Source organism: Coffea arabica, chromosome 1c, assembly GCF_036785885.1.
Source record: "Coffea arabica cultivar ET-39 chromosome 1c, Coffea Arabica ET-39 HiFi, whole genome shotgun sequence".
Classification (NCBI taxonomy): domain Eukaryota; kingdom Viridiplantae; phylum Streptophyta; class Magnoliopsida; order Gentianales; family Rubiaceae; genus Coffea; species Coffea arabica.
In genome coordinates this window covers 4,729,722-4,873,900 of record NC_092310.1, presented here as the reverse complement: position 1 = coordinate 4,873,900, position 144,179 = coordinate 4,729,722, and the positions used below count along the sequence as shown (strand labels likewise).

The window sequence follows — 144,179 nt, the reverse complement described above, 5'->3', positions numbered from 1 at the left end:
CTGTATTCATTCTTGAATTACATATATATATTTTCCTGGTAGCACGAGAGGATGGTTGACCTTAAGAACTCATTGATGCATCTCAAGGTTCAAAACCTATGGTCTAAATTAAACCACTCTGTCTATCAAGATTCTCTTTGCTTTTTGGATGGTCTAGGCACTAGCGTCATATGATCTGTGGCATTGGTGCTTGTCAGCTTCAAGAAATGTGATAAAAAGCTGGACCAATTATTGTCTCAATGTAAGGAGGCAGAGCTGTGTGTTGACCATTTTTATTTCTGGTAGGAGACATGGTGAGTTGGACAATATTCTATCTATATTGGCTACTACTTATAATCTTTGTATTTGTATATATAGCTGGCTTAAAGAGATAAGTTGAATAACTGCATTATCATAGTTGTGCATACATTCTTCAGGGTTCGTTCCTCATCAAAATTGGTTGATTGTCTAGCGACTATCAAGGTAACTGGCCATGCACAATCAAACAGTCTGATATCTAGTTCTCATACAGTGACTGATAGCATCAGCCAGCAATCATCTCAGGTGTGCCACGGGAACCTTCCCCTCGGCCCTCAGAAGCAAAGGATCTGTTGAGTTCATCCAACTATGTATTTTGTTGTGAAAGCAATGTGATATGAATATGACAAGGGACTAAGAAAGTAAGGTTGAAGTTGAACTCGTGTGCTGGCAGCAGTATAACAGAATAACAAGGAATAATAATTCATGAAAGGAAGAAGAACGACTTGTCAACTAACCTAGCTCAAATAGACTGCATGATTAGGACTAAACACCAACCGAGCAACTCATGAGCTGTTTCATCACCAGCTCTAATGTATAGCATTTTTAGCAGCTTGAGCTCACTTGACAACCGTCGTCTTGTGTTGCTCCAAAAATGTGAGGAGTTGAGCTCAAGCTTGATGTTAGGTACTCAATCAAGCTCGAGCTCTTCAAGTTTGGAAAATTTAGATAGAGCTGAGCTCAATTAGGGAAATATCGGATTCAAGATGATTGCAGCCCTGAGCATGACAATTGGGGTAATATATAATAGGAGGCAAATGTGAATATTGGAGTCAAAGTTGACAAAAGCCAACCATGTGAGTATTAGAAAAACATATCCAATTCCAAGCTTGAAAAATTGTGTGACTTCTTGCTCTTTTAGTGTATTACGTCTCCAACACAGAATGCTGAATCTAACTAATTGGAAAATTTAAGCTTCTGTTATTTGAAGAAAATGTGCAGAACTGCTAACCCCAAGTTATAGAAATGATGCAGGTCCACTAGATTACATGAAGGGTCCTCATATCAAGGAACTTAAATCATGTGTGAATCAAACCCTATCCGTGACTTCAGATCTTACATGAGACGTACTGAGGGATGGTTTGGTGCTGGAAACTGAAAATTCACTGACAAGTAAAATCATGCAGACCACAGAGTTATGTTACCTTGCATGCATTTGGCTAGCATACCACATCTACAAATTTATGCTTCCTCTCTGGATGTGAGAACAGCTAAAACAACCACAGGAATAACAAATTTGGTTCGGACCTGTTCTCAAAAAGTTGAAGGATTTTGAATTTTTTGTTGACACGGAACAAATCTTCTTGTTTTATCCCTTGTTTGGTTTGTTTTTATATCCTTTCATTGCCAGATACCTTACACTCAATGAGGATGAAGTTAAGGTGTGTTTCGATGAGGGATTTGAGTGGATTTGATGTCAATTCCTCTCCCCAAATCCCTTGGGCTTTTTGGGAAAGAATTTGAGTTTTGGGATTTCAAATCCGCCCACAAGTTTGGCGTATTTCAGCTGGCTAATTTAAATGTCAATTCGATCCATGACTGGCGTAATTAGAAATCCATTCTCTGTTTATAAACTCTCTGGCCCTCAAGCACTCTCCGTCAATGTCGAACTTCATCGAGCTCCAGTCTCTCTTGCCTTCGTTCTCCCAAGTCCTCTGCCCTTGACTCTCTCTCATCTCTGCGCTATCACCCACTTGACTCCTACTTGTCCACATTAATTCTCCGGTGAGAAATTAGGGCTGGTTTGATGGATATCGACTGCAAATTATTCATTAAATTTTTTATGATCTTGGTTTAACTTTTATTATACTAGTTGGAAACAGAATCATGTGCCTTTTCCTATTTCTTTCGTTAATTAAACTGTTATTGATTTTCTCTGTCAATTTAGCGAACACTTTTTCTTTCTCCCAAATATTTTGTTGGATGTATGGACTTTTTTATATGCAACCAATAGCTTTGGCTCTTCTATAGTTTATTTTTAAATTGACAACTTCTTCTGTTTGTTGAATTTTCATTCGTTTAGCAAAAGTTAAAGGAACCCACTACAAGAATAGTTTAATGGTTGAAAGAATGGACTGAGGATGCTACCACTATAGCTCAGCCAGCCTAAAACAACACTCAAAAGATCGGTAAGCTTTATCATCTCCTTTCTTTGGATTACTGAGCCAAATTTGGGACCTCACTTAGAAACTTTACATCACTTGGGGGACACATATTTGACATTGCATCTTTGCTTTTGAATGAGTATCTTGGTGAACATCTGTACATAGTTTAATTTACATTTTAAGATGCAACATGACCTCTTTCACGTTATGCTTACCCTTGCTTTTGCTTCTTATGACTGAAATTATATTATCAACAAGAACCACATTTCTGAAGAAAAATATTTTATGAACCACTCAGACTGAACTAACTTATCTCGGGTTCTATGATGCCAAAATACTGCATTTCCCTTTCCACTGATAGAAATATCTACCTCAGACGGTGGAAAATGTACCAAACATTTACATTTTCAATTTCTGTTGTAGCAAAAAATTCCCATGTGTGTCAGTTCCTCTGCCCGGGGGTGATTATGAAAAGAATTTAAGTAAATCAGAACAATAAGGAAAGTCATATAAGACAGCTTTGCAAAACTCATAGAAGTAAAAACAACTGAACAGATGCATGTAAATTTTCAATCTCAAGTGCATTTATTTTCAAATTCCAAAAGCAGGAAAGACTGAACTCAAATTCCAAATCTTACTAGGCAACATTGAACTTTTACTTGGGCATGTACTTACAAGTAGAACTATATGACATGATTAAGTGAACTTACAAAATTTTGCTATTGGGGAAAAAAAAAACAAAAGATTTATCTACTGGATTTAGAGTTTTGGTACATAGAGAGTGGTAAATATTGGTTTCTGAAAGAAATGGGTACACAGGTTGTCTATCGGCCTTCGACAGTTGTTAAGCTTATGTTGTTAATAGAATAAACCCTTTCTCGAGAAGACTTTCCTGAGGAACCTAATCTTCCTGTATAGGCTGGGAATTTGGGACGAGGGAGATTTGAAATTTCACTGCTAAGCATTGAAAGAACAGCAGAGACATCTGGCCTATCTTTTGCAAATTCCTGCACACATAATAATCCTACATGAATGAATGTCAACATCTCTGTTTTGAAAGCTGGATCAATTATTGCTGCATCTATCAGTTTTGCTGCTTCACTTTCATTCCATAATTTCCAAGCCTGTGATATCGCAATCAAGAATGGAATTTAATAACAAAAAAGAGGATAAGGAACTTGGCTTGAGTCATGATACTGTATCAGTTGTAGAAATCAATGTAACTTACATGTCCAAGCAGGCTCAGCTCATTCTCATAATTATAGAAGCTAGTATTTCTTCTTCCACTAACAATCTCTAACAATAGTACTCCAAAACTATAGACATCAGACTTTTCGGAAAATCTTCCTTGCATTGCATACTCTGGAGCCATATAGCCACTGTCATCACATCATTTATCCAAAAAGAGTTCAACTTATGAGGAAAAGAAAACAATTTGAATTAGTTATGATGTATAAATGACAAAAAGAAACCAAATATAGGCTTACTATGTTCCCACAACCCTGTTAGTATTAGCTTGATCTTGATGGCCTCCGAAAATTCTAGCTAAACCAAAATCTGATATTTTTGGCTTGAGATCTTCGTCTAAAAGGATGTTGCTTGCTTTCAGATCTCTATGAATAATTTTTAGTCTTGAATCTCTATGAAGGTAAAGGAGGGCTCTGCCAATCCCCTCAACAATGATCACACGTCTTCTCCAATCAAGTAGTTTTTGTTTATTAGCATCTGTAACATTAATAATGTGAATTAATATGCCCCAGTTTTTGTGTTACTTTTATGCAGGGACTTACAATGTGCTCTATTTTTCTGTTTTACTAGTTCTCTGGAGTCTGGACATCACAAACACCCTTATATTTTCAGATTAGATGGAATGAAAGAAAGTTAGATGAGAAACATAAAGAGAACTTGAATTTCTTACCAAATAGATAGGCGTCAAGACTTTTGTTTGGCATATATTCATAGACTAGCATTTTTTCTTCTCTTTCAACGCAGCAGCCCAGAAGTCTAACAAGATTCCGGTGTTGGAGTTTCGAAATAACCACGACTTCATTCATAAACTCCTCAATCCCTTGAGTTGAAGAATTTGAAAGCCTCTTTACTGCAATTTCCCGGCCATCTAACAGCTTTCCCTGCTTATAGATCATCATCAAATGCTACCCAAGAAAACACTGAGCAACTTAAAAAACCATGCGAAGCCAAACTCAGTTTACCTTGTAAACTGGACCAAAACCACCTTTCCCTATCTTATTGTTTGATTGGAAATTGTCTGTTGCATTAGCCAATGTTTCGTAAGTATACAGAGGTAGCTCTTCAAACTTGGCTTGGTTGAAGTTTATGGTGAACTTTTCTTCCACTTTATGCACTTCTTCCACTGATGGCACCATAGCTTGTTGCTCTTTGCCTATTTATTAATGAGTAGGTAAATGTATGATGACTACTCTGAAAACTTTTAGCAGCATTTAAATCAAATTACCTTTCTGCTTGGCAATCCACTTCCAACAAAGGAATGCACAGAATACAAGGACTGAAGTTACTACAGTCACTGTGCTTGCAATGACAACATTTATACCCCCTTTAGCATCTGTATCTGTATGTCAAATGTTCCAACAGCATGTTAAGAATATTTATCTACTAAGAATATAGGCATAAGCCTTCCTTGTGATCATTGTGTTTTCTATCTTGTAGAGACACAAATATTATTCCAATACTTTAAAGTAAAACAGAAAATTCGAAATTTCTCAGTTTCAAGAGCATAATCGAGAAATATAGCTGCAATCAGATCATATTATACATGATTTGAACCAATAAGACAATAAAGCGTAAAGTAATAAAGACACTACAAGAAAAAAAATACAGGAAAATGTCTTACCAAGTTCAGAATATGCCACTCGTATATATAAGTTTGCCCCATCATAGGGAAGCTGCTGCGAATCAATTAAGATGCCACTCCATTGCATACATCCAATGCCATTATAAAATGCATAAGCTGTGCATAAGCAATTGTTTAAGCAGTCTTTACGACACTCTTCTTCAGAATTTGCTATTGGCTTAGCAAAATCTGGAACTTTCATGTTTGCAAGTTTCACAAATCCATCTTGGTCGTCCGCTGTACTGGAAGATTGATTTCTCTGACATTGCAGCAATTCTTTTCTTATGCAACCACCTGTCCAATTTCCTTGATTCCATTCATCCTGATCTCTTGGCTGAAAACCTGGCAGACATGTACATCTTGGGGAATCCTGAGGATTACAGCTCCCAAAAGATCCACATTTTCCATAAACATCACATTGGTTCTCTGAACTTGACCAGATTATGGTCCAATCTCCTTTTCCACTTAATGAAACCATTGCCTGTATACTCCCTGATGAACTCAACCTATAGTAAAAAAAAGAAGTATTTGCATAGTTATAAGTGAGATATCGATATCCAGAACTGTCTTTCAAGACATCAAGTCGATTATCATATGCAGAAGTCATGCCGGCTATCCCAATAAAGGTGGTACCACTCCATGGACCACTCCGCCAGCAAGGGCTACTATTATTCCAAACAAAAAGTTGAGGAGTTTGGAAAAGGTTGAGACCTGCAGAGAAAGTTCCAATAGATGGATCAGAGGGGCTTCTCCATGAGGTTATTTGGCTCGTCCCTATTGTACTAGCCCCTAATTTCATCTTTGGCAAAAAAGTGTCTGTAGGATGCTCAAAACTTTCCCAGATTGTCCTCTTTGACTCATCTGTCAAGACCAGGTTCCCAGTATCCAGGAGTTGTGCACTGGAATTCGCCAAAGAACTTGAAACATTAGTAGACCATAGTATCTCCTTCATTCCATTTAATACAGCAAGATTACCATCTTCTAGGATTACAACAGTTCCCGAAGAATCATTTAAAGGTCTTTCCCTATTAGCCACCCATATAATGGCTGTTTCAGGTAGAGTATACATTATTCCAACATAGCGATCACTACTTTGTTCAGGACTAAAGAAGCCTAATTTGAAGATTTGGCCAGAGGAAACTATAGTATCAGAGTCTTGGATAGGCTGGGAGATTGTGATGGTATCTATTGCAATACAAACTCCAAAGCAGCAACAAAGTAGAATAACACAGGATTTCCTCATTGATTCTGCAGGCATGCATGCATGCTTTTAATTGGCCTATGACTATAATGCTACGGACAATATACAATTGCTTTCTTTGTTTCGTTTCCAACTATTTTTTTATTCATCCATCTTAGAGAGAATTGGTGGAAATTTTTTCTTGTTGCACCAGATAAACGATCCTTGGCAGCCACTTTAGACCGAGTCTGAATGTGATTAAAGAAGTCACTGGAAATTACTAATTGGGCAAATTCCACTTTACCCCCTGTGGTTTAGCATTTTTACATAACCCCTACGGTTTCAAAAGCTATATATAACCCTCCCATAGTTTGGATTAAAGTATCAAAGTGACGGGAATGATCATTCGTAACGGAGTCACCTAAAATATTAAAAATACCCTTATATAAAGTTGAAAATTATTTATTAACCAAGGGGGGTTATGTGCATATTTTGAAAACTATAAGGAGATTATATGGTAAAATATTAAACCATAAGGGGATTATATAGTAAAATCATAAGGGATTAGTGTGTCATGTATTTATAAGGGTAATTACGACATTTCTAAAAGTTCTGTTACAAATGACTATTTCCGTCACTTTGACACTTTAATCCAAATCATGAGAGGGTTATGTATAGCTTTTGAAACCATAGGGGGTTATGTAAAAAAAAAAAATGCTAAACCACAGGGGTAAAATATAATTTGCCCTTACTAATTTTATATGAAAACTTTATTGTGTAAGTGGTGTTCTGCCATTTTGTGGCTAGATACATCTAGCTTTGCACCACAAGCATAAGTGAAACATTGCAGCAAGTGATTCCATCTTCCTGCTCTCGATTTCTCTTCTGAAGAGAAGTTGAGCTCCAATTGCGCTGCTGTTTTAAGCAAAATTTCAAGAACTAATGTTATGCTATTTGATGTACTTAAATTTTGCAGCATTTTAAACTAGGCTAAGAATTAATTATTAACAGAAATGGCAATCTGATTTCAAGAATGCAACGAGCTTGCACTATTCAGAGTTAGGAAGATCATTCTTGCAATCAAGTCAATTATGAGCAATACTCTAACAACTTTTAGACCATATAGGATTTCAATGAAATTTCCTCCGTAGAAAAAAATACAGGTCAACTAAAACAATGAGGAAAATCTCGAAGACCGTAAGAGTATTTTGTTCCACAAGCTAAGGTAGGATAATATATGTGCCAAGCAGTTGCTAGGTCAATGTCATTTGGCACATATATTATCCTACCTTAACTGAATAACTTAGGCTAGGACAACATATGTGCTGACCAGCTGCTAAATCAACTTAATTTACTATGATGTAAACCAATACATAAACACTCAACACAAAGGAAGTAGTTAACGAATAATTAATAATCAAATCATTATGGTGCTTCAAATGCAAGCATGTACTCCATCAAAAGTCACACCTTCTTGTTAGAATGACGTTCTCATTTTGAAGTCTAAGCAAGATATTCTCAAGATAAGGAGTAAATATATGGTATTTGTATGCAAGAAGAAACACGTGTAAAATTAAAAATAATGTCCGATAACATCATGAACGCTACTTAAGTAATATGTATAACTTGCACATCTAACCATTAGTATGTTTTAGGCTTCTTTAGTCTCCTGATAAACTCAATCTACAGCTTAACAAATTAAAGTATTTTCTGGGAAGTTAAATGGACTGGGTGCTGGTGCTGCTGTATTTTGTGTAATCCGATCCGATTATTGTACATATATTTAAATTTTTTATGTACAACTATATTATAACGTTGTACTGAATATATATAAAGTATTTTACTCATGTACACTGCTTTTATTATGAGTATAATAATATAATGTAATTGTACACTAAATAATATATATATATATATATATATATATATATATATATATATATATATATATATATACAGACACCCAAGATTCATTCATAACCAAGCTTAGACATTCGTAAAAATTTTCCTGTCTACTATTTAAAACCAAAATATATAAGTGAAAATTAAAACATGTAAATTCCATGTACTTATATTACATAATACATATTTTATTTAATATCATAGTAAGTAACTAAACATATAACTATTTAAATTCAGTAAGGCACTTTGAAAGAAACTTCTACGTCAAATGAGAGTATTATATGGTAGATTGCTTGCAAATGATCATTGTGAATCTTCACTTTAGTTCACTGTTTCTGTACTTTAAAAAAGGATATGAGCAGATTCAAAATCGACTAACCATTAAATGATTTGTCCAATTGGAAAAGCTGGTAAATTACACACTATACACACGCACATGCATTTTCCTAGTATATGTATATGTGTGTATGTGTCTTGGTACTTTGGAATGCGAATGTAAACACTATTATGATCTTACTTTTTTTCATTCCAATTATACTCTTCTTAATTTGTGGTTCAAGTTTCATAAAATCATAATTGTAGGTGGATTAGAAGAAAATAATGGTTGACTATTAAGGTCACTATATTGCATCATACCATGTTGGTTTAGAAAGAAACAATTTAAGAAATATAGTGATTTGAGAAACAGTTCTTGGATGAATTATATAAGTTGTACACATCCAATTCAGAAAGTGAAGAACTTTTCATGTTGCACCCAATGGAATTTCAATATACAAAAAGTTATATCAGCTTTATAACTGAAATATTGGTATCAAATTGGAAAAAAGAAAATCTGAAATAGCACCATATAAACCATTATTGTTATTAATAGCAAATCCTCAAAATAAGTAAAATGAAAAAAAAATGAAAACAATTCATAAAATGATCTAAAGTGAATAGCAAATGAATTAAGAAACTAGAAATACAATTTAAATAATATCAAAGACAACATCCAAATCAATGATATTCAAGGGAAGACAAACATTATCATTTGCAGCAATATGTTAATGTTTCACTTGTATTGCCTTGAGCAAACCAAATCCAGCAATCAAGCCATGCAGAAGTCATTTCCAATGATAAAATAAGAATTATAATAAAGTAAACTTAAAATGAAGAATGATATCCAAATTTTTTTTGTAATACCCAAAATACCCTTATTTTTCTAATGATTACACATGTTTATTGTATTGCAATATTAGTGAATAACTGTAGTAGCTATGAAATGAAAAGCTTTAAAATTAAGTAAATTTCATTAACGGTGATAATTGTAATTAGACAAATTTAGTGCATTTCAATAATTAACAATAATGGTAGCAGTTATGGATTAAAAGCTAGCAATTAAAAAAATAAAACACTGCAATATACTAAAAATTAATATTAAAATTGTTAATTAGCCAGAATTTTCATTCCTGTTCTATGATCATCAAAAACACTTATACTGAAACCAAAAATATTGCGCTCATATGAAAAAAAGTAGAAAAGTAGATTTGTTTCTTTTTCTTTGCATTGGATTGTGTTAAAACAATATGATTATAAGAAAAGGAAAATGCAAAAAACCCAACTATCTCTATCTATGAAATTTTAATTGTCAAAATGTACAAGCAAAAAGAAAAAAATCTACGTGGTGGATAATTTATTCTCCATTATATATTGACAAAAATAGCAAAGAAAGAATACAAAGAATTCAAATTACATGCATGTTTATTTTTTTAACTTAATTATATTCTTAATTTATAAAAAATTGTAACGATATTGGTTTATATGTAATGAAATCATGAATATACAATCTCCTTTTCTTTCACTACTTTATATTTTATTTATTATTGGTATGTTATAATCCAGATATTATTTATTTAAGAAAGATACATTATTTAGGTTATAATCATCTTGTACCAACACGATTATAACCTAAATAGCATATCTTTGTTAAATAAGTTATAATTGGATGATAATATACAGTTCATATTTCAATCCCTACTAAAACCCTTAATTTCACTATTTAAAAATTTAAAAAAATATATAATGATTCCAAATCACAACATTAGAGATCAAAAGTGAATAAATGCTTTGAGATTGTTTTGTAAAATTACAACAAATGATTTGATATTAATAAAAAATTTTAAAAATTAAATAAAATTACAAAGCATGAGTAAACCTTTAGAAAAAGTTAGTAAAACTATTAACTTCATTATTATACAACCTTTTATGATAATTACAATATATTATAATTATTTAAAACTTTATTGTAATTATTATAAACATTTTATCAAACATTTTATTATAATTTTAAAATATAAAAAGTTTATTATAATTATTGATTAACTTTATTGTAAAGTTAATAAAATTTGTAATTAACTTTTTATATTAACATCAAATGATTTGATGTTAATATAATGATTTGAGATTGTTTTGACTTGATGTTAATAATGATTTGATGTTCACTATTGGTTTGTTAAATTACAATAAATTGAGTTATCAAAGTTTTGTAAAATTATTGAGTTATCCAAAAGTGAATGTTTTGTACAATAAATGCTTTGTATATATTTTGTTTAGGTTTTGTTGTATGGACTGGTTTGACACAATGTAGAAAATTTGCTCTTCTTACTGTCACAATCCAAGTAAAATATGCAACAACTTAGTTTAAATATGATAATCTTCCATCTTTAAAGTTCAATAAACTTTGAAATGCTTTGTATATAATAAACATTTTGTACAACTAGCAATTGCTTAATTTTGTTTATTATATAGTTTGTAACTCAATACTTTACCAACAACTTAACTTAAAGAGGTAATATCAGAAACCTCTCCTGAGGTTTCTCTTATTATCACCTAGCACTCCTAAGGTTTTAAAAATATTACTTACCTTCCTTACTTTGTTATTTATGTAACAAAATTTTAAAAACCCTAAACTACCCTTTCACGTGCTAAATAAAACTATTCCTAAATCACTTTGTTTACTTCAAGAAAACTATCACCTCAAAAATAATCTCTTGTAGTGCTACCACATCGCATGCTATACTCTATAAAAATATAAATTTGAAATATAAAAATGACATTTGAAAGGAAATACACTTGCATCAATTTTATTATATATGCTCAAAACTGCTTTCTTATGAATTTCTATTTTTTTAACATCTTCTCAACCCTTGCTCAAGCCATTAAAGTATACCAATCATGATAGAAATCAACTTAAAATAAGCAAATAAATCATATCCTACTTTATCACAATCACAAAAAGTAAAAGATAAACAAAATTTAGTTTATTATAATTTACAAATAAAATATTGCATAGTCATCCAAAAAATATAAGTAAGAGAGAATAATGAAGAAAAAGAAAAAAAAGAAAGTGACTTTCGTTTCTTTTTTTTTCAAATTTGGAGCTCCATTTATTGGATATGTTGTGAATTATGTGCTAAGTGAGGATTAAGAATCCAAGAGATCATGAGTGTAATCTATCTTCCATAAATCAAGAATTAAGTGGTTGATCATTACTTACTTTCTTAGAGAGCCAAGACAGAAATTTTCGGTCACTTTGAGCTGGAGAAAAACCGTGAGAGGCAGCTCCTTTCCTAGCTTATCTTGATCACCAAGTGATTTGAGGGTTGCATGTAAAATTTGGGGGTAATTGAGCAAGGAATTGGGGAGAGAGAGTGGAGGAATTTTCTGGTCTTGCTCTTCCTTTGTTGCTCGGCTGTTTGTGAGTATAAGAGGAAGGAAATGCTGATGGTATGAGCTTCTAAGGTAAGCTTAATACGTGTGGCTCAATTGTACTCAAGGCTGTCCACTAAAGTAATGCACGTGCGCGTGTATTTCGTGCTCGATTCCTTGCGAGTTTATTGCACTAGTGCACTAAAACTTCTAATGCACTTACATTCATATTATTATTATTCACTCTTAATAGTCCCAAAATAATGGTCTAAGGTTCCTCAATTACTCGCGTGCGTAAAAACGCGTATTTCCAATTTAAGCGCGAGATAGTGAAATTTCTAAGAAGTTCTTATGACGGTAGTATATCTAACTAACCTTTGAACATTTAAATATAAAAATACCTATTTTGAGACTAATGCACAAGTCTCCAATTTTCCAAACTTATTGTATTCTCAAATCGATTTTTTACTCCAGTTGCGTATTCACTACTTTCATTTAACGAGCCTTCAGAAATTAAATTTCGAAACGAGTCACTTTAAAAATATAACTAAGCTATGGATCCATTTAATTAGGTCTAAAAAGATTAGAAAATAATAATTGGAGCATTTGGCCAAATAAATAACTAAATGAGTTTGAATTTGGAGTTTAAATTAAATAATTTTTTTTTGTGAGTCTTTACAAAAATTCACAGAATTTGAACTAGTCTTTCAAATTTGAGACTCAATTAGAGTTGCAATCAAAATTTAAAACGCAAAAACTGAACAAGAATTGGGGTTCTGAGCACCAAGATATGGCGGCTCAAAGTTGCTAAAAAATTGAAACCATTGGGCCAATTTTCAGATTTAAATCGCTGACTTTGGGACGTTGATTGAATATCGAAATGGACCCAGAATGGCTCCAAATTTGGCAGCATTATCTTGCCATATAAGAGCTATTCCTCTACCAAATTTCATAGGAAAATTCATTCGGGAAATTAGTTAACAAAATCATCAAAATTTCCAAATCTCCAAGGCAAAGCTGCCTTGCACCTCTAGTTTTCTTTTTCTCAAACCTTTGGCCAATAAAATGCCTAAACATGTCTTATTTATGATAACCAGGTCTAATAAGGATCTAAGATACACTTGGTAGGTGATTTATACCAAGAATTTCGAATAGCAAGTCCCAAGTCAAGATTGGTTACAAATCTGTCCAAAATAAGGATTTTAAATCATTGAGTCAGTTTCGGATTTTGGCCACAACTCACTCAATTCAACTTGGAATAGAGCGTGGTTAGTGGCGTTGAAAACTAGATTCATAAAGCTACATTTTCTTAGAAGAAATCATTTTCAGAATCTATCCACAGCTAGCTCATATTTGAGCATCAATTCGCTGCTCAAAACAGAGCTCCTAGTGTAAACGTAAAACAGGACAGTCATGTTCAAATGATTGGTATGGACTACTCAAGTGAAATCAGAATGTACATTTTATACTGTTGGAAAGCTTGGAATGTCTAGTTTCCAGTGTCATAAACAATACTCAATTTTGACTTCGGACCAAAAAGTTATAGCTGAAACAAAAACACTGCCAGAGCAGTTACGGGAAAATTTTCCAGTTTTGCTGATTTCCGAAAACATATCATTTGGCCAACCAAATCATGAAATTTTTTTATGAAACTTTTTACACAACCTATATTACACATATACATCAGAAACAAGTCATTAGAGCCACCAAAAATCGCACTAAAGGTCACGGAAATGACAGGGGCAGAACTGAAAAAATTTCCATCTTCACTCCCTTTGATCTTTCATCCATAATATCACTCATTTCTACTAATTTAAGCACTAAACCAACATTAATAACATCATAACTCATCAAATCAGTCCATTCAACCATAGTGGGGGTTCATAAAGCCCACACATCATCTTTCCAACATAAATAAAGCTACCCACATGCATGCATGAGCTTATATGTGCAATAGAACTTCCATAAATCAAGATTTGAAAACTTGATCGTCACTTACTTTGTTAGATGTTTCAAGGCAGAATTTTCGGTCCAATGGAGCTCAAGAAAACCGTGCAAATGAAACCTCTTTCTTAGCTTAAGATGCTCTCCAAGTGATTAGCAAAGTGTAGTTAAAGCTTGAGGTGATTTGGTGATGATTTAGTGAAGAAATGAAGAAGAATTTGGAGCTGTTTTTCTTCCTCCTTGGTCGGCTGCTTGAGTGAAGAGAGAGAGGGCAAAAATCTGGTGGAGTTAGCTTCTAAAGGAAGCTTAATGGTTGGGTGTTTTGTGCACAAAAGTCAACCGTGAATAGTGCGTACGCGCGCGTTTTGTGCTCGATTCCTCTTGAGTTTGTTACATTAGTGCACTAAACCTCTAATGCACTCACATTCATATCATTGTTATTCACTCTTAGTAGTCCCAAAATAATAGTCTAAGATCCCTCAATTAATCGTGCGCGTAAAAATGTGTACTTCCGATTTGTGCGCGATGAAGTGAAATGTGACACCCCAGAAAGTATAAGTGTGAGAAACCGAAAATTTTTATATATTTTCTCGACATTATTTTGTTTTCTTGTCTATAAGTTTGTTTTCTTCAATATATTAATTTTCTATACATTTTTATAAGGAAATATAGTTTTCAAATCATTTTCTTGATCCAAGTTAGTCCACGTTAATTTTGAAGTGTATTATGGACGTGGGACCCGCAAATGCGGTAAATGCAATATATTTTTGACAACTTGTTGGAGTTTTGTGCTAAGTGATATTTTTCTACAAGGTGTTAAGAGATAATTATGGATTGGTATGAGAGAGACAAAAAGATAAGTTTTAAACCTAAAGGTGACAAGTGTCACCATCCAATTCACTCTTGACTTTGACTATTTAACTTTACCTTTACCATATAACAAAATTGACCCAAAAATCTCTTCTTATTTCTTTCTTGTTGGCCGGCCATGGAGGAGAGAAAGAGAGAGAGAGTTTCTTCAATTTTCCTTCATTTCTAGCTTGAATCTTGCAAACCTACCGGTTAAATTCCAAATTTCTCCACAAAAGTGAGTTGCTAAGCTAGTTTAAGGTGATTAGTGGAGTTGTTTGGAGGATTAAGGTCCCAAGTTGATCCTTTTCTTGCATTTCAAGGTGAGTAGCTAGGGAATGCTTCCTTTGGTCTTGATAATGTCAAAGTAATGATTTGTGGTAGCCTAAGAGGGAATTTTGTGGATTATATCTTGATTTTGGTTGAATTTGGTGAAGTTTTATAATTATTGATGAATTTTCTGATTTAATATGATTCTTATGTTGTGGCTATGTATGATGATTGGAAATGATCTAGAATGAAGCTAGAATGTGGAAAAAGTGGTTAATTGCAAGAAATTTCTGTTTTGGAAAGAAATTTGGAAAGTTAGGGTTTCAATTGTTTACATTCTGCCCGGCACAGTACCTCATAGTTAGAGGCCGAATTGGCCTTGGGTAAAAACATAAAAGTTGTAGGCAATGATATTTTAGAGATGCCTACAAAATTTCAGGTCAATCGGAGCAACGTAGCTTGTGAAAAGACTGAATTACCCCTGCTGCCCTGTTTCTATCCGAATTTGATAATTGCGTCTGTAATTGGTTATTTTGGTTGGGAATACTTCGGAATTGGTTGTTGAGGTCTTCTGATAAATTGTAGCCGTGTATCTTAGCTTTCGGATGGCTTTGGAATCACTTGATTTGGACTTAGGGAGACTGACTTATGATGTTTGAACTAGAATACGGTTTGTGAACCTGTTTTTACGGTTCTGGTGTAGTATATTGAATGTTTGACCTGGTTACACTCGAAACTGGACTGAGTGGTCTTCTTCAACATTGTAGCCCTATCTCTTAGCTTCGAAACGGTGTATCTTGTACCTCCATCCGATAATTGTAGTGCCAATGGTGCCGAAACCGCAAAATGATGTAAAAAACTGTTTTTATGGTTTAGAACTTAACTTTCATTTCCGGACTTTTCTCTAGCTTGAATTGTACTCGTACTACTTGGAGCTTATTGAACGGTTATTGAATGAACTTATTTGTGTGACTTTGGGACTGGCTGAGGAAATAATGAAGCTTTGACGGCTAGAAAAGTAAGCAAATTTAGTGGAAGTGCTGTCCGAACTTTAAAAGGACTTGATTGCATTGAGTTTGTAATCTAAGACTTGGATTTGAGCAAGACAATGATATATGATGGTTGGTTCCTGAGCCGTGGAGGTGAGTGACCCTAAACTGTTTCCAAAGTTACTTTTGAACTGTTTTCTTGTATTATTTACTCGATTGCATATCATGCATGCTTGCATGTGAGTGTTCCTTGTTTGTTGTATTTTCTTGACTTCATGACTTGTATTATTGTTTGATAACGTGTTAAGTTCTTTCAATGATTTCCAAAATGAGTTTTCTAGGCGAGTGTGTACTTTATCGCACTCGACCTCGATAAATGTGAAATTTTCAAAGATGGAACGATTGAAATGTTACTTGTGCATGAATGTAAGCCTTTTGGCTGAATTGGCCACTGCCCCTTGTTACCGATCGACTCGAACCAGAAGCGGACTCGGTCGGGCGATATGGTGACCTGGGTGAACGTTTGGTATACTCGAGTATTACCTTGTAGGTTGGTGGAGGTTGGTGGAGGTTGGTGGAGCCTGGTCAATGTCTAGGAAAGGTTGAATGAACGAACGAACGAACGAGGGTTTTATTGATAAATGAAAAATGCATTTTCAAATGAATGAAGGAAAGGGGAATGACAGGAGAACGAATGAACGAACGAACGTATCCTTTTCATGTATGGTTTCTTGTAAATGTTGTAATTTTTTCTTGACTTATCGTTTGATTTATGACATCATTGAAATGAACTATTGTGAAACCGATTTGATTACTGATTTTACTAGTTACTCGCTGAGCTTTTAGCTCACCCCAAAAGTATTTTATTCCCCTCCACAGGGCTCAAGACGAAGGAAGGACTTGTAGTACTTATTCATGTGACTGGATGGCTTATATCTTGTACAGTTTGGATTTGGAATCATTTGATGTATAGTTGGGAATCGTTTCCGCTTCGCTTATAACATGTAATTATTGGAGAATTTGATGTAATTTTTGAGATTTATATTGTAATCTGGTTGAGGAATGTAGTGAACGACTGAGTCCCGGCGAGAGTTGGTCAGGCGGTCCGCCGAACCCTGGGTACGCCCTAGGGGGAGGTGGGACCGTCACATGAAATCTCCAAGAAATTCTTATAACAATAGTATCACTAACTAATACTTGAATACTTAAGTATAAAAATACCTATTTTAAGACTAATGTACAAGTCTCCAATTTTTTCAAACTCATTGTATTCTCAAATCGATTATTGTTTCCAAACGCGCATTTACTATTCTCACTTAACGAGCCTTCAAAAATTAAAATTTTAAACGAGTCGCTATAAAAATATAACTAAACTATAGATCCATATAATTAGGTCTAAAAAGGTTAGAAAATAATAATCGGGGCAATTGGCCAAATAAATAATTAAATGAGCTAAAATTAGGAGTTTAAAATAGGTAAATTTTGTGAGTCTTCACACTTAGGATTTGTATTGAACTGAGAAGTGCCGTGCACTAGATAAATAAACATATTTAGTCTAATCATGAGAGTAGGTTAGGGTTTGTATGACATAGTTATATCACCTAAGTTCTTAAAGAGTTTGATCAAATGCTTATGATCTCGAGAGAGAGATGAGATTTAATTAGGTACAAAATAAATGTATTGAGAGATAATCTCAGGCACTTGCATGTGATACGTTCTTGAAATGTTAAGAAATTAATTGGATAATTAATTCAAACTCTAGATCAAATTTTGAAACCCTAGTCTTTTGCCAATTGTTTTCTCGCCTATATCTTATTTGGTTTAATTATTTAATTTTTTGAGTAGTGATTAAAACACACATTGAATTTAAATTTTGTTATTTTTGTGAAAATAATTAAAGTAGTAAATTAATTCATCTATGTGGGTTTGACCCTGGAATACTTTAGATAATTATTTGTCAATCAATCAGCTTGTCAATCGGTAGTTGAAATGATTCAAGAACATCATCAGCTTGAATACACCTTCATTTAAATAGGAAATAATTTCTAAGTTTTAAACTCATACAAATAGAAAAGAAATTGACTATTACTACAAGTAACTAAAACAATTAGAAAACTAATTATTTCCACACAAAATAAGGATTCTACTTAAAAGAACAAAAATCAATTTCCTAACAATTGGTTCATGATACTGCGTTAAACATTTTGGATATGGGTTTACCTTTAAATCTTATATTGCCAACCCTCTAGCATGCAATTGTGGACTATACAATTCGGTTCTGTTAAAGTAAGCTGATTTAATATGCAATTGATTGAAACGACAGTGATCCTGGACTACATGACCATAAACTCATATTTTTTTCATTTTAAAAGTTGAATACTTTCCTGAAACGAAACAATTCAAGCACAAAGGTTTGTTGGTAGTCATGCATATGTATTGTTCCGTTTTTTTACCAAAAAAGACGAACAGGCCGCACACTGTTGGTACAATAGTCGAACTATGACACGTAGTTCAAGTTCTAGTGGCTTTCGGGCAAATCTTATGACTTAGGTTTGGATTTTGTTTGTCCACTTGCAAGCCGAGTCAACCATCTTTACTCATCACCATTGCTGCTACATCCTTCAAGTCACTGGCTCTCTGGGGAAGCTGTTTTCCTTCTTCACCTTGTCGCGCCCCATTTTTTGAATAAATAAATAAATGGTTTAAAAAATATATTTGTGATTGGAAAATGAATTGTGATTTAAAAGAAAAATGGGTCTAAATGGGGTTTTGAGAATGCGACGATTTGACCCAAAATGTAGTTTAAAAAGGGTTTCTGAAATCAAAATCGAAGTCGCCACTTGGTAATGAGTTAAGGTGTACCAAGTCACCTAAAAATGAATTTTTAAAGAAAAAATGGGAAAGAGTAGTAAGAAACCCCTTTTAAACGACTCTTAGTCCACGTAAACCAACGAAAAAGGTTCGGGAGTCACATTTAACGAAGGGGAAGGCAAGAATAAAAATCCAAGGCACCCCTTCGACCTAGCCAAGGCTAGTTGCGTGATTTAATCAAAGTTTTTCTTATTTTAACCAAAGAATTTATTACATTTGGATGCACTACATGAATGCAAAAGAAAGAAAAAATGCAAACCTAAATTCTAAAATGTCTCTTGTAAGGTTTTTGGTCCCAACCACATGAATTGTGGCGGCCAATAAAGGAAAACCTTATAGAGGTCGATTAATGCAAATGATGGCTAAAGTGTAAGTGTGCAAGTGTATAAAAAGGTGCACGTGTGAAATTGTATGAAAAATTCAAGTGTTTGTGTGCAAGTGTATGAAATATAGTGATAAGTGCATATAGGTGTAATTAAGTGCAATTTTGTGAAGTAGAAATCAAAATGAACAATAAGGAAAGGAAAAGTGATGAAGAAATGTGAATTAAAAAAAAGTAAGTAAGTGAAAAATGAGAATGAATAAACCTAAAGGAATGCATCAGGTCGGGTATGGGAATGACTCCTAACTTTTTCGACTTCGATTTTCCCTTTGATTAGAAGGCAAAACTAGCGTGCTAAGGCTATCGAGTAGCCACACTCGCTCGTTTCCCTTATCGGAGGGGACACTCAAGCAAATGTACCCTAACTAGCATGAAATGCAAGACCTAAAGTGAAGGGGAAAGGTTTAGAGGAGCATGCCAAATGATAAAACTAAGGAAAATTACATGATATGTAGTGAACATGCAAATAATGCACTAATGAAAAGGAAATGGACCTATTGGGTCTAGCGTTGGACTAGCCCTCTATGAGTTCCTACTAGCGTTGGACTAGTGGAACGGAACAATGAACCACAGCTAGCGTTGGACTAGTGTGGTGGCGTACAAGGGCCACAACTAGCGTTGGACTAGCGTGGTGACGTGCATTCATCCATCACATTCATTCAAGGCTATGGAAAGCGAGTAGGCATATTGATAGAGTATTAATTGTTAGCAATTTTATTGTTAATTTTTCCCTGTTTCCATGCCAAATATTATTTTAATTGTTAACATATACTTATATTTGGCATTTGGACTCAATTTCAGGAAGTAGAGCAGAAAAGAGAGATTTTCTTACAACAAATACTCCACACGTGGGAAGTTTCTAAAGAAAATACAAGCTAGGTTTCACGGGTGTATTTGTACTGGAATTGATGATTATAGTGGACTCCTCCGTTTTGATAATTGCAGAGGAATTGATGATTGTGCTGGAATTAATTGGGATGATGTTTTCTTTCATTATCTAACGGGACCACGTAGAAAGTTTGTCCTTATTGTGGGAGATATACTCATTAGCCAAGATGTTGGCTTTGATGATTGTAGCTTTCCAATTGTGCAAACCAACGGAATTGCTGATGAAGAGTTGCCTTCCTATTATTAATTCCTGACAAGTCCACTAGCAATAAGAAATCAAAAGGAGAGAATTCTGCGGGGACCACGTAACATTGATTTAGAAAATGTGTTCTTCTTTTGGGAGATGTACTCATTAGCCATAGGTGGACTTTGATGATGAAAGTAGCTTTTCTATTTGCTTCCTACGTAACTAGTTCTCTTATAAAACTAGTGCAGAGGAGAATGAGAGCGGGCGGCAAAAGACATTAGATTAGTTTCTCTCTACGGAGAGGAAGATAGGTAGTTTTAGTCATAAAATAGGATTTTGTTCTTTCATGTTTTGTGTGGTGTGAAGATCTCTTCAGTTGATTTGTTTTGTATTTTTCTTCCGTCTCTTCCTTTAGACTAGTTTCTTTCATGAAACTAGTTCTATTTCATTAGATTACGGAGAATCAAATTTTCATTTTCAGTTACTAGCAAGAGTTATTTATGTCTTCGAATTCAATTAAATTGCGTGGGAATTTTCTTATGAGGCGTGGCTAATTTTCTCCTCTAGTCAAGGATCAACGCGAAGACGCAGTCCCAAATATTTGTGAGATCTAATTAATTTTACGTGTTCCTTAATTTGTTAATATTTGCATGTTTTCTATTTTAATTTTCATGGGATTATTTTGTTAATTGGATATCAAGAGCCCGATGTGCAATTTAACTTATTAATCTCTTGTCAAATTAATCAATTCGTAATTGTTTAGTTGGTTAATATTAGTGACAACTAGTATTTTCACATACTAGGGGGACATGCAATCTGATTTAAATAACCCTCGTAGCGTGTTATTAATTTGGGTTAGGATTTTCTAGTTTTTAATGCAATTAGGAAATTAATTCCTACGGTCGTACCTAGGAGTATTTCCTGGTTAGGGGTAATCAATGGTCGTACCTTGGTTATCAATAAATTAAGGAAAAGCTGGCCGTTAGAGCTTATCGGCGACTATAACTAACCTGTTAATAAAATTAAGTGAACTTTCTTTGCATCAATGATCGGATGAATGGACTGTGTCTGCGTAGTTGTATCCTTGGCTAGAATTTATTTATTATTTATTTAATTGCCATTTACATTCGTATTAATTATTTATTTATTTTTGGTTAAATTGTTTAATTATTTTTTAGTTAAATTGTTTAATTATTTATTTTTAGTTTTATCTGATAAAAATCGCCCGTGTCTCGAATTTAAAAAGAATCGAATTTTTCCCAGTCCCTGTGGATTCGACCCTACTCACTACTATACACAGAAAATTTATTTTTCTCGAGTAGGTATTTATTATTGCACAGGCAAATTGATAGAGTATTAATTGTTAGCAATTTTATTGTTAATTTTTCCCTGTTTCCATGCCAAATATTATTTTAATTGTTAACATATACTTATATTTGGCATCTGGACTCAATTTCAGGAAGTAGAGCAGAAAAGAGAGATTTTCTTACAACAAATACTCCACACGTGGGAAGTTTCTAAAGAAAATACAAGCTAGGTTTCACGGGTGTATTTGTACTGGAATTGATGATTATAATGGACTCCTCCGTTTTGATAATTGCAGAGGAATTGATGATTGTGCTGGAATTAATTGGGATGATGTTTTCTTTCATTATCTAACGGGGACCACGTAGAAAGTTTGTCCTTATTGTGGGAGATATACTCATTAGCCAAGATGTTGGCTTTGATGATTGTAGCTTTCCAATTGTGCAAACCAACGGAATTGCTGATGAAGAGTTGCCTTCCTATTATTAATTCCTGACAAGTCCACTAGCAATAAGAAATCAAAAGGAGAGAATTCTGCGGGGACCACGTAACATTGATTTAGAAAATGTGTTCTTCTTTTGGGAGATGTACTCATTAGCCATAGGTGGACTTTGATGATGAAAGTAGCTTTTCTATTTGCTTCCTACGTAACTAGTTCTCTTATAAAACTAGTGCAGAGGAGAATGAGAGCGGGCGGCAAAAGACATTAGATTAGTTTCTCTCTACGGAGAGGAAGATAGGTAGTTTTAGTCATAAAATAGGATTTTGTTCTTTCATGTTTTGTGTGGTGTGAAGATCTCTTCAGTTGATTTGTTTTGTATTTTTCTTCCGTCTCTTCCTTTAGACTAATTTCTTTCATGAAACTAGTTCTATTTCATTAGATTACGGAGAATCAAATTTTCATTTTCAGTTACTAGCAAGAGTTATTTATGTCTTCGAATTCAATTAAATTGCGTGGGAATTTTCTTATGAGGCGTGGCTAATTTTCTCCTCTAGTCAAGGATCAACGCGAAGACGCAGTCCCAAATATCTGTGAGATCTAATTAATTTTACGTGTTCCTGAATTTGTTAATATTTGCATGTTTTCTATTTTAATTTTCATGGGATTATTTTGTTAATTGGATATCAAGAGCCCGATGTGCAATTTAACTTATTAATCTCTTGTCAAATTAATCAATTAAATCCGTAATTGTTTAGTTGGTTAATATTAGTGACAACTAGTATTTTCACATACTAGGGGGACATGCAATCTGATTTAAATAACCCTCGTAGCGTGTTATTAATTTGGGTTAGGCTTTTCTAGTTTTTAATGCAATTAGGAAATTAATTCCTACGGTCGTACCTAGGAGTATTTCCTGGTTAGGGGTAATCAATGGTCGTACCTTGGTTATCAATAAATTAAGGAAAAGCTGGTCGTTAGAGCTTATCGGCGACTATAACTAACCTGTTAATAAAATTAAGTGAACTTTCTTTGCATCAATGATCGGATGAATGGACTGTGTCTGCGTAGTTGTATCCTTGGCTAGAATTTATTTATTATTTATTTAATTGCCATTTACATTCGTATTAATTATTTATTTATTTTTGGTTAAATTGTTTAATTATTTTTTAGTTAAATTGTTTAATTATTTATTTTTAGTTTTATCTGATAAAAATCCCCCGTGTCTCGAATTTAAAAAGAATCGAATTTTTCCCAATCCCTGTGGATTCGACCCTACTCACTACTATACACAGAAAATTTATTTTTCTCGAGTAGGTATTTATTATTGCACAGGCTCGACACCTGTCAATTTTTGGCGCCGTTGCCGGGGACTGGCATTAATTATTTGTTTCTTTTTAAGTTCATTTTTGTTCTATTTTTCTGGTATTTTTTTCTAGTTTATGCCTCGTTCTTCTCGTACAGGCGAATTAATTTTCGACCGTGAAGTAGAGAAGACCGCGCGTAGAACGAGGAAAGAAACCAGGCGACTCAGAGAAGAGCAATACGGTATTGCACCTCAGGGACTTGATCCAGAGGTTGAGTCGACAAATTTGTCTGGTGACAATTCGAGTGATTCAGACCAAGAGGAAGTCACTATGGCAAATGCACGAACATTAAGGGAGTTGGCTGCTCCTGATTTAAATCAGCAGCCCTTGTGCATTACTTTTCCAAATTTAAATGATGACACTCCCTTTGAACTAAAATCTGGTCTAATTCATCTCTTGCCATCTTTCCATGGTCTACCAGGTGAGGAGCCCTACAAGCACTTGCAAGAGTTCGACGTCGTTTGCAACAGTATGAAGCCTCCGGGAATTACAGAAGAGCAAATAAAGATGAGGGCTTTCCCCTTCTCTTTGAAGGACTCCGCGAAAGACTGGCTCTACTACCTACCGCCTGGTAGTATCACCACGTGGGACCAACTGAAAAAAAAATTCTTGGATAAGTACTTTCCGGCATCTCGAGCTGCGAGTCTAAGGAAAGAGATATGTGGTATCAAACAACACCCAGGCGAGTCACTCTATGAGTACTGGGAGAGGTTTAAGAAACTATGCACCAAATGCCCTCAGCATCAGATAAGTGAGCAACTGCTCATTCAATATTTCTATGAGGGGTTGCTTTTCAGGGACAGAAGCATAATCGATGCTGCAAGTGGAGGGGCGTTGGTGAACAAAACCCCTCGAGGAGCATGGGAGTTGATTGAAGGGATGGCTGAGAACTCACAGCAGTTTGGTTCAAGAGAAGACATCCCGACGCGTAGGGTGAATGAGGTGGAAACGTCCTCTATCCAACAGCAGATCTCCGAATTAACATCTTTCGTAAGACAATTAGCTGTGGGGAGTGCTTCACAAGCCAAAGTGTGTGGGGTGTGCACTGCCGTGGGTCATCCTACGGAAATGTGTCCACTGGTTCAAGAAGAAACGGCAGAACAGGTGAACATGGCTGGCCACGTGCCCGCGCCAAGAAAGCAGTTCGACCCGTACTCAAACACCTACAATACTGGTTGGAGGGATCACCCCAACCTTAGCTATGGAGGAAATAGGCAGTTTAACTTTGTGCCAAATAGACCACAAGGGCACCAACAGCAGTATCATCCTCGCCCACCACCACCACCACCCCCTTCAAACTCAAGTCCGTCCATGGAAGAGATGATGAAGCAATTACTTGCTAATCAACAAAAGACGGATTCAGACCTGCAAAGCATGAGAAATCAACTGGGACAGGTGCAATCATTGCAAAATCAAATGAATCAAATGGCTATAACAATCAACCGTTTGGAGTCCCAAGTTCAAGGAAAGTTGCCATCTCAACCTGAGACAAATCCAAAGAATGTAAGCGCAATGACCTTAAGGAGTGGCAAGGAAGTTCAAGGACCCGAACCGGTGATTTCTAAAGACAAGGACGAACAACGGATTGAGAAAGAATTGGAAGAGGAGGGCAGAGACAACAAAAATGCAAAGGTACCCTCGAACCCAATTCCTACAGCTAAAACTAATCCACCTCCCTTTCCTAGCAGGTTAGAGAAACCAAAGAAGCAAGACAAGGAAAAAGAGGTCTTGGAGATCTTTCGCAAGGTGGAGATCAACATACCCCTGCTGGATGCGATTAAACAAGTACCCAGGTACGCACAATTTTTGAAGGACCTGTGTGCCAACCGCAAGCGGTTGAAGGGGGATGAACGAGTTATAGTTGGGGAGAATGTTTCAGCAATTCTACAAAGAAAGCTTCCACCGAAATGCGGAGATCCAGGTATGTTTACCATTCCTTGTAGGATAGGTAATACTTTGATTGGAAAGGCCATGTTAGACCTAGGAGCCTCGATTAATGTCATGCCAAAGTCCATTTATGCTTCCTTAAACTTAGGCCCTTTAAAAGAGACTGGGATAATAATCCAATTAGCTGACAGGACCAATGCATACCCTGACGGGTTGATTGAAGATGTTTTGGTAAAAATTAATGAATTGGTTTTTCCAGCTGATTTTTATGTGCTCGATATGGAGGATGAACACTCCCGTGATCCGTCACCTTTGTTGTTAGGTAGACCCTTTTTGAGCACAGCCCGGACCAAAATTGATGTTAATAGGGGTACTTTGTCTATGGAATTTGATGGTGAGAATGTTCACTTTAACATTTTTGAGACCATGAAATATCCATCCGATTCAAATGTTGGCTCTGTTTTCTCGGTAAATGTTATTGACCCTGCTATACAGGAGGTTTTTGAAATTGAAGGCAGGGATGAGCTAGAGGTCGTTCTGACCAGGCACTTCGACTCCGAAACGACCTCTGGAGTAGAGTTGAGTGAAGAGCTTAAATGCGTGATTGGATCATTGCAAACGTTACCAACCACGAAGACAAGGTATGACCTCGCACCCATTTTTATACCTGAACCTCACAAAAGGTTACTTCCGTCTGTGGTGCAGGCACCTGTCTTGGAACTGAAATCGCTGCCGAAACACCTGAAGTATGCATACTTGGGTGAAGGGGAGACACTTCCAGTGATCATCTCCGCGGGTTTATCAAAGATTCAAGAAGATAGACTACTTCGAGTTCTCAGGGAACATAAGCAGGCGATAGGATGGACCATCGCTGATATCAAGGGAATTAGTCCTGCGGTGTGTATGCACCGAATTCGACTCGAGGAGAATGCTAAACCTATACGGCAAGCTCAACGGAGATTAAATCCGCTCATGATGGAGGTCGTAAAGAAAGAGATTTTAAAGCTGCTGGACGTTGGAATTATATTTGCAATATCAGACAGCCCATGGGTAAGTCCAGTACAGGTGGTCCCGAAGAAGGCAGGGGTGACAGTGGAATCAAACCAAGAGGGTGAGCTCGTACCAATTCGAAAGCCCACCGGATGGCGACAGTGTATCGATTACCGAAAGCTAAATGCCGTCACGAAAAAGGACCATTTTCCCCTCCCTTTCATTGACCAAATGGTGGAGCGATTAGCATGTCGAGCTTACTATTGTTTCTTGGATGGATTTTCAGGTTATTTTCAAATTGCCATCGCACCCGAAGACCAAGAGAAGACTACCTTCACCTGCCCATTTGGAACATTTGCATACCGAAGAATGCCATTTGGATTGTGCAATGCACCTGCTACCTTCCAAAGATGCATGGTAAGTATCTTTTCAGAATATGTTGAGAAGATTATTGAGGTTTTCATGGACGATTTCAGTGTATATGGTGAAAGTTTTGAAAACTGTCTAGATAACCTGAAATTGATCTTAGTAAGGTGTATAGAAACTAATCTCGTGCTTAATTGGGAAAAATGTCATTTTATGGTTGAACACGGGATAGTTTTGGGTCATGTTGTATCATCTACAGGTATTGAGGTTGATAAGGCAAAAATAGATGTTATATCTACTTTACCTTACCCCGCGAGTGTGCGGGAAGTTCGTTCTTTCTTGGGTCACGCAGGTTTCTATAGAAAGTTCATCAAGGACTTCTCGAAAATTGGAGCACCCTTGCTCCAACTTTTGCAAAAAGATGTATCCTTCAAATTTGATGAAACATGTAAGGGGGCATTCAATAAGTTAAAGGAGTTATTGACCACCTCACCTATTATCCAACCCCCTGACTGGAACCTCCCATTCGAAATCATGTGTGACGCCAGCGACTATGCAGTGGGTGCGGTATTGGGTCAAAGAGTTGGAAAGGCAGCTCATGCTATCTACTACGCATCTCGAGCCTTGAACGGAGCTCAATTGAACTATTCAACCACCGAAAAGGAGCTTTTAGCAGTTGTTTTTGCCTTAGAGAAATTTCGGTCTTATTTACTTGGTGCTAAAGTTATTATTTTTTCTGATCATGCAGCTTTGCGGTATCTGTTGACCAAGAAAGAGGCAAAACCGCGATTGATACGGTGGATATTGTTGTTACAAGAGTTCAACCTGAAGATCCGAGATAAGAAAGGGGCAGAGAACCTGGTAGCAGATCACTTGAGTCGAGTACAAGTCGTCGAAGAGGACCTCCCATTGAGAGAAGCATTTCCTGAGGAGCATTTATTTTCTATTAATTCATCCTTGCCTTGGTATGCAGATATTGTTAATTTTCTAGTCACTGACAAATTTCCTACAGGATGGCCTAAGGCAAAGAGAGATAAGTTGAGGAGCGATGCAAAATTCTACATGTGGGATGATCCTTACCTCTGGAAGCGGGGTGCCGATCAAATCATCCGTAGATGTGTAAGTGAAGCTGAATTTCAATCCATTCTAGCCTATTGTCATTCTTTTGCATGTGGAGGTCACTTCGGACCAAAGAGAACGGCTCGTAAGGTGCTAGAGAGTGGATTCTATTGGCCAACTCTATTCAAAGATGCCTACTCATTTTGTAAGTCATGTGATAACTGTCAAAGAGTGGGTAATATCTCTCGTAGGGGTCAAATGACTCAAACCCCAATGATTTTTGTTGAAATTTTTGACGTTTGGGGCATTGATTTTATGGGTCCTTTTCCTTCGTCCTGTGGTTTTTTGTATATATTGCTTGCTGTAGATTATGTTTCGAAGTGGGTAGAAGCAAAGGCCACCCGCACTAATGATTCCAAAGTGGTTGCAGAATTCTTTAAGTCTAATATTTTTGTCCGCTTTGGGATGCCACGAGCAATTGTAAGTGATCGGGGTACTCATTTCTGCAACAAAAAATAAATAAATAATTAATACGAATGTAAATGGCAATTAAATAAATAATAAATAAATTCTAGCCAAGGATACAACTACGCAGACACAGTCCATTCATCCGATCATTGATGCAAAGAAAGTTCACTTAATTTTATTAACAGGTTAGTTATAGTCGCCGATAAGCTCTAACGACCAACTTTTCCTTAATTTATTGATAACCAAGGTACGACCATTGATTACCCCTAACCAGGAAATACTCCTAGGTACGACCGTAGGAATTAATTTCCTAATTGCATTAAAAACTAGAAAAGCCTAACCCAAATTAATAACACGCTACGAGGGTTATTTAAATCAGATTGCATGTCCCCCAAGTATGTGAAAATACTAGTTGTCACTAATATTAACCAACTAAACAATTACGGATTTAATTGATTAATTTGACAAGAGATTAATAAGTTAAATTGCACATCGGGCTCTTGATATCCAATTAACAAAATAATCCCATGAAAATTAAAATAGAAAACATGCAAATATTAACAAATTAAGAAACACGTAAAATTAATTAGATCTCACAGATATTTGGGACTGCGTCTTCGCGTTGATCCTTGACTAGAGGAGAAAATTAGCCACGCCTCATAAGAAAATTCCCACGCAATTTAATTGAATTCGAAGACATAAATAACTCTTGCTAGTAACTGAAAATGAAAATTTGATTCTCCGTAATCTAATGAAATAGAACTAGTTTCATGAAAGAAACTAGTCTAAAGGAAGAGACGGAAGAAAAATACAAAACAAATCAACTGAAGAGATCTTCACACCACACAAAACATGAAAGAACAAAATCCTATTTTATGACTAAAACTACCTATCTTCCTCTCCGTAGAGAGAAACTAATCTAATGTCTTTTGCCGCCCGCTCTCATTCTCCTCTGCACTAGTTTTATAAGAGAACTAGTTACGTAGGAAGCAAATAGAAAAGCTACTTTCATCATCAAAGTCCACCTATGGCTAATGAGTACATCTCCCAAAAGAAGAACACATTTTCTAAATCAATGTTACGTGGTCCCCGCAGAATTCTCTCCTTTTGATTTCTTATTGCTAGTGGACTTGTCAGGAATTAATAATAGGAAGGCAACTCTTCATCAGCAATTCCGTTGGTTTGCACAATTGGAAAGCTACAATCATCAAAGCCAACATCTTGGCTAATGAGTATATCTCCCACAATAAGGACAAACTTTCTACGTGGTCCCCGTTAGATAATGAAAGAAAACATCATCCCAATTAATTCCAGCACAATCATCAATTCCTCTGCAATTATCAAAACGGAGGAGTCCACTATAATCATCAATTCCAGTACAAATACACCCGTGAAACCTAGCTTGTATTTTCTTTAGAAACTTCCCACGTGTGGAGTATTTGTTGTAAGAAAATCTCTCTTTTCTGCTCTACTTCCTGAAATTGAGTCCATATGCCAAATATAAGTATATGTTAACAATTAAAATAATATTTGGCATGGAAACAGGGAAAAATTAACAATAAAATTGCTAACAATTAATACCCTATCAATTTGCCTGTGCAATAATAAATACCTACTCGAGAAAAATAAATTTTCTGTGTATAGTAGTGAGTAGGGTCGAATCCACAGGGACTGGGAAAAATTCGATTCTTTTTAAATTCGAGACACGGGCGATTTTTATCAGATAAAACTAAAAATAAATAATTAAACAATTTAACTAAAAAATAATTAAACAATTTAACCAAAAATAAATAAATAATTAATACGAATGTAAATGGCAATTAAATAAATAATAAATAAATTCTAGCCAAGGATACAACTACGCAGACACAGTCCATTCATCCGATCATTGATGCAAAGAAAGTTCACTTAATTTTATTAACAGGTTAGTTATAGTCGCCGATAAGCTCTAACGGCCAGCTTTTCCTTAATTTATTGATAACCAAGGTACGACCATTGATTACCCCTAACCAGGAAATACTCCTAGGTACGACCGTAGGAATTAATTTCCTAATTGCATTAAAAACTAGAAAATCCTAACCCAAATTAATAACACGCTACGAGGGTTATTTAAATCAGATTGCATGTCCCCCTAGTATGTGAAAATACTAGTTGTCACTAATATTAACCAACTAAACAATTACGAATTGATTAATTTGACAAGAGATTAATAAGTTAAATTGCACATCGGGCTCTTGATATCCAATTAACAAAATAATCCCATGAAAATTAAAATAGAAAACATGCAAATATTAACAAATTAAGAAACACGTAAAATTAATTAGATCTCACAGATATTTGGGACTGCGTCTTCGCGTTGATCCTTGACTAGAGGAGAAAATTAGCCACGCCTCATAAGAAAATTCCCACGCAATTTAATTGAATTCGAAGACATAAATAACTCTTGCTAGTAACTGAAAATGAAAATTTGATTCTCCGTAATCTAATGAAATAGAACTAGTTTCATGAAAGAAACTAGTCTAAAGGAAGAGACGGAAGAAAAATACAAAACAAATCAACTGAAGAGATCTTCACACCACACAAAACATGAAAGAACAAAATCCTATTTTATGACTAAAACTACCTATCTTCCTCTCCGTAGAGAGAAACTAATCTAATGTCTTTTGCCGCCCGCTCTCATTCTCCTCTGCACTAGTTTTATAAGAGAACTAGTTACGTAGGAAGCAAATAGAAAAGCTACTTTCATCATCAAAGTCCACCTATGGCTAATGAGTACATCTCCCAAAAGAAGAACACATTTTCTAAATCAATGTTACGTGGTCCCCGCAGAATTCTCTCCTTTTGATTTCTTATTGCTAGTGGACTTGTCAGGAATTAATAATAGGAAGGCAACTCTTCATCAGCAATTCCGTTGGTTTGCACAATTGGAAAGCTACAATCATCAAAGCCAACATCTTGGCTAATGAGTATATCTCCCACAATAAGGACAAACTTTCTACGTGGTCCCCGTTAGATAATGAAAGAAAACATCATCCCAATTAATTCCAGCACAATCATCAATTCCTCTGCAATTATCAAAACGGAGGAGTCCACTATAATCATCAATTCCAGTACAAATACACCCGTGAAACCTAGCTTGTATTTTCTTTAGAAACTTCCCACGTGTGGAGTATTTGTTGTAAGAAAATCTCTCTTTTCTGCTCTACTTCCTGAAATTGAGTCCATATGCCAAATATAAGTATATGTTAACAATTAAAATAATATTTGGCATGGAAACAGGGAAAAATTAACAATAAAATTGCTAACAATTAATACCCTATCAATTTCCCCCACACTTAAATCATGCTTGTCCTCAAGCATAAGAACACTAAAATTCAACAATGGCTAACTCTCATTTCATCTATTGCCAAGCTATGTTTTTCCCAAAATCAAGTTTTAGTAGCTAAGTGTCAAGACATATTTCTCCCGATTAGCTCCTGAAATCATAGACTCGTCCAATTCATGGCTAACTTGTCTAAGAAATCAAAATATTAAACTAGTAAAAGTTAGCAATTGGGTCAACTAAAAATCAAAATCTCAACATTGAAGAACAAGGATCGGTAGGTCAACATGATCAAAAGCTTACTTATTATTTTCTTCTCTCTTTTCTTTTCTTTTCTTTTTTTTTTTATTTATAAATGCTCAGTCCCAAGCTATTCAAGTCTTTTGACGTGAACTCTGACATTTTTAGATGAAAGAGCCCAGTTACTCAACTCTTCACAGCTTCAGGACTACCTACTCATAGATATCGCCACTTTTTGACGCGAAAGTCGACACTTGTGGTGAAGACTCCCGGTTACTGGGTGATGACACTAGTGGAGTAGAGCCATTTATTAACCACAATTAAAGCACCAGAATACCAGATAATTAAAGATCATGGCCCACGTCATCTCCTAATATGGAGAACTAAAATCAACAATTGCCCAATTCACACAACAATTGTTAGTAAAATATTTATATTGCCTAAACAATTTAACCACAATTTGCACCAAGTCCTTAAACTCATGATATTCACCAAGATAACATGCTTTTACTTGCCATCTAAACAAAATTCATAGGATAAATCACAACTAGCAATAGAAGAGTGAGTTGCCTCATTTATTCATCAAGACAACAATAAGAAAAGCAACAATTTAAAGAAACTCCAATCAAATCCAAATCCCCCCCACACTTAAAATATACATTGCCCTCAATGTAACAAATATATAGAAAAAGTAAGAAGAAGGGCAACGAAACTCCCCTGAAATCGTCAAGACATCGGTGGATTAGCCCCTGGGGTTGATCTGAGTCTCACCATTTTCTCCAAATATCACTCCAATGAACAATAGACAATCATTTCCAACAAATTGTAATAACAATTGTAATAAATATTGGGGCCTCTCGCTTAGTTAATTTAAACAACAAAATGCACACTTCAATCACCCACAAGTTATACAAATACCCCAACACTTATAGTAAATGCAATCAATAAGCACTTGTGGTTCCAAACTTAGCCAAATGCAATAACAATGCACCTCAAAATCACCCCAATCAACGTAATAATTGAAATGAAAAAGACAAAAGACTCTCACACAAGGCAATTAGAGACAATCTACTTCAATAAGCAAATTTAAGCATTACAAGCACCTCCTAATTTAACAAACAATCTCAGCAAATTACCCACAATTGGACACAAATTACAGCAATTTAAACACAATTCGACCTAAAATATATATATATATATATAATAACAGGTGTCGAGGTAAAATCAATAAAGATATGCAAAACACCCTAAACTAGTATCATCGGTGCACGCATAAGGAATAAGTAAATCACACGACTAACCACAAATCAATCTACTAAATAAATAAAAATCAAGCAAAGTAAAAAGAAACAAGCAAAGTAACACAGAAGTACCCAACTAAGGAGGAATAGAAATGTCAGGTAGTCCAAACACGCAAAACTTTCAAAAATGTACTGTAATAAAAATAATAAAAACATACTGCAATAATAAAATAAGAAAATTAAAAAAAATAATAAAAAGAGATTGAAGCAGACGCGTGCATACGAAGCCAGTGGTGCGATGAAGGTGGTGGCTGTGAGAGAGAAGAGTTTGCGGCAGCTGGATTTGGTGGTGCTCAGCGACTGCGGGTGGTGGGCGACGGGTTGGGGTAGCGCGCGCGAGGGAGCGGCGGTGGCGTCGGTGGAGCAGGAGGAAGGGAGGAGACCTGGGGCGGCGGCGGCTCTGGTTGAAGGAACCAGAGAAAAGGGGAAAGCAGGGAAAGAAGAAAGAAAGAAAGAAAGAAAGAAAGAAAGAAAGAAGAAAGAAAAAGAAAAGAAGAAAAAGAAGGGTTTTTTTTTTTTAGGTCGTCAAACACCGCGTGGGCATGCCAAGATTATAAAACATCCACTGACCTCAGGAGACATCAACGCCGCGTGGGCACGCCAAGATCTCACTTCCTGATTTCAGTAAAGGAAATATGAGTACTGATACTACCCAACGAGTAAATGACCCAATGCAAAAGAACCAACTAGAAAGAACAAAACAACTAGAAATAACAAAACTAATATTTGGGTTGCCTCCCAAACTAGCGCCTTTCTTTAATGTCTTTGGCTAGACATAGCCCATAATTTGCTTAAACCAAGCAAATTGGGTCCTCCTAATGCGTCATCTCTACTCGCTCAACTGGAGCCTCATCATAATAAGGCTTGAGACGATGACCATTCACCACAAATTTCTTCTCCGTCTTCAGACTCTGGATCTCCACTGCACCATAATCAAAGACATTAGTTACAACAAAGGGACCAATCCAACGAGAACGTAGCTTACCTGGAAATAACTTCAATTTGGAGTGGTATAGTAAAACTTTTTGCCCGCAGACGAATGTCTTCCTAGAGATCTGTTGGTCATGAAAGATCCGATTCTTCTCTTTATAGATCATTGCATTCTCGTATGCTTCATTTCGGATTTCTTCCAACTCTTGTAATTGCAACTTCCTTTGAATTCCGCCCTCCTCGATATCCATATTGCATTGCTTGACCGCCCAAAACGCTCTATGCTCAAACTCTACCGGGAGATGACATGGCTTTCCAAATACCAATCGGTAAGGGGACATGCCAATGGGTGTCTTGTATGCCGTCCTATATGCCCATAGTGCATCCTCTAGTCTCACACTCCAATCCTTCCTATCGGGTCGGACCATCTTTTCTAGAATTGATTTGATCTCTCGGTTCGATACTTCCGCCTGACCATTTGTCTGAGGATGGTAGGATGTAGAGACTTTGTGCAAGACACCGTATCTCCTAAACATTGCAGCGATCGTTTTGTTGCAGAAATGAGTACCCCGATCACTTACAATTGCTCGTGGCATCCCAAAGCGGACAAAAATATTAGACTTAACGAATTCTGCAACCACTTTGGAATCATTAGTGCGGGTGGCCTTTGCTTCTACCCACTTCGAAACATAATCTACAGCAAGCAATATATACAAAAAACCACAGGACGAAGGAAAAGGACCCATAAAATCAATGCCCCAAACGTAAAAAATTTCAACAAAAATCATTGGGGTTTGAGTCATTTGACCCCTACGAGAGATATTACCCACTCTTTGACACTTATCACATGACTTACAAAATGAGTAGGCATCTTTGAATAGAGTTGGCCAATAGAATCCACTCTCTAGCACCTTACGAGCCGTTCTCTTTGGTCCAAAGTGACCTCCACATGCAAAAGAATGACAATAGGCTAGAATGGATTGAAATTCAGCTTCACTTACACATCTACGGATGATTTGATCGGCACCCCGCTTCCAGAGGTAAGGATCATCCCACATGTAGAATTTTGCATCGCTCCTCAACTTATCTCTCTTTGCCTTAGGCCATCCTGTAGGAAATTTGTCAGTGACTAGAAAATTAACAATATCTGCATACCAAGGCAAGGATGAATTAATAGAAAATAAATGCTCCTCAGGAAATGCTTCTCTCAATGGGAGGTCCTCTTCGACGACTTGTAGTCGACTCAAGTGATCTGCTACCAGGTTCTCTGCCCCTTTCTTATCTCGGATCTCCAGGTTGAACTCTTGTAACAACAATATCCACCGTATCAATCGCGGTTTTGCCTCTTTCTTGGTCAACAGATACCGCAAAGCTGCATGATCAGAAAAAATAATAACTTTAGCACCAAGTAAATAAGACCGAAATTTCTCTAAGGCAAAAACAACTGCTAAAAGCTCCTTTTCGGTGGTTGAATAGTTCAATTGAGCTCCGTTCAAGGCTCGAGATGCGTAGTAGATAGCATGAGCTGCCTTTCCAACTCTTTGACCCAATACCGCACCCACTGCATGGTCGCTGGCGTCACACATGATTTCGAATGGGAGGTTCCAGTCAGGGGGTTGGATAATAGGTGAGGTGGTCAATAACTCCTTTAACTTATTGAATGCCCCCTTACATGTTTCATCAAATTTGAAGGATACATCTTTTTGCAAAAGTTGGAACAAGGGTGCTCCAATTTTCGAGAAGTCCTTGATGAACCTTCTATAGAAACCTGCGTGACCCAAGAAAGAACGAACTTCCCGCACACTCGCGGGGTAAGGTAAAGTAGATATAACATCTATTTTTGCCTTATCAACCTCAATACCTGTAGATGATACAACATGACCCAAAACTATCCCGTGTTCAACCATAAAATGACATTTTCCCCAATTAAGCACGAGATTAGTTTCTATACACCTTACTAAGATCAATTTCAGGTTATCTAGACAGTTTTCAAAACTTTCACCATATACACTGAAATCGTCTATGAAAACCTCAATAATCTTCTCAACATATTCTGAAAAGATACTTACCATGCATCTTTGGAAGGTAGCAGGTGCATTGCACAATCCAAATGGCATCCTTCGGTATGCAAATGTTCCAAATGGGCAGGTGAAGGTAGTCTTCTCTTGGTCTTCGGGTGCGATGGCAATTTGAAAATAACCTGAAAATCCATCCAAGAAACAATAGTAAGCTCGACATGCTAATCGCTCCACCATTTGGTCAATGAAAGGGAGGGGAAAATGGTCCTTTTTCGTGACGGCATTTAGCTTTCGGTAATCGATACACTGTCGCCATCCGGTGGGCTTTCGAATTGGTACGAGCTCACCCTCTTGGTTTGATTCCACTGTCACCCCTGCCTTCTTCGGGACCACCTGTACTGGACTTACCCATGGGCTGTCTGATATTGCAAATATAATTCCAACGTCCAGCAGCTTTAAAATTTCTTTCTTTACGACCTCCATCATGAGCGGATTTAATCTCCGTTGAGCTTGCCGTATAGGTTTAGCATTCTCCTCGAGTCGAATTCGGTGCATACACACCGCGGGACTAATTCCCTTGATATCAGCGATGGTCCATCCTATCGCCTGCTTATGTTCCCTGAGAACTCGAAGTAGTCTATCTTCTTGAATCTTTGATAAACCCGCGGAGATGATCACTGGAAGTGTCTCCCCTTCACCCAAGTATGCATACTTCAGGTGTTTCGGCAGCGGTTTCAGTTTCAAGACAGGTGCCTGCACCACAGATGGAAGTAACCTTTTGTGAGGTTCAGGTATAAAAATGGGTGCGATGTCATACCTTGTCTTCGTGGTTGGTAACGTTTGCAATGATCCAATCACGCATTTAAGCTCTTCACTCAACTCTACTCCAGAGGTCGTTTCGGACTCGAAGTGCCTGGTCAGAACGACCTCTAGCTCATCCCTGCCTTCAATTTCAAAAACCTCCTGTATAGCAGGGTCAATAACATTTACCGAGAAAACAGAGCCAACATTTGAATCGGATGGATATTTCATGGTCTCAAAAATGTTAAAGTGAACATTCTCACCATCAAATTCCATAGACAAAGTACCCCTATTAACATCAATTTTGGTCCGGGCTGTGCTCAAAAAGGGTCTACCTAACAACAAAGGTGACGGATCACGGGAGTGTTCATCCTCCATATCGAGCACATAAAAATCAGCTGGAAAAACCAATTCATTAATTTTTACCAAAACATCTTCAATCAACCCGTCAGGGTATGCATTGGTCCTGTCAGCTAATTGGATTATTATCCTAGTCTCTTTTAAAGGGCCTAAGTTTAAGGAAGCATAAATGGACTTTGGCATGACATTAATCGAGGCTCCTAGGTCTAACATGGCCTTTCCAATCAAAGTATTACCTATCCTACAAGGAATAGTAAACATACATGGATCTCCGCATTTCGGTGGAAGCTTTCTTTGTAGAATTGCTGAAACATTCTCCCCAACTATAACTCGTTCATCCCCCTTCAACCGCTTGCGGTTGGCACACAGGTCCTTCAAAAATTTTGCGTACCTGGGTACTTGTTTAATCGCATCCAGCAGGGGTATGTTGATCTCCACCTTGCGAAAGATCTCCAAGACCTCTTTTTCCTTGTCTTGCTTCTTTGGTTTCTCTAACCTGCTAGGAAAGGGAGGTGGATTAGTTTTAACTGTAGGAATTGGGTTCGAGGGTACCTTTGTATTTTTGTTGTCTCTGCCCTCCTCTTCCAATTCTTTCTCAATCCGTTGTTCGTCCTTGTCTTTAGGAATCACCGGTTCGGGTCCTTGAACTTCCTTGCCACTCCTTAAGGTCATTGCGCTTACATTCTTTGGATTTGCCTCAGGTTGAGATGGCAACTTTCCTTGAACTTGGGACTCCAAACGGTTGATTGTTATAGCCATTTGATTCATTTGATTTTGCAATGATTGCACCTGTCCCAGTTGATTTCTCATGCTTTGCAGGTCTGAATCCGTCTTTTGTTGATTAGCAAGTAATTGCTTCATCATCTCTTCCATGGACGGACTTGAGTTTGAAGGGGGTGGTGGTGGTGGTGGGCGAGGATGATACTGCTGTTGGTGCCCTTGTGGTCTATTTGGTACAAAGTTAAACTGCCTATTTCCTCCATAGCTAAGGTTGGGGTGATCCCTCCAACCAGGATTGTAGGTGTTTGAGTACGGGTCGTACTGCTTTCTTGGCGCGGGCACGTGGCCAGCCATGTTCACCTGTTCTGCCGTTTCTTCTTGAACCAGTGGACACATTTCCGTAGGATGACCCACGGCAGCGCACACCCCACACACTTTGGCTTGTGAAGCACTCCCCACAGCTAATTGTCTTACGAAAGATGTTAATTCGGAGATCTGCTGTTGGACAGAGGACGTTTCCACCTCATTCACCCTACGCGTCGGGATGTCTTCTCTTGAACCAAACTGCTATGAGTTCTCAGCCATCCCTTCAATCATCTCCCATGCTCCTCGAGGGGTTTTGTTCACCAACGCCCCTCCACTTGCAGCATCGATTATGCTTCTGTCCCTGAAAAGCAACCCCTCATAGAAATATTGAATGAGCAGTTGCTCACTTATCTGATGCTGAGGGCATTTGGTGCATAGTTTCTTAAACCTCTTCCAGTACTCATAGAGTGACTCGCCTGGGTGTTGTTTGATACCACATATCTCTTTCCTTAGACTCGCAGCTCGAGATGCCGGAAAGTACTTGTCCAAGAATTTTTTTTCAGTTGGTCCCACGTGGTGATACTACCAGGCGGTAGGTAGTAGAGCCAGTCTTTCGCGGAGTCCTTCAAAGAGAAGGGGAAAGCCCTCATCTTTATTTGCTCTTCTGTAATTCCCGGAGGCTTCATACTGTTGCAAACGACGTCGAACTCTTCCAAGTGCTTGTAGGGCTCCTCACCTGGTAGACCATGAAAAGATGGCAAGAGATGAATTAGACCAGATTTTAGTTCAAAGGGAGTGCCATCATTTAAATTTGGAAAAGTAATGCACAAGGGCTGCTGATTTAAATCAGGAGCAGCCAACTCCCTTAATGTTCGTGCATTTGCCATAGTGACTTCCTCTTGGTCTGAATCACTCGAATTGTCACCAGAAAAATTTGTCGACTCAACCTCTGGATCAAGTCCCTGAGGTGCAATACCGTATTGCTCTTCTCTGAGTCGCCTGGTTTCTTTCCTCGTTCTACGCACGGTCTTCTCTACTTCAGGGTCGAAAATTAATTCGCCTGTACGAGAAGAACGAGGCATAAACTAGAAAAAAATACCAGAAAATTAGAACAAAAATGAACTTAAAAAGAAACAAATAATTAATGCCAGTCCCCGGCAACGGCGCCAAAAATTGACAGGTGTCGAGCCTGTGCAATAATAAATACCTACTCGAGAAAAATAAATTTTCTGTGTATAGTAGTGAGTAGGGTCGAATCCACAGGGATTGGGAAAATTCGATTCTTTTTAAATTCGAGACACGGGGGATTTTTATCAGATAAAACTAAAAATAAATAATTAAACAATTTAACTAAAAAATAATTAAACAATTTAACCAAAAATAAATAAATAATTAATACGAATGTAAATGGCAATTAAATAAATAATAAATAAATTCTAGCCAAGGATACAACTACGCAGACACAGTCCATTCATCCGATCATTGATGCAAAGAAAGTTCACTTAATTTTATTAACAGGTTAGTTATAGTCGCCGATAAGCTCTAACGACCAGCTTTTCCTTAATTTATTGATAACCAAGGTACGACCATTGATTACCCCTAACCAGGAAATACTCATAGGTACGACCGTAGGAATTAATTTCCTAATTGCATTAAAAACTAGAAAAGCCTAACCCAAATTAATAACACGCTACGAGGGTTATTTAAATCAGATTGCATGTCCCCCTAGTATGTGAAAATACTAGTTGTCACTAATATTAACCAACTAAACAATTACGGATTTAATTGATTAATTTGACAAGAGATTAATAAGTTAAATTGCACATCGGGCTCTTGATATCCAATTAACAAAATAATCCCATAAAAATTAAAATAGAAAACATGCAAATATTAACAAATTAAGGAACACGTAAAATTAATTAGATCTCACAGATATTTGGGACTGCGTCTTCGCGTTGATCCTTGACTAGAGGAGAAAATTAGCCACGCCTCATAAGAAAATTCCCACGCAATTTAATTGAATTCGAAGACATAAATAACTCTTGCTAGTAACTGAAAATGAAAATTTGATTCTCCGTAATCTAATGAAATAGAACTAGTTTCATGAAAGAAACTAGTCTAAAGGAAGAGACGGAAGAAAAATACAAAACAAATCAACTGAAGAGATCTTCACACCACACAAAACATGAAAGAACAAAATCCTATTTTATGACTAAAACTACCTATCTTCCTCTCCGTAGAGAGAAACTAATCTAATGTCTTTTGCCGCCCGCTCTCATTCTCCTCTGCACTAGTTTTATAAGAGAACTAGTTACGTAGGAAGCAAATAGAAAAGCTACTTTCATCATCAAAGTCCACCTATGGCTAATGAGTACATCTCCCAAAAGAAGAACACATTTTCTAAATCAATGTTACGTGGTCCCCGCAGAATTCTCTCCTTTTGATTTCATATTGCTAGTGGACTTGTCAGGAATTAATAATAGGAAGGCAACTCTTCATCAGCAATTCCGTTGGTTTGCACAATTGGAAAGCTACAATCATCAAAGCCAACATCTTGGCTAATGAGTATATCTCCCACAATAAGGACAAACTTTCTACGTGGTCCCCGTTAGATAATGAAAGAAAACATCATCCCAATTAATTCCAGCACAATCATCAATTCCTCTGCAATTATCAAAACGGAGGAGTCCACTATAATCATCAATTCCAGTACAAATACACCCGTGAAACCTAGCTTGTATTTTCTTTAGAAACTTCCCACGTGTGGAGTATTTGTTGTAAGAAAATCTCTCTTTTCTGCTCTACTTCCTGAAATTGAGTCCAGATGCCAAATATAAGTATATGTTAACAATTAAAATAATATTTGGCATGGAAACAGGGAAAAATTAACAATAAAATTGCTAACAATTAATACTCTATCAATTTCCCCCACACTTAAATCATGCTTGTCCTCAAGCATAAGAACACTAAAATTCAACAATGGCTAACTCTCATTTCATCTATTGCCAAGCTATGTTTTTCCCAAAATCAAGTTTTAGTAGCTAAGTGTCAAGACATAATTCTCCCGGTTAGCTCCTGAAATCATAGACTCGTCCAATTCATGGCTAACTCGTCTAAGAAATCAAAATATTAAACTAGTAAAAGTTAACAATTGGGTCAACTAAAAATCAAAATCTCAATATTGAAGAACAAGGATCGGTAGGTCAACATGATCAAAAGCTTACTTATTATTTTCTTCTCTCTTTTCTTTTCTTTTCTTTTTTTTTTTTTATTTATAAATGCTCAGTCCCAAGCTATTCAAGTCTTTTGACGTGAACTCTGACATTTTTAGATGAAAGAGCCCAGTTACTCAACTCTTCACAGTTTCAGGACTACCTACTCATAGATATCGCCACTTTTTGACGCGAAAGTCGACACTTGTGGTGAAGACTCCCGGTTACTGGGTGATGACACTAGTGGAGTAGAGCCATTTATTAACCACAATTAAAGCACCAGAATACCAGATAATTAAAGATCATGGCCCACGTCATCTCCTAATATGGAGAACTAAGATCAACAATTGCCCAATTCACACAACAATTGCTAGTAAAATATTTATATTGCCTAAACAATTTAACCACAATTTGCACCAAGTCCTTAAACTCATGATATTCACCAAGATAATATGCTTTTACTTGCCATCTAAACAAAATTCATAGGATAAATCACAACTAGCAATAGAAGAGTGAGTTGCCTCATTTATTCATCAAGACAACAATAAGAAAAGCAACAATTTAAAGAAACTCCAATCAAATCCAAATCCCCCCCACACTTAAAATATACATTGCCCTCAATGTAACAAATATATAGAAAAAGTAAGAAGAAGGGCAACGAAACTCCCCTGAAATCGTCAAGACATCGGTGGATTAGCCCCTGGGGTTGATCTGAGTCTCACCATTTTCTCCAAATATCACTCCAATGAACAATAGACAATCATTTCCAACAAATTGTAATAACAATTGTAATAAATATTGGGGCCTCTCGCTTAGTTAATTTAAACAACAAAATGCACACTTCAATCACCCACAAGTTATACAAATACCCCAACACTTATAGTAAATGCAATCAATAAGCACTTGTGGTTCCAAACTTAGCCAAATGCAATAACAATGCACCTCAAAATCACCCCAATCAACGTAATAATTGAAATGAAAAAGACAAAAGACTCTCACACAAGGCAATTAGAGACAATCTACTTCAATAAGCAAATTTAAGCATTACAAGCACCTCCTAATTTAACAAACAATCTCAGCAAATTACCCACAATTGGACACAAATTACAGCAATTTAAACACAATTCGACCTAAAATATATATATATATATATAATAACAGGTGTCGAGGTAAAATCAATAAAGATATGCAAAACACCCTAAACTAGTATCATCGGTGCACGCATAAGGAATAAGTAAATCACACGACTAACCACAAATCAATCTACTAAATAAATAAAAATCAAGCAAAGTAAAAAGAAACAAGCAAAGTAACACAGAAGTACCCAACTAAGGAGGAATAGAAATGTCAGGTAGTCCAAACACGCAAAACTTTCAAAAATGTACTGTAATAAAAATAATAAAAACATACTGCAATAATAAAATAAGAAAATTAAAAAAAATAATAAAAAGAGATTGAAGCAGACGCGTGCATACGAAGCCAGTGGTGCGATGAAGGTGGTGGCTGTGAGAGAGAAGAGTTTGCGGCAGCTGGATTTGGTGGTGCTCAGCGACTGCGGGTGGTGGGCGACGGGTTGGGGTAGCGCGCGCGAGGGAGCGGCGGTGGCGTCGGTGGAGCAGGAGGAAGGGAGGAGACCTGGGGCGGCGGCGGCTCTGGTTGAAGGAACCAGAGAAAAGGGGAAAGCAGGGAAAGAAGAAAGAAAGAAAGAAAGAAAGAAAGAAAGAAGAAAGAAAAAGAAAAGAAGAAAAAGAAGGGTTTTTTTTTTTTAGGTCGTCAAACACCGCGTGGGCATGCCAAGATTATAAAACATCCACTGACCTCAGGAGACATCAACGCCGCGTGGGCACGCCAAGATCTCACTTCCTGATTTCAGTAAAGGAAATATGAGTACTGATACTACCCAACGAGTAAATGACCCAATGCAAAAGAACCAACTAGAAAGAACAAAACAACTAGAAATAACAAAACTAATATTTGGGTTGCCTCCCAAACTAGCGCCTTTCTTTAATGTCTTTGGCTAGACATAGCCCATAATTTGCTTAAACCAAGCAAATTGGGTCCTCCTAATGCGTCATCTCTACTCGCTCAACTGGAGCCTCATCATAATAAGGCTTGAGACGATGACCATTCACCACAAATTTCTTCTCCGTCTTCAGACTCTGGATCTCCACTGCACCATAATCAAAGACATTAGTTACAACAAAGGGACCAATCCAACGAGAACGTAGCTTACCTGGAAATAACTTCAATTTGGAGTGGTATAGTAAAACTTTTTGCCCGCAGACGAATGTCTTCCTAGAGATCTGTTGGTCATGAAAGATCCGATTCTTCTCTTTATAGATCATTGCATTCTCGTATGCTTCATTTCGGATTTCTTCCAACTCTTGTAATTCCAACTTCCTTTGAATTCCGCCCTCCTCGATATCCATATTGCATTGCTTGACCGCCCAAAACGCTCTATGCTCAAACTCTACCGGGAGATGACATGGCTTTCCAAATACCAATCGGTAAGGGGACATGCCAATGGGTGTCTTGTATGCCGTCCTATATGCCCATAGTGCATCCTCTAGTCTCACACTCCAATCCTTCCTATCGGGTCGGACCATCTTTTCTAGAATTGATTTGATCTCTCGGTTCGATACTTCCGCCTGACCATTTGTCTGAGGATGGTAGGATGTAGAGACTTTGTGCAAGACACCGTATCTCCTAAACATTGCAGCGATCGTTTTGTTGCAGAAATGAGTACCCCGATCACTTACAATTGCTCGTGGCATCCCAAAGCGGACAAAAATATTAGACTTAACGAATTCTGCAACCACTTTGGAATCATTAGTGCGGGTGGCCTTTGCTTCTACCCACTTCGAAACATAATCTACAGCAAGCAATATATACAAAAAACCACAGGACGAAGGAAAAGGACCCATAAAATCAATGCCCCAAACGTAAAAAATTTCAACAAAAATCATTGGGGTTTGAGTCATTTGACCCCTACGAGAGATATTACCCACTCTTTGACACTTATCACATGACTTACAAAATGAGTAGGCATCTTTGAATAGAGTTGGCCAATAGAATCCACTCTCTAGCACCTTACGAGCCGTTCTCTTTGGTCCGAAGTGACCTCCACATGCAAAAGAATGACAATAGGCTAGAATGGATTGAAATTCAGCTTCACTTACACATCTACGGATGATTTGATCGGCACCCCGCTTCCAGAGGTAAGGATCATCCCACATGTAGAATTTTGCATCGCTCCTCAACTTATCTCTCTTTGCCTTAGGCCATCCTGTAGGAAATTTGTCAGTGACTAGAAAATTAACAATATCTGCATACCAAGGCAAGGATGAATTAATAGAAAATAAATGCTCCTCAGGAAATGCTTCTCTCAATGGGAGGTCCTCTTCGACGACTTGTAGTCGACTCAAGTGATCTGCTACCAGGTTCTCTGCCCCTTTCTTATCTCGGATCTCCAGGTTGAACTCTTGTAACAACAATATCCACCGTATCAATCGCGGTTTTGCCTCTTTCTTGGTCAACAGATACCGCAAAGCTGCATGATCAGAAAAAATAATAACTTTAGCACCAAGTAAATAAGACCGAAATTTCTCTAAGGCAAAAACAACTGCTAAAAGCTCCTTTTCGGTGGTTGAATAGTTCAATTGAGCTCCGTTCAAGGCTCGAGATGCGTAGTAGATAGCATGAGCTGCCTTTCCAACTCTTTGACCCAATACCGCACCCACTGCATAGTCGCTGGCGTCACACATGATTTCGAATGGGAGGTTCCAGTCAGGGGGTTGGATAATAGGTGAGGTGGTCAATAACTCCTTTAACTTATTGAATGCCCCCTTACATGTTTCATCAAATTTGAAGGATACATCTTTTTGCAAAAGTTGGAACAAGGGTGCTCCAATTTTCGAGAAGTCCTTGATGAACCTTCTATAGAAACCTGCGTGACCCAAGAAAGAACGAACTTCCCGCACACTCGCGGGGTAAGGTAAAGTAGATATAACATCTATTTTTGCCTTATCAACCTCAATACCTGTAGATGATACAACATGACCCAAAACTATCCCGTGTTCAACCATAAAATGACATTTTTCCCAATTAAGCACGAGATTAGTTTCTATACACCTTACTAAGATCAATTTCAGGTTATCTAGACAGTTTTCAAAACTTTCACCATATACACTGAAATCGTCTATGAAAACCTCAATAATCTTCTCAACATATTCTGAAAAGATACTTACCATGCATCTTTGGAAGGTAGCAGGTGCATTGCACAATCCAAATGGCATCCTTCGGTATGCAAATGTTCCAAATGGGCAGGTGAAGGTAGTCTTCTCTTGGTCTTCGGGTGCGATGGCAATTTGAAAATAACCTGAAAATCCATCCAAGAAACAATAGTAAGCTCGACATGCTAATCGCTCCACCATTTGGTCAATGAAAGGGAGGGGAAAATGGTCCTTTTTCGTGACGGCATTTAGCTTTCGGTAATCGATACACTGTCGCCATCCGGTGGGCTTTCGAATTGGTACGAGCTCACCCTCTTGGTTTGATTCCACTGTCACCCCTGCCTTCTTCGGGACCACCTGTACTGGACTTACCCATGGGCTGTCTGATATTGCAAATATAATTCCAACGTCCAGCAGCTTTAAAATTTCTTTCTTTACGACCTCCATCATGAGCGGATTTAATCTCCGTTGAGCTTGCCGTATAGGTTTAGCATTCTCCTCGAGTCGAATTCGGTGCATACACACCGCGGGACTAATTCCCTTGATATCAGCGATGGTCCATCCTATCGCCTGCTTATGTTCCCTGAGAACTCGAAGTAGTCTATCTTCTTGAATCTTTGATAAACCCGCGGAGATGATCACTGGAAGTGTCTCCCCTTCACCCAAGTATGCATACTTCAGGTGTTTCGGCAGCGGTTTCAGTTTCAAGACAGGTGCCTGCACCACAGATGGAAGTAACCTTTTGTGAGGTTCAGGTATAAAAATGGGTGCGATGTCATACCTTGTCTTCGTGGTTGGTAACGTTTGCAATGATCCAATCACGCATTTAAGCTCTTCACTCAACTCTACTCCAGAGGTCGTTTCGGACTCGAAGTGCCTGGTCAGAACGACCTCTAGCTCATCCCTGCCTTCAATTTCAAAAACCTCCTGTATAGCAGGGTCAATAACATTTACCGAGAAAACAGAGCCAACATTTGAATCGGATGGATATTTCATGGTCTCAAAAATGTTAAAGTGAACATTCTCACCATCAAATTCCATAGACAAAGTACCCCTATTAACATCAATTTTGGTCCGGGCTGTGCTCAAAAAGGGTCTACCTAACAACAAAGGTGACGGATCACGGGAGTGTTCATCCTCCATATCGAGCACATAAAAATCAGCTGGAAAAACCAATTCATTAATTTTTACCAAAACATCTTCAATCAACCCGTCAGGGTATGCATTGGTCCTGTCAGCTAATTGGATTATTATCCTAGTCTCTTTTAAAGGGCCTAAGTTTAAGGAAGCATAAATGGACTTTGGCATGACATTAATCGAGGCTCCTAGGTCTAACATGGCCTTTCCAATCAAAGTATTACCTATCCTACAAGGAATAGTAAACATACATGGATCTCCGCATTTCGGTGGAAGCTTTCTTTGTAGAATTGCTGAAACATTCTCCCCAACTATAACTCGTTCATCCCCCTTCAACCGCTTGCGGTTGGCACACAGGTCCTTCAAAAATTTTGCGTACCTGGGTACTTGTTTAATCGCATCCAGCAGGGGTATGTTGATCTCCACCTTGCGAAAGATCTCCAAGACCTCTTTTTCCTTGTCTTGCTTCTTTGGTTTCTCTAACCTGCTAGGAAAGGGAGGTGGATTAGTTTTAACTGTAGGAATTGGGTTCGAGGGTACCTTTGCATTTTTGTTGTCTCTGCCCTCCTCTTCCAATTCTTTCTCAATCCGTTGTTCGTCCTTGTCTTTAGGAATCACCGGTTCGGGTCCTTGAACTTCCTTGCCACTCCTTAAGGTCATTGCGCTTACATTCTTTGGATTTGCCTCAGGTTGAGATGGCAACTTTCCTTGAACTTGGGACTCCAAACGGTTGATTGTTATAGCCATTTGATTCATTTGATTTTGCAATGATTGCACCTGTCCCAGTTGATTTCTCATGCTTTGCAGGTCTGAATCCGTCTTTTGTTGATTAGCAAGTAATTGCTTCATCATCTCTTCCATGGACGGACTTGAGTTTGAAGGGGGTGGTGGTGGTGGTGGGCGAGGATGATACTGCTGTTGGTGCCCTTGTGGTCTATTTGGTACAAAGTTAAACTGCCTATTTCCTCCATAGCTAAGGTTGGGGTGATCCCTCCAACCAGGATTGTAGGTGTTTGAGTACGGGTCGTACTGCTTTCTTGGCGCGGGCACGTGGCCAGCCATGTTCACCTGTTCTGCCGTTTCTTCTTGAACCAGTGGACACATTTCCGTAGGATGACCCACGGCAGCGCACACCCCACACACTTTGGCTTGTGAAGCACTCCCCACAGCTAATTGTCTTACGAAAGATGTTAATTCGGAGATCTGCTGTTGGACAGAGGACGTTTCCACCTCATTCACCCTACGCGTCGGGATGTCTTCTCTTGAACCAAACTGCTATGAGTTCTCAGCCATCCCTTCAATCATCTCCCATGCTCCTCGAGGGGTTTTGTTCACCAACGCCCCTCCACTTGCAGCATCGATTATGCTTCTGTCCCTGAAAAGCAACCCCTCATAGAAATATTGAATGAGCAGTTGCTCACTTATCTGATGCTGAGGGCATTTGGTGCATAGTTTCTTAAACCTCTTCCAGTACTCATAGAGTGACTCGCCTGGGTGTTGTTTGATACCACATATCTCTTTCCTTAGACTCGCAGCTCGAGATGCCGGAAAGTACTTGTCCAAGAATTTTTTTTCAGTTGGTCCCACGTGGTGATACTACCAGGCGGTAGGTAGTAGAGCCAGTCTTTCGCGGAGTCCTTCAAAGAGAAGGGGAAAGCCCTCATCTTTATTTGCTCTTCTGTAATTCCCGGAGGCTTCATACTGTTGCAAACGACGTCGAACTCTTCCAAGTGCTTGTAGGGCTCCTCACCTGGTAGACCATGAAAAGATGGCAAGAGATGAATTAGACCAGATTTTAGTTCAAAGGGAGTGCCATCATTTAAATTTGGAAAAGTAATGCACAAGGGCTGCTGATTTAAATCAGGAGCAGCCAACTCCCTTAATGTTCGTGCATTTGCCATAGTGACTTCCTCTTGGTCTGAATCACTCGAATTGTCACCAGAAAAATTTGTCGACTCAACCTCTGGATCAAGTCCCTGAGGTGCAATACCGTATTGCTCTTCTCTGAGTCGCCTGGTTTCTTTCCTCGTTCTACGCACGGTCTTCTCTACTTCAGGGTCGAAAATTAATTCGCCTGTACGAGAAGAACGAGGCATAAACTAGAAAAAAATACCAGAAAATTAGAACAAAAATGAACTTAAAAAGAAACAAATAATTAATGCCAGTCCCCGGCAACGGCGCCAAAAATTGACAGGTGTCGAGCCTGTGCAATAATAAATACCTACTCGAGAAAAATAAATTTTCTGTGTATAGTAGTGAGTAGGGTCGAATCCACAGGGATTGGGAAAATTCGATTCTTTTTAAATTCGAGACACGGGGGATTTTTATCAGATAAAACTAAAAATAAATAATTAAACAATTTAACTAAAAAATAATTAAACAATTTAACCAAAAATAAATAAATAATTAATACGAATGTAAATGGCAATTAAATAAATAATAAATAAATTCTAGCCAAGGATACAACTACGCAGACACAGTCCATTCATCCGATCATTGATGCAAAGAAAGTTCACTTAATTTTATTAACAGGTTAGTTATAGTCGCCGATAAGCTCTAACGACCAGCTTTTCCTTAATTTATTGATAACCAAGGTACGACCATTGATTACCCCTAACCAGGAAATACTCATAGGTACGACCGTAGGAATTAATTTCCTAATTGCATTAAAAACTAGAAAAGCCTAACCCAAATTAATAACACGCTACGAGGGTTATTTAAATCAGATTGCATGTCCCCCTAGTATGTGAAAATACTAGTTGTCACTAATATTAACCAACTAAACAATTACGGATTTAATTGATTAATTTGACAAGAGATTAATAAGTTAAATTGCACATCGGGCTCTTGATATCCAATTAACAAAATAATCCCATAAAAATTAAAATAGAAAACATGCAAATATTAACAAATTAAGGAACACGTAAAATTAATTAGATCTCACAGATATTTGGGACTGCGTCTTCGCGTTGATCCTTGACTAGAGGAGAAAATTAGCCACGCCTCATAAGAAAATTCCCACGCAATTTAATTGAATTCGAAGACATAAATAACTCTTGCTAGTAACTGAAAATGAAAATTTGATTCTCCGTAATCTAATGAAATAGAACTAGTTTCATGAAAGAAACTAGTCTAAAGGAAGAGACGGAAGAAAAATACAAAACAAATCAACTGAAGAGATCTTCACACCACACAAAACATGAAAGAACAAAATCCTATTTTATGACTAAAACTACCTATCTTCCTCTCCGTAGAGAGAAACTAATCTAATGTCTTTTGCCGCCCGCTCTCATTCTCCTCTGCACTAGTTTTATAAGAGAACTAGTTACGTAGGAAGCAAATAGAAAAGCTACTTTCATCATCAAAGTCCACCTATGGCTAATGAGTACATCTCCCAAAAGAAGAACACATTTTCTAAATCAATGTTACGTGGTCCCCGCAGAATTCTCTCCTTTTGATTTCATATTGCTAGTGGACTTGTCAGGAATTAATAATAGGAAGGCAACTCTTCATCAGCAATTCCGTTGGTTTGCACAATTGGAAAGCTACAATCATCAAAGCCAACATCTTGGCTAATGAGTATATCTCCCACAATAAGGACAAACTTTCTACGTGGTCCCCGTTAGATAATGAAAGAAAACATCATCCCAATTAATTCCAGCACAATCATCAATTCCTCTGCAATTATCAAAACGGAGGAGTCCACTATAATCATCAATTCCAGTACAAATACACCCGTGAAACCTAGCTTGTATTTTCTTTAGAAACTTCCCACGTGTGGAGTATTTGTTGTAAGAAAATCTCTCTTTTCTGCTCTACTTCCTGAAATTGAGTCCAGATGCCAAATATAAGTATATGTTAACAATTAAAATAATATTTGGCATGGAAACAGGGAAAAATTAACAATAAAATTGCTAACAATTAATACTCTATCAATTTCCCCCACACTTAAATCATGCTTGTCCTCAAGCATAAGAACACTAAAATTCAACAATGGCTAACTCTCATTTCATCTATTGCCAAGCTATGTTTTTCCCAAAATCAAGTTTTAGTAGCTAAGTGTCAAGACATAATTCTCCCGGTTAGCTCCTGAAATCATAGACTCGTCCAATTCATGGCTAACTCGTCTAAGAAATCAAAATATTAAACTAGTAAAAGTTAACAATTGGGTCAACTAAAAATCAAAATCTCAATATTGAAGAACAAGGATCGGTAGGTCAACATGATCAAAAGCTTACTTATTATTTTCTTCTCTCTTTTCTTTTCTTTTCTTTTTTTTTTTTTATTTATAAATGCTCAGTCCCAAGCTATTCAAGTCTTTTGACGTGAACTCTGACATTTTTAGATGAAAGAGCCCAGTTACTCAACTCTTCACAGTTTCAGGACTACCTACTCATAGATATCGCCACTTTTTGACGCGAAAGTCGACACTTGTGGTGAAGACTCCCGGTTACTGGGTGATGACACTAGTGGAGTAGAGCCATTTATTAACCACAATTAAAGCACCAGAATACCAGATAATTAAAGATCATGGCCCACGTCATCTCCTAATATGGAGAACTAAGATCAACAATTGCCCAATTCACACAACAATTGCTAGTAAAATATTTATATTGCCTAAACAATTTAACCACAATTTGCACCAAGTCCTTAAACTCATGATATTCACCAAGATAATATGCTTTTACTTGCCATCTAAACAAAATTCATAGGATAAATCACAACTAGCAATAGAAGAGTGAGTTGCCTCATTTATTCATCAAGACAACAATAAGAAAAGCAACAATTTAAAGAAACTCCAATCAAATCCAAATCCCCCCCACACTTAAAATATACATTGCCCTCAATGTAACAAATATATAGAAAAAGTAAGAAGAAGGGCAACGAAACTCCCCTGAAATCGTCAAGACATCGGTGGATTAGCCCCTGGGGTTGATCTGAGTCTCACCATTTTCTCCAAATATCACTCCAATGAACAATAGACAATCATTTCCAACAAATTGTAATAACAATTGTAATAAATATTGGGGCCTCTCGCTTAGTTAATTTAAACAACAAAATGCACACTTCAATCACCCACAAGTTATACAAATACCCCAACACTTATAGTAAATGCAATCAATAAGCACTTGTGGTTCCAAACTTAGCCAAATGCAATAACAATGCACCTCAAAATCACCCCAATCAACGTAATAATTGAAATGAAAAAGACAAAAGACTCTCACACAAGGCAATTAGAGACAATCTACTTCAATAAGCAAATTTAAGCATTACAAGCACCTCCTAATTTAACAAACAATCTCAGCAAATTACCCACAATTGGACACAAATTACAGCAATTTAAACACAATTCGACCTAAAATATATATATATATATAATAACAGGTGTCGAGGTAAAATCAATAAAGATATGCAAAACACCCTAAACTAGTATCATCGGTGCACGCATAAGGAATAAGTAAATCACACGACTAACCACAAATCAATCTACTAAATAAATAAAAATCAAGCAAAGTAAAAAGAAACAAGCAAAGTAACACAGAAGTACCCAACTAAGGAGGAATAGAAATGTCAGGTAGTCCAAACACGCAAAACTTTCAAAAATGTACTGTAATAAAAATAATAAAAACATACTGCAATAATAAAATAAGAAAATTAAAAAAAATAATAAAAAGAGATTGAAGCAGACGCGTGCATACGAAGCCAGTGGTGCGATGAAGGTGGTGGCTGTGAGAGAGAAGAGTTTGCGGCAGCTGGATTTGGTGGTGCTCAGCGACTGCGGGTGGTGGGCGACGGGTTGGGGTAGCGCGCGCGAGGGAGCGGCGGTGGCGTCGGTGGAGCAGGAGGAAGGGAGGAGACCTGGGGCGGCGGCGGCTCTGGTTGAAGGAACCAGAGAAAAGGGGAAAGCAGGGAAAGAAGAAAGAAAGAAAGAAAGAAAGAAAGAAAGAAGAAAGAAAAAGAAAAGAAGAAAAAGAAGGGTTTTTTTTTTTTAGGTCGTCAAACACCGCGTGGGCATGCCAAGATTATAAAACATCCACTGACCTCAGGAGACATCAACGCCGCGTGGGCACGCCAAGATCTCACTTCCTGATTTCAGTAAAGGAAATATGAGTACTGATACTACCCAACGAGTAAATGACCCAATGCAAAAGAACCAACTAGAAAGAACAAAACAACTAGAAATAACAAAACTAATATTTGGGTTGCCTCCCAAACTAGCGCCTTTCTTTAATGTCTTTGGCTAGACATAGCCCATAATTTGCTTAAACCAAGCAAATTGGGTCCTCCAAATGCGTCATCTCTACTCGCTCAACTGGAGCCTCATCATAATAAGGCTTGAGACGATGACCATTCACCACAAATTTCTTCTCCGTCTTCAGACTCTGGATCTCCACTGCACCATAATCAAAGACATTAGTTACAACAAAGGGACCAATCCAACGAGAACGTAGCTTACCTGGAAATAACTTCAATTTGGAGTGGTATAGTAAAACTTTTTGCCCGCAGACGAATGTCTTCCTAGAGATCTGTTGGTCATGAAAGATCCGATTCTTCTCTTTATAGATCATTGCATTCTCGTATGCTTCATTTCGGATTTCTTCCAACTCTTGTAATTGCAACTTCCTTTGAATTCCGCCCTCCTCGATATCCATATTGCATTGCTTGACCGCCCAAAACGCTCTATGCTCAAACTCTACCGGGAGATGACATGGCTTTCCAAATACCAATCGGTAAGGGGACATGCCAATGGGTGTCTTGTATGCCGTCCTATATGCCCATAGTGCATCCTCTAGTCTCACACTCCAATCCTTCCTATCGGGTCGGACCATCTTTTCTAGAATTGATTTGATCTCTCGGTTCGATACTTCCGCCTGACCATTTGTCTGAGGATGGTAGGATGTAGAGACTTTGTGCAAGACACCGTATCTCCTAAACATTGCAGCGATCGTTTTGTTGCAGAAATGAGTACCCCGATCACTTACAATTGCTCGTGGCATCCCAAAGCGGACAAAAATATTAGACTTAACGAATTCTGCAACCACTTTGGAATCATTAGTGCGGGTGGCCTTTGCTTCTACCCACTTCGAAACATAATCTACAGCAAGCAATATATACAAAAAACCACAGGACGAAGGAAAAGGACCCATAAAATCAATGCCCCAAACGTAAAAAATTTCAACAAAAATCATTGGGGTTTGAGTCATTTGACCCCTACGAGAGATATTACCCACTCTTTGACACTTATCACATGACTTACAAAATGAGTAGGCATCTTTGAATAGAGTTGGCCAATAGAATCCACTCTCTAGCACCTTACGAGCCGTTCTCTTTGGTCCAAAGTGACCTCCACATGCAAAAGAATGACAATAGGCTAGAATGGATTGAAATTCAGCTTCACTTACACATCTACGGATGATTTGATCGGCACCCCGCTTCCAGAGGTAAGGATCATCCCACATGTAGAATTTTGCATCGCTCCTCAACTTATCTCTCTTTGCCTTAGGCCATCCTGTAGGAAATTTGTCAGTGACTAGAAAATTAACAATATCTGCATACCAAGGCAAGGATGAATTAATAGAAAATAAATGCTCCTCAGGAAATGCTTCTCTCAATGGGAGGTCCTCTTCGACGACTTGTAGTCGACTCAAGTGATCTGCTACCAGGTTCTCTGCCCCTTTCTTATCTCGGATCTCCAGGTTGAACTCTTGTAACAACAATATCCACCGTATCAATCGCGGTTTTGCCTCTTTCTTGGTCAACAGATACCGCAAAGCTGCATGATCAGAAAAAATAATAACTTTAGCACCAAGTAAATAAGACCGAAATTTCTCTAAGGCAAAAACAACTGCTAAAAGCTCCTTTTCGGTGGTTGAATAGTTCAATTGAGCTCCGTTCAAGGCTCGAGATGCGTAGTAGATAGCATGAGCTGCCTTTCCAACTCTTTGACCCAATACCGCACCCACTGCATAGTCGCTGGCGTCACACATGATTTCGAATGGGAGGTTCCAGTCAGGGGGTTGGATAATAGGTGAGGTGGTCAATAACTCCTTTAACTTATTGAATGCCCCCTTACATGTTTCATCAAATTTGAAGGATACATCTTTTTGCAAAAGTTGGAACAAGGGTGCTCCAATTTTCGAGAAGTCCTTGATGAACCTTCTATAGAAACCTGCGTGACCCAAGAAAGAACGAACTTCCCGCACACTCGCGGGGTAAGGTAAAGTAGATATAACATCTATTTTTGCCTTATCAACCTCAATACCTGTAGATGATACAACATGACCCAAAACTATCCCGTTTTCTGTGTCAAGATGTTATATCCCAGAAATTGATAGAGTATTAATTGTTAGCAATTTTATTGTTAATTTTTCCCTGTTTCCATGCCAAATATTATTTTAATTGTTAACATATACTTATATTTGGCATCTGGACTCAATTTCAGGAAGTAGAGCAGAAAAGAGAGATTTTCTTACAACAAATACTCCACACGTGGGAAGTTTCTAAAGAAAATACAAGGTAGGTTTCACGGGTGTATTTGTACTGGAATTGATGATTATAGTGGACTCCTCCGTTTTGATAATTGCAGAGGAATTGATGATTGTGCTGGAATTAATTGGGATGATGTTTTCTTTCATTATCTAACGGGGACCACGTAGAAAGTTTGTCCTTATTGTGGGAGATATACTCATTAGCCAAGATGTTGGCTTTGATGATTGTAGCTTTCCAATTGTGCAAACCAACGGAATTGCTGATGAAGAGTTGCCTTCCTATTATTAATTCCTGACAAGTCCGCTAGCAATAAGAAATCAAAAGGAGAGAATTCTGCGGGGACCACGTAACATTGATTTAGAAAATGTGTTCTTCTTTTGGGAGATGTACTCATTAGCCATAGGTGGACTTTGATGATGAAAGTAGCTTTTCTATTTGCTTCCTACGTAACTAGTTCTCTTATAAAACTAGTGCAGAGGAGAATGAGAGCGGGCGGCAAAAAGACATTAGATTAGTTTCTCTCTACGGAGAGGAAGATAGGTAGTTTTAGTCATAAAATAGGATTTTGTTCTTTCATGTTTTGTGTGGTGTGAAGATCTCTTCAGTTGATTTGTTTTGTATTTTTCTTCCGTCTCTTCCTTTAAACTAGTTTCTTTCATGAAACTAGTTCTATTTCATTAGATTACGGAGAATCAAATTTTCATTTTCAGTTACTAGCAAGAGTTATTTATGTCTTCGAATTCAATTAAATTGCGTGGGAATTTTCTTATGAGGCGTGGCTAATTTTCTCCTCTAGTCAAGGATCAACGCGAAGACGCAGTCCCAAATATCTGTGAGATCTAATTAATTTTACGTGTTCCTTAATTTGTTAATATTTGCATGTTTTCTATTTTAATTTTCATGGGATTATTTTGTTAATTGGATATCAAGAGCCCGATGTGCAATTTAACTTATTAATCTCTTGTCAAATTAATCAATTAAATCCGTAATTGTTTAGTTGGTTAATATTAGTGACAACTAGTATTTTCACATACTAGGGGGACATGCAATCTGATTTAAATAACCCTCGTAGCGTGTTATTAATTTGGGTTAGGCTTTTCTAGTTTTTAATGCAATTAGGAAATTAATTCCTACGGTCGTACCTAGGAGTATTTCCTGGTTAGGGGTAATCAATGGTCGTACCTTGGTTATCAATAAATTAAGGAAAAGCTGGTCGTTAGAGTTTATCGGCAACTATAACTAACCTGTTAATAAAATTAAGTGAACTTTCTTTGCATCAATGATCGGATGAATGGACTGTGTCTGCGTAGTTGTATCCTTGGCTAGAATTTATTTATTATTTATTTAATTACCATTTACATTCGTATTAATTATTTATTTATTTTTGGTTAAATTGTTTAATTATTTTTTAGTTAAATTGTTTAATTATTTATTTTTAGTTTTATCTGATAAAAATCCCCCGTGTCTCGAATTTAAAAAGAATCGAATTTTTCCCAGTCCCTGTGGATTCGACCCTACTCACTACTATACACAGAAAATTTATTTTTCTCGAGTAGGTATTTATTATTGCACAGGCTCGACACCTGTCACATATCAAAATTCATAAACACGTAGCACGTAACACTTAGCATGCTCGACTAGATGCAAGGCCCTAATAAAGCAAGTAACACGTAGCACATGGGCATGCAACCAAGCTAATGAACCTATTACATTCACTAACTAAAACAAAAGGGGGAAGAGGGAGAATGGACCAAATTGCTCGCCAAAGCCCTATCTATTACAAGCCAAGAGGTGTACACATACCCCATTAAAAGAATAACTTAAATGAAAACAAAAGTAAATGACATAAGTAAAAGGAATTAAGGAAAGGTTAGGAAAGCAAAGTAGACATGCAATTTCACTTAGCACATTGGATCACATAGGAGAGAAACAAAAGGGATAAAAGAAATTATACCTCCCTTGGAATGATGTCCAAATGAAAGAAAAAATGGCTTCAAAACAATAAGAAGGTCAAGGTACCTCTTTAATTGAGAAAAAACTAAAAGAAAAGTGCAAGTACACAGCTCACATGATCCTAAAGCCACTAAAATCATGAATTAATTGCAATGAAAACAAGACATAGTAGTTAATTGAAGCAAAGCAAGCAATGAAGTTTCGAAATTAAAACTACCAAGGACTAAAGTGCGAACATTAACCAAGCACTCGAACTTAATCAAACACTTTTAGGAACTTCAAGGGTCCAAAGGTAAAGAAAAGGGCAAGTAATGGCTAAAATACAACTACTTCATGACTCGATTGCAAGAATTTAGAACATCATTGGGCCTTCGTAGCATTGCTTCGAAATCAAAAGGACCAAATTGATTAGTTTTTTCAATTATTTGGGCCATAGTGAGTAAAAGGAGGACTTGGGGGGTAAGAATGCAATTTTGAAAGTTTTTTCATGCAACATACGTGAAAGTTTAAGCTTCTGCAATTTTATTTTAGACAAAGCTTCTGCAATCAACACTTCATCAAAATCAGCTTCCAAACACAATTAAATCCAAGCAAACAACCACACAATCCTTTCACTTTGCATCATGAAACTCGTATATGCAAATCTGAAACAACTCGAATAACTTCGTGCCAAGCTTTCAAAACATTTCTGCAACAAACATTTCTGCTGTAAGCTTTTCATAACGAATGCAATCTTCATTTCATTCAAACACCCCAAAAAACTGGAATCAAAGCAACAAGATAACAAGGCTTTCTTCCCACTTTTATCATAGAACCTTGATGTTTATACTTCCAGAAAATTTAGCAAAACCAACGCACACAAGTTGTCCGCGTGCATTGCCGCAACAAGCTGAGAGCTTGCAAGTTTATTGCAGCAGATTTCATACACAAAGTTCAACTCCAGGATGTCTAAACGCAAGCAAGAAAAACATTGAACGTTTTAATGGCCATCAAGCCGAGAGTTCAAGCAAAAAAGAAGTTTCTTGTAATCAACAACACATTCGGTAAGATTGCTGCAATCTTTATGGGCTTCATTATCCAAATCACAAATCATGCAACCAATTTCTAAATTAACAAAAATCAGGATACCCATGCCTTTTACTGCTAAAAAATATCATCAACATTGCAACAAGGAACAAAAACTCGCTGCAAACATGCCCAAAGATTCATGGTTACCTGAGAGGAGTGGGATAAACGTGTAACACTCCAGGAGGTCACGTTTCAGCCGTAGCCAGCAGGCTTTGGGGCGGAGTGTGGTGCTGGAATCGACAGCAGTAGAAGGAAAGCAGCAACAGCAACAACAGCGCCACTACCACAGCCAGCGTCGACAATAAGACCCTCGACGTTCACCTGCTCACGGAGCTTGGCCACGAAACCAGGCCGGTTGAGTTCCACAGCCACCCAAGTAGCGATCTCCTCTGAAACCGCAGCTGTTCTGCGTTTTCCTTTTCTTTCCTCAGACTTCCAGCCGTCCCCCTCTCAAGCTTTTTGATCTCTTTCTTCCCTCTCCGTTTTTTCTCCCTTCTTGCCGGTTCAACTAGATTCTCAGCCTCTCTCCCCTTCTCTCTCAAAGCTGACCTTTTTCTTCACTGCTCAACCCCAGCCGTTGTTACCTCCTTCTCTCGCCCTTTTCTTTTTCGTTCTTGCTCCCTTGCGGCTTCCTTTTTTTCGTCCAAAACCTAGCTACTTCCTCTAGATTCATCCCCTCTCCAGGTGTCTAGGCCATTCGTAGCTCAATTTTTTCCCCCAAGGACCTCCTGCAATCTTATTTGCAAGCTGCGTTTCCGCAGCTTGCTGTCGCGGGTTTGCTTCATCTTTTTTTTTTTTGTTTTTTTTGTTTGTTTTTTTTTGATTAAAACAATATTGATAAAAATAAATAATAGTAATAACAAATTAACAGAATTGACAAAAAAAAACAGGTAATACTAATAATAATAACGATAATAATAATGAAAACAATTTTAAAAAAACTAAACAACCAAAAACACCAAAGTGGCCATTTTTCAATTTTTCCTACATATTTCTTCTTTTTTTTTTTCCATTTTCAAGAAAACATTGAATTTAAATAAAAACAACTAAAGTATATTTTTGAATGTTTTCCTTTTTCCCTTTTTGAGAAATTCTATGCTAAAAACTTAAAAATAAAATAAAACTAAAAAACTAAAAACTAAAAAGGGAATTAACACGACAAATAAAAAACTAAAATAAAAGATAAAAAGTAAATGAAATTACACCAAAAATTTGGTGTCTACAGTTTGCCCCTCTTTGTCTGAGTTTTGGAAAAACTTGAGACAAAAAAATAGACACCAAATACTTACCTGTGTTATTAGGCAGTGAATGTCTTGAACGATGAATGCTCTGGAAACGAGGCCTGACCTCTTTATCAAAATGTTGAAATGGGGATTGACCCAAACATGAATTAAAACGGGACTGACCCGAACAGAAATTAAAACGGGACTGACCCGAACAGGGATTAAACGGGACTGACCCGAACAGAATTTAAAACGGGACTGACCCGAACAGAATTTAAACGAGACTCACCCGAACAGAATTTAAACGGGACTGACCCGAACAGGAATGTAAAATCATGAGACTGACCCGAACAAGCTTTTAATCATGGGACTGACCCGAATAAAATTAAAAAATCATGGGATGCTCACTAGTGGGACTAACCCACGGCTAGTGGCGGTACAAAAGGAAATGCTCACTAGTGGGACTGACCCACGGCTAGTGGCTAACGAAAATAAAATGCACACTAGTGGGACTGACCCACTGCTAGTGGCAGTGAAAAAGGAAATGCTCACTAGTGGGACTGACCCACGGCTAGTGGCAGAATAAAAGGAATGCGCACTAGTGGGACTGACCCACTAGCGCAGTGGGACTGACCCACGGCTAGTGGCAGAATAAAAAGAAATGCGCACTAGTGGGACTGACCCACGGCTAGTGGCTAAATAAAAGGAATGCGCACTAGTGGGACTGACCCACGGCTAGTGGCTGAACAAAATGAAATGCGCACTAGTGGGACTGACCCACGACTAGTGGCAGAACAAATGAAAGGCTCACTAGTGGGACAAACCCAACGGCTAGTGACAAAGAAAATGAAATGCTCACTGGCGGGACAAACCTCACGCTCCAGTGGCGAATGCAAATAAAAGGCTCACCAGTGGGACAAACCCAACGGCTAGTGGCGAATGCAAATGAAATGCTCACTGGCGGGACAAACCCAGCTCCAATAGCAATGAAAATGAAATGCTTACTGGCGGGACAAACCCAGCTCCAATAGCAATGAAAATGAAATGCTTACTGGCGGGACAAACCCAACTCCAATAGCAATGAAAATGAAATGCTTTTGACAATCGGACAGTGGGATCAAACCCGAGCCTGCCGAGGTCGGAGGGATAAAACCCGTGCCCAACAAAGATAAAAGCGGTCAGTGGGATTAAACCCGAGCCTGCCGAGGTCGGAGGGATAAAACCCGTGCCCAACAAAGATAAAAACGGTCAGTGGGATAAAACCCGAGCCTGTCCAATGAAATGTTGGCGGCACGAAATCCAGGCCCAACGTGATATTGTGAATGTTGGCGGCACGAAATCCAGGCCCAACTTGACTTTTGGAATGTTGGCGGCACAAAGTCCAGGCCCAACAGGATCTTTGGAATGTTGGCGGCACAAAATCCAGGCCCAACTCGATTTTGGAATGTTGGATGCACGAAATCCAGGCCCAACTCGATTTTTGGAAGGTTGGCGGCACGAAATCCAGGCCCAACTTGATTTTGGAATGTTGGCGGCACGAAATCCAGGCCCAACTCGATTTTTGGAAGGTTGGCGGCACGAAATCCAGGCCCAACTTGATTTTTGGAAGGTTGGCGGCACGAAATCCAACTCGATTTTGGAAGGTTGGCGGCACGAAATCCAGGCCCAACTTGTTTTTTGGCACGAAATCCAGGCCCAACTTGTTTTTTGGAAGGTTGGCGGCACGAAATCCAGGCCCAACTCGGCACGAAATCCAGGCCCAACTTGATTTTTGGAAGGTTGGCGGCACGAAATCCAGGCCCAACTTGTTTTTTGGAACAAGAAATTGAATTGGATTTGTCAAGAAACAAGACATTAAATTTGATTTTCCAAGAAACAAGAATTTGATTTTGATTTTTGATTTTTGATTTTTCTGAATTTTTCCCTTCCCTTCGGATTTTTCCGAGAGAATTTTTCAACAAAATTTGCCCCAGTGTCGGGTCCATTTTTCCTCCTTCTTCTTGCTTCTCTTTGCAGTATCGGCCTTCCGCCTTACTGGATGCTTTTCGTCATTTTGAATCATGAATACCTGCACAGGGGTCTTAACAAAGCATGACATGCACTTAAATTTCATGAAAAGAGCAACGTGATTGATTCGAAAATGTATCATTTTGACTTTTGGACGAAATCCTCAAATGTATTGCGGAAAATTTTGCCCCAATGTGGGCTTATTTTATGAAATCTCATGAACAAAAATTTGCCCCAATGTGGGCTTATTTTACAAAATCCCTCCAATGAAAACTTGCCCCAGTGTGGGCACATCTAATTGCAAAAATGTGTTTGGATGAAGTTTCATTTATTTGAACAAAGTAAGGAACTGTGTTTCCTATACAATGTGAAGAAATCTAAAATGTCTTGCTTAAACTCATACAGAAAATTTCGTGATGAATTTCTCAAAATAATGCCCAATTACAAAAGATTTCTTCCTCACTTTAGCATCGATGCTTTGGGTAATGGGTCACCATTTCCTGTTAGCTCAATCTTTCAGGATCACCGAGTGGGTATTATTTCTGCTTTTGAAATGGCTAAGGAAAATGAGAAATCAAGATTTGTCTTATTTTGTGCCCCAATTGTATGTAATCCATTCAATATCACATCTTAGTGAAAGAAAAGAGTTTGTCACCCTTATTTATTGAGAAAACTTAGTCAACATATAAGCTTTTATAAGCTTGCAATGTATGGGTAGAAACGATAGCTAAACATGTGAAAATTGGTTAACCCTTATGATCACAAATGATTGATGAATTTTTAAAAGCATAGCCTTCACTTCAAGTTGTCATGAAAGATAAGTCAACGATGGACTTTATGACCTTGTAATGTGGTTTGAAACGATAGTTAAAGGAATAAGATTTTCAAGGACATTGCACTGAAGATCGCTCTTTTCCAAAATTGCCTCTATTTTGAATTTGCAAATCTGAACTTTGTCTGACTTTTATCATCACTCAACAGGGAATTTCAGCATTGAATGTTTTTGCACTTTTCCTTTGCATTTATTTTCCTTGCTTTTCTTGCTTTTCTTTCTTTTTCCAAAAATGCCCTTTGCGGGTTTTCACATGATGAGTAGCGTCAACCCCATACCCAAGCAATTCAAAAATACAGCTAAAATTTTCGACATCAGAAATTTTCTGGACAGGGCTATTGCAGAGAACAGAAGTCAGGACTTTCGGCTTTTGTAATGGGATCAGGTGGGGTACTCAGAAAAGTTAAGGCTTGAAAGCAGATTTCAAAAGCTGTTTAAATGATCTAAGATCGCATCATTGTGCCAACCCTCTTTTTAGGGTTAAATCATAACTCGCCCCAGTTTATTCTCAACTTGAGGCTCTTTCATCATTTTCTTTTCTGATTGAATTTTCTTTTGGCCTTTTGCCATTTCTTTGAGATTTTTCAAAATTGGCCCCAGTTTATACTCAACCGAGGTTCTCTTTTCTTTTCCCTTTTGATTTTTCTTTATCACATTTCACCTCTTGAGGCTTTTCTTTTCTTTTCAACTCAAACTTACCCCAGTGTGGGGTTTGCAATTCTCAGGGGTTGCCAAACGAAATAATTCATTTTGAAGGCTCAAAAGGGATAACTAAGGATAGAATATTCGCTTGGAAAAGAAGAGGGCCTGACCTTTATCCCGTTCTTTACATTAACTCTGAAAGGAAACTTTCATTAATGACGAAATTTCTCGCATGTATTTGAATTAATTGACTGAGGAAGACGCCTGTGAAGCATAGATGATCCGCCAGATGAAATTCTTCCTTTTCTTTTTTCAACATTGGAACCGAAGTGGAATCAAATTTCCAATTTGCGGTTCTCTCCCTTTTAGCCTTAGCATTTTGGCTTTTCTCTCTCTTTTGGAAAATTCTCCAATCTTCTTCCCCAGTGTGGGGGGCGATCATAAGTGCTTTGAAAAGAACCAGCAATTTTGGCTCAAATGAGGATGCAAGGGATAAAGCAGTGTTTAAGTGGTAGAAACGATGGCCAAAGCATCATTCTTACGCTTCATGACAAACCAAAGTAAAGAAATGCTCATTGAGAATCCATTCCCCCTTTTGATATTCGAAAATTTTCCCATGTAGGGTTGTGATCATCAAGGCGCTTATTTGAAACGAAGTTATTCTTTTAAAGGCTCAAACGGGAGAGCAAATGATAAAATCTGTATGGGTAGAGAAACAAATGCTCAAAGTATCATTCCAAATTTTCAAAACAAATAAGAATAATGCACCCTTTCACTTTCACTTAGATGTGATTTGAGTCTAATTAGAAACCATGGACATTTTTCCAAGTAAAGGTTGCCCCAATGGGGTCAATAGAAGTGGCAAAACATGAATTGTTCAGCGAAGGAGAAAAGGTATCTCATTGGGCCTTTTGAAGGACCTCTCTTATTTTTGAGCACTTTTATTGTACAGCTCGGATCACCAACCTGGTATGCATGAAGATTTTAGAGAGTATACACTTGTGAATCCTCAGACTGAGGTTGGAAAAAATCTCAATTTGGTTTTATTTCTCAAAATTCATCATGAACTCTCCAATGAGTAAGAATAAAGAATGAAATGTACATGAATATACAAAAACAATAATTGTCCAAAAATTTTTATTGCTGAAAAAATTTGAAACAAAATTTCTCGTTCAATTATGATACAAATGAGAAGAAAAAAAAAACTTCTAAAGAGCTCCACATATATACTCTTTTTGTCTCCCTTTCTTTTAGAGCAAAAATGTATTAACACATCAAATAAACAGAATTTTCCTTTGAAAAACAATTATAAAGCCTCTCAGAGATTTTGGCCTAGAGCCTTCAGATGGATCTTTCATGTCTCCGTGGCAAGATCTACCCAAGAATCAAATAATACTTGTAACCTTCAAACTTTATTGGACCAAAATTATCATCAGATATAGAAGAATGTTTTCGCCTTATTGAAGCATTTTATGAATGCAGGGGAGGGGGAAAACAAAAGAAAAATACCCCGAGTTAGTAGGCAAAACTGCAAAATCGGTATGCATGTCCTATGGGGGAACCCTTTTATGCCAAGGGTAGGCCTAGCATGGAAATGCAATCCGCTAGAGTAGGCACTATACAATACCTGATGGATCCGATCAGCTTATGGAGTGAAAAATGATTTGAAAAATTTTGGCCAATTGGAATGATAAGAGACATTTGTCAAAATGAGGACCTCGCCCAAATGGATAAATCACTTCTGATTGATACCAGAAATTGCAAAAACGCGTGGATTTGACAAATTTCCTATTGAAGAGATTGGAATTCGTCGACAAATTTTCTTAGTGAAGCGCGGGTCAAAACTCCAACTGATCAAATGGCTGGATGCAATGGATGTTTTCTCAAAATCGGCTAGGTTTCCAAATTTGACTTTCGACATTGAAACCCTAATTGGTCAAATGAAATTGACCATTTATTTAAAATCGACCGCGTTACCCTAAAAAGGGAAACAGGTCAAATGAATTGAGTGAAATTTAAAAACTTACTCAAAATTGACCGAATCATCCTAAAAAAGGAACTTGGTCAAATGAATTGAATGAAATCGAGAATTTATTCAAAATTGACCAGATCGCCCTAAAAGGGTAAACTGGTCAAACGAATTTTATGAAATTGATGATTTATTCCAAAATTGACTAGATTACCTTAAGAAGGGTAACATGGTCAAATGAATGAAACGAAAATTGATGATTTATGCAAAAATGACCAAATCACCCTAAAAGGGTACATTGGTCAAATGAATTGAATGAAATTGATGGTTTATTCAAAATCGACCGGATGACCCTAAAAAAGGGTAAATTGGTCAAATGAATGGATAATTTATTCAAAAATCGACCGGACGACTAGAAAGGGTAAATTGGTCAAATGAATTGATGAAAAATCGACCAGATGACCCTAAAAAAAGGGTAAATTGGTCAAATGATTTATTGAATGAGTTGGCAAAATGGATCGATTGAATTGTCCGGCCATTGGTTATTTCAAAATTATTGAGATGCATTAGTCTATGACCTTCTAAAATCAAATTTTGGCCTTGATTGATTTATCGTCTCAATAGGAGGAATTATTTGTGAATTTCTTCAAATTAATGTCCTTTTACGCAAGGGAATCTTACCAATTTTGATAAATGGCCAAAAGGTGATTATTAGATGCTCATATTCCAAAGATCGCTTTATGAAGACGATCGGATCCTACCTTACCTTGTGCACTACCCCTTCGGATGGTACGAGAAAAGTAAACGTGCAAGTCTCATTGGATTATATATCCGAGACATGGGGTGGCTGATTTCTAAAATGAGATTCCCTATGTGGCATTCCCTTTCTAGGGTTTATGCATGATGCCATTTATTAAAGCGATGTAAATATGCAATTCGAAATGAAACGTGACCTAATGAACCCTTTATTTGCCAGGGTAGGCCTAAAATGGTATGACATTATTAATTTATGAACAAAATATACCACATTTTTCAAACGTGCAATAGTCTATCTACAAGGGTAGGTCCTAAAAGGAGGTCATGCCAGACCTCTTATTTCCTAACGTTTGTGAATGCAAAAGATAAGAAACAAGGAAACGTTAGTTCAACACACAATCACATAACACGTTGGACAATTAGATGATACAAAATCAACAAAGAAATAAGGAAAGAGGGTGGGATCCCTCCCCTCGTGCATGGCGTCCCTAATAGGGTAAGGCCGACTCTACCCTAGGCAATTCTAAAATGGATGCATGGGGTTTGTCTCACTAATGCATCTAGACTCGATAAGCTCAGGTCCCCGAGCCTTCAGACTTGGAAACCAAAGGTCATCACTCCCAAGATTCCTTGTCGGTGGTTCGAGCGATTCCCCAGACGTTGCTACGCACACGTCGTGTTACGGCTACACGCCTGTGCGAATCTATCAAAAATCCTCAATTTTCGACTAAAAGCTAAAGGCTATCAACCCAAAACTTAAAGCGGAAGATTAAGTGACCCCTCGGATCGTGCTACGCACACGTCGTGACACGATCACACGTCCAAGTGGGTCGCCTAAAATCCTAATAGGGTGGAGTGGCGTGACAAGCCACTAAAAGAAAAAATAAATGAGGGGTAAAAAATTAAAGCGTATGCACGTATGCTAGTGCTCGTTTGGAGGGGAGGGATCAAGAACCAACGTAAGGCTCTAGGGTGATGTCCCCCACCCAAATGCAATGCAGGCGCGAAGTGAACATACATCCAATCAATCAATCATACATTCACGAACGAGGGAGTAGTTGGCCACGTGTGAAATGCAAAAAATCCTAAAAAGGAAAAATGCAACCCTAAAACACCCAAATGTGATATATGAAAGGGTTAAAAGAAGAAAAAGGTTGATTAAATCAAATTTGTTCGGACTCTCGAATGTCCCCAGTGGAGTCGCCAACTGTCGCGCCCCATTTTTTGAATAAATAAATAAATGGTTTAAAAAATGTATTTGTGATTGGAAAATGAATTGTGATTTAAAAGAAAAATGAGTCTAAATGGGGTTTTGAGAATGCGACGATTTGACCCAAAATGTAGTTTAAAAAGGGTTTTTGAAATCAAAATCGGAGTCGCCACTTGGTAATGAGTTAAGGTGTACCAAGTCACCTAAAAATGAATTTTTAAAGAAAAAATGGGAAAGAGTAGTAAGAAACCCCTTTTAAACGACTCCTAATCCACGTAAACCAACGAAAAAGGTTCGGGAGTCACATTTGACGAAGGGGAAGGCAAGGATAAAAATCCAAGGCACCCCTTCGACCTAGCCAAGGCTAGTTGCGTGATTTAATCAAAGTTTTTCTTATTTTAACCAAAGAATTTATTACATTTGGATGCACTACATTAATGCAAAAGAAAGAAAAAATGCAAACCTAAATTCTAAAATGTCTCTTGTAAGGTTTTTGGTCCCAACCACATGAATTGTGGCGGCCAATAAAGGAAAACCTTATAGAGGTCGATTAATGCAAATGATGGCTAAAGTGTAAGTGTGCAAGTGTATAAAAAGGTGCACGTGTGAAATTGTATGAAAATCCAAGTGTTTGTGTGCAAGTGTATGAAATATAGTGATAAGTGCATATAGGTGTAATTAAGTACAATTTTGTGAAGTAGAAATCAAAATGAACAATAAGGAAAGGAAAAGTGATGAAGAAATGTGAATTAAAAAAAAGTAAGTAAGTGAAAAATGAGAATGAATAAACCTAAAGGAATGCATCAGGTCGGGTATGGGAATGACTCCTAACTTTTTCGACTTCGATTTTCCCTTTGATTAGAAGGCAAAACTAGCGTGCTAAGGCTATCGAGTAGCCATACTCGCTCGTTTCCCTTATCGGAGGGGACACTCAAGCAAATGTACCCTAACTAGCATGAAATGCAAGACCTAAAGTGAAGGGGAAAGGTTTAGAGGAGCATGCCAAATGATAAAACTAAGGAAAATTACATGATATGTAGTGAACATGCAAATAATGCACTAATGAAAAGGAAATGGACCTATTGGGTCTAGCGTTGGACTAGCCCTCTATGAGTTCCTACTAGCGTTGGACTAGTGGAACGGAACAATGAACCACAGCTAGCGTTGGACTAGTGTGGTGGTGTACAAGGGCCACAACTAGCGTTGGACTAGCGTGGTGACGTGCATTCATCCATCACATTCATTCAAGGCTATGAAAAGCGAGTAGGCATATCAAAATTCATAAACACGTAGCACGTAACACTTAGCATGCTCGACTAGATGCAAGGCCCTAATAAAGCAAGTAACACGTAGCACATGGGCATGCAACCAAGCTAATGAACCTATTACATTCACTAACTAAAACAAAAGGGGGAAGAGGGAGAATGGACCAAATTGCTCGCCAAAGCCCTATCTATTACAAGCCAAGAGGTGTACACATACCCCATTAAAAGAATAACTTAAATGAAAACAAAAGTAAATGACATAAGTAAAAGGAATTAAGGAAAGGCTAGGAAAGCAAAGTAGACATGCAATTTCACTTAGCACATTGGATCACATAGGAGAGAAACAAAAGGGATAAAAGAAATTATACCTCCCTTGGAATGATGTCCAAATGAAAGAAAAAATGGCTTCAAAACAATAAGAAGGTCAAGGTACCTCTTTAATTGAGAAAAAACTAAAAGAAAAGTGCAAGTACACAGCTCACATGATCCTAAAGCCACTAAAATCATGAATTAATTGCAATGAAAACAAGACATAGTAGTTAATTGAAGCAAAGCAAGCAATGAAGTTTCGAAATTAAAACTACCAAGGACTAAAGTGCGAACATTAACCAAGCACTCGAACTTAATCAAACACTTTTAGGAACTTCAAGGGTCCAAAGGTAAAGAAAAGGGCAAGTAATGGCTAAAATACAACTACTTCATGACTCGATTGCAAGAATTTAGAACATCATTGGGCCTTCGTAGCATTGCTTCGAAATCAAAAGGACCAAATTGATTAGTTTTTTCAATTATTTGGGCCATAGTGAGTCAAAGGAGGACTTGGGGGGTAAGAATGCAATTTTGAAAGTTTTTTCATGCAACATACGTGAAAGTTTAAGCTTCTGCAATTTTATTTTAGACAAAGCTTCTGCAATCAACACTTCATCAAAATCAGCTTCCAAACACAATTAAATCCAAGCAAACAACCACACAATCCTTTCACTTTGCATCATGAAACTCGTATATGCAAATCTGAAACAACTCGAATAACTTCGTGCCAAGCTTTCAAAACATTTCTGCAACAAACATTTCTGCTGTAAGCTTTTCATAACGAATGCAATCTTCATTTCATTCAAACACCCCAAAAAACTGGAATCAAAGCAACAAGATAACAAGGCTTTCTTCCCACTTTTATCATAGAACCTTGATGTTTATACTTCCAGAAAATTTAGCAAAACCAACGCACACAAGTTGTCCGCGTGCATTGCCGCAACAAGCTGAGAGCTTGCAAGTTTATTGCAGCAGATTTCATACACAAAGTTCAACTCCAGGATGTCTAAACGCAAGCAAGAAAAACATTGAACGTTTTAATGGCCATCAAGCCGAGAGTTCAAGCAAAAAAGAAGTTTCTTGTAATCAACAACACATTCGGTAAGATTGCTGCAATCTTTATGGGCTTCATTATCCAAATCACAAATCATGCAACCAATTTCTAAATTAACAAAAATCAGGATACCCATGCCTTTTACTGCTAAAAAATATCATCAACATTGCAACAAGGAACAAAAACTCGCTGCAAACATGCCCAAAGATTCATGGTTACCTGAGAGGAGTGGGATAAACGTGTAACACTCCAGGAGGTCACGTTTCAGCCGTAGCCAGCAGGCTTTGGGGCGGAGTGTGGTGCTGGAATCGACAGCAGTAGAAGGAAAGCAGCAACAGCAACAACAGCGCCACTACCACAGCCAGCGTCGACAATAAGACCCTCGACGTTCACCTGCTCACGGAGCTTGGCCACGAAACCAGGCCGGTTGAGTTCCACAGCCACCCAAGTAGCGATCTCCTCTGAAACCGCAGCTGTTCTGCGTTTTCCTTTTCTTTCCTCAGACTTCCAGCCGTCCCCCTCTCAAGCTTTTTGATCTCTTTCTTCCCTCTCCGTTTTTTCTCCCTTCTTGCCCGTTCAACTAGATTCTCAGCCTCTCTCCCCTTCTCTCTCAAAGCTGACCTTTTTCTTCACTGCTCAACCCCAGCCGTTGTTACCTCCTTCTCTCGCCCTTTTCTTTTTCGTTCTTGCTCCCTTGCGGCTTCCTTTTTTTCGTCCAAAACCTAGCTACTTCCTCTAGATTCATCCCCTCTCCAGGTGTCCTAGACACCTGGCCATTCGTAGCTCAATTTTTTCCCCCAAGGACCTCCTGCAATCTTATTTGCAAGCTGCGTTTCCGCAGCTTGCTGTCGCGGGTTTGCTTCATCTTTTTTTTTGTTTGTTTTTTTTTTTGATTAAAACAATATTGATAAAAATAAATAATAGTAATAACAAATTAACAGAATTGACAAAAAAAAACAGGTAATACTAATAATAATAACGATAATAATAATGAAAACAATTTAAAAAAAAACTAAACAACCAAAAACACCAAAGTGGCCATTTTTCAATTTTTCCTACATATTTCTTCTTTTTTTTTCTTTTTTTTTTCCATTTTCAAGAAAATATTGAATTTAAATAAAAACAACTAAAGTATATTTTTGAATGTTTTCCTTTTTTCCTTTTTGAGAAATTCTATGCTAAAAACTTAAAAATAAAATAAAACTAAAAAACTAAAAACTAAAAAGGAAATTAACACGACAAATAAAAAACTAAAATAAAAGATAAAAAGTAAATGAAATTACACCAAAAATTTGGTGTCTACACACCTTCCATCAGATTCTTCACAGCATCCGCAGTGCAAAATCGTCCCAACAGCCCATCTTTGTCACTGGGTCGAGGCTGAGGATGCTCACCTCGGCCACCCAACATGTCCGAGGTGAACCCCACCTCGTCCCTCATCAGAGTCCTCAATGTCTTGGACAGAACCCCTGAACTCGGCCGGATCCTTAGTGTACCGTGTAGGTAACTTCGGCACCTCCACCTCAGCTGCACGCTGATGATGTCAAGCCACCTGACATCACCCAGGACCAGTGCTTTATCTGAAAAGCACTGGAGGCACTTAATGGCACCTGCACAATACTCTCCGTCATCATACTCAGGCAGCTACAGTGTTAGAGTCAGACCTCCTGACAGGAAACAGAGCCGTAATACCAGGATGCGGGTCCCACCAGCATGAGCCCTCCGTCCTACCATTCCCTCCTGACCTATAAATACCCCTCGTCTACCTCCCACAAGTAAGCAGACTGTTCACTCACTCATACTCTTATTATTCTCGTTCTCATACTAACTTGATTGTCGGAGTAATCCCAGGGGAAAAGCCCCGCCTTCCACTTCTACCGTGCAACCTCACTTCATTCCACCCGAGGTGAGATAATCGAGCTCACCTCACCACATTAACAAGAGAGCTGATTTCGGTTGGACTAATTACCCGCCAAAAATCACCTCTTCAATTGGCGCCGCCTGTGGGAACGAGATCACTATTAAAATGAGATCCACGCGCTCCAGAAGCGGAAGAGTTCCCTCAACTGGGACTGGGCAGGCCTCGGGAGCCCAGCAAGATCGCATCTCTGAAGAGGAGGGGTCCCAAAGGACCCAACCCAACAACGAGGACGCCATCGCCAAGATGGCCGAGTTCGTATCAGACAACCCCAACATTTTTGAGGAGCTAGGAAGATACCTCAAAAGACAGGGGAAAGAAAAGGCCGAATCTTCCAAGAGGAGGCCGACGAAGTCTCCTGAAGTGCCTTCAGGTGAGGACTCTGATGAGGGGCGTCTCTCTCGGAGTACCTCCAGGCGCGCCTCCTCCAAGGCGACCTCTAAACTTGCCTCCATCTCCCGGGCGTTTTTCCGGGGAATGCTAGGGAAACGAGCCGAGGACCCACCTCGGCGCTCCGGGGGCCTAGCTTCTGACTACATGAGGGCTCCGCTCTTTACTGATGACATCAATGGGGAGATGGTGCCCCCGAATTTCAAGCTCCCAAACTTGCACACCTATGACGGCCGAGGTGACCCCGAGGATCACCTCTGCGCCTTCATCTCCGCCTTCCGACTCTACTGCGTCCCTGACGCTGTGATTTGTCTGGCTTTCCCCATTTTCTTACATGGGACCGCCCGAAAGTGGTTCTGGAGTTTGGAACCGGGGAGCATTTCCTCCCTGAACGAGCTGATAGTCCGGTTCATCCACCGCTTTGTGTCGTTTCGGCCAATCACAAACACTTCAACTTACCTCTTGAACCTGCAATAGGGTCAGGGCGAATCACTTCGCTCGTATGCTCAAAGGTTCAACGATGAGAATGTGCAGATACCTGATCAGAACGAGCAGGTAACCATCGCTGCCTTCACCAACGGGTTAGTGGCAGGGATCTTCAACACCGAAATCCATCGGGATTACCCCCGTACACTTCGGGAACTCTGGGAAAGAGTGGACCAGGGAATCCGAAGTGAAGATGTAAATCGCATGAAGCGAGAAACCCAAGCATCTCGTACGGAGCAAGATCCCCAGAGGAGAAAAGACACCGGCCGAGGTGAACCGGGCCCAAGTGACACTTCAAACCAACTCCGAGACCGCCGGAGTGTCTTCGACCGGATCGTGAAAGGCAGATCGTCCACCTCGGACGCCGAGCTGACACCGCTCAATTCCAGCCGGTCTCACGTCTTGGCGGTGATGAGGCAAAATCACCTCGGCCGAACCCCTCCTGAGATCCCGGGGAGGAGGGATAGGAGGAACTCCAACCTCTATTGTGCCTACCACCGAGATGTTGGGCACGAGACCGAAGATTGCAATGATTTGAAGCGAGAGATTGAGAACCTGATCCGCCAGGGATACTTGAAGCAGTTTGTCCGCAAGGATGGAACCATCAACCGAAACGCCTCCCACCGGGAGAGTCGAGGTTCTCGCCGAGAAGACAGGCGGGATACGAAGCTTCATTGCCGAGGTCCTGAGGAACCGAAGGGGGATCAGAGGCCTCCGCGCGACAGATCACCAGGCTACGGCCCAAACATTGTCGGGGTGATCAATACCATCGCCGGTGGCCCGACGGGAGGAGTTAGTCAGAACTCCCGGAAACGGACATACCGTCAGGCCAGCATGGAAGCGGCCGAGCCGAGCTCCCGGTTATCCGAAGTGATCACCTACGGTCCCGGCGACCCTGTCCCTGCCGCCTCCAGCAATCACGAAACCCTCGTGATTGAGGTCCTCACTAATAACTACATAGTCAAAAAGGTCTATGTGGACCCCGGAAGCTCGGTCGACGTCCTGTACTACCGAACCTTCGAGAGCTTGAAACTGACCCGAGAGCAACTCACTCTGGTCAGAACTCTACTTGTCGGTTTCGGGGGACACGTCGTCCACCCGGAGGGCATGGTGACCCTGATGGTAACTATCGGGCGTCATCCACGCTGCCGAACTGTGCCTGTCAGTTGTGTGGTGGTCAAAGCAGACTCTCCCTACAACATGCTGATAGGCCGGCCCACGCTCAATGCCTTGAGAGCCGTATACTCCACCTACCATCTGAGTTTTAAATTCCCGACACCTGCGGGGGTGGCCGAGGTGAGCAGCGACGTGGGCGCCGCCCGAAAATGCTACCTCGCCACCATTCAAGCGGCAGTCACACCCCGACCCTCGCCGAGGTCAGAAGAAAAGAGACCAGCGGTCCTCTCCATAGACTGCCTCGACCCTCGGAAGGCAGGAGAGCCCAGCAGACTTGAGCCCGGGGATGAGGTGGAGCAAGTGGTCTTGGATGAAGCGAAACCCGACCAAGTGGTCCAAGTAGGGGTCGGACTCCCCTCCCCCCTGAAAGAAGAAATGATCTCCCTGATCAAGGACCACCGAGACGTCTTCGCGTGGTCCGCAGATGAAGTGGTTGGAGTACCACCCGAGCTCATGATTCACCAACTCAACGTTAACCCACAGGCCCGACCTGTGCGGCAGAAACGAAGGCACTTCAGCCCCGAATGTAGCAAGGCCATATCGGCCAAGATGATCCACGAGGTCCAATACCCCACCTGACTGTCCAATCCCGTCATGGTCAAAAAGGACACCGGTGGATGGAGAATGTGTGTGGATTTCACCGACCTCAACAAGGCCTGCCCCAAAGACTGCCATCCTCTCCCAAGGATAGACACCCTCGTCGACTCGGCGATGGGTTACGAGATCCTTTGTTTCCTAGATGCCTTCAAAGGGTATCATCAAATAGGAATGAGTGAAGAGGATCAAGAGAAGACGGCATTCTACACCGACCAAGGTGTTTATTGTTATACTACCATGCCGTTCGGCCTAAAGAACGCCGAAGCGACCTACCAAAGGCTGATCAACCGACTCTTCAAGAATCAGATCGGCCGCAATATGGAGGCCTATGTGGACGACATCCTCGTCAAAAGTCTCACCACTTCATCCTTTCTGTCAGACGTAAGGGAAGTCTTCATGGTCCTTCGAGACTCGAGGATGAAGCTGAATCCCAAGAAGTGCATCTTCGGCGTCACCTCGGGAAAATTCTTGGGATATCTGGTTTACCACCGGGGAATCGAGACCAACCCCGACAAGGTCAAAGCCATTCAGGACATGTCCCCACCTCGGAACATCCGAGAAGTCCAAAAGTTGAATGGACGCCTGGCCGCGCTGAATCGCTTCCTGTCCCAATCTGCTGAGAAGGCCCTGCCCTTCTTTAAGGTGTTGAAGAACGCTGATCGGTTCGCCTGGACTAAGGAATGTCAGGCTGCCTTTGACAAGCTGAAACAGTACCTCCATCACCTGCCCACGCTCTCTTCACCTCGGCCCGAGGAGAAGCTGTACCTCTACCTCTCCGCGGCGGACGAGGCTGTCAGTGCTGTGTTTATCCGGGATGAGGGCACCCAAGTGCCAGTCTATTACGTCAGCCGAGCTCTCCGTGGGCCGGAGACTCGGTACACTCAGGTGGAAAAACTGGTACTGAGACTTGTCCACGCAGCTCGGTGGCTGAAGCCCTATTTCTTAGCTCATCCCATCTCCGTCAGGACAGACCAGCCCATCCGACAGATATTGGTGCGTCCCGAGGCTTCCAGACGCCTCACCAAATGAGCTGTCGAATTGGGGGAGTATGATCTGTCCTATGAGCCACGCACCGCCATAAAAGCTCAAACTCTAGCTGATTTTCTTGCCGAGCTCACCTTCACCAAAGGTCCTGAATCCACCTCCGCCGTAGCCGAAGTGTCCATCTCACCCTCGTGGACGCTGTACGTAGACGGGTCCTCTAATGGGGATGGCAGTGGAGCTGGACTGTTCCTGGAAGGACCTCAGGGAGAAGTGTGTTCTTACGCCCTCCGCTTTGGCTTCCCAGCCACCAATAATGAAGCCGAGTACGAGGCCTTAATTGCTGGACTCCATCTGGCCCGCAGGCTCGGCGCCCAGCAAATCCACGTCCGCAGTGACTCCCAACTCGTTGTACGCCAAGTTCTTGGTGAATACGAGGCCAAGGATGTGACCATGCAACGGTACCTCTCCAAAGTTCACCAACTCACCGCGTACTTTTGAAATCCAAAGAATACTCCGGTCCCAAAATAAGCGAGCCGACGCCTTATCCCGGCTGGCTTTCACATCATTCTCTGACCTCAACAAAACAGTTTTGGTGGAAGTCCTGAGTGAACCAGGATACGTGGAAGAGGTGGCCTGCCCCGTGCACTCTGAAGAAACTTGGATGACCCCGTTCATCCTTTTCTTGGGTCAGGGAGCCCTCCCCGAAGACCGAGCCGAGGCGAGAAAAATACAACGCAAGGCAGCTCGGTACGCTCTCCGCGATGGAGAGCTGTACAAACGCTCCTACCTCGGCCCATGGCTGAGGTGTGTCACTCCCGAGACAGGACGCCACGTCCTCCACGAGATCCACGAAGGCTTGTGTGGAGCTCACGTCGGCCACAGAATGCTAGCCAAGAAGGCTTTGCTTCTTGGATATTTCTGGGCCTCGGTTCGGCAAGACGCCCAGGATCTCGTTCTCGGCTGCCCTTTCTGCCAAGTCCACGCACTCGAGCACCACCAGCCCACAAATTTCATGGTTCCCATCACTTCACCCTGGCCGTTTGAGCAATGGGGGACAGATATCATAGGTCCTTTTCCTAAAGCGGTCGGGGGCTATACCTTTCTAGTGATCGCTGTGGACTACTTCACTAAGTGGGTCGAGGCCGAGCCTCTGCGGACCATCTCAGGGCTGGCCATTCAAAAATTCTTTTGGAAATGCATTATCTGCCGTTTCGGCATACCTCAGACCATCATCTCGGACAATGGGAGACAGTTTGCCGAGAACCCATTCAAGACTTGGTGCGAGAACCTCGGCATCAAACAACACTTCACTTCGGTAGGCCACTCTCAGGCCAATGGCCAAGCAGAAAATTTTAATCGAACTCTCTTGCATGACCTCAGGACCCGACTACACCGAGCTGGATCATCTTGGGTGGAGGAACTCCCCAGCGTTCTGTGGTCATATCGGACCACGCCGAGGTCATCCACGCAAGAGACCCCCTTCTCCTTGACCTATGGAGCCGAGGCTGTCATCTCTGCTGAGATCCTCACACCCAGTCCTCGGCTGACAGCCTATGTAGCCGAGGTGAACGGAGAAGAGAGACAGTTGGATCTCGACCTCATCGACGAGAAAAGGGACATTGCCTCAACTCGGGTAGCTTCCTACAAGAACACCCTAGCCCACTACTACAATGCCCGCGTTAAGCATCGGCGGTTCCTGCCAGGAGACTTGGTGCTTAGAAAAAACTCGGTCAGCCGAGCTGAGCCGCAAGAGAAATTGGGCCCGAAATGGGAAGGCTCTTACCGAGTTGTGGAGTCTAACCTTAATGAGTATTGTAAATTGAGTTACCGAGATGGCTCTCTAGCGCCGAGGACTTGGCACGCCGAGAACCTCATAATGTATTATGTTTGAAAATTTTACTAAGTTATCACTTCAGCTGCTTAGTTATTTTTCAATACCAAGATGCTGCACATCCGTTATTAAAAAATAAGGGGGCCAAGCAAGGGACGAAGCGAGAAATAAAAAGTGCCGAGATGAGAAGAAATAGACATTTCATTCAATAAAAAGAGGCAGTAGACGATTACAAGACCGAGATAAGGAGTGCTATTAAGCACTGCCACCTCGACATCCTACCTAAACACTTACTAGCCTAGACCCCCGTCTCGGTTCCTCCCCCCGTTTCGGCTCCGACATTGGCAGCCTGCTCGTTGGTCTCTTCCCCGCAGAGGTGAAGCTCTTCTCCCTCTTCAGGTTCTTTATCAACCCTCTCGCCGACGTCACCCCCAGTGTCCTCTCCTCCTTCCTCCTCGAACACTTCGTCGAGCTCGGACAGCCACTTGTTGAACTCGTCCTGGACCTCGGCCAATTTCCTTCCAGCTTGAATGCCCTCGGCTATCCGATCGCACAGCTCCTTGGAGTCCTCATTATAGTTGGCACTGTTCTTCAATGACTCCAAAGCCTCAGAAGGAAGATGAGCTGCGGCCTCGTCTATGGCCGATGTGAAGCCTAGCATGAAGCTCGGCCTTGACAGCTGGCCGAGGTCCCCGATGAAGGTCTCGGACCTCCGGAAGTCCTCTACAGCCGAGGTCCTCACGCTCTCGAGAGCCTGTTCGTGGGACTTCTTCAACTCCTCTGACCTCTTCTGTTCCTCCTCGAGGGCCGATCTGAGGCTGTTGATAGTAGCCACGGCCTCCTCATCCTTCGCCTCGGCTTCCTTTAGCTGTCTTTGAAGCTCGGCCTTCTCAGACTCGGACACCGCCAATTTCTTCTCCAACTTGGAGATCTGATTTTGCAGTTTGCCGGTGTCCTGCTCCTCGAGTAGTTCACAGTACCGATGTGCCATCTCAGCTACAAAGGCGGTGTTGGAGGCCGTGGTCACCATGATGCTTTGGAGCATCTCGGCCGGAGTCAGCTTTCTTGTGAACTCCACATCCCTTGGCAAACTGGATTGCAATACCAGGTCCTGTGCAACCCGAGGATTGGAGCATCGGTTGTTGACCTTGAGCGACCAGCCCGGACACCAATGATCGCCGGGGTGAGATTTATCTTCCCCAGAGAACACTGGGGGGCTTTGGTAACGGTTCCATAGTGAAGACCCCGTCACCGCGTTGACTGGAGCCTTCAACTGTTTGCCTCGGCCAGATGGAGGTGGAAGTGCCGTGGTCACCCCTAATGGCACCCCTTCCGGAACTAAAGAGGTGGATCCTATGGCCGCAGCAGCCGAGCTGCTCTGGGCGGCCGTGGTAGGGATCTTCTTCCCCACCGGAGTCTTGGAAGACTGCCCTTGCGATTTCTTTTTTGGCGGAGGCGCCGATGTCTCGCCCGAGCTCTTCCTTTTCGACCTCTTGGCCACCTCGGCCGACCCCGATGTAATGATATCGGACAACTTTGTCACTGCACAAAGAACAAGTATTATTATTTGTCATAGCCGAGGTAAAAGGAAAGCTATGAAAGAAAAATTACAGGGTTTCTTAAGTTTAATGGAAAAGAAGGAAGGCTTGTCAGAAGGGATCAAAGCTCGGCTAATTCCCCCATCAACCAGCACGGCCTCGGGGTAGTCCCAGCTGAAGATCCGAAGTCCGGACCCCATCAACTTCTGGAAGGACTCCTTCTCGTGATCCCCCGCGGAAGGGTCGGCCTTCGAGTTGATGGGCCTCCACCAAAAATCCCGTGGAAAGTCCACGGCCGAGACGAAGATGAAGTCACGCTTCCAATTCTTTATTGAAGTGGGGGCGCCGATGACTAGCTTCTGGATAGTGTTATTCCGGTTGCAGATGTAGAACCACCCCTTATCTGTCCCGTGTGCCTTGAAGGTGTAACGTCGGCGAAAGAGGTCCACCGTCGGAGTCACTTCTTGATGTCGGCACAGCATCTCGAAGCCTACGAGAATGCGGACTGCGTTTGGGACGAGTTGAGTGATTCTCACGCCGAAGTGGCGGAGCACGTCCCGGAAGAACCTTGACGTTGGCATCCTCAGTCCGGCCTCCAACTGCTGGACATAGATGGCCACCGTGCCAAAGGGGGGCTTCTCGGCTGAGTCATCCACCCCGGGCGGTGTAATTTCGTACCCCGGCCGGAAAGGGTACTTGTTTATCACCTTCTCGGCCCTATCCCTTCCGATGCGACTTCTAAATTTCGGCATCTTGCCGAAGTCGATATTGGCTGCATCCCTAGGAGCGACGGGCTCCAGTACGTCCTCGTCGTGTGGTATCTCGACGCCGAGCTACTCTTTATAGCCCACCTTGGAACCACCCTCGCTCATCTCGGACAACTCCAACTCCGAGGCTGTCTCGCCGACTCTCACCTCGGTTGATTCTCCCGCAGAACTCGGTGTTGACCCCTCAGAGCTGGACGTAGTAGCTTCATCCCCAAGATCCGGCCTCACCTCGGTCTGGTAGCTCGGTGTCACGGTTTCTTTATGGGTCTTGGCTGTTTTGGCCATGTGTGTAAGACGAGATGGAAAGAAGGATACTTACTGTTGACTATGGTATCGAAGAAGATGACTTCGGCTGTAATCTCGATTGATAGAACTGACCTCGGCTACGCTCGCGAACTTTACCAGTCTCGGATGAAAGTGAAAGGTGTGAGAAATGCGGTGAGGGGGACCCCCCCATTTATAGGGGTTCTTGGGAACCCGAAGCGACGGCAAGAATACGGAAAGGTGGCAACGTTCGAATTCAAGATACCTTGTACCTGCCTTTCTGTCTCTCTCTCTCCTTATTAATGCCCCGTCCTTTCAGCTGACACCCTCTGCACGAAACGTCCCACTACTTCCCAACGCGACGGTTACCAGTGACCACGTCTTATCAACTGACCTGCCCACGTGTCACGTCCCCGCTTCTTCCAGAGCAGTTTCGGGACCCCGACTCCTTATGACTTCGGCACAAGGAAGCCTCGGTACCTCCTTGGCCCAGAGCTCCTGAGGCTTGGGGGGCTTATTGAGGATGCTCACCTCGGTCACCCCGCATGTCCGAGGTGAACCCCACCTCGTCCCTCATCAGAGTCCTCAATGTCTTGGACAGAACCCCTGAGCTCGGCCGGATCCTTAGTCTACCGTGTAGGTAACTTCGGCACCTCCACCTCAGCTGCACGCTGATGATGTCAAGCCACCTGACATCACCCATGACCAGTGCTTTATCTGAAAAGCACTGGAGGCACTTAATGGCACCTGCACAATACTCTCCGTCATCATACTCAGGCAGCTACAGTGTCAGAGTCAAACCTCCTGACAGGAAACAGAGCCGTAATGCCAGGATGCGGGTCCCACCAGCATGAGCCCTCCGTCCTAGCATTCCCTCCTGACCTATAAATACCCCTCGCCTACCTCCCACAAGTAAGCAGACTGTTCACTCACTCATACTCTTATTATTCTCGTTCTCATACTAACTTGATCGTCGGAGTGATCCCAGGGAAAAAGCCCCGCCTTCCACTTCTACCGTGCAACCTCACTTCATTCCACCCGAGGTGAGATAATCGAGCTCACCTCACCACATTAACAAGAGAGCTGATTTTGGTTGGACTAATTACCCGCCAAAAATCACCTCTTTAGAGGCCTTAATGCAATTTTGAGATCCTACGATAACCAGGCAGCATTCATCTTCTGTTCTGCATATAGCGGCCAAGCAATCATTGGCACGCCATTCACGACACTCTCCAGGATCGAGTTCCACTTTAAGACCAAAGACCAACCTCGTGGTTGTGACCCGGCCTTTGATCCAGAAAGAAAAGACAGAACCGACTCCAACACCGGAAGGCTAACAACTTGAACTTCTTTATAAGTTTAACCAGAAGGACTTTTTCTGAATCTCTATTTTCCACTGCCAAGTTGCATTTCTTCCCTGCTCTTTTCAAGTCTTTGTAGCATTTTCTGATCACTTTATTCAAGTGTTTTTTGGAGATCATGTATGAGTTGACTTCATTGGCCAAATCTCCACACTTTTTCCTGTAAAGAGATGAGTCAAGTTCCTGCACACTTTCCTTCATCTGTAAATTGATGTCTCTGATTGCCTCATAAATGTCCAAAAGCCTCAAAGATCCATCCAAGACCTCTTCTTCCCATTTTCCAAGTTTTTCATTGGAGAGAACTTGTTGACTTGAAGGAAGCTGAAGCACATCATCCAGACACTCGTACAAATTCTTAAGGCCATCCAACTTTTGACATGGTAATGAAATGAAGTTGAGGATGCCCCTTCTGATGACTTCAACCTTTGCAGATGTTCCTTGGCCGTCGCGATAAGAGGGTGAGGATGCCCCTTCTGATTTGAGGATCATCTAAGAAGAGTAAGGCCTAACATTCCTCCTGCATCTCAGAAGCAGAGAATGTATTGCATCCATCCAAGTACATAGAGCCTTCTAAAAGCAACGCGATTCAAATATGACAAGTGAGAAAGTGGAAGTTGTGTGTTGGCAATAGTATAACAGAAGGAACAATCTTCATGGAAGGAAGAAGAATCAATAGGTAATATCAGGTACCCTAGCTCAACTGCATTGCTGCGACTACAGACAAACCAAGAAACTCTTGAGCTGTTTGTTCCCTGGCTCGACTTGAGTTAACATTGGCGAATAAGCTCAAGCCTCTCAAACAGCTAAATGACTTGGGTCTTTGGTGTTAGGCTCATGAGGTTGTTGAGTTTAATCAGGCTTGTATTCCCCAATTTGTTTGGGATACAGAATCTAGCATGCTTGTAATGATGAAGTTGAGCCATACTTATTCTTTTGCTAAACTTCAAGTCGAGTTCCATTATCTTGTTGAGCTTGCTCAAGTCGAATTTGAGTTGCCCAGAAAATGTGACAAGTTGAGCTCAAGCTTGATGACTCTGAACTTATTTTATCAACAAGAATCTAATTTCTGAAGAACAATATTTAGTTAAGCATTTAGATTGAATTATCTTGGCTTCTATGACTCAATATTCTGTACTGCTCTTTCCACTGACAGAAATCTACCTTAGGAAAAATGCAAAATTTACCTACTTATATAGTCAAATTCTGTTCAGCAGAACAATTTCCCCTTATATATGTCAGTTCCTCCACCTGGGAGTGATTATGAAAATAATTTCAAGAATTCAGAATTGCGAGAAAATTTACATAAGAGAGTTTTGCACTCAGGATGGAAACAACCTGAGGGGATGCTTCTTTTAGTTGCAGTTGTCTGCATATTATGAAATTTTGGTAAATAGATCAGCTGAGATATAAAGACGAAAGATTCAAGTAATAAATATGTGTGGGAATGCCAATTCGAGCTTGATGGGTCAATAATGCCAATTTCTGTTAGTCGAGATGATTTGACTTCAAAAATAGAGGCGAATGCCTCTTATTCTCAGTCCCCAAAAAAATAAGATGCAGAATTCTTTACGTCGTCCAATTTTTCTAATCTTAGGTAAAATATCATGACCAATTCTCATAGCCATGGTGCTTTCCCTATTAGCGTACTTTCTATTGTGAATTTGGAACTATGTTTGAAGATTTTGAGACTCTGTAAAGAAACTTTGATGTGATGATGATTAAGTGAGGCTTTGAATCAAAGATGACAAAAGTCAAGGGCATGAATATCAGAGCGTGGCCACTTGGCACTATGTAAAACCATGTAACTCGCCATATTAGGGAAATGTCTGTCTAAATATGTGATAGGATTATCTGCTCAATTTGATTCAATCAACAGCTTAAGATGGATTTTCATTAAAGTGAAAACTTGCAAATACGCACCACAAGAAAAAGACACAAAGTTGTACCATGTCCGCATGAGATCCAAGGAAAATTTGCACCCACTAGATGCACTCGAGGAAACTCCCTGCAGTCTATAACTATGCATAATAACAGAGTGGTAAGAATTGGATTTTGAAAAACAATATGCACTGGATTGGGCTATCGGCCATCAACAATTGTTAAGGTTATACTGTTACTAGAACAACAAGACTTTTCCGAGGGACCTAATCTTTCTGTATAAGCTGGGAATTTGGGACGAGGGAGATGTGAAATTTCACTTGTAAGCATTAAAAGAACAGCAGAGACATCTGGCCTATCTTTCGAAAATTCCTGCACACATAATAATCCTACATGGATGTATCTCAACATCTCTGTTATGGCGCCTGGATCAAATATTGCTGCATCTATCAGTTTCGTTGCTTCATTTTCATTCCATAATTTCCAGGCCTGAGATATCGCAATCAAGAATGGAGTTTCAATAACAAAGAATAGGATGAGGAACTTTACTTGAGTCATGATACTATATCAGTTGAAGAAATCAATACACTTACATGTCCAAGCAGGCTCACTTCATTCTCATCATTATAGAAGCTAGTATTTCTTCTTCCACTAACAATCTCTAATAATAGCACTCCAAAGCTGTAGACATCAGACTTTTCAGAAAATCTTCCTTTCATTGCATATTCTGGAGCCATATAGCCACTGTCATCACATCAGTTAAACTTATGAGGAAAAGAAAACAGTTTGAATTAGTTATGATGTATAAATGACAAAAAGAAACCAAATATAAGCTTACTATGTTCCCACAACCCTGTTAGTATTGGCTTGATCTTGATGGCCTCCGAAAATTCTAGCTAAACCAAAATCTGATATTTTTGGCTTGAGATCTTCGTCTAAAAGGATGTTGCTTGTTTTCAGATCTCTATGAATAATTTTCAGTCTTGAATCTCTATGAAGGTAAAGGAGGGCTCTGCCAATCCCCTCAACAATGATCACACGTCTTCTCCAATCAAGTAGTTTTTGTTTATTAGCATCTGCAACATTAATAATGTCAATTAATACACCCCAGTTTTTGTGTTACTTTTCTGCAGGGGCTTACAACATGCTCTATTTTTCTGTTTTACTAGTTCTCTGGAGTCTGGACATCACAAATACCCTTATATTTTCAGTTTAAATGGAATGAAAGAAAGATAAGAAATGTAAAGAGATCTTGAATTTCTAACCAAATAGATAGGCGTCAAGACTTTTGTTTGGCATATATTCATAGACTAGCATTGTTTCTTCTCTTTCAATGCAGCAGCCCAGAAGTTTAACAAGATTCCGGTGTTGGAGTTTCGAAATAACCACGACTTCATTCATAAACTCCTCAATCCCTTGAGTTGAAGAATTTGAAAGCCTCTTTACTGCAATTTCCTGGCCATCTAAAAGCTTTCCCTGCCAATAAATCTTCATTAAATGCTATCCAAGAAAAAAACTGAGCAACTTAAAATACCATGCCAAGCCAAACTCAGTTTACCTTGTAAACTGGACCAAAACCACCTTTCCCTAGCTTATTGTTTGATTGGAAATTGTCTGTTGCTTTGGCCAATGCTTCATAAGTAAACAGAGGTAGCTCTTCAAACTTGGCTTGGTCCACAGTTACGGTGATCATATCTTCCACTTTATGCACTTCTTCCGTTGACGATACCTTAGCCTGTTGCTCTTTCCCTATTTATGGACAAAGTAGGTGAATGTATGATCACTTATCTGAAAAACATTAGAAGCACTCTCAAATTACCTTTCTGCTTTGCCATCCACTTCCAACAAAGGCATCCACAGAATGAAATGAGTGCAATTGCTGCAGCAACCGTGCTTGCAATGACAGCTTTAGAACCCCTTTTGGTATCTGTATCAGTACGTCAATGGTATCAAAGCATGTTGACAAAATTTTCAACTACTAAGAATATCCAATATTCTTGTGATCGCTGTGATTTTTTTTTTCTTGTAGAAACATAGTATCCCATATTCTTGTACTTTAGAAGTAGGAAAGGAAATTTCAAATTTAACAGTTTCAAGTGCTAAATCGAGAAACATAGCTGGTATCAAACCGTATCATATGTAATTTAAACCAAGAAGACAATAAAGAGTAAAGTAATTAATGAACAAGAAGAAAAAGTACAGCAAATTGTCTTACTGAGTTCAGAATATGCCACCCGAATATATAAGTTTGTCCCATCGTAGGGAAGCTGTGCTGAATCAATTAAGATGCCATTCCATTGCATACATCCAATGCCATTATAAACTGCATAAGCTGCACATGAGCAATTGTTTAAGCAGTCTTTAAGGCATTCTTCTTCTGAAATTCCTTTTGGCTCAGCAAAATCTGGAACCTTCATGTATGTTAGTTTCAGGAAACCATCTTGCTTGTCCTCTCCACTAACAGATTGATTTCTCTCACATTTCAGCAATTGTTTTCTTAAGCAACCACCAGTCCAATTTCCTAGGTTCCATTCCTTCGTATCTCTTGGCTTAAACCCTGGCAAACAAGTACAAATTGGGGAACCCTGAGGATTACAGCTCCCAAAAGGTCCACATTTTCCATAAACACCACACTGGTTCTCTGGGCCTGACCAGTAATTTGTCCAGTCTCCATTTAATAATGCCCTTAACTGCATATTCCCTGATGAACTCAACATAAAGTATATCATAGGATTTGCATAGTTATAGCTGAAATACGGAGATCCAGAACTGTCCTTTGACACATCAACTCGAGTATCATATGAAGACATGCCGGGCATCCCAATAAAAATGGTACCGCTCCATGGACCACTCCGCCAATAAGGTCTACTATTATTCCAGATAAAGAGTTGAGAAAGTTGGTTACCACTGAGACCTACAGAGAAAGTTCCAACAGATGGATCAGAGGGGCTTCTCCATGAGGTCAGTTGGCTCAGCCCTGATGTACCATCACCTAATTTCATGCTTTGCAAAAGAGAGTCTGTAGGATGCTCAAAACTTTCCCACTTGTTTTTCCCGTTTGATTCATCTTTCAAGACCAGGTTTCCAGTATCCAAGAGTTGCGCACTAGAAGTGGCCAAAGAACTCGAAACATTAGTAGACCATAGTATCTCCTTCATTCCATTTAAGACAGCAAGATTTCCATCTTTCAGGATTGCCACAGTTCCTGTGGAATCGTTGAGAGGTCTTTCTCTATTAGCCACCCATATAATGGCTGTTTTCGGTACATTATACATTATTCCAACATACCGACCACTGCTGTTTTCAGGGGTAAAGAAGCCTAATTTAAATTTTTTGCCAGAGGAAACTATAGTTTCAGAGTCTTGGATACTCTGAGTGATTGTGATTGTATCTATTGCAATACAAACTCCAAAGCAGCAAGCAAGTAGGAGAAGAAAGGATTCCTTCATTGAAGGTGGAGAAATATTTTTGATTGTTCTATGACCAGGATACAGTGGAAATTTTGCAGGTGCATCTCTTTATTCCACTTCCAATTACTTTTATTCATCCATCCTACAGATTTGTTGGAATTTCTTAGCAGCCACTTTAGACCAAGTCAGCATGTAACTCGGTCTACCTCCTTCCGTTTGCTTTCCGAAAAGAAGTGTTACACAAAATATCAAGAATGTAGACAAACTTGGCGCCACTCAAAGTTTGGAAGGTCAATGTTCCAACCAAATCAATAATGAGCAATAAAGTCAATCAAGCAGACCATATAAGATTTTAAAGAAATTTCCTCGATAGGAAAATCTCGAAGATTCGTTTACTTTTTAATGCATTATGGGTTCCTGTCTTCATCTTTAATTTTCAAGAAGTGGAAGCAATTAAAAGAGAATGAACATAAGTGTTAATAACACTTTGCCCCTGTGAACTATAGGGTAGTCTCACTTTGCCCCCTCTAGCCAAAAGAATATACGTTTTGCCCCCTCATGACCAGTGAAGCATTAAGCTTAGAGTTAATTATATTTACCTCCCTTGACGTTTGACCAAATTACCATATTTACACCCTAAATTTTGGTCAAACCACAAAAAGGTCCCTCAAACTAAAAATTGTATGACAAAAACATCCCTCTCATTAGTCGATTGACATTGACTGATAATGTTTAGATTATGTCAGCCGCCTCTTCCAAGTTGTTGCTGTTATTTACAAGTCAACGTCTCGTCCTGTGTTTACCTCCATTGACGCAGCCATAGCAAAGCAACAATGGGCACGAATTATCCCTCTTAAGGCTTCAGCCCATGCAACAGTAGACTCAAGATTTTTGGGCAAAAACATTTTCAATGTTGAAATTATAGTAAGTTAAGGAAATTAATTGCTTTCAAGCCGCATCATTCTTCTCTGTGGTCATCCGTGACGTCTACTTATCGCTTCCTTTAATTCTAATAAAAAGGGGAAAAGGCCCATTGAAAAAACCATTGGAAATCCATTAGTTGCAGCTCACAATACCCATCGGTATCAAAGCAGATCATGTTTCTTTTTCCCAAAAAAAAAAAAAAAAAAAGAAAACATAATTGATCCATGGTACCAATGGATTCCTCGTGTTAACACCTTTCGGATCTCTAGAATATTGAGCTTTAGAACTGTGCTAGAATATGGATTTGCCGATGTAGTTGTGATGGTTGTGGGAAGACAAAGTGGGAAAACGGTGGTCATGAAAAAGGAACATGTTGGAGAATTAAGACCTGAAGAAATAATGGTAGGGGAGCAAAAGAGTTATGATGACACTTTGGTGGATTTACTGCTGAAGATGTACTTTCCTTCTGTAATTTTTGTTTGTCTTTGTTGCCTTTTGTTCATATGGGAATAGAGTACTGACATGTTTGGTTTGATATGAGTAATACTGACTATTTTTAGGAAAGAATCTGTTCTTTTTGTTTGTTTTTTCTTAACGTAAAAAACTCTTTAATAATTCTTAATACTAATGGAATACAGCTTACAACTTTTAACTTGAAGTTTTCTACAAAAAGGATAAATCTGTCATTTTATTGCTTTTGTTTGAAGGGTTTTGACGGTGTTATCGAGAAGGGGTACTTGTAATTTGGCCAAACTACAAGGATTGATTGGTAGTTTGATCAAACCTTAGGGGAGATAAATGTAATTAACCCATATTTTCAGAGTTAATCACAATAATCGACCCTCTAAGTTTTGTGATTAATCACAGTATTATGTTTTGAAACTTAGACCGAGTAATGTTTTGGTGGAGCTCAGGCGTCTTGGGTTCAATCGGTTAGATTTAGGGTCAAACCAAACAACGTCGTAATGTTGTCATAAATTTTTTTTAATTATATATAAAATAAAATTAATAGAATAAACATGTACTTATAGTAAATTCAATTTTTCCTTAGATATCTTATATATTAAGGGATCAAATGAATGATAACTAAGTTAAATATAATTAATAGTAAACTATACAAAGTACTTGATAGAACTTTTTAAGCAAGATATAATAACTTATGAGTCTCTCTCTAATTCCATAAGATGTTGAATCCAAAATGAAAATATGAGTCATTGTAGAAGTGCATAAACTAAGGCTGCAAATGAATAATAAAAGAATTCTATATGTGTAATTATGATTGTCCAAAATATTAAGAAGTCAAAGTCTAATATGAGAAAAGTTTTTTTTTTTTTCAAACTTAAAAGTTCCTTCTTGTATTTTCTTCTCCGCCCATCCGCCGTCAAAAGCTTTCCACTTTCCAGTTCTTTATGTTCCGCATGACAAAGTTTCCAATTCGTGTGTTTGATTTGTTTTTTCTTTTTTCTAATGGTGTTTTTTAATCTGTCGCACACTCCGTTCCTCAGCTTCTCTTCCTCTTATCTTTCCTTCTCCCATTCTTGATATCTTTTCTTTTCTTTTGTGTAGATTGGAGTAGTTTGGATTATCCAATGGGGGCATCGAGAATCGAACTCAGACGTCTCGCACCATCTTTTCCTTTCTTTTGATTTTAGATCTTTTTATCCTTTCTTATGTGAGATTTCTTCACCTCCATGCATTTTTCTTTTATCTTTTGTTTGATTTCAGATCTGATAAAATTCGGACCAAATCTCAAACTTTTAGAGTTACTGTGTTGTTGTTAGCCAAATAGGAAAATATTAAAAAGTCCAAAAAATGAAAATTTAGCAAAAATAGAAAATAGGAAATAAACCATTTTTTTTTTTGAATTTTATCATTTCATATTCAAATCGAGTTTTTTTTATCAATTTTGACTGAGTTTCTTGCCCTTGACTCTCAATACCAACTCGGATTAGAGGACTAGCCGATTTTCGTCTCAAACGATCAAATTAGTCGATCTGATCCGAGTTTAAGAATATAGATTAATAAGACTTTACAAATTTAAATATCATAATTGTTTAAATTCATAATACACATGAATTATCTAAGTTCAAAAGCACTTTAAAAATAGTTACTTTTGAAAAATAATTAGTTAAAAAATAATAAAAAGGTACACCTTTTCTTTTACTATAAGTACTTAATTTAATAAATAGTAAATCACATATGCACAGATATTGCTAGTTCTATGAACGAAAATTTTTATTCTAAATGGCTTGTTGTAATAAAGTATATCCTTGTTTACTCTTCGACCAAATATTGTAACTATTGAAAACATATTTAGTCTTTTAGTTTAATTAAAACCATTAATTGTCATCTTATTTTTTAATTTGCATTGAATATTGTCTTTTGATGCTTAAACTTTGATAAAGTACTTTTAAAATTTTCATTTTTTGTTAAAATTTTAAAATTTTTGTTGATAATGTCTTGCCAACATATTTTGTTGGGACTAACTCCACTTTGCACCTCAAAACTTATATCACTTTCTCAATTTGCACCCTAAATTTTAATTTTGGACACTTCACATCCTAAACTCTCAATTTTAGATACTTTATATCCTAAACTTTCAAATTTGCCACATTTAAATCTAATTAATGACAACTTTAGCATAGAGGACCCAAAAAATCAATAATAATGTGCCAAAAGTGGTCAACAGATGCCAAAGTATCATAGTAAAAGTAAAACAATAAATTGTTATCAATTTGAAACATCTTTTATTTAGTTAATTTTACTAACAATATTAATGATTGTGACCATGCATATCAATGATAATGGACTGAAAGTGGTCAAACAAAATAAGAGATCGCAGTTAGAACAATACAATACATTGTCATTAATTTAATTTCACCATTCTTTATCTGTTAATTATGTGAAGGTAATCATTGATTGAACTTAAATGTAATAAACTTGAGATATAGGGTGCAAAGTGTCGAAATTAAAGTTTATGATGCAAAGCGAAAAAAGTGATACAAGTTTCGAGGTGCAAGCATAGGATTAGTTTAATTCATTGGCATCAAAGTCAGCTTTTTCAGCCTTTTTTTTTTTTGGTAAGAAATCAAAGTCATCTTAAGGGTTCATCAGCCAAATGTGGGACCTTAGCTAAAAACGTTACATCAGTTCGGCGTCACATTTAAAACTGCAGAATTATATGTCTTGGTTTTGCTTCAGAAACATCAGTAGTTAAACCCCTGGGATAATATCAGAAACCTCCTCTAAGGTTTCTTTTAATATCACTTAGTGTCATTAAAGTTTTAAAAATATCACTTACCTTTCTTACTTTTGTTATTTGTGTAACAAAATTTTTAAAAACCATAAACTACTCTTTTACTTGCTAAATAAAAATATTCCTAAACCACTTCGTTTACTTCAAGAAAACAATTATTTAAAAAACAATCTCTACTAGTACTACCACGTCATAACGCTATAATCCATAAAAATATAAATTTAAAAATAAAAAAGATATTTGCAGAGAAAAACACTTGCACTAATTTAACTCTTTATACTCAAAATCGATTTCTTAGGAATTTTATATTTTTTTTCCAACTTCTTTTCAACTCATGCCCAAATCTTTAAATTTTACTGAGTATTATAAAAATCAACTTAAAATAAGTAAATAAATCATACCCTACTCTATCATGATAACGAAAAGTAAAAGATAATTAAAATTCAATTTGTTATAATTTACAAATAAAATATTGCATTAGTTATCTAAAAAATGAGTAAGAGAGAATGTTGGAGAAAAGAGAAAGAAAAGAAAGTGACTTTTTTTTTTTGAGATTCAGTTTTTGAGAGAATAATGCATAGTCTTTTTACAATTATTAGAGGAGGTAAGTGATATTTTTAAAATTTAAGGGGTGCCAATTGTTTTAGGAGAAACCTCTAGGGAGGTTTCTGATATTATCCCTAAACCCATACATTAATGATAAACATTTCCTACTTTTAGAATTTACTCTTTTTTGTGTGATGTTAATATTCTGCATTGCCCTGTCAAAAGACAGAAAAATCTGCCTCAGACAAAATTGCAAATTTACAAAGTTTTTACATTGTCAAATTCTGCTTTAACAAAAAAAAAAAAAAAATTCACCATATACCATAGAATATAGGGCAAATTACATTTTACCCCCTTGTCGTTTAGCCTTTTTTTATATAACCCCCTAGGGTTTCAAAAGCTATACATAACTCCCTCATAGTTTGAATTAAAGTGTCAAAGTGACGGAAATAGTTATTCGTAACGGAACTTCTAAAAATATCGAAATTACCCTTATAAATACATAATACATTAACCCCGTATAATTTTTATATTTTGCCATATAACCCCCTTATGGTTTAATATTTTACCATATAACTCTCTTATGATTTTTAAAATATACACATAACTCCTCTTAGATCCAGAAAGGAAAGACAGAACAGACTCCAACACCAGAAGACCAACAACTTGAACATCTTTGATCAAGTTAACCATGTAAGACTATTTGTTTACCACTCCCAAGTTGCAGTTCTTCTCTGCTTTCTTCAATTCTTTGTGGCATTTGCTAATCATTTTGTTCAAGTTCTTTTTGCAGATCATATATGAGTTGACTTCACTGTCCACACTTCCACTTGTTTTTCTCGGTAAAGATGATTCAAGTACCTGCACACTTCCTTTGTCTCTAAATAGATGTCTCTTACTGCACCACAAATGTCCAACAGCCTGACACATCCATCCAAGACCTGTTCTTCCCATTTTGCCAGTCTTTCATCAGAGAGAGCTTGTTAACTGAAAGGAAGCTGAACCACATCATCCAGACACTAAGACAAGTTGAGGCCATCCAATATTTGGCCTGCCAATGAATGTGAAGTTGAGGATGGCATCTCTGATGACTTCAATCTTTACAGGTGTTTCTCAGCAGTCACGATAAGAGGGTGAGATGAAGGAGGCAAACTAACCAAACGAGAATGGCTAGAGAATTTTGGATTTAGAGAATGGCTAAACTGAACTGCCGTCGGTCAAGATTCCTTTTGCTTTCCAGATCGTGCAGGAGTTAGCCTATTGTGGCATTCGTGTTCATCAGCTTCAAGAACTATGATAAAGAGATGGACCAATTGTTGTCTCAACTTTGGGAGCTAGAGGTGTGTGTTGCTCATATTTATATTGGGAAGGAGACTTGTTTAGTTGGGATAATATTCTTTCTGTAGCTTACAAGATGAAGACGTAACATTTTCTAATATATATATATATAGTTGATGCGAAAGAGCTGAGTCGATTCATTCTTCAGACTTCCTTCTGCAGCAAATATTGCGTATTCTCTAGCAACTATTAAAGCAACTTGGCATATGCAATCAAATGCTTCACCATCTAAAGTTCTCATCCAATGACTGCAAGCAGTGAGCATCATCCCTCTAAGAGACGCAGGATGTATTGTGTTCGTCCAAGTATGTATTGCGTTCTGTAACCAACATAATTTGATTATGACAAGGAGGCGAGGTTGAAGTTGAACTTGTGCTCTAGCAGCAGTATATGCAGCAGCATTTACATTTGATGGTGCCAGTAAAGAAGCAAAACAGAAGGAACAATCTTCGCGAAAGGAACAAGAATCAATAGGACTAGGATGCAAACAAACCAAGCAATGCATAAGGTGTCTGGTCCCCAGCTTGACCTGAGTTCAGGATTGTCTGTGAGCTCAATCTGGTTAAACAGCTAAACGACTCCAGCTCGAGTCTTTTTGTTTTTTCTCAAGAAGCTGTTGAGTTTAATGAGTACGTAATTCTCTAATTTGTTTTGGAAAACACAAATATGTGTCAAGCAACTAGAGCTCATTATTTTGTTGAGCTTATTCCAGTCAAACTTGAGTTGCTCGAAAATTGCGACAAGTCAAGCTCAAGATTGCTTGATCAAAGAGATAATTGGTAAATTTAAATCAATCTAAGCTCGATCAAAGAGATATTTGACTCATTATAACCGAGTCCTAAGCATGATACTTCAGAGATATTTTGAAGGATGCAAATGTGAGGTTTTAAATCTGAGATCACAAAGCAAAGAACGTCATATTAAAGTCTGCCTACTTGGCACTACACAAAACCATAAAACTCGACAACTTATTGTATGGGGAAGTTAACATCATTTGAAAGATGTGATAGGATTATGCGCTCAATTGGATTATTTCCACAGCTTAAGATGGATTTTCATTAAAAGTGTTGCAAATATGCACTACAAAACAAGGATACAAAGTGTACTTGTCTGTATGAGATTCAATGATATTTGTCTGCACTTTGATGCACCCAAAGCAAATCACACGTAGTCTATAACTATGCATGATCCCCATGCTGTCTTGACAATAAAACTGATACATTTCTTCACTAGCCAGTCATTCGTAAGAACAAATAGATGAAAATGGAGATGACATACAATAAAGGATCCAGATAATGAGAACAGAAAACCAGAATGAACAAGAATTAATTGTCAGGAAACAAAAAGGAGATCATGGGATTTATAAAATGCGGAACAATTTATAAACTATTTTCCTTAACGACGTTGATACCAATATAGATAGAGTCCTTCATGTCGTGGATTAACAGCTTTTGTACATAGAATGGTAAAAACTGGTGGCTGAAAAACAATATGCACTGTGCTGGGCTATCGGCCTTCAATAGATGATAAGCTTATGTCGTTAATGGAATAAGCCCTTTGTCGAGAAGACTTTTCTGAGAAACCTATTCGTCCACTATAAGCTGGGAATTTGGGACGAGGGAGATTTGAAATTTCACTAGTAAGCATTAAAAGAACAGCAGAGACATCTGGCCTGTCTTTTGCAGATTCTTGCACACATAATAATCCTACATGGATGTATCTCAACATCTCTGTTATGGCGCCCAGATCAAATATTGCGGGATCTATCAGTTTTGCTGCTTCATTTTCATTCCATGACTTCCACGCCTGTGATATTGCAATCAAGAACGGAGTTTAGTCAACAAAAATAGGATGAGGAACTTTGCTTGAGTAGTGATACTATATTAGTTGAAGAAATCAATGAACTTACATGTCCTGGCATGCTCAGCTCATTCTCATCACTATAGAAGGTAGTATTTCTTCTTCCACTAACAATCTCTAATAATAGCACTCCAAAGCTATAGACATCCGACTTTTCAGAAAATCTTCCTTCCATTGCATATTCTGGTGCCATATAGCCACTGTCATAGCATCATTTATGCTAAAAGAGTTAAACTTAGGGGGAAAAGAAAACAGTTTGAATAATTTATGATGCATAAATGACTAGAATAAAGCAAATATATGCTTACTATGTCCCCGCGACCCTGTTAGTATTGGCTTGATCTTGGTTGCCACCGAAAATTCTGGCGAAACCGAAATCTGATAGTTTTGGCTTGAGCTCTTCATCTAAGAGGATGTTGCTTGCTTTCAGATCTCTATGAATAATTTTCAGTCTTGAATCTCTGTGAAGGTAAAGGAGGGCTCTACCAATCCCCTCAACAATGATCACACGTCTTCTCCAATCAAGTATGTTTGGTTTATTGGCATCTGTAACATTAATAATGTGAATTAATACACATCAGTTTTTATGTTACTTTTCTGCTGGGACTTATTATGTACTATATTTTTCTGTTTTACTAGTACTCTGGAGCCTTGACATGACAAATATCCTGTTCTCAGTTTAGATGGTATGCAAGAAGCCTATAAAATGTAAACAGGTCTTGATTTTCTAACCAAATAAATAGGCGTCTAGACTTTTGTTTGGCATATACTCGTAGACTAGCATTTTTTCTTCTCTTTCAACGCAGCAGCCCAGAAGTCTAACGAGATTCCGGTGTTGGAGTTTCGAAATAACCATGACTTCGTTCATAAACTCCTCAATCCCTTGAGTTGAAGAATTTGAAAGCCTCTTTACTGCAATTTCCAGGCCATCAAACAGCTTTCCCTGCTAATAGATCATTATTAGATGCTGCCAAAGCACATACTGTGCAAATTAAAATATCCATGCCAAGCCAAGCTCAGTTTACCTTATAGACTGGACCAAAGCCACCTTTCCCTATTATTTTGTTTGAGTGGAAATTATCCGTTGCATTAGCCAATGCTTCATAAGTATACAGGGGTAGCTTTTCAAACTTGGCTTGGTTCATGGTTACAGTAACCATATCTTCCACTTTATGCACTTCTTCCATCCGTGATAACTTAGCTTGTTGCTCATTCCCTGTTTATGAACAAGTGGATTTATGACTACCAATCTCAAAACCTTTAGCAGCACTTGAGCTGTACTGTTCAATTACCTTTGTGCTTGGCTATACACTTCCAACAAAGACACACACAGAGTGCAAGGAGTACAGCTGCTGCAGACACTGTGCTTGCAATTGCAACTTTGAAGCCCCTTTTCGTATCTGTATCCATATGTCAAATGTTTCAAAGCATTCACAAAATTTTTAACTACCAAGTATAGAGGTATAAGCCTCCCTTTTCGTATCTGCAACAACTGCATCCAATATTCTTGCACTTTAGAAGTAGAAAAGGGAATTTAAAATTTAACAGTTTCAGGTGCTTAATCTAGAAACACAGCTAGAATCAAACTATATTATACGTAATTTGAACCAAAAAGACAATAAAGAGTAAAGTAATAAAGAAACAACAAGAAAAAGTGCAGAAAATTGTCTTACCGTGTTCAGAATTTGGTACCCGAATATATAAGTTTGTCCCATCTAAGGGAAGCTGCTCTGAATCGATCAAAATGCCACTCCATTGCATGCATCCTATGCCAACATAAAATGCATAAGCTGTGCATGAGCAATTGTCTAAGCAGTTTTTACGACATTCTTGTTCTGTAATTGCCATTGGCTCAGCAAAATCAGGAACTTTCATGTGTGTAAGATTCATGAATCCATCTTGGTTGTCCTCTCTACTGGCAGATTCATTTCTCTGACATTGCAGCAATTCTTTTCTTATGCAACCACCTGTCCAGTTTCCTTGATTCCATTCCTCCTGATCGCTTGGCTTAAAACCTGGCAGACATGTGCAGATTGGGTAACCCTTAGGATTACAGCTCCCATAAGGTCCACATTTTCCATAAACATCACATTGGCTCAGTTGACTTGACCAGTTTATGGTCCAGTCTCCTTTTCCACTTGAAAACATTGACCGTATATGCCCTGATGAACTCAACAGATAGTAAAAAAAAGGAGTATCAACATAGTTATAAGTGACATATGGAGATCCGGAATTGTCTTCCAACACATCCATTACTTGATAATTTGCAGAAGCCATGCCGGCTATCCCAATAAACGCGGTACCACTCCATGGGCCACTCCGCCAGTAAGGGCTACTATTATTCCAAACAAAGAGTTGGGGAATTTGTGAGAGGCTGAGACCTGCAGAGAAAGTTCCAACAGAAGGATCTGAAGGGCTTCTCCATGAGGTTATTTTGATCGACCCTGTTGTACTAGCACCTAATTTCGAGTATTGCAAAAAACAGTCTGTAGGATGCTCAAAACTTTCCCACTTGATTCTCCCGTTTGACTCGTCTGTCAAGACCAGGTTCCCAGTATCCAGGAGTTGTGCACTAGAATTCGCCGAAGAAATTGAAACATTAGTAGACCATAGCATGTCCTTCACTCCATTTATGACAGCAAGATTTCCATCTTCCAGGATTACCACGGTTCCCCTGGAATCATTCAGAGGTCTCTCTCTATTAGCCACCCATATAATGGCTGTTCCAGGTAGGTTATACATTATTCCAACATAGCGATCACTACTGTTTTCAGGACTAAAGAATCCTAATTTGAATTTTTGCCCAGCGGAAACTATAGTTTCAGAGTCTTGGATAGGCTGAGTGATGGTAATGGTATCTAACGCAATACAAACCCCAAAGCTGCAAGCGAGTAGGAGAACAAAGGATTCCCACATTGACGGTGAAGAAATGTTTCTAATTGGTCTATGACTACGATACTATGGAAACTATTCAAGAGCCTTTCTTTATTCCATTTTGAAGTACTTTTTATCCATCCATTCCACAGAATTGGTGGAATTCTTGACAGCCACTTTAGACCAAGTCAGGATGTAATTCCATGTTCATCCTTTCAATTTCTCTTCTAGCAGAAGTGACAATCTAATCTCAAGAACCATTCCAAGTTGGGAAGGTCATTATTACACCCTGCAGAGGTACGAAGATCATTATTGCACCATCAAAGTTAGGAAGGTCATTATTGCAGTCACGTCAATTATGAGCAGCCAAGTCAACTAATCAAGTCAATTATGAGCAAACCTTTACTACTTTCAGACCACATAAGACTCGAAAGAAATTTCGTCGGTAGAGAGAAGATAGCTCAATTAAAAAAGCAGGAAAATCTCAAATATCATGACCATTCCAAGTTATGCTAACTTTTCCGACAAATTTTATTAGATTGAGTTTGATATCAAAATAATTTAGTTATTAGAGAAATAAAGATATTTGTTAACCAAATATCATGTTGGTTTGTTAACAAATATATTAGCTAAGATTTGCTAGTAGAAGAAGATTATTTTTATTGAGATTTTTAGGATAATTATTAGTTGGATATTTTGCTAGTTTGTTTCATGTAATCACTATAAATAGTGAGTTAATGAATGAGCAACACAAGCTCATTTTCCATCTTCAATACAAGTCTCTTGTAAGTTTTTTTTTTTTTTTTTTTTTGCAACACTAAGGTGTTGTTTCTTAATTTATACCCCAAAAAACCAACAACAACCCTAAGTTTTTGTCTTCATCTTTATTTTTAAAACAGAGTAAACATAACGGCATTTGGAATTAACTTAATTAATTTTCAGTGAGGAAATGTAATTAACTGATCTCTTGGTTCAAAACCTGGCAAACATATAAAGGTCCACATGTTCCACAGAGGATCACATTGACTTTCTAGACTTGGCCATTAGTATGTTTTAGTCTCCTTTTGCATCAAATAAAAATTTTCAGAATTGCGTAATAAACTCAATCAGCAGCTTAACAGGTTAAAGGATTATCCATGAAGTTAAATAGCTAAGATACATATTTTCAAAATTGCCTTCCAGAATATTACAGAATATTATCTCTATTCCCTTATGCAGAACTTATGCCAGGTCAGCCAAATAATGGTGTATTACCATTAGCTGGAGTTGGACAAATAAGGGGGTCTACCACAATTAAATGCAGAAATTTTGGAATTTGGATAAGGTCCAGACCGGCCAAAAAGTGTCTTGTGACATTTAAGATTGAATTTTCTCGGCTTCTGTGATGTTGTTGGTTTTTTCGGGCATAAATTAAGAAATAACAACTTAGTATTACAAAAAAAATCTTACAAGAAACTTGTATTGAGGTTGGAATATAACCTTATATTATTCATTCATCAACTCACTATTTATAATAATTACATGAAACAAACTAACAAAATATCCAACTAACAATTATCTTAAAATTTCAAAAAAATATAATCTTCTTCTAGTAGCAAATTTTAGCTAAAATATTTGTTAACAAACCAACATGATTTTTGGTTAACAAATATCCTTATTCTTCTAATAACTAAATTATTTTGATGTCAAACATAATCTAGCAAAACCTGTTGGAAAAGTTGGCATATCTCAACACTCCTTTTTGCCACTTTTGCTGCAAATTTTGAATTGTCTTCTCAAATTTTTGAATCATGTTTTGGACAAGACTTTTGTAAGAAATTCTGCAACTAATGATTAGCCTTGCAATGAGCTTCTTTTTTTGGGTTTTTATGCAAGCTAAATATTAGTCTTGCAACAAACCACTTCTTTTGTCTTCTCATGCCAAACTCTAAATAAAAGATGGTTCTTTTTTTTTTTTTTTTGGATGTTTCCAAATAATCTTCTCATAGGTTCAAAGTTAAACACTTTTCGACAATATTTGAACTTGCATAGAAAATATGAAATTCTGCATGATTCTTCATTTTGTCATCACCATCAAAACTTGTAGACTCAAAAATTGCAATATTATAATCTTGACAAATATCAGGAATCAATTTGATACCTCCTGACTTATCAATGATCTCCTATTGAATTTTTTCATGATCTGAATTCTTGATTTCATCATCATGTTCCACTTTAGAGTTGTCAAAATCTGACCAATTCATAGTGAAACTTTTCGTTTTATTTTAATTGAGAATAATTTATTCTCAATCAAATCATTAGCCATTATCCTTATGAAAATGGCATCAAAAATTGCTATGTGAATGCTGGCATTGGATCTCTGTCTAACTGCAATTTTGTGGTCTCTAATTTGTGTATCTATCAGCTCTTCAAATACTGGCAAAACAAAATTTGTCTCCACCATATTCTGCAGATCATTGACTATCAAATAAGTCCAAAATTTTATGGCCCAAAGTTGGTAAGTTTCACCAGAAAAAGTTGAAATATTTGACAAAAACTTCTTTCTTATTATGGTTTTGAACTTATAAAGGATTCTCATCAATGCACTCACTCTAAAAAAAATCAAACCCTTAAGATATAGGTTCTGATACCACTTTGTTGATTTTTTAGGGTATAAACTAAGAAATAACACCTTAGTATTGCAAAAAAAAAAAAAAAAAAAGCTTATAAGAGAATTGTATCGAGGTTGGAAAATAACCTTATGTTATTCATTCATCAACTCACTATTTATAGTGATTGCATGAAATAAACTAACAAAATATCCAACTAATAATTATCCTAAAAATATCAACAAAATATAATCTTCTTCTACTAACAAATTTTAGTTAAAGTATTTGTTAACAAACCAACATAATCTTTGGTTAACAAATATTCTTATTCTTCTAATAACTAAATTATTTTGATATCAAACATAATCTAGCAAAATCTGTAGAAAAAGTTGGCATATCTCAACACTTCTCCTTGCCACTTTTGCTGCAGATTTTGAATTGTTTTCTCAAATCTTTAAATCTTGTTTTGGACAAGACTTCTATAAGAAATTCTGCAACTAATGATTAGCCTTGCAATGAACTTCTTCTTTTGAATTTTTATGCAAGCTAAATATTAGTCTTGCAAAAAACCACTTCTTTTGTTTTCTCCTGCCAAACTCCAAATAAAAGATGGTTCTTTTTTTTTTTTTTTAATGTTTCCAAATAACCTTCTAATAGGTTCAAAGTGAAACACCTTTCAACAATATTTGAACTTGCACCGAAAATATGAAATTTTGCATGATTTTTCATTTTGTCATCACCATCATAACCTGTAGACTCAAAAACAGTAATATTATGATCTTGACAAATATCAGGAATCAATTTGATACCTCTTGACTTATCGATGATCTCCTCCTGAATTTTTTTATGATATGATTTATTGTTTTCATCATCATGTTCGACTTTAGAATTGTCAAAATCTGACCAATTCATAGTCAAACTTTTTATTTTAATTTTAATTGAGAATAATTTATTCTCAATCAAATCATTAGCCATTATTCTTGTAAAAACAACATCAAAAACTGATATGTGAATGCTGGCATTGGATCTCTGTCTAACTGCAAGTTTGTGGTCTGTAATTTATGTATCCATCAGCTCTTCAAATATTGGCAAAACAACATTTGTCTCTACCATATCCTGCAGATCATTGACTACCAAATAAGTCCAAAATTTGATAATTTTCACCACTAAAAGTTAAAATATTTGACAAAAACTTCTTTCTTGTTATGGTTTTGAACTTATAAAGGATCCTCGTCAATGAACTCACTCTAAAAAAAATCAGACCCTTAAGATATAGGCTATGATACCACTTTGTTGATTTTTTGGAGCATAAATTAAGAAATAACACCTTAGTATTACAAAAAAAGCTTATAAGAAACTTGTATTGAGGCTGAAAAATAAGTTTATGTTATTCATTCATCAACTCACTATTTATAGTGATTACATAAAATAAAGTAGCAAAATATCTAACTAACAATTATCCTAAAAATCTCAACACAATATAATCTTCTTCTACTAGCAAATTTTAGCTAAAATATTTGTCAACAAACCAACATGATCTTTGGTTAACAAATATCTTTATTTTTCTAATAACTAAATTATTTTGATATCAAACATAATCCAGCAAAATCTGTAGGAAAAATTGGCATATCCCAGTAGATGTCTATATTCTATATTGCTCTTCCAACTGATAGAAAAGTTTGCCTCATATAAAGTTGCAAATCTACAAACTTATATTGTCAAATTCTACTTTAGCAAAAAAACCTTGATGGGATGCTTTCAGCTAGTGACAATTTTAGCCAATATATTAGATGGCAGACAAGGATGAAACTTTAAGTTATAAATCCGTGTGGGGATGCCAATTTGAGCTTTTTTTTTTTTGGCTGGGGAAGGGATGCCAGCCCAAATTTTATTAATAGTAGAAAGAGAAGAAGGAGCAAAACATAAACCTTATCTCCAAAATACAGAAAGGAAAATTGATAAAAACAACCAATTACATTAAACAAGGAGTACTACTCTCTTACAAACGAGAATCTTAAAACAGTAGAAAAACTATTATTATGAAAGCTACCTAAATCGCCTTCTAATTGCAGGAAATCCAAGTCGATCCAAGCAAATTTGTCCACATACAACTTGAGGCAGTGAAGCAAACATTTCAAAAGCCATATTAGATTTCTATTGAGTTCCCAAATTGGCTAGACTATCAACAGGAGAATCCGCAATCACCCCATTAAGATACCCATTAGTATGATCAATCAGTTTAATAATCACAATCATTTATTTAGAAGGTCCTAAATTTAGAGAATCATACATAGAGTTAGACATAGATCAATAGATGCTCCTAATCTAGCATGGAATTTCTAATTCTAGAATTTTCAATCATGTAAGGGATTGTAAACATACCCGAATCCTTGCATTTACGTGGTATTTTCTTTACAAAATTGCCGCATTTTCACTTACCATAATCTATTTGTCCCCTCTTAACTTCCTTTTGTTGGCGCATAAGTCTTTCCAGACTTTAGTATATTTCGGTACTTGCTTTATGGCATCCAACAAGAGAATATTGATCTTCACCTTACGAAATACTTCCAAAATCTCCTCATCATTGTCTTCCTTCTTTAGCTTTGCTAACTTGCAATGAAAAGATGGTAGATTAGCTTTAACATGAACCAAGGGATTAGGATTTGCATTTGCAATCGCATCATTCCTCCCTTCTACTTCATTCTCCTTCTCAATCAAGTCCTCACTTTTGTCTCGAGAACAACCACTTTAGACCCTTCAATCTCCTTGCCACTCCTTAGGATAATTGTAACAATATTCTTCAAATTTTTCTTAGGTTGAGATGGCAATTTTTTGCTACTTTGTGCCTCCAAATGATTGACAGCTGTAGCTAATTGGCTCTGGTTCTCCAAATTTTGGATGCTTGACTCTATTTTCTACTGAAATTGAAAAGTATTAATGGCTAGAGTCTTGACAATATCCTCTAGACACATACCTAAATTAGAAGTGGAAGGTAGCAGTTGGGGTTGAAATTGTGGTTGATAGCCTTGCTACCTGTTTAGATAGGAATTCTGCTGCCTACTCCCTCCATAGCTAAAATTGGGATAATCCTTTCAACCATGGTTATAGGTATTGGAGTAGGGATCATAGGGTCTGGTTGGCATGGGCACATTTCCAGCAGCATTCACATATTCCATGCTCCCTTCTTGTAATGTTGGAAACATGTCTGTAGTATGGCCGGATTTGCATAATTTCACAAGCTCTCACCTAATGTGCATTTCCTACAGCCAGTTGTCTAACAAACAAGCTAAGTTCAGACAATCATTGTTCAAATGAAGAAATATTTATCTCATTAACTCTTCAAACTAGCACATCCTGTCTAGTACTAAATTGCTGAGAATTTGCAATCATATTTGTAATTAACATTGCATCTGTGGGAATCATGTCCGCCAATGCACCTCCACTAGTATTATCAATGATGTTCTTGTCTATTGGTAAAAGTCCCTCGTAAAAGTATTGAATAAGTAGCCGGTTACTTATTTGATGATATGGACAGCTTGCACAAAGCCTCTTAAACCCTTCCCAATATTCATACAGGAACTGTCCATGGTGTTGTTTGATGCCACAAATTTTCTTTCTAATGGTGACAGCTCTAGAGACGGAAAAATACTTCTCCAAATACATTTGCTTCATTCTATTTCATGTGATAACGCTCCCCAAAGGCAAGTAATAGAGTTAGTCCTTGACAGTATCCTTTAATGAAAAAGGAAATGCTCACATTTTTGTTTGCTCCTATGTAATACCAATGGGTTTCGTACTCGAGCAGACTACATGGAATTCTGGTAGACGCTTGTGAGGCTCCTTATTTGGAAGACCATGAAAAGGAGGTAAAACATAAATCAATCCAAATTTTAATTCAAATATAGTATTTTCATCTAAATTAGAAAAAGTAATGCAGAGGAGTTGTTAGTTCAAGTTTGGGGCAGCCAACTCTTGTAAAGTCTTGTTATTGGCCAAGATTTTTTCTTCTGCCTCAAAGTCACTAGATGAAATAACCAATTCCATAGTCAAATTCAATCCGGGTGGTGAAGTGAACAGTTGGTTAGCCCTTTTTTATTCTGATATAAGGGGTATCCTGGCTTGCGCCAGACTAATCCCCTGGCAATAGTACAGTTGGTTAGCCCTTTGCTTCGCCTTTTTTTTTCAATTCATGTGCATTCTTCTAGATTACTGGATCAAAAATTAGCTCATCTGTATGAGAAGAACAAGGCATACATTGCTAGCAAAAAATAAAAAATAAAATAAAAATGTTAGTGGAAAGAAAATAAATCAATTTGGAACTAATCCCCAGTAATTGAACCAAATTTTGATAGGTTGTCAACCAATGAAAAATAAAAGACCTATGCTAGAAAACCTTGTTAGGAAATTGGATTAATTTCTTTTAGATAGGTTTCTTGTTTTGTATAGAAGTAATTAATTTTCTAATTGGTTTTAGTTACTTGAAATAGTAGTCAAGGAATTTCCTATTTGTATGAATTTAGGAATAGGAGTTATTTCCTATTCTGAACTATTCTAGAAATTAGTATTGGTTTTTTGTAATTATTTGGATTTCGGCCAAATAATATTTCCTATAAATAGGTGGGTTGTCATACTACAAGAGACACACAAGGGCGACATATAGCCTTATATATGGGGTATGAGAGAGAGTTGTTAGGAGATGAGAGATGGTATACAAGGGTTGGACTTGGATTGAAATTGTATTCTTGTATAGGATTTTCCTCTCATAATAAATAATGGGTTTCTCTTTGTAGACGTAGGCTCAATGGTGGAGGCAAACCACGTTAAATATTGTGTGTCGTTTATCTTTCATGCTTATGGTTTATTTATCATTAAATTGTTGTATACTTGATATCTCAATAATTGTGTGTTCTGAGTTTGGAACCTAACAAGTGGTATCAGAGCATAGTTATGAGATTGGGCTGCTCACAAGCACTTGAATCCCAACAAACTGAATGATTGGATCAAAAGTTTGGTTGTTCATGGTTGGATCTTGGTTAACTATTGAGATCAAATGGGTTGGTGGCTGTTACAAATTGAATAATTTAATGGATGGTATTTTTATTTCAATGATTTGGCAAAAAGTATTGATGTTGAAGGATGGAAAGTTAAAAAGCATGGAGATACTTGATGGTGAATCTTGATAGATGATTCAAGGGTCAAGGAAAATGTAGAGTTTAATGTTGATTTTGGATGTGAATCGGTGGAGACTTTCTCACAATTCTATTGGTTGATACTTCATCTCGAATGGTTATTAGATTCGGATAATGTTCTTTAGGTGGTGTGGCATACTTCCTAAACAAATAAGGAGATCTAATTTTCATGCGTCAGAAGATTCTGACAGTTATAAGTTTTTTTGTTTTAGGTGGAGTCTTGAAAATCACACAAGGCGAGACAGTTCTGAGGATAGGAAGAAGTATGGTGATTGTACCACTTGGTTGCCTTAATGATTAGGGTTAGAACTCACAAAAGAGGATCCCGAATTGCGAGTGGTGGTGAGAAGAAATCCTATAAAGGGAGATGGTGAATTGAGGTCGGACTTAGAGTAACTACACGTGTTCATTTGCCGATTAACTCAATTTGGTGTTAGAACTGCATTGATTCAGATGTGTAGTTCGGTACCATATTATTTGGTAGTTGAAGGCAAATGATTGTTAAAAGAATTTTTCGCCAAGGTGGAGATTTATTAAGAAATTTGCTTAATTTCTTTTAGGCAGGTTTCTTGTTTTGTATGGAAATAACTAGTTTTCTAATTGATTTTAGATACTTGAAATAGTAGTCAAGGAATTTCCTATTTGTATGAGTTTAGGAATAGGAGTTATTGCCTATTCTGAACTAGTCTAAGAATTAGCATTGATTTCCTGTTATTATTTGAAATTTGGCCAAATAATATTTCCTATAAATAGGTGGGTTGGCACACTATAAGGGACACACAAGAGCACAAAAGGGCGACATGTAGTCTTATACATGGGGTGTGAGAGAGGGTTATTGGGAGATGAGAGATGGTATACAAGAATTGGACTTAGGTTAAAATTGTATTCTTGTATAGGATTTTCTTCTCATAATAAAGAACGGATTTCTCTCCTTAGACATAGGCTCATTGGTGGAGTCGAACCACATTAAATATTGTGTGTCGTTTATCATTCATACTTATGGCTTATTTATCATTAAATTATTATATACTTGATATCTCAATAGTTGTGTATTCCGTACTTGGATTCTAACAAATCTGAATCTGTGTGCAGTGGTGAGTAGGATTGTCTCCATAGGGATTGGACTGGTTTATTTCCTTTCAAAGCAATGAATAAAAGGGAAGATTTTGGAGAATTAAACTAACTAACTAATTTAAACACAAATAAACATACAAGAGTTAATTAATAACAAACCAACAATAATAAAGCTTTAACTAAAGGAATAATATTAGAAGTGGTTCAAGCAATTGATCCTTCATGGAAAGATAAATTCAAATATTTATGAATAAATTGATTATAGTTAACAGCAAACTCTGATAATTAGCATTTCCTTATATTGTCGGTTGCCAAAGTACGGCCATTAACTATTTCCCTAATTAAAAGACAACCCTACATTCAAACATAGGATTTAATCTCTTAACGGTATTAACAATTAGAAAAGACTAATTCTAATTAACAAACATGCTATAAGAATTCATTTAAATTAGGTCATACATTTTCCTGATACAAATCCAATTATATCAGTTGTCACAACTATCAAAATAGCTAAACAATTACGAATTTAATTGCTTTAATTGGTAGTAGACTATTGTGAATAATAAAAGATCTACCGTCTATTTAATCACACACAATATACTAATTCTCATGAATAGATGAAATAATTAAAATAAATTTGATCTTACAATTGATATAGAACCAAGTCTTCAATTATTCTTACCAATTGCAAATCTATTATTTCAAGTACATGTTTAACCTGCCACTAACGCAGAAATATAAATCAAATCTTGTTGGACGGTTTCTAGCAATTAGTTAATGAAATTTTTTATCAAAAAGAAAAAAAGAAAGACAGGCTTAGCTACTTATAAAAATAGAGCATCCCAAATGAAATAGGACTTAGGGTCCAATTCAAAGCAGCAAGAGACGATGAGTCATTCCCTTGAAAGTGTGTTGAAATAAATTTCGGTCCCGCAACTTCTGAATTTTGGCAAGTACTTTAATACATGCCCACACTTTATAATAATAAATACTCTCTAGCGATTCTTTTAAGCTCATTCCATCTCAAATTCCCAAGACACGATCAAAATATGAAACATAAGTTGAATCCACCCGATAACACAATTATTTACTTAAAAAATAGAGAATTGGCACAATTTATACGTCAATTAAGAACGCTATCAAATTTCAAATTGTTAAATTTACATGGACAAAGTCAGCTACTCTAAGGAACACCTGTAGTTAAACCCACATTTGAGATAAAATGTCACATCTTTTATGAGTTCAACTCTTAATTGATGTTTGCCTTTGCTTCTGCCTCATATGACTCTGAACTTATTTTGTCAATAAGTGTCTAATTTCTGGAGACAATATGTTGTGAAGCATTTAGATTGAATTATTTTGGCTTCCATTATCTCAATATTCTGTATTGCACTGTTCACGGTCAGAAAATCTACCCTAGACAAAAATGCAAAATTTACCAACATATCTTGTCAAATTCTGTTTAGCAAAAATTTTGGCTCCGTTTGGATTAACTATTTTTGGGGTTATTTTTCAAAAACACCACTGTAGCATTTCGAATTTGAAAAACAAGTCCGTTTGGATTAGTTGTTTTTGGGATTGTTTTTCAAAAACTATATGAAAAACTTTTACTGTAAATTTTTTGGATTATTTTAGAGGTATTTTTGAAACACATTTTTGAATATTTTTAGAATATTATAATTTTTATATTTTTATATAAATATACATTTATGCATTTATAATACATTTATATTTACAAATCTATAAATGTATATTATTATAAATGCATAAATTATAGATGAATATTATATAAACGTATAAATGTATAAATTATAATTTTTATATAAATATAGATTTATGCATTTATAATACATTTATAGATATTTATAAATAAATATATTTATATATTCATATAAAAATATATAAATTTATTATATTATATATAATACATAATATAAATATATTTATAAATGTGTAAGTGTATATTATTATAAATGTATAAATTATAAATGAATGTTATAAATGTATAAATTAATATATTATAGATATATAATAATACTATGTATAAATGTATTTATATAATTAATATAAATGTATATATGTATTAATATTATATATAAATGCAAAATTAATATTATGTATATTAATATAAATGTATAAATGTATTATATATAATATAATACATAATATAAATGTATATTTAAATGTATAAGTGTATATTATTAAAAATGTATAAATTATAAATGAATATTATATAAATGTATAAATGAATATATTATAAATATGTATTAATATTATATTGAAATGTATTAATATAATTAATATATATGTATACATGTATTAATATTATGTATAAATGTAAAATTAATATTATGTATATTAACATAAATGTATAAATATATTATATTATATATAATACATAATATAAATGTATATTATAAATATACATAAATATTTATATATTATGTATAAATGTATAAAATATTATATATTATATTATATATAATTTATATAACATATAATATTTATGTAAATATATTATAAATATATAAAAATATATTTTAAATAAAATAAAATATTTATAATATGTATGTATAAATATATAATATTAGAAATTTATAATATATAATATAAATTAATATTAATATAATTTATATATAATATACATATTAATATATATTATAAAACAAAATTGTACAAATTTATTTACAAATTTATATATAAATAAATGTATTTATATAAATATATAATATTTATTTCAATTGATATAGTATATATAATATTATACATAATTGAAATAAATATATTTATATTAATATAATATATATAATATACATAAGTGAAATATACATATTAAAATACGTAATTGAAATATACGTATTAAAATATATAATTAAAATATATTAAAATATAATTGAAATATACATATTAAAATACAAAATTAAAATATACAAATTGAAATATACTTATTAAAATATACAAATTAAATATGCATAATTGAAATATATTTGATGTTGTTTTTGATTGAAATATACACATTTACTGTAACATTTGGAATGTGAAAAACAGTTTTTCATAAACAGGCGCAAAAACACTCAATCCGAACGGATAAATAGTTTTTTTTCTAATGAATAAAACTACCGTTCTTTGTCATGGTATCAGAGCAGCCTTCTTCAGATCAGGCCTGTTATCTGCCACCTGGTTTGTAACAGCCTTGGCCATTCGACGGAACTCCTTCTTCATGACAGACTTGTTATACAAAGCTGCGGGCCTGTTCTGTTTCTTGGTCTTTGTTGTAGCAAGCAACACTGACTGATCTTTGCCTCCTGGTTGAATGGTCACTGTCTTCTTGTTTGCCAATCCAAAATGCTTGTAAGAGTGGAGGTTGCAAAGATTGTTGGGCCCTGAAGAAGCGCTGAGCTTCCCCGGACCAAGCTGACCTGATCAGCTCGGGGTGCTGATGGCAGAGCTGGTCCTAAGCCTGCAAAACAGATAAGAACGAGCTAACAAAGGGGGGCCCGAGGGTGGTTCCCGAGGGCACTCCGACGGTCAAATTAGTTTTCCGGTGAGTGTGGTTCACGGGAAGCACAAGCGGTCCGGAGTAATTTGCCAATAGTGAGCGTACCTTGTACAGTTGATGTGTGCTATCATTTATACCTGCGAGGGAGTCCGACCTCCGTACGTTTCGGAACTTGCCCCGAATAGTCGGTATCCCGCACTCAGGGGGATTATCCCCGACCTCTTCGGGATGGACGCTTGCCCTCTCCAGGAGCCCTAGCAGCGCGGCCCAGGACGGCTACCCGGGGCCTGGGGCCAAGGCCCAGCTCGGCCGCACCTGGTCTGCCACGTGCCCAAGCCCAGGACGGGGCCTCTGCACTAGCCCCCTAGATTAGGTAAGGTTGTCAGGCAGACCTAATCTACCTCTGCCACGTGGGAGGCCAGGGCCACGCACTGCCCTGCCAAGGTCACCTCTGGTACAGTGCTGTCACAGGGACGCTGTGCCCGCGTCCTTTCAGTTGTCACGCCCCTTCGGTTTTCGTACCAGCATTAAATGCGTTCACATGGGGGTCGGTTCAAATTCACGCAACCGTTTTCCCCCCATTTCCCTGCCTTATAAATAGGAGTCATTAGATTTCAATCGACTCCATTTGCCATTTTTCCCTCCCCTTGTGCATTTTGCATTACCATTCTCCTTGTGCATTCGCATTTCCATTTCCCAGCAACTTCCGGCGTCTCGTGCCCAAATTTCGGCGAGTCTTCCATCCTCCTTCTGCCTTGATCGTCATCAGTAAGTCCCTTTTGCGACTCATCTTCCCTTTACAGTGTCTCTTTTTGCCTTCCGCCACCCTCTGCTTTTTATGTCAGGTCACTCCGACGTTACTTCCTCCGCGCCCCCGAGTCCGGCCCGTCGTAGAGCCACCAGAATCTTCATTTCTTCTTCGTCCTCGTCGTCGCCTTCCCCTCCTCCTTCTTCTTCTTCTGCTTCTAACCCAGGCCTGCTCCACCCCATAGACATCATGAGTTCTTCCTCTCCCCGTTCTCCTTCTGCTCACTCCCCTTCAGCCCGGGAGCTGGAGGAGGCAGCCGAGCTTGATGCCTACCTCGAGCGGCAGTCTGGCTCCACTTCTTCCCCTAAGTCTCCCCACGACTCTCCTGGCGGAGCCCAGGGAGGAGCTGGGGAGGACAGGGACTCCTCCGAGGGGACCCCTGACCACCCGCAGGGGGACGTTCCTGAATTCAGCTTCGGCTACCCTGACCACGAGGAGGTCACCATCTCCCCCGAGGCGGTGGCCGGATTGGTCAGGACCTACTCTATTCCTCCGGCCTTCGAACCAAGGGATGCCGGGCCCGACGACCGAGCCAGCCGACCTCCCCCTGGCGTCATAGCCATCTACAAGGAGCAGCTGATCGGGGGGCTCCGCCTTCCGGTTCCTCCAACCCTGGCCGAGGTCCTGAGCTACTTTGGGCTCAGGATCACCCAGGCTCACCCCAACTCGATCAGGATCGTCATAGGATTCCTGATCTACTGCAAACTCTGCTCCATTCCTTACTCCCTCTCCCTATTCCGAGCTGCTTTCGTCCTCAAGGCAGCCCTTCTTGGGTGGTATTACTTCTGCCGCCGGACCGGGAATCAAAGTCGGGGGGACAAGGGCTACCAGGACCTATTCTACAAATTCCCCTCTTCCGTCAAGAACTGGAAAGGGGACTTCTTTTTCGTCCGATCCACCGGTCTCGACGCCACCGCGTGGAGGGTCGGGGAGGTCAAGCTCGACCCCTACCCTAAGGACCTGGACTCTGAAACCCTCTTCCAGCTGCTGAACTCCAAGGTGAAGCTCACTGCCACCAAGTTCTCCAGCGAGCAGATCTCTGCGGTCGGACTGATGGGGACGTTGTCCGGGTCCTCTGGCGAGGTGGAGACCTCCCCCGTCGACCTCGACGCCTGTAACGCTGGCCCTAACCCTGTAGCCCGTTGCATTTGCATATGTGAATACCCTCTTATCGTCCTGCTTTGACTGATCCCGCGATTTTTCTTGCAGTGAGGAAGCTGTCCAAGCTGTTAGGCGCGTCCACTGAGGCGGAGACCACCACTCCCCAGCCAGAAGCTGCCCAGGAGGTCCCTGGGGCGACCTCGACTGTGGGGGGCGGCCAAGCCCCCCAGAAAGAAACGCAGGGAACCCCCTCTCCCACCAAGAAGGCTGCCAATAACAAGAAAAAGGTGGCCGGGCAGAAGAGGGGTCGAGGGGACGAGCCCTCCCAGCCCGCGAAGAAGCTCGCGCTGGTTCCAGTTCAGCCCCCTCCGCTTGCGCTGGCCTTGGGGGGGCCAGTCCATCTGGGCGTGGGCTCTGCCGAGGAGCATGCCCAGGAGTCAACTCTTCCGAGCTTGTGGCACTTCCGCCACGTTGCTCCCTTGAAACCGGGCTAAACCCCCACGATGCATGACCCCCGCCACTTCTGCCCGTCCTGGGAGCTCTCCATCAACGACCGAGCCCAGTTTTCCGAGGTGGCTCGCGAGCTGATGGTGGGCTCGGTCCTTCTTCGCGACAGGAGGTGGATGGAGCTGGCCGACCCTTCCGAGCTCTTGGACGCGTACTACACCGCCCAGGCTCAAGTAAGTCTAGCCCGTGGGTTAGTTTTTGCCTCCGTGTCTCGGTAAAGTAGTGTAACGCGCTGACCTGTTCTCTTTTCCCTCCAGGCCAACGCCGCTGGTGCCGCCCTGGCGACCCGCTTCTCCGAGCTGTCTCCCGACCTGGAGAAATTGCGGAAGAAGAATCTGGAGGCGGAGAAGAAGCTTTTCCAGGCCCTTAAGGAGGCAAGCTCCCTCAAGGTCAAACTGGGTAAGGCCGAGAAGGAGCTGGACACCGCTCAGGTCCAGCTCGCCTCCGCCAGGTCGGAGCTCGACCAGGAGAAAGCCAGCGTGGCCAAGCTGAAGGAGGAGCACGCCATCGAGCTCTCCGGCACCGTCAGCCGGGAGCGGAAGAAGGCTGTTCGGGATTTCCTTTCTTCCGAGCAGTTTGAGGAGGACATCGCCCTCCTTAACCTGCCCATCCTCCAGGTCGGCTTCACACGGGCTCTGGAACAGGTGAAGAAGCTCGACCCTCCTGGCCTCGACTTGACGAGCTTCAAAGACTACAACCCCGCGGCCGAGGAGAGGCTGGACTGGCTCTTTGACGGGTATCGCAAGGGGCATGCCCTGAAGGAGCTGGCGGGCCGAGCCGACACCGGGGCCGTGTTGGAGGAGGTTCCCTTGGAGGAGGGAGGGTCTCCCGGCAGAGCTGCCGGGAAGGAGCCGGTGGTCTAGGGCGGCGACCACTCCAGAAACCCTTTCCGTTTTCTTATAAGGATGTGATCATGCTCCAGTTGAAAATGCTCTTGAAGGCCCATCCGAGACGAAAGGTTCCCCCGCCTGGGAAGCCTTCACCATACGCCTCTCAGCATGTTTAAGGTGTACCTTCAGCTCCTGCTCCAGGCGGACTACCAGCAAGAAGAAGGGGGCCCGAGCTGTATTCTCTTCATAGCTCGGCACATTTTGTAGCAAATAGGCAGCTCGGGAGCTTTGTAATAGATAGGCAGCTCGGAGGCTTTGTAATAGATAGGTTTTGAATGCATATGCGAAATTTCGAAGAGTTATTCTGCCTTTCTTGCCTGCACGCAACGCCATGTGCCGATCTCCTGGGTCGAGCACCAAACGCGTCACCTTTTTAATCCAGCAATGGAGTTGCCCAACGGCAATCTAACTATTAAAATCATGTGCCGACCTCTTAGGTCGAGGACCAAACAAACTTACTAAGGGGATGTGCCAGCCTCTTGGGGCTGAGCACCTAAACATTAAGGGCGTTCTCTCCGACCTCCGGGGTCGAACGCGGGGCCCCCGGATTCGAAGGCTGGGGGCCTGGTCAACCTCCCGGGGTCGGGCTTCTACTTCGAAGCGGTAGCCCGTGCCGACCTCTTGGGGTCGAATCTCGGGTTTCGAACTCCTCTTCCGCTGACCTCCTGGGTCGAGCGCGGGGTTTCCAGAACCCTTCCAAACCTCCAAGTTTTCCTCAATCGTGCTGACCTCTTGGGTCGAACACTTCACCTGGATTCCGACTTTTCAGTTGTGCCGACCTCCTGGGCCGAACACCTCACCTGGATCCCTTCCACTCCGAAGCGATAACCCGTGTCGACCTCTTGGGATCGAACATCGGGTTTTGAACTCCTTTTTCGCCGACCTCCTGGGTCGAGCGCGGAGTTTCTAGAACCCTTCCTAGTTTCCATGTTCTTCCTAGTCGTGCCGACCTCCCGGGGTCGAGCATCGCCTGGAAGCTTTTAATTCGTACCGACCTCTGGGGTCGAACACTTCACCTCGATCCATCACTACCCCTAACCCCCCACTAGGACATTTAGTGAGGGGACGCTAAGTGTGCTAGTGCAAGGTGCAAACTTTAACTCTTGAAAGGAGCCAAGTACAACTGAAATTAAAATTGTGAAGTCGGGCTTTTATTGAATGATAAAACAAAAATTCGGATTTCAGAGAACAGACAACTGAGCACCCTGGTCTAACCTACGCTACAAACAGCCGCAGATTGGAGAAGTGCCAAGTACGAGGTACTTCAGATCCATCCATCTTGGCTAGCCTGCAGTAGCCAGCTCGGCTCACCTCAAGCACCTTGTATGGACCCTCCCAATTTGGGTCAAGCTTGTTGGAGCCGTGAGCTCGGCTAACGGAGTTCTTCCTTAGGACGAGGTCCCTAGGCTGGTACTGTATGGTTCTTATTCTAGCGTTATGATAGCGGGCGAGCTGGCTTTTGTACTTAGCCATCCGTACCGCTGCTTCTTCATGCCTAACCTCCAGTATGTCCAAGCTGTACCGCAGCTCTTCTTCATTGGTCCCCGCAACGAAGTTCTGTGTCCGGGGCGAGGGGAGAGCAATCTCCGCGGGTACCACCGCCTCTACTCCGTAAGTTAAGGAGAACGGGGTCTCATGGGTGGCCGTCCTGGGCGTGGTGCGGTAAGCCCAAAGGATATTGGGGAGCTCATCTAGCCAGCTCGATTGGGCGGATTCCAACCTAGTTTTCAACCCTTGCAGAACGGTTCGGTTAGCGTTCTCCACCTGACCATTGGCTTGGGGGTGACCGACCGACGTGAAGTGCTGGTTGATCCCGATCTCAGCGCACCAGCTCCGGAAAGGGTTCTCGGCGAACTGGCGGCCGTTGCCGGATATCAAGACGTGCGAGATGCCGAAGCGGCAGACGACGTTCCTCCGAAAGAATTTCTAGATCGCCTTCCCCGAAATAGAGACCAAGGGCTCTGCCTCCATCCACTTCGTGAAGTAGTCGATGGCCACCACGAGGTGCTCGTACTTTCCAAGAGTTCGGGGGAAAGGACCTAGGAGGTCTATCCCCCATTGGGCGAAAGGCCAGGGGCTGTGAATGGGGATCATTTCCTGAGCCGGCTGGTGGCGCAGTGAGGCGTGCACCTGGCAAGTTCGGCATTTCTGTACCAGTTCTGCGGCATCTCGGAAGACGAAGGGCCAAAAGTAGCTCAGGAGAAGGCACTTTTTGGCCAACACTCGGGACCCCACATGTGCCGCACATAACCCTTCATGTACCTCGCGGAGGACATAGTTACCTTCCTCGGGCGTCACGCACTTTAGTCAGGGAGATAAGTAAGACCTCCTGTAGAGGGTTCCCCCAGCGTAGGCGTACTTGGCAGCTCTGAACTGGATCCGGCGGGCCTCGGTTTTGTTCTCTGGGAGGACACCTGAGCTGAGGAAGTCCACGAGGGGTGTCATCCAAGTGGCCGAGCTGTCTATAGCCAGGACCTGGACCTGGTCGATACTTTTCTGTTTTACCACCTCTACCAGAACCTCCTTATTCAGGTGTACAAATGAGAAAGATGCCAGTTTTGACAGGGCGTCTGCGTGCTTGTTTTGCGATTTTGGTACCCGCTCGATTTCAAAGGTATCGAACAGAGCTACCGCCTCTCGCACTTTGGCCAAATATTTTTTCATGACATCCTCCTTGACTTCGTACTCCTCGAGGACTTGAAGGACGACGAGCTGAGAATCGCTCCTGACCTGGATCGCGGTTATTCCCATCTGGTGGGCTATCCGCAGTCCGGTGAGCAGGGCCTCGTACTCGGCCTCATTGTTAGATGCGGGGAAGTCCAATCGGAGGGCGTAGGTCAGCTCTTCCCCGGTAGGTGAGATGAGTAGCAGACCTGCTCCGCTTCCTTCCTTGCTGGAGGCCCCGTCTACGAACAATACCCAGGGCTCCTTCGGCAGTATTTCCTTGTGCAGGGGGCTTAACTCGGTTAGGCTCAAGCTAGCCCCCTCAGAAAGGAAGTTCGCCAAGGTTTGGGCCTTGATGGCTTTGCGAGACTGATAGCCGATGTCGTGCTCGGCTAGCTCGACGGCCCATTTGGTCATCCTGCCCGAGACCTCGGGCTTGGTGAGTATCTGACACAGGGGCTGGTCAGTCAGGACTACAATGCTGTAAGCCTGGAAGTAGGGGCGGAGTTTGCGGGCAGCGTGTACCAAGGCAAGGACCAGCTTCTCCGCCGGCGTGTACCTCGTCTCTGGCCCTTGTAGAGCGCGGCTGACGTAGTACACCGGTCTCTGAACCCCCCCGTCCTCCTGCACCAAAACCGCGTTGATGGCCTCGTTGCAGGCGGACAGGTAGAGGAACAGAGTCTCCCCTAGCTCCGGGGCGGTCAAAGTAGGCAACTCAGCCAGATAGGCCTTCAGGTCGGTGAAGGTTTTCTGGCACTCCTCTGTCCAGTGGAAATCCTTAGGCCCTTTCAAGACTCGGAAGAAGGGCAGCCCCCGGACCGCGGAGCGCGAGAGGAACCTACTTAGGGCGGCCATCCTCCCTGTGAGCCGTTGGACTTCCTTCACGTTCCTCGGAGGAGCCATGTCCATGATGGCCTGGAGTTTATCCGGGTTGGCCCGGATTCCCTCTCGGGACACCAGGAAACTCAGGAACCTTCCCGATCTGACTCCAAAGGTGCACTTCCTCGGATTTAGGCGCATCCGGCTCTCCCGTAGGATATCCAGGATCTCCCTTAGGTCGGGTATGAGCCGCTGGTCAGTTCGGCTTTTGACGATCATGTCGTCCACATAGACCTCCATGTTTTTGCCGATCTGATTTTGGAATAACTTGTTGACCAGGCGCTGGTAAGTAGCTCCCGCGTTCTTCAACCCGAACGGCATGGTCCTATAGCAGTAGGTTCCCTCCTCGGTGATGAAGGAGGTCTTATCCCGATTCTCCTCAGCCATCTCTATCTGGTGGTATTCCTTAAAGGCATCCAGAAAGCATAAAACGTCAAAACCCACGGTAGAGTCTACTAACCTGTCGATTCTTGGCAGGGGAAAACAGTCCTTTGGGCAGGCTTTGTTAAGGTCCGTGAAGTCTACGCACATCCTCCAAGTCTGGTCTTCCTTCCTGACTAGGACGGGATTGGCCAACCAGGTCGGGTAATAGACCTCCAGGATGATCTTGGACTCCAGCAACTTGCCGACCTCCGCCTTGATCACCTCATTCCTCTCGGGGGCGAAACTCCTTTTCTTCTGCTTCACCGGTTTGAAGTGAGGATCCACGTCGAGGTGGTGGACTGCCAGATCCGTTGGAATCCCGGGCATGTCCTCCACCATCCATGCGAAGACCTGGGAGTACTCCCTCAACAGGGCCTTCAAGCCTTCCTTCTCCTTGGCCGGCAACAATGCCCCGATGCGGAGGACCTGGTCGGGTCGCTCCTCCCTCAAGGGGAATTCCTCAATTTCGTCCTGTGTGCTCAACTGCTGTGTCTCGTCCCCTGGGATGTAGGGCTCCAAACTGGTCGTCTGGGCGACCACCTTCTCCGGCCCGCGGAGCGTGGCCAAGTAGCAAGTTCTGGCCACCTCTGGATCACCGTGCACCTCGGTTATCCCTCCTGGAGTGGGAAACTTCACACTGAGATGGAGGGTAGACGGAATAGCTCGGAGGGTATTCAGAACTGGCCGATCCAGGAACACGTTGTACGAGAATTACTGCTTGACCACCACGAAATTGACAGGGATGGTCCGGCATTTGGGGGCCTGCCCTACCGTGACCATCAGGGTGATCATTCCCTCCGGGTTAATTGGTGGCCCGGTGAAGCCCACCAGGGGTGTTCGAACCAGTGTCAACTGGTCGTCCTTCAACCCGAGCTCCTTGAACACCCGATAGAACATAATGTCAACCGCGCTAGTTTGGTCGACATACACCTTCTTTACCCGGTAGTTGTTGGTTACCACGTCTATCACTATGGCCTCGTGGTTCCCGGAGGCTAGGGGGACCGCATCCCTCGGCCCGAAGGTGATCTCCTCATTCATGCGCAAACGTTTCAAGGAGTCGTCCCCCTCGGGGGGTGGTCGCTTGTTTTTCCGAGCTGTATGACTATCTCCTCCCGTGGGGCCCCCAGCGATGGTGTTTATCACCCCGCTAGGTTCTGGCCGTCCAGGTCGGGGGAGTGGTTCCGAGGAGCGTCACGCCGCTCTGGGCGGTCGCGACGCTGTCCCTCGTACCTATCTCCGTAGTGGTTGCGCTCAGGCTCCCGACCTGGTCGGCGTACGAACCGTCCTAGAAAGCCGCGCTGGATCGGGTTCTCGATCTCCTTACGCAGGGCTCAGCATCCCTCCGTGTCATGTCCGACGTCGCGGTGAAAGGCGCAGTATCGGTCCTGGTTCCTTTTGTTCCAGGGCGTCCCCATCTTGGGCGGCCGATCTCCCAGCCCTTGCGCCTCCATAACAGTCAAGATCTGGGCTCTGGGCCGTGTCAGAGGGGTGTAGGTCTTCTCTGGGAGTGGCGGCGGTGCAGGGGCCTTCTCCTTCGAGAGTCGGTCGAAGACGTTTTTCTTGGTCGGGACGTCCTTGCCCTCTGGGGGGTTTGTCCGACCCTTCCGATCTCCGAGCTCCTGATCTGATTCTTTCTTCAGCCGACCTGCATCCTCAGCATTAGTGGCCTCGTGCGCCCTGCGCAGGAGCTCCTCCAGGTTTACGGCAGGCTTCTTGGCCAGATCGTAGAAAAGCTCCTCTACCCTGAGCCCGTTTGTGAAGGCGGCCATTACCACTTTTTCGTCTTTGTCCCTGACCTGCAAGCTTTCCGCATTGAAGTGGGTCATGAAATTTCTCAGCGACTCGTCGGGCCTTTGTCTGATGGACATCAGGTGGGTTGCGTTCCTCGCATAAACCTTCGAGAAGACGAACTGGGCTGCAAACTGCCGAGCCAGCTCGGGAAAACTCCGTATAGACCCCGGTGCCAGTCCCTGGAACCAGAGCCGTGCTTTCCCCTTCAGGAACATAGGGAAAGTTTTGCAGCGGACTTCGTCCGCGGCGGTTTGCAGGCGCATATGCGTCACGAAGACCGAAAGGTGGTCTTCCGGGTTTGTAGAGGCATCGTACATCTCGATGCTCGGAATCTTAAACCTGCGGGGTAGCGGGTAGTCCTCTATCTCCCGGGTAAAGGGCGAGGTTACGTAGTTGTTCTCGTACAGCCGGGGCCTCAAGATCTGCTCGAGCTCATCCCTGGCAGGTTCCAAATGAAGGGGGTCGCGAGGTCGGCTCTTGACAGACCGAGCAGGGGAACGCTCGAACCCATTCCGTGCGGGCTTCCGTGGGGAGGGGTCTCTCGGACGGCTCCTCGCGGACCGGTCGCGGGAATACCCATCGCTGTCTCCGACCACCGAGGCTCGCGGGCGAGGTGGAGTCCGTGGTCGTTTCCTCCTGGGGGGCTGGTCTCGTGACTCATCCTCCGAAGGGTCAGGGGGTGACTCCTCCTCCTTCCCCTTGGCCTTGGAGGTCTGTGCACCCCCAGCCCCATCTCCCTCCTTCGCCTGTCGGATTATATCTTCCAGTATGGGGAGATTCTCCGCCACGAACTGGAAGATCTGCTGCCTCCGCTCCCCTGAAAGGGCTGAGCCCCCGGCTCCCCGAGACGCCTCAGCCTCCTTTCGCTGGGACCTCTCACCGCCCCCAGGGCCGGTGCTTTATACCGTGCGCTTGGATCGCGTTCTGGCCATCAACACTATCTTACTTACCTTTCGGTTCCCACAGACGGCGCCAACTGAAGAAGCGTTGAGCTTCTCTGGACCGAGCTGACCTGATCAGCTCGGGGTGCTGATGGCAGAGTTGGTCCCAAGCCTGCAAAACAGATAAGAACGAGCTAACAAAGGGGGGCCCGAGGGTGGTCCCCGAGGGCACTCCGACGGTCAAGTTAGTTTTTCGGTGAGTGTGGTTCACGGGAAGCACAAGCGGTCCGGAGTAATTTGCCAATAGTGAGCGTACCTTGTACAGTTGATGTGTGCTATCATTTATACCTGCGAGAGAGTCCGACCTCCGTACGTTTCGGGACTTGCCCCGAATAGTCGGTATCCCGCAATCAGGGGGATTATCCCCGACCTCTTCGGGATGGACGCTTGCCCCCTCCAGGAGCCCTAGCAGCGCGGCCCAGGATGGCTACCCGGGGCCTGGGGCCAAGGCCCAGTTCGGCCGCACCTGGGCTGCCACGTGCCCAGGCCCAGGACGGGGCCTCTGCAGGCCCCTTGGTTGACTTGACGCTAGCGGTGCCGTTGCCAAGCTCCTTAATCAAAAGGGAGTTGTTCTTCTTCACGATCTCCCATATCAGCAGCCTCGGTACTGTCGCCCTGCTCTACTCTCCATTTTTCTCTTTTGTGTTTGCTTCTTATTACATTCTTGGAATAATGGCGGAGCAAAACGAATCACAGAATCTAGGAGATTCCTCGACAGGAGATGTTCCGTGATCCAAGTTCCCCATATTTTTTGAACTCTGCTGATTACACCAATGCTTCGTTAGTTCCAACGTTGCTTGACGGTGACAATTACCAACGGTGGAAACGAAATATTTTGAATTCTTTGAGAAGCAAAAATAAAATCCCATTTGTGAATGGAGAATTGCCACAACCGAAAGTTGGAAGCCGTGAAGCGTTGTTTTGGAGTAAATGTGATGGGCTTGTTCTTTCATGGCTTATCAATTCGATTAGCCCGGATCTGCATAATTCAATCACTTATCATGACTCGGCTAGGGAACTTTGGGTGGATTTGGAAGAACGTTTTAGTCAAAACAATGAACCCAGAATCTATGAAATAAGAAAGGACATTGCTTTGTCTACTCAAGGAACAGCTTCAGTGACCACTTTTTACTCCAAACTTAAAGCCTTATGGGATGAGTTGAGTGCCTATTCAAACCCTCCAAATTGCTCATGTGGGGGACTGAAAGAATGGCTTGCTGAAAGGGACAAAGAGCGCTCACACCAATTTTTGATGGGATTGGATGAAAAATTTAAAACCATTCGATCTCAAATATTGGCAACTGAGCCTCTCCCTTCCCTTAATCGTATATTTAACATGGTTAAGACGGAAGAGAAGCAACTGAGTCTTCTTAGTCCACACGATTCTGATGGGGCAGGAGCTTTCTATGTTCAGCAGCCACGATCTAGTTCAGGTAGACGGCAACCATCTCAATACAGTTCTGAGATGCTTCGTGTTCGGCGACAGCAAGGCCAACCACGTCAGAATGGAAATCAATCTTCGAAACAACCCAAATTACGATGTGATCATTGTAATAAGGCTGGCCATACAATGGATCGATGTTGGGAGCTTATAGGGTATCCGAATAATTGGCAGTCTTCTAGGAAAAATCCCACCGCTGCAAATGTGTGCTCGGATGATACAACAACTTCCTCAAATTCCACTACTCCAATTAATGGTTTGACAGCCGCACAGTATGAGCAACTTTTGTCATTGTTGAAAAGTGACAAAAATGCTGACTTGGTTAATTTTGCTGGTAACGTAACCCATCCTTTAACTCCAAATTCCTCATCCTCTTGTTGCACTTGGTTACTAGACACAGGTGCTACTCATCACTTTATAGGTGATAAAACTTTTTTGTTTGACCTAGTTAAATCAAAAAAATTCACTAATATATTCCTACCTGATGGCACTGTGAAGCAACTCTGCGAATATGGTAGTCATCATTTAAACTCCCTAATTACTTTGCATAATATTTTGCATGCTCCAAGTTTCCATTGTAATCTTATCTCTATCAGTAGTCTCACTAAAGAACACAATTGTGTTGCCCTATTTTTTTCCTGATTTTTGTGTTGTCCAGGACCTACGCTCGAGGAAACTGATTGGGGTAGGTAAGGAACGGGATGGTCTTTACTACTTTACCACAGACTATAATGAGTCACGTCATGGCAAAGCGAATACTGCTACAGGATCCGCTGTTCTCTGGCATCAAAGGCTAGGACATCCTTCACACGACCGGTTGGCGTCAATACCCAACTTTTCTCATATTCGTTCTGATAAAATTTGCCAAGAATGTACTGTGTGCCCTTTGGCAAAGGCTTCTAGACAAGTTTTTTCTCCAAGCATTCATAAATCTATGACTCCTTTTCATTTGGTTCATATTGATATATGGGGACCCTATCAAACACCTTCAAGTTCTGGGGGCTCATTTTTTCTTAACTCTTGTGGATGACTGTACTAGAGCAGTCTGGACATATTTATTAAAACACAAGAATGAAGCTTCTCATGTTTTTCAAAATTTTTATTCTTTGATTCACACTCAATTTGGGTTTCAAATTAAACAAGTCAGAAGCGACAATGCACTAGAACTTACTGAAGGGGCCATGGCATTATTCTTTAGAAATAAAGGGATTGTTAATCAAACCTCTTGTGCTGGTACACCTCAACAAAATGGGGTTGTCGAAAGAAAGCATAGAGACATCCTTAATGTGGCTCGTGCTCTTCGGTTTCAGAGCAACTTGCCCATTAAATTTTGGGGGAATGTGTCTTAACTGCTACATATATTCTCAATCGACTCCCCACATCAGCACTTGGAGGTAAAACCCCTTTTGAAGTGCTTTTTGGCAAGCCACCAACGTATAATCATTTTAGAGTATTTGGTTGTTTATGTTATGCTATTAATCCTCTACAACTCTTGGACAAGTTTCAACCCATGTCTAGGCCCTGTGTGTTTGTAGGGTACCCTCAAAATAAAAAGGGTTTCAAAGTTTATGATTTAGAGACAAAAAGATTCTTTTTTCCCCGTGATGTACACTTTCATGAAACCTCTTTTCCTTTCAAAATTCCTTCCGCTTTAACACCTAACACTCCCTCACCAATTCTTGATAATGATGATCAATGTGTTGATTCTCTTTCTAATTCTGGTCTTGAAATGCATAATTTTGATGCCACTCTTTCCTCAAGTCCTAATCATGAGTTCTCTGCTACGGATAATCGTGTTGAAGAGATTCAGACTTCTCCATCACGCCAAGAACAGCGGATCCAAAGACCACCTACTTACCTAAAAGACTATGTCTGTGATTACCCTAATGGTTCCTGCCACTCCAATTCAGTTTCCACTTCCAGAGTTTCAGGTACTCCCTATCCTCTTAACTCTTATATCTCCAATCACTGCTTTTCTCCATCCCATCAAGCTTTTCTTGCAGCCTTATTAACCGAGTTTGAGCCTTCTACTTACTCTGCGGCTAGTCAAGATGAAAAGTGGAGGTCTGCCATGCAAGTTGAACTTGATGCCTTAGCTGCAAATCATACATGGAATCTTGCACTCTTGCCAATAGGAAAGAAAGCCATTGGTTGTAAATGGGTGTATAAAATTAAATATAAGTCAGATGGTACTGTGGAGCGTTATAAAGCTCGGTTAGTGGCTAAAAGATATACCCAAGAGGAGGGACTGGATTACACTGAGACATTCTCTCCTGTAGCAAAGCTAACTACAGTGCGGTGTTTAATGGCTGTTGCTGCGGCTAAAAATTGGAATTACATCAACTTGATGTGAATAATGCCTTTCTCCATGGTGATTTACATGAGGAAATATACATGATCCCTCCTCCTGGATATTTACCATCTGGTGACAAGAGGGTTTGTCGACTTCATAAATCACTTTATGGCCTTAAACAGGCATCCAGGGAGTGGTTTTCTAAATTAACTCTTGCTCTCAAACAATATGGTTTTATTTAGTCTCAAGCAGATACTACTCTATTTACCATGAAGACTAATACCAATTTTCTTGCAGTTCTGGTGTATGTTGATGATATGATAAATACAGGAAATGATTCTTTTCAATGCCAAAAATTTAAACAATTCTTGCATGGACAGTTCCATCTGAAAGATCTTGGCCCCCTTAAATTCTTCCTCGGTCTTGAGGTTGCCAGGAATCCTGAAGGAATTTTTTTGAGTCAGCGAAAGTATGCTCTGGATATTTTAACAGATACCGGTCTAAGTGGTGCAAAACCTAGTCCGATCCCAATGTCTCAACAACACCAATTGGGGCGTTCAACCAGTACGCCCTTGACTGATCCCTCATCTTATCGTCGTCTTGTGGGTCGCCTTTTGTACCTCACTATCACACGACCAGATATATTGTATGTTGTTAATATTTTGAGTCAGTACATGCATTCCCCTACATTAGATCATCATGATGCAGCAATGAAGGTCGTTCGATACATTAAGAATTCTCCAGGCCAGGGATTATTTTTCCCTTCTCAAAACAATTTGCAACTCACTGGTTATTGTGATGCTGATTGGGGTGCTTGTCCTAAGACGCGACGCTCTATCACGGGTTGTTACATTTCTCTTGGGAATGCGCCTATCTCCTGGCGTACTAAGAAACAACCAACTGTGAGCCGGTCGTCTGCTGAAGCCGAATATCGTGCCATGGCCGGTACCACCAGTGAATTGTTATGGTTACGAGCTTTATTATTTGATCTCACCATTCCTCATTCGCAGCCGATGCATCTGTTTTGTGACAACCAAGCTGCATTTCATATTGCTGCCAATCCTGTCTTCCACGAGCGTACCAAACATATTGAGTTGGATTGTCACTTTGTTCGTGAACGGATTCAGTCCAATGAGCTTTGTACCCATTTCATTCGTTCAGAGGATCAACCTGCTGACTTGTTCACCAAGGCGCTTGGTTTTAGTTCCTTTCAACGCTTGTTGGGCAAGCTTGGTGTTTCGTTCCTCCACACTCCAGCTTGAGGGGGGCTGTTAGCGGACTTCATCCGCATCTCTTATCTATTGGTCTTTGTGTTCATATATGAAACTAGTTGTATTAGTTAACTCCAGTTCTAGAAGAATTAGTCTAGGAGTCTGCTACTACTTAGACTAGGAGTCTACTGCTTTATTCTTTATATAAGCTATCGGTTGTACCAGAGCAATATAGTTTTTTTTCTAATGAATAGAACTACCGTTCTTTGTCATTTCTTTTCCTTTTTGGTGTCTTCAATTCAATTTTTTTCCCGTCTCGACCCTCACTCAAAATGAAAGTAAGAATGTGTGAGATTTTTGTGCGAGAGTTAAGAATATAATAAAAGTCGATAGTGTGAGATCTTTTTTTAATATTGCAAAATATAACAAACAAGATTACTCTTCAAAAAGTTTCTTTTGTTATTTTTGTTTATTTCTTAAAAGCTATCCAAAGGAATGTTTTGGTTCTGTTTCTTTTTTTTTCATATAATTAAATTCCAAAACCCATCAACAAATAATTTTTCCCTATAATCGGGTTCCATTCAATAGGAATTTTACAACAAGTACGTCATGAGTAAAAGTTTAAATGGTATAACTTATATGGGCCCAAAAACCATAATCTAGTGGTTAGCGGATACCGGACCTAGCCTCATACTTCATTTCGTATGCTGGACCGCAAATTTACCTTACCTTCAACAATGGATCCCCCATGGGGTGGGGGTATGGGAAGTATGAAGCCCACAAGATTTCCCAAAAACTTGACATGCAGTATGAGACGGGCTATATCACTTTCCCTGATAATTAATTATAAGGTAAAAAACAAAAAAGTCCCCTGTGATAAACTTAATACACAGAAAAGTTTCCCATGGTTTCCAAATATACAACACGACCTCTCATGCTTTGAACTAAATTGTAAAGGTGACGGAATCCGTTAAACTTAACGGAAATGAACAAAATGACCAAAATGCCCTGATATAATAAAGCAAAAGACAACTCAAAAAAATCATTTGTTTTATTCTCTAAATAGAGAGAATTGAGGATTAAGGGGTAGAATAGGTATATTTGATAAAAATTAAGTATAAAATTTTTTTTTTAGGTTCCAATAAGTCATTTCCGTTAAATTTAACGAATTCCGTCACCTTTACAATTCAGTTCAAAGCATGAGGTGTCGTGTTGTATATTTTGAAATCATAAGAGGTTTTTTTGTGTATTAGGCTTATCACAGGGGGTTTTTTTGTTTTTTACCCTTAATTATATTGAAGTACAGAATTGGTTAAAGATCAAGAGGTGATAATTATATTGAAGTGCATACTTACTTGAAGATCGTGAGGTGTTTTAGATAAAAAAAAAAAAATAGAAGACTTAACACTTTTTCCCCTCAACAATTTTTTTTTTCCGTTAGTTTATCTCCTTTAATTTCTCTTTCATAACATGTCTTAAAATACCCACTCTAGTTTTTCTTGTACTAAAATACCATTATCAACTGTAATGTATTTAGCGTATCCATCCTTAAATAATTGACAACTTAAAAAAAGAATTTCGATGTTTATAATTCTATTTATACATGATTGACATGAAATATTAGTCAAAAGCCAACACTTAAAGCAATGATCTAATCATCCAAGTATGCATTGATCCTTTCCCAAGTTCGTTTAACTTATCTCAAATATCCACCATTCCTAAAACTCCAACGTTTTTTTCCAAGGCAACTCTAATTTTTTTTCTTTACAATTGCTTTGTATTTTATATCATAATTATTAATTTTTTAGACACTTATACTTATTTTAGGTTTGTGATTTAGAAATTTTTTGACAATTATTAATTTATCAATTGTTCTTATTCTAAATTTATGTCTTAGAAGTTTTATGTTAATTTGTAAAGGGTTAATTTTTTTTATTGGATTTAGTTAATATTTATCTGGTTTGTGAGTTAATTTTCATATTTTGCTTTGGACTTTATCTTTTACTATTAAAAATATTTTGTTGTTAGTTATCGTCTATTAAACTTTGGTTTTAAATTTTTGATTTCAAGTTAATGTGCATTATTTGTTTTGATTTTTTTTTGGTCACTTGTTGTTTGATCTTTCGCCCCCCTCTTCTCCAAACCAAAATCCTACATTCATCATTGGTTATCTTTAGTGAGCTATAAAAAAATTTATTATTGCAGGGTTTGTGACAAAATAACAGAAGGAATGTCCTAGAAAGAGCTGGAAAATCAGAGAAGGAGCTGTCCTAAAAGCATGATTTGGAATGTGTATAGTGATGAATTCTTTAATGTAAATGTTGCCGAACTCATGAAGTTGAATTGGTTCTTTGTTTTTGGTGGATTGATTATTTAAAGTTTTGCCACTATTGTTGATTCTTTTTCTGGCTTAACACAAATCTTCGGTAATCAGCGTAGAACGAACGTTGTTTTATAACTCTTTGTATTTGGAAACTGCTGACATGTTCGCTTTTGGCTGAGCTGTAGTAGAAAGAATCTCCCTGAATGATGTGTACTTTATCTTAAGGGTAATTTACCAAATTGGTCCCTAACATTTACCAAAAACACTTTTTTAGTCCTTAACATATAAAATCAGCCAAAATGATCATTCACATTTAAATTATGAGCCAATTTGGTCCTATTGCTCGTTTTTGCTCATTTCTCCGGCTAAAAATAGCACGCCCCCCTCACGTGGTCATATTTTTAAGGGCAAAATCGAAAAACACATTTCATTACCGGTTGAAGGTAAAAGGATAGGGGACCACCACCAAAATACACATTTCACCTTTGGCCCTCAAATTACAATTTGAAGAAACCCTAATTGAATCCCCAAATTAACAAGCATAACTTGGAAATGTACTGCCGATGATGATGACGACAAATCTGTAGGGTGTGATTGAGAAAAGATTGAAGGTTTGGCCAGAAAATCGTGAAGAAAATTAAGAGGGCATGTACACACACACACACACACACACACACACAAACAAGATGCAATGACGATTCTGACCTTTCACAAAAAGCGGTAGCTGGAATCCATCGCCGTTCGGAAACCATCCCAGTGGAAGTAGAAAACCAGCTCCAGTCGCCAGCCTAGTAGAAGGGGGGTTGCAGAATCTGGAACAGGACTGGACATAAATCGTGACGGTGCTTGTTTTGTGAGGTAGGCGGCATGGAGTGGGAGGCAGAGCAGAAAGAATTGAAAGAAGCCGGAGCGGAGTTGCTGCCGGACGAGCGGGTTGGACTTCGGATACATGGATGGGAGATCGAGTCTTCCAAAGCTTCCATCCTCAAATCCCTCCGGCGCCAAGAGTAACTACCTCTCTCTATCTCTTCTTCCCCTTCCCCCAACCAACAAAAAATCAGATGCCTCACCCTTACCCCCCCTCCCCAAGTATTACAACTATTTTGTAAGTATCTGATTGCAGGTTTCCAAGAAGTCACAATGATGGGTTCCTTTCCACAAAGACATCACTCGTTTGGATCCATTTTACTCTTCAAAGGTCAGCTTCTTCTTTCCAATTTCTTGCTACTGTATTTTCCCTCTTCAATTTCATGGGTTAGTGAGGTGACTAGATGAAGGAAAGATGGCTTCTTTCGACCGGTAATGAAATGTGTTTTCCGATTTTGCCCTTAAAAATATGACCACGTGAGGGGGGCGTGCTATTTTTAGCCGGAGAAATGAGCAAAAATGAGCAATAGGACCAAATTGGCTCATAATTTAAATGTGAAGGATCCTTTTGGCTGATTTTATATGTTAAGGACTAAAAAAGTGTTTTTGGTAAATATTATGGACCAATTTGGCAAATTTTCCTTATCTTAATTGGTTACAGCAACCGAAGTTTATTCTGAAGTTATCACTGTTTCATGATAGGATGAGTGGACAAGGAGAACTAATTCTGGCTTCTGAATGAACCTAAAACGAGCACCGTGAACTAAATGCTGTTGGATTAGGGGTGCAAACGAGTTAAGTCGAGTCGAGTCAAGTTTTGGTCTAATTGAGTCGGGTCTCAACTTAGTGTTATAAAACTTGAACTCGACAAACTTAAAATGTAAAGTTTGTGCTCGAGTTTAAAAAACATATATATATATATATATATATATTTTTTTATTTTTAAAAAATAAATAAAATAATAATTTTTAACAAATAATAAAATATTAGAAACATATATGTAATGTTATTATTAATCTATATATATGTATATAGATGTATGTGTGTAATCAAACTGACTCGTGAATTAACGAGCTGAATATGTGAGAATTCAAATTCGACTTGATCAGCTTGAATTTGATTAGAGTTGCTCACGAGGTTGGGGGGTGTTGGCATCCGCATCACTTGTAAAGTTTCGCATTCGACCTCGCGTACATCATTCACGTTTGTACGTCTTTGGTTGTGGACTAAAATGTTCAATATATTACTCTCATTATGAACTCGATCATGTGCATTGAAGTTCAATACTGAGTATATTTATCGTTGTAGAATATATGATTGTTGGTTTGAACAATTCTTAGTTTATCACCAAGGCTGTGAAATCACTGTTGAAAGGTTACGACTGGTGACTCGTAATCAGATGGTACTTTGTTAACTACGCAGTGCTTAATCAGTGGCTGCAGCATAGTAGCATATTTTTGTTCCTTTCTCCACCATACCAAATCAACGCCAAATGTCTAAATGGTGTTGTGGGTACATTGGTGAGACAATTTACTAAAAGATTGAACCAAGGCATTGAAAAGCTTTATCGGTTTAAGCAGGATGATGTTTCTTTTTTGTTTGTACTGACCCCTTCCTTCTGTTTAGTTTACAATATTACATGGATCTAATTGGGCTGCTGCTTCTGATATGATCCCAAAAGTACATACTTTCTAGGGTGGCAGATGAATATTTCTCGAGTTGGAGTTGAAGCTTATCACTCAATGTGTAGCTACTCTGCTTATGATCCTTCATTCCTATCTCTCTCTGTTTCTTTCTTTTGAAGCGGTACCTCCAACGGACTAACAAATGAGGTGAATTCCCATTTAGTCTTTTTCCAATTTGATTGTGGTCATAGTTTATTGTCCCTCTTTTCCAACAATTCATTCAGATATATTCCGATGAAAGGGTTCCAGCATTCAATCAGTAAAGATGAAGGCCCCATCAACAACACTGATTAAGAAAATTCAGGCGAAAATGCAAAGCAACTTTGATGGCAAAAGCAAATCACCTGCGCTTCTGAACACGGATTGAGGGCTTTTATAGTCCATCACACGATTCTTGTTATTTTTTGTTAATATTAGAAGTAAACATGCATCTACGTGAACTATCTCACTGATTATGCTGATTGTACACCTTCAATGCAACAAATGTACAATTTAAGCACGACTTTGTGCTGTCATCAATATGTAAATAAAGGTCACATTGTGGTTAATATTTTCCTTAATTTGTCTCATGCAACTATGCCTAATAAAATTCACTTTGGAAAAGCATTAATGAGAAAAAGGGGAAGACCCCAGCAGCAAGCCAAGCACCTTTATTCCTTTGGAACCTAAAGCATCCAACTATGCCAACGAAGCACTGCTCTACACGAATTGACGGCTCATTATTTCTTGTAACCCATAAATATCTCACTGGTTAGTGTGAATGCAGCAAATTACATTTGTATGTACAAAATAAGCATGAATTTGTGCTGTAATCAATATGCAAATGAGAGTCACATTATGGTTAATTAATCTTGGCCATAAATTATCTCGAGCCACAAAAGTTACCCCTTATCAAATTTCATAAGTGAAACAGTTTGACAAAAACAAGGGATATGTAACTGTGGATGTCCTTTTGATGTGAAGATTGAAGCAAATGCATCTTTCAAGTTACTAATCCCCAGACTTCATTGATAAAAAAGAAAAAAATTTTAAGAAGGAAAGAAAATTGGATTGTAGGTCTTAAATGCGACTTCAATTCCCCATGAAAGTGGATACAGAATCCTTGGTTTTATAAAGTTTAAAAGGAGCAAGTCTGAAGATTTTACAATAGAAGCAAATATCTGATGATTATTTCTTTCAGAAAATACACGTTCAAGTAATTTGAGATCACAAGTTTGGTTATTGAGACACAAAGCTATAAACCATCCACTTATGTCTTTATTCTTAACCAGCCAAGAAGCAAAGTAGCTCGTCCAAAAAGAAGATTCCCTGTTTGTTTGTAACACAGGTTTCTTTACCTAATAGGATTATTACTACAGTTTAGTTTAATTTTCAATGCTTGAGGCTCGCACTATAGAATTAGCAGTAGCTCTAGAAGTCTTACCTTAGAAGCACTTCAAATTCTTTTCTTCTCCAAACATTTCTGCTTTTAGCTGCTGAAGCTGAAGAATTCCTTCTTATCTCATTCCAAAATCCATCCTGATCACCACCTTAATTGATTCTTTTCTTCTAATTTCAATTCCAAGCAAGAAAAAAAATGGCCGATGCAGCTATTAGCGCTACTATTCAGGTTGCATTGGAGACGGTTATTTCCCTTGCCGCTGATCGTGTTAGTTTGGTTCTTGGATTCGGAGAGGAGTTGGAGAGACTACGCCACACTGCAGAAACCATCCGAGGTATCCTGGCTGATGCGGACAGGAAAATGCATATTGCCGGGGTGAAAAATTGGCTCGAGCAGCTTGAAGGAGAGCTTTTTAAAGCGGAGGATGTGCTGGACGAGCTCAACTATGAAAATCTTCGTCGGGAGGTGAAGTACAGAAATCAACTCAAGAAAAAGGTATGCTTCTTCTTCTCGTACTTTAATACAATTGGTTCTCGTTCAAGGTTGGCTTCAAAGATCAGGGACATCAACATGAACCTAGAAAGGATCAATCGGCAAGCAAATGATGTGGGACTGGTCTTCCGGTTCCAAATTGAAGCCGCACTCCCTGCTGCTACTGGTGCCACAACAAGCAGACAAACCGACTCTATTCTCGTTCCAAATGTTGTAGGAAGAGTCGACGATGAATCAAAGATTGTGGACATGTTATTGAGGCCATCTGAAAAGGTTCTTTCTGTTATTCCCATAACAGGCTCAGGAGGTTTGGGAAAAACAACTCTGGCGAAATCAATCTACAATAATCCAAAAATAGATGGGCACTTTGGCCAAAAAATTTGGGTTTGTGTGGCTAAAGAACAAATTAAGATAATGGAGCTGTTCAAGCTCATTTTAGTACAATTGACAGGAGAAGAAGTTAAAGTGGATGACAGGAATGTTATCGTTAAAAATATTGGAGAAAAGCTCAAGGGACAAAGATATTTCCTTGTTCTTGATGATGTGTGGGATCATGATCAAGGATTGTGGAATGATTATTTCAACACTTTGATGGGACTCAACGAAACCAAAGGAAGCTGGTGTCTTCTCACTACTCGGTCGAAACCAGTGGCTGATGTTGTATCTACACATTTGAAGATGAATAGCGGTCCTTATTTCTTAGGAAAGCTATCACGTGATGAGTGCTGGTCCATCATAAAAGGAAAGGTGATGAGTGCAGGGGAAGAAGTACCAGAAGAATTGGAAGCATTGAAGAAGCAAATTTTAGGGAGATGCGATGGCCTACCCTTGGCAGCAAGTTTGATTGGTGGCTTGTTGCTTAACAACAGAAGAGAGAAGTGGCACTCCATTGTGCAAGAGAGTCTTTTGAATGAATGTCAAAGCGAGATTGAGCAAATACTTAAGGTGAGCTTTGATCATTTGTCACCTGCATCAGTTAAAATATGTTTTGCATATTGTTCAATTTTCCCCCAGGATACAGAATTGGAACAAGATCTATTGATTGAGCTTTGGATGGCGGAAGGTTTTGTTCAACCATATCGCCAAAACCAAAGGCTGATGGAGGAAATAGGGGGTGATTATTTTATGATTTTGTTACAAAATTCCTTATTGGAAAAAGTAGAAGAATCGTGGCGGGGAACATATTATTATAAAATGCACGATCTCGTGCATGATTTTGCAAAATCAATTCTCAATCCAGAAAGCAGCAATCAGAATCGCTACCTTGCATTGGGCTCTTTTGAAGGTTTGGCAGAAAATACCACAAGGACAATACCAGCATCAATTCGCACATTATTTCTCCATCTAGAGGGTGGCGTATCTACTGACATGCTTTTAAGATTCAAGTGCTTGCATGTTCTCAGATTGTCTGGCGATGATGTCGAGTCTCTACCGAGCTCCATTGGCAAACTACTACATTTGCGGTTGCTCGACATTTCATCTTCTGGAATCAGAAGTTTGCCAGAATCTCTTTGCAAGCTATATAATTTGCAGACACTAACGATTAATGATTATGCACTTGAAGGAAGTTTTCCAAAACGGATGAGCGATTTGATTAGCTTGCGACATCTAAACTACAATCATTATAATGTAGAATTAAAAATGCCGGTGCAGATGGGACTATTGACTTGTCTTCAAACTCTGAAGTTTTTTAATGTAAGTCAAAAAAGGGGATGTGGTATCGAAGAGCTTGGGACCTTGAAATATCTGAAAGGATCGTTGAGTATAAGAAATCTTGGACTAGTGAAGGGCAAAGAAGCAGCTAAACAAGCAAAATTGTTCGAAAAGCCAGATCTGTCCGACTTGGTGTTTAAATGGGAGAGTGGGGATCGGGAAAGCGATAATCGTGAGGAGGATGTGTTGGAAGGTCTCCAACCTCACCCAAATTTGCAAGGGTTGGAAATTCATTCTTTTATGGGTAATAAATTTCCACAATGGCTTATCAATTTGTCAAAATTGGAGACATTGCGGATAGAAGACTGCGAGAGATGCAGTGAACTCCCCTCATTAGGACAACTACCATCCCTCAAACGTCTCTCTTTGATAAGATTGGACAACATTCGATTTATTGGAGATGAATTCTACGGTATTACTGCTAATGGGGAGGAGGAGGAGGAGGGCAGATCACGAGCATCAGGAAGCAGCGCTAGAAGGCGAAAATTCTTTCCTGCCCTTGAACAACTCTATGTACGAGATATGAAGGAATTTGGTAGACTGGAAAGGTGCAGACCAAGTGAGGTCAACAGTAGGTGAAGCAGAAGCAGATGTCTTTCCCCTGCTGAGGAATTTTTACATTCAAGATTGCCCACAACTGACCACTCTTCCATGCTCGTCTAAAAGTCTACACGTGGAGAATTGCAATAATCTAACAAGTATAAAAACGGGTTACGGCACTGCTTCTGTTGAGGATTTGAGGATCGACTCTTGCGACAATCTTAGGGAGCTGCCAGATCTGGATCTGTTTGGATCGAGTTTGCAGCGATTGACCATCTCATTTTGCCCAAGATTAATTAGTCTAGGAGTAAATGGACAGAAATGCCCCCTACCATGCCTTGAGCGATTGAGTATTTGGAGTTGCAATGGGTTGACCACTATATCCGACAAAATGTTCCAGTCATGCCGGTCTCTGCGGTCTCTGCAGGCAGAGAGGGTGAACAAAAAAGCATTCATGGTGCTCAAACATCAGCTTCATGGTGTTTCCCATCGTTGTTGAAGAAGAAGAAGAGGTCAGGAGGTATGTTGTGCAGAAAAGTGATAATGCAGCATTTCTCTCCCCAAGAACTCTTTTCTTACCTCCATCCAATTTACTAAAAGTACAAGGAATTGGTGCAGGTTTGCATTCTAGTGTGCTTGAGTCATGTAATTGGCCTAAAAACAGGGCATTTTCCTGTACTTTTATCTGTTTGTGAACTTTTACCTATGCCTACAGCTTATCTTTTGCTCTTTAAGTTTTGTATATTTGCTTGGTGCTAAACTTGTCTTTTGATTGTGAAAGAATGTGGTCTTTTCCGATTTCTTGCACTACTTACTAGACCATAACTTTTCTTTGCTTTCATTGTTCATTATAATTGGAGGCATACTGAAATGTACCATTGTGATGCTTTCCAGAGTCTTAGGAGACATAGCTTATGTTATTGGACAAAGGACGCCATCGTTTACACACCAATTGTCACACGATATTGCATAATAGGAGAAACTTCTTGAATTCTGGTAGGCTTAATTGGTTTAAGTAGGATGATGTTTCTGTTATGTTTGTACTGACCCCTTCTATTTAGTTTACATAGATCTAATTGGGCTGCTGCTTCTGATATGATCCCAAAAGTACATACCTTTAGTTTTTTAAGCTGCAGTATCGGTTTTTCTCAATGCACTGCCATCACTAGTTTGTTATATTGTTGGTTTCTGGTTGGCAGATGAATTTTTATTGAGTTGAAGTTTCATTTCTTAGCATTTATTAATTCTAATTTGAATTTGCTTTTCATTTAGGCCATGTCCTCGCTTAAAGGTAGGGATAATACATTAGAGAAGATTTGAGGAGGCTTTCAGATGATTCCTCTGTTCCAGCTGTAAGACTGTTTGTTGCCATAAATTCAACTCTCTAGTTCTGGCTTTTATGAATCAAACGAACTGAACTCTAGCATTTTGATTGTTTTGCAGGATCCCGACCTAACCTGAAAAATGCAACAGACACGAAAGAGGCACAAATCCCTCCGGAGCTTATCACTCGATGTGTAGCTACTCTGCTCATGATTCAGCTGCTTTTTGGGTGTACATCTCTAAGATCCTTTATTCCCATCTTGTCTCTTTCTTTGCTTCATAGAGGGCCCACTTGTGATGATGTTTATATTAGAAGTTTGATCACTTGGACGATTCCCTTCCCCTTTTCCTGTTAAAACTACAAGCTGTGCATATTTTGGTTTATATTTTCCTTATGGCTTATTATCAGTTCAAAGTACTGAATCTCAGTTTCAATAAAGTGGATATTTATGGCTATTAAATTGTAGCCATAATGAAGTTACTGACTCAATCTAGCAACTATTCGTATAATGGGATCACTCCCTTGTTTTGCTTTTTTCAATGAATTAAGGAGGAGTTGAAACTAATCTCAAACTTCGTTTAACTGATAATGAAGCTCACCCTTCACTTGCTTGCTGCTGTTAGGTTTGCATCATATTTTTGAAATATTTTCTTTGTCAACTCCATTTATTGGTTAGAAAGTTCTTTCCGCAGTTGTAGGAATGACACGACTAGAATATCAGTTCTCTATTCGAGAATTGAACATCTGTGCGTACAATGTTTTAAATGCTCTTCATTCTACAATTTGTTGTTTTGTTTTCTTGTGATGTACACAGTTCGACCTTTTTGCGAATGTATACTTATTGGCTTAATATTGCAGTCATTTATTGCAAAAATGTACAGAGAGGCAGTTTCCACTAGCTGATGTGGCGCAAATATTGGATTCTGCAATTACAAGCTTGAAGCCTTGCTGCCCACAAAACCTTCCAGTTTATACTGAAATACAGAAGTGCATGGGAATTGTCAGGAACCAAATATTGGCGCTTATACCTACTTAGCCAATAAAACTTGGACGTATTTCTTTTTCATATCTGCAATGTAGTAATTGATTTGATTGCCATCTTAGCTTCTAAGGCTACCATGACAAAGTTTTCTGTTTGTACCCACCAACATCAATGCAATGAATTATCACTTCCATTATACTTCGAATAAGGCCATCTATGTTCAAATCCATGATAGATTTGCCTCTTACTTCCTGTTGTTAAGTAGATTACCTAGCCATTAGTTCTCCTATGGTGATAGACACGAACAAGTTGTTGGGCCCTTTCCAATTATCAAAGCTTTTGCGGCTGTTGAATGGATTGTGCAGGATCCTTTTGGAATCACAGTTTTGGAGCAGGCAAAGGGAGTTTTTGCTTCTGCACTTACCTAACCAGAGGTTTATAATTTTCGAATGCACTTGGAAGCCAGAGATTGTTGTCTCGGCCTGAATTTGCACACATTGCTAGCAGCAGTAGATGTTCACTCAATATTCAAAATATTGTGTATTGATCTAAGAGCTTTAGTTGTTTTACGCCTTTTAAACAAGATAGAATTTTTGTTATTGTTGCTCACTGCCTGCCAGGCTACAAAGACCCGGAAAACATGGGATTTCTTGATAATGGAAGTATTTCCCAGTTCAGGAAAAAAGAAAAATGAAAAAGACATTAATTGAAGGGCAAACTATTTTTAGTACAAGGTTGGCGTGAAAAAAGTAGAGATTGAAATACCTCTCCTTTTAACCAAGAAGAGTTGGCCATTAGGTGAAACATAAGATGCAGGCGACTAGAGGTGAGAAGTTTTAACATTGAAAAAAAAAATGGTCTACTTTTATTTACAAATATGACTAAAGAAAGAGAAAATTTTTGGTTCAATCCCTCACGTTTAGGGAGAGTTTTTTTTTTTGGGTCCCTCATTTTTGAAAGGTATAATTACAAAAACACCCCTGAGGTTTGTGACACATCACATGGTATCCCTAAATATTGAAAAATACCACCTACATCCCTTATTTTCAACTTCTTCCAACTTTGTCAACCTATTCCGACAAATATGATTTAAAAACTCATTTTGGAAGAGATAAGACATTTTCATTCCAAAATTACCCTTTCTTGTGGAGCTTTAGCTTTCATAACAAACCAAATTAATTTCTTAATAATGAAATTAAAAGACTTTTTATAGTTTTCGATATCATCTATCTAAACAAAAAAAGGAGAAAAAATTAGAAACTCTAAATGATTTAGAAGACTCATATGAGTCATCCAAAAATTGTTACAGTTAAAAAAAAAAGACTTTTTGCACCTCAAATAAATTTCTAAATATATGGTTAGTAATTTTATCTTTTTCTTGTTTTCAAGCCATCAATTTGGACAAAAGGTTCAAACATTCAAAATATTCTAAACAATTTGTAGAATCCTTAAATTCATCCAAAACACTTTGCAACAAACAAAATAACTTTTCTTTGAAAATGCCTTAACTGAGTTTGTAAACTTAATTTTAGACATTGTGTCCATTTTTTATTTTCAAATCATTGACCTATACACAAAATTTCAAAAATTCCAAAGATTCTTAAAATTAATAAAACTCCTCCAATTAACGAAAACCCTTACAATAAATGAAATATTTTTTCAGCTTGAACAACCTCAAACATAATCTTTTGTACCTTAAAAACATTTGCTAGTATATTTTATCTCACCAAAATTACACCTGCACACTATTTTTTTTTTTTATTTTCAAGCTTTTAGTACTATAGTTTCACTTTTGAAAAACTAGTTGGACAACACAAGGGCAATTTTGGCATGATAACATCTTCGTTCTCAAAAATGAGTTTAATAATATATTTTGAAATAGACTGATAAAGTAGTTGAAAATAAAGGAGATAGGTGATATTTGTCAAAGTAAAGTGTTCCATGTAACATTGTCATTACCTTATGAGAGGTTTCCGAAAGTACCCCTTTTAAAATGAAGCAAATTAGTTTCTCACCTTCTAAAAATAAAGCAAACTATTCCCAAAATGACAACCTGATATATATATATATATATATATATATATATATGTATATTATAGGAACAAAATTAGACCGTCACTTTAGTTTTTGTGGAATCTAGGTACATGTCATATGCGCATGACATTAGGTTGACATAAAAAGGAAAACAATTTAAAAATTATAACATATAAACAAATCGTTCTCTCTAATATTTTTTTTTTTTTTTTGAGAAAATGATATTCGGCCAACATAAAAAGGACAGTGTATATGTGTGTAGAACTTGTATTTACAATATTGAAATTACAGTTAACTTGAGAGTTTTGGTTTTTTTATTTTCTTTTGGAATTGGTTTTTTAATATTATACCTATCGGATTGTAGTTAACTACAGGTTTGTACACATATTCACTGTTACTTCAATCTGACGGCACGCCGTATCGGTTACAGCAGTAGCAGCAAGAGCAAGGCGCACACTATCGGCTGCACCGGCCAAAATTTCAAACATTCATTTTTTTTGGCTTCCAAATATGAAAAAGACGTGGAAGGAACGGCAATTTATACAGCGCATTTCTTTGGTTCAAGGATAGAAAAGGAACAGAAGGGCGTTATTGTCAACCATCTCTTCATAATCGAGCATTATACTAAGGCGTTGTGTCTTAGTTTATGTTACAAAAAATCAAACACAGCAATTCATGCAGCGCATTTCTTTGGTGCTAAGGATAGAAAAGGAATAGAAGGGGTTATTGTCAACCACCTCTTCATAATCAGGGCATTATAGTCAAGCAACAAACACACAACCCGTTGCCTGCCCAACTGGTCAAGTATCAGGCCCTTGATTAAGATTTTAACAATCTCCAAATTGACGCAAATACCCACCTACTCATGGTGCCCATAAGGGGCCATGAGCACTATTCACACTCCTGATTCCCCCTTTTTGTTTGCCTTTTATTGATATATATACTAATCATTATCATTACTATATAAAAAATACCATGAATCTTGGTATTTTGGAGTGTAAATTTAAGTATTCTTGTAATCTTCGTTTTTGTTATTTCAATTATGTCCTTGTTAATTGATGATTGAAATTTCAGTATACTCTTTTTAATTTATTATGATAATTAAAATTCATTATACCATATCTATTGATTTTAAAAAATAATAGTTGATGATAAGACAAAATGTTAAGCATTAGAGATTAAGCCGAATTTGGTTTAGTTTTCTATTTGTCCAAAATACCATTCTCACTAATAATTATTTAACAATAGGAATAATTGTAGTAGTCAGGGAAAAAAGTCTAACCTTAATTAAGTTTGAATTATGAAGACAATAAATAAAATATAACACTTCAAACCAATGTATCTCTTTACATTCTATTTCAGTTTTTTTTATTTTATTATAAATTCTTGATTAATCACAGCCTAATTAAAATTTCAAATCGTCAAAAATATTTCTATTGATATCAAAATAAGGTGCTCTTAGGATAATAGAATCTTTGTCATTTATGCTTTACATTAGATTCTGTCCCAAAAATAAAAAAAAAAGAAAACAAAAGAAAAAAAATAGAAGAACTCAATTATCTCTTTCAATGAAATTTCAATTCTCAAAAAACGAACAATTAGATGAAAAAAATTTATATGTGGTAAATCATTTGCACTCCATTGTTAACAGAAATAACACACAAAATAATATAAAGAGTTCAAATTAAAAAAATATACATTTTTTTGTTTTTCAAACGACAGTGCATGTAACTTCATATTGAGAAATTTCATTAAGATACTAACAAATTCAATTTAATAGCACGAAAAATAATAATGATGGAGTATGCAACCAATATTTATGCAAACAATTATTTTTATTTTATTTTTTTACCCTCCTACCCCTCCTTAACAATTAGCAAACATAACCTTTGGTTTGCATGCAAATTTAGGCCACCCAACTCTAAAAGAAAACAAAAAGTTGTACGTGTATCTAATTAAAAATCAAACAATGTTAGTGACATTATCACAATTTGTTTGTCATGGAAAAAAAAAAAAGAAGTAATTAGAAGTATCAATATTATACATACCATTCATAATATTGATATTTTTGTCAAATCATTTCATATTTGATCAAATCTTTATTTTTTAAAAAGTTAATTTTACATCTTCTAATTAATTGTCCTTAAAACTATTATTTTAAATTGAAAGAGGTTATAGGTATCCTCATTTATTAAAAATTCTTTAGAGATTTTATATGAATTTATAGATATAACATTTTGCGAACTTTTTTTTTTTGCTTTTAAAATGATGGTTTTAAGGATAATTAATCAAAGAAGATAAAAAATTAAATAAAAAAGGAAAAAATGCAGATATTAAATTTTTTAAAATAATTTTCACAAACAAATTTAATGTAATGTACTAATACTAATATTTATATATGTAAGAATAATTATATAGAAAATGTAAACAAAATTACTATCATACTTACATATATACAGTGCAGCAATAAAAGAATAGATAATTTTCCAGCCGTGGTAGTGTAAAGTTACTTGAATTTGGAAAAGAAAATCATAAATAAATGCATTTATTTCTATTTATTATATTTGAATTCAAAATTGATTGGCATGGAAATGAAATAAAAAATTATTATTGTAGTTTTTATCAAATTCATGCTACTGTAATAGAGTGTCTCGTCTAAGGAACATATTACCGTATTTGAATTACCTTAATTACCTAGCGTTTGCTCAATACAAATGTGTTTGTCAAAAACATATTCCCAAAAAATTGTCCCTCGCCTCTGACCACCTGTCTCATCGCCTCCCTATAGTCCCTCCTTTCCCGACTCCTGACCACAGTTTCTCCCTTACCCCCTCCCACTTTCCAGTTTCCACCCTTTTTTTCACTTTTTGCCCTAACCTAATGTGGCCTGCACACCCTCTTCCGCGAACACAAAGCGGAGGTGAAATGAGGTACTTTTTTGGTGTTCTTTTTTTTTTTTTTTCTGGATATTTTGGAGTATCTTCAGCAAGTTAGTGTAGATGTTTTTTACAATTTATTTGTTTTCCTAAAATACTCCAAAAACACGGATGCTAAACAAAAACCTAGCTTTTTAAAAACATTTTTATTTTAAAAGCCTGAAAAGATTTTGGCTTTACCACTAGTTTAAAACTTCCAGAAGGATTAATAATTAAGATTAAACAATAATGTTTTAAGTTTATCTCCAGAAGGACTAACAGACGAGTTGAATTGCCATTTTCCTCTTTCGCATGTTTGCCATCATACCTTATTGTCCCTCCGGATTGGAACGTACTCGGTCAGGAAAGAGATGAAGGCCACAGCAACAACATGATTAACAAAACTCAAGTGAAAATGCCAACCAACTTTGCCAATGAAGCAGTGCACTTCTACACGTATTAAGGGCTCACATTTGGTCCCATCATTATCCTTTTTGGTTATTAGAGCATAATACTAGAAATATGTGTGTGAAATATTTCACTTATTATGGCGATGTACACTTTCAACGCAACGAATGCACAATTCAAACATGAGTTTATGTTGTAATGAATATGTAAATAAGAGTTACATTATAGAGCACAATTGTTAAGGCACTTTTTATCTATTCAATGAGATTAACACAAATGCACCATCGTTCAAGTTATTCTTTGTCTAACGCCATTATTCAAGCACTTCAGCAACAGGCGAGAGATGTGTAATTATGTTCATGCCCCTTTCTTGATAAGATGGAAGCAAATGCATCATTCAAGTTATTCTTGGCCAAAATTCGTTCATCATTTTTTTTAAAGAATAATAAGAGAGTGACAATGGCACGCCAACGGCCAATTCCCCATGAAAGTGACCTCAACATCCTTAGTTGTGTAAAGTTTAAAAGACTCGCTTCTCGATAATTTTACAATTTATTCAGAATACTTCATATCTCAAGATTCCATTGATTATTATTTTCTCTTTTCAAAAATAAAGGTTCAAGTAATTTGACATCACAAGCCTGAGATACAAAGGTAATTGTAAGTGTTTTACATGTTTTTCAACTTAAGAATGCGTTACATTTTGTGGACGATGTTGAGCTCTTATTTTAAGAATGCGTAACTGATTAAATAGAATGAGACACGGAGGTCATCGTCCATAAATCAGGTTACTTTTTGAAGCCAGTTCCCAAAACGTGATGGTTTTCAAACAAACATAATCAGTGAATGCGTTTTTTCAGGAAAGGCATACGCTAAATGCAATGTTTAAAATTTTAAGAAAAAATATAGTTTTAGTCCCTACTATTTAATCTACATGCAATTTTAGTTTTTAAAGTTTTGATAAAAGTAAATCTGGTCCTCAATATTTAGTATATGTATAGTTTTAGTCCCTATAGTTTTGGCAATAGCAACTCCGATCTGCAATATTATCAATTTGAAGCATTTTTAGGACAACTGGTGAATTTTTCTAAATATTGATCGAATCAGTCATGTTTGGTCACATATTTGTTGAAAAACTTCTTAAAATTTAGTGAAATAACAAGTAATCTTGAACAGTAAGAATAACTTGCACGCTAGCACATTAATAACTAATTAATCAAGAGAAAAAGAAAAAAAATTTGTTAATCTATAACTAAAATTAGGTATTACAATTGTTTTTTTTTTGCTTGGAGACACGAGGGATAGTCAATGAAAATGAATTTTGGATCAATGAACTAGGTACATTGAAGTTTTAGTTTAAAAATTTTCCTTCTTTTAACTATTTAATTAGTTAGCACATGAGTTATTAGTTTTCAATTTTGTTGCTTCAAGTTAGCTACTCTTTTGCTTCTTTATTTTGAAATTTAAATTAATAGGCAAATGACTAGACGTGGCTCTATTTTGTTAGTAATTGAGATAAAAATTCTTCAAATGTCCTAAACCAGATTCAAATTGGATATAATGGGGACCAGATTTGCTCTTGCTAAAATTTTATGGACTAGAACTGTAGACGTGCTACATATTAAGGATCACGTATGCTGTTGTTAAAAGTTTAAGGACTAAATCTGTACATGGGCTAAACATTGAGGACTAAAACTATATTTTTTCCAAAAATGGAAAATTTTTGCCTTCGAAGAATGAAAAGTGGGATTCAGCAAATGCAATTTTTTAACAATTGGGGTCGGTCTAGTGGCCAAAAGAGAGCCTTTAGAGTTTTTATGATTGTTAGATTTAGGGTTTAAATCCTATATCTGATAATTGAGAGCAGGAAAGGTATAGGAATGGGTGGGAGGGTTAAGAGAAATGCAACTTTTCTCAAACGTTGCAATTACAAAATATGTTTCTCACCCTTTGGGAAGAAGTTTGAAAAACATCATTTTTAGGATTTTTTTTTTTGTAAAAAAAAAAACTAGCACTCATTCGGTATATACTCCATCATCCACTAGATAATTCTATTTGCAAAACCAGCCAACTAGCAAAATAAGTAATACATTGACAAATTGGTCTTTTCCAATTTGATTGTGATCATAGTTCATTGTCCCTCCTGGATGGAACTTTAAGTTACACCACTTTTCCAACAGTCATTCAGATACATTCAGATTAAAGGGTTCCGGCATTCAATCAGTAAAGATGAAGGCCCCATCAACAACACGGATTGAGGGCTTTTATAAATCCATCACACCATTTTTGTTATTTCTTGTTAATAAAACGTAATTGTATTGGAAGTTGAGTTGGAGCTTGGGACAGTTGACATGTACGCATATGAACTGTCTCACAGATTATGGTGATTATACACCTTCAATGCAACGAATGTACAATATTTTAAGCATGAGTTTCGTGTTGTAATGAATATGTAAATAAGATTTGTCTCAAGCAATTATGCCTAATAAGATTCACTTTGGAAAAGCATTCAATGAGAAAAAGGTGAAGACCCCAGCAACAAGGCAAGCATCCAACTTTGCCAACGAAGCAGTGCTCTACACGAATTGACGGCTCATTATTTCTTGGACCCATAAATATCTCTCCGGTTAGTGTGAATGCAGCAAATTAATATGCAAATGAGAGTCACATTATGGTTAATTAATCTTGGCCATAAATTATCTCGGGCAATTTTGCCCTGTAATTATTCAGGCTTTCTTTACACATTTAATGAGATTGAGACAAATGCACCACAAAAGTTTTTCTTTATCAAAGTGAAACAGTTTGACAAAAACAAAGAATATATAATTATTGATGCCCTTTGATGTCAAGATTGAAGCAAAATGCATCTTTCAAGTTACTAACCCCACCGACCGATTTTTTTTTTTTTTATTTAGAAAAAGGAAAGAAAATTGGATTGTAGGTTGAAAATCCGACACCAATCCCGCATGAAAGTGCACACAAAATCCTTGGTTTTGTGAAGCTTAAATGGATCAATTCTGAACTGATGATTATTTTACAATTCCTTGATGATTGTTCTCTTCAGAAAATATACGTTCAAGTAATTTGAGATCACCAATTGACTGAACATGGTCTCTTTGTGGGTCCTCCTTAGATTGCTTTCGTGATCGATTTTCCGACG

General features: G+C 39.0%; 5 protein-coding genes, 1 long non-coding RNA gene and 3 other non-coding genes across 16 annotated transcripts; 5 read left to right on the top strand and 4 right to left on the bottom strand.

Moving 5' to 3' along the window:
• Positions 1-3,105: 3,105 nt before the first annotated feature.
• LOC113736868 (G-type lectin S-receptor-like serine/threonine-protein kinase At1g11330) lies at positions 3,106-6,332 on the bottom strand. The gene is made up of 7 exons (XM_072083858.1): positions 5,272-6,332; positions 4,876-4,989; positions 4,613-4,803; positions 4,321-4,531; positions 3,890-4,127; positions 3,631-3,781; positions 3,106-3,526 (listed from the first exon to the last, which is right to left on the bottom strand). Exons 1-7 carry the CDS (start codon positions 6,221-6,223, stop codon positions 3,227-3,229), a joined length of 2,157 nt encoding a protein of 718 aa, XP_071939959.1. The 5' UTR covers positions 6,224-6,332; the 3' UTR covers positions 3,106-3,226.
• Positions 6,333-24,173: 17,841 nt separating this feature from the next.
• Positions 24,174-24,280, bottom strand: LOC113743876 (small nucleolar RNA R71). Its single transcript, XR_003461226.2, has one exon. It is a non-coding gene; the product is annotated as a small nucleolar RNA R71 (small nucleolar RNA).
• A 14,428-nt stretch (positions 24,281-38,708) lies between these two features.
• On the top strand, positions 38,709-38,815 carry LOC113723229 (small nucleolar RNA R71). The gene has a single exon (XR_003456936.1). It is a non-coding gene; the product is annotated as a small nucleolar RNA R71 (small nucleolar RNA).
• Positions 38,816-48,303: 9,488 nt separating this feature from the next.
• LOC113687210 (small nucleolar RNA R71) lies at positions 48,304-48,410 on the top strand. The gene has a single exon (XR_003447719.2). It is a non-coding gene; the product is annotated as a small nucleolar RNA R71 (small nucleolar RNA).
• A 34,610-nt stretch (positions 48,411-83,020) lies between these two features.
• Positions 83,021-86,425, bottom strand: LOC113706710 (G-type lectin S-receptor-like serine/threonine-protein kinase At1g11300). Of its 2 annotated transcripts, XM_027228695.2 has the most exons (7): positions 85,064-86,412; positions 84,668-84,775; positions 84,407-84,597; positions 84,114-84,324; positions 83,687-83,924; positions 83,442-83,592; positions 83,021-83,337 (listed from the first exon to the last, which is right to left on the bottom strand). In XM_027228695.2, the coding sequence occupies exons 1-7, from the start codon at positions 86,295-86,297 to the stop codon at positions 83,050-83,052; spliced, it is 2,421 nt and encodes an 806-aa protein (XP_027084496.2). In that variant the 5' UTR covers positions 86,298-86,412; the 3' UTR covers positions 83,021-83,049. The 2 variants fall into 2 exon arrangements, with proteins under 2 accessions (XP_027084496.2, XP_027084574.2); XM_027228773.2 differs by lacking the exon at positions 83,021-83,337 and having other exon boundaries at positions 83,464-83,575; positions 85,064-86,425.
• Positions 86,426-91,596: 5,171 nt separating this feature from the next.
• Positions 91,597-93,056, top strand: LOC113706825 (uncharacterized). The gene is made up of 2 exons (XR_011814861.1): positions 91,597-91,677; positions 91,778-93,056. It is a non-coding gene; the product is annotated as an uncharacterized lncRNA (long non-coding RNA).
• A 591-nt stretch (positions 93,057-93,647) lies between these two features.
• LOC113706622 (G-type lectin S-receptor-like serine/threonine-protein kinase At1g11300) lies at positions 93,648-97,321 on the bottom strand. Its single transcript, XM_027228583.2, has 7 exons — positions 95,856-97,321; positions 95,475-95,582; positions 95,208-95,398; positions 94,915-95,125; positions 94,491-94,728; positions 94,232-94,382; positions 93,648-94,128 (listed from the first exon to the last, which is right to left on the bottom strand). Exons 1-7 carry the CDS (start codon positions 97,096-97,098, stop codon positions 93,829-93,831), a joined length of 2,442 nt encoding a protein of 813 aa, XP_027084384.1. The 5' UTR covers positions 97,099-97,321; the 3' UTR covers positions 93,648-93,828.
• Positions 97,322-120,131: 22,810 nt separating this feature from the next.
• On the top strand, positions 120,132-121,881 carry LOC140038477 (uncharacterized). The gene is made up of 2 exons (XM_072083848.1): positions 120,132-121,190; positions 121,510-121,881. Exons 1-2 carry the CDS (start codon positions 120,132-120,134, stop codon positions 121,879-121,881), a joined length of 1,431 nt encoding a protein of 476 aa, XP_071939949.1.
• Positions 121,882-130,396: 8,515 nt separating this feature from the next.
• Positions 130,397-135,858, top strand: LOC113723540 (putative disease resistance protein RGA4). Of its 7 annotated transcripts, none has more exons than XM_027246605.2 (4): positions 130,397-133,876; positions 134,251-134,352; positions 134,629-134,708; positions 134,800-135,858. In XM_027246605.2, the coding sequence occupies exon 1, from the start codon at positions 130,807-130,809 to the stop codon at positions 133,393-133,395; it is 2,589 nt and encodes an 862-aa protein (XP_027102406.2). In that variant the 5' UTR covers positions 130,397-130,806; the 3' UTR covers positions 133,396-133,876; positions 134,251-134,352; positions 134,629-134,708; positions 134,800-135,858. The 7 variants fall into 7 exon arrangements, with proteins under 7 accessions (XP_027102406.2, XP_071906112.1, XP_071906085.1 ...); XM_072050011.1 differs by having other exon boundaries at positions 130,397-134,352; positions 134,800-134,873; positions 135,539-135,858; XM_072049984.1 differs by having other exon boundaries at positions 130,397-134,352; positions 134,800-134,910; positions 135,562-135,858.
• Positions 135,859-144,179: the final 8,321 nt, after the last annotated feature.

Excerpts from the sequence above, each read along its gene's own strand:
- LOC140038477 (XM_072083848.1), top strand. The coding sequence starts at position 120,132 with ATGTTCCGTGATCCAAGTTCCCCATATTTTTTGAACTCTGCTGATTAC. Across the intron at positions 121,191-121,509 it reads TGGTTAATTTTGCTGGTAAC|GACCTACGCTCGAGGAAACT; the intron begins GTAACCCATCCT and ends TGTGTTGTCCAG.
- LOC113706710 (XM_027228695.2), bottom strand. The coding sequence starts at position 86,297 with ATGAAGGAATCCTTTCTTCTCCTACTTGCTTGCTGCTTTGGAGTTTGT. Across the intron at positions 84,776-85,063 it reads GGTGGCATATTCTGAACTCA|ATACCAAAAGGGGTTCTAAA; the intron begins GTAAGACAATTT and ends GTACTGATACAG. Across the intron at positions 84,325-84,406 it reads GTTTTGGTCCAGTTTACAAG|GGAAAGCTTTTAGATGGCCA; the intron begins GTAAACTGAGTT and ends ATTTATTGGCAG.
- LOC113736868 (XM_072083858.1), bottom strand. The coding sequence starts at position 6,223 with ATGAAGGAGATACTATGGTCTACTAATGTTTCAAGTTCTTTGGCGAAT. Across the intron at positions 4,532-4,612 it reads GTTTTGGTCCAGTTTACAAG|GGAAAGCTGTTAGATGGCCG; the intron begins GTAAACTGAGTT and ends ATCTATAAGCAG. Across the intron at positions 3,527-3,630 it reads AGCTGAGCCTGCTTGGACAT|GCTTGGAAATTATGGAATGA; the intron begins GTAAGTTACATT and ends GCGATATCACAG.
- LOC113706622 (XM_027228583.2), bottom strand. The coding sequence starts at position 97,098 with ATGTGGGAATCCTTTGTTCTCCTACTCGCTTGCAGCTTTGGGGTTTGT. Across the intron at positions 94,383-94,490 it reads AACAGGGTCGCGGGGACATA|TGGCTATATGGCACCAGAAT; the intron begins GTAAGCATATAT and ends ATGCTATGACAG. Across the intron at positions 94,129-94,231 it reads AGCTGAGCATGCCAGGACAT|GCGTGGAAGTCATGGAATGA; the intron begins GTAAGTTCATTG and ends GCAATATCACAG.
- LOC113723540 (XM_027246604.2), top strand. The coding sequence starts at position 130,807 with ATGGCCGATGCAGCTATTAGCGCTACTATTCAGGTTGCATTGGAGACG.